This window comes from Fusarium flagelliforme, assembly GCF_020744385.1.
Source record: "Fusarium flagelliforme strain FIESC 12 MPI-CAGE-AA-0113 chromosome Unknown B0J16scaffold_6, whole genome shotgun sequence".
Classification (NCBI taxonomy): domain Eukaryota; kingdom Fungi; phylum Ascomycota; class Sordariomycetes; order Hypocreales; family Nectriaceae; genus Fusarium; species Fusarium flagelliforme.
The window spans coordinates 1176724-1298699 of NW_025763508.1; the positions used below are offsets into that span (position 1 = coordinate 1176724).

The window sequence follows — 121976 nt, forward strand, 5'->3', positions numbered from 1 at the left end:
CGCCCAACAACAGCAGGTCCAGTCACTCGTTTCACCCCGCCGAGCCAGGCCTTGCAGTCACACCCCTACCACTGTAGAATTGATCCATCCCCAATTCTGAAGCCTGTCCTGTACCTAAACTAGACCTCAAGATCCAATCTCTCTTTAAGTGTGTACCTACCTTACTTTACCTCTCAAAGCAACGACACGACACGACACCTCACACTTTGAGAACCCGCAATCTCGCGCATTCGTTCCGGGTACCCCCTTCCCTTGTCGTCTCTTCTACTCAACTTATTATAAGTTATCTCCACATCCTCTTCTTCTTTCTCAACTTCTCTTCCCATCTCTTCTCTTTGTCCTCTTCTTCTTCCTCCCCCACCAACCGATACCTCCCCCCCAAGTCTATCATCATGTCTGCCCGTCCTCAGAACATTGGCATTAAGGCCATTGAGCTTTACTTCCCCAGCCAGGTAAGCAAAGATCCAAGATCTTTCCCCCCCTATGCTGTGTTGCGTGTTCAGCATCCTCAATGCCTGCTTCCTCATGTCGTGCTGCTGAGGAATTGTTGTCGTTGAATATTGCCCCTCACCCATACTTTTTGGCTGGGACAAAAAAAAAAAAGTCCCTGCGTTATTCCTCTCGTGTTCGGGTTCCTGGTCGTGTGCCCCTCCATTCCCAAGATTGTGCCCCTCTATCCAGACGGCTCGAAACGCCTCTTTTTGAATGACGACCCTGGCTAACCACAATTTTACTTGCTTTTAGTATGTTGATCAGGTTGAGCTTGAGAAGTTCGATGGCGTTAGCGCCGGAAAGTACACCATTGGTCTTGGCCAGACCAAGATGAGCTTCTGTGACGATCGCGAGGGTAAGTTTGTCCTGTCCCTCACCGTCCCCTGAAAAGACGATCTTTTTAGCGCGGATGCGCCAATACTACCTTCACCGCGTCCTGCGAAAATCCCATGGTCATGATGGCATTGGATCACCGCTAACTGGTGTTTCCCCCTAGATATCTACTCTTTCGCTCTTACCGCTACCTCGAAGCTCCTCAAGAACTACAACATCGACCCCAACTCGATTGGTTTCCTCGAGGTTGGTACCGAGACTCTCCTCGACAAGTCCAAGTCGGTCAAGAGTGTTCTTATGCAACTCTTTGGCGACAACACCAACATCGAGGGTGTCGACACCATCAACGCCTGCTACGGTGGTACCAACGCTGTTTTCAACGCCATCAACTGGGTTGAGTCTTCCGCTTGGGACGGTCGCGATGCTATCGTCGTTGCCGGTGATATCGCTCTTTACGCCAAGGGCAATGCCCGCCCCACTGGTGGTGCCGGTGCCGTCGCTATGCTGATCGGCCCCAACGCCCCTATCGTCGCCGAGCCTGGTCTGCGTGGTACCTACATGCAGCACGCCTACGATTTCTACAAGCCCGACCTTACCAGCGAGTACCCCTACGTTGACGGTCACTACTCCGTCAACTGCTACACCAAGGCTCTTGATGCCGCCTACCGCGCTTACTGCAAGCGTGAGGCTAAGCAGGCCAATGGCACCAACGGCGTCACCAACGGTGACGATTCTACCAAGACCAGCCTCGACCGCTTCGACTACCTTACTTTCCACTCTCCTACTTGCAAGCTTGTCCAGAAGTCTTACGCTCGTCTCCTTTACCATGACTACCTTTCCAACGCTGACGCTCCCGCCTTTGCTGAGGTCGCTCCTGAGCTCCGTGACATGGACTACGAGAAGTCCCTGACCGACAAGGTTGTCGAGAAGACCTTCATGACTCTCACCAAGAAGCGCTTCCAGGAGCGTGTCAACCCTGCCATCCACGTCGCCACCAACGTTGGTAACATGTACTGTGGCAGTGTCTGGGGTGGTCTGGCCAGTTTGATCAGCGTTGTTGACAACAAGGATCTTGAGGGCAAGCGAATTGGTGTCTTCTCCTACGGCTCCGGTCTTGCCGCCAGTTTCCTTTCTTTCCGCATCAACGGTAGCGTCGAGAAGATCTCCAGCGTTTTGGACATCCCCTCTCGTCTTGAGTCCCGCCGTGCCGTCCCCCCTGAGACCTACGACCAGATGTGCGACCTCCGAAAGCAGGCCCATCTCCAGAAGGACTACACCCCCAAGGGTGACGCCTCTACCATCATCCCTGGTACTTACTACTTGACCAAGGTTGACGATATGTTCAAGCGCGAGTACGCTATCAAGGAGTAAAGAACTTCAATCAAGAGCCAAAACACTTCTACTTCTCGCCCAACTATTTAGGTGCGAGACCTTTTTTGCTTCTAGACTTGTCGACAGACACGAACAGGCCAAAAGCATATCATGAACATGATGACTACAACGGGAGAAAACTAGACGAATTGGAAGAGGATTACAGCGGATGACGATAGAAGCGCATCTCGCGCGGTGGAGACCGAACCGAGATCCCCTAATTGAGCCAACAATGATGGTCATTGTAAGCTTGTGTATTTAACGGGATGTGGTCTCTCCTGGAAGATATCAGGAACCTTAAGGCCCATAGACAAGGTCGATTGGTGCTTAGAAGAAGAAATTAGCAATTCTTTTTGGAATATAGAAAGAAAGTTATTCCCAAACAACTGAGTATACCGTGACATCTCTAATTCGGATCTATTGTTTAAACATCTAGCTATCTTTTGCCGATATTCAAGCATGTCCTCATCCTCTAGGACTTGTCTCCTAATGATCTTACAAAGCTCTATTTCTTATTCATACACAAACTGGGTATCCATCTATTTTTCCTCCTTGTACTTCCACTCCGCATGTCGGTGGAGCATATAGTCCTTGCTCTGGATGCCCTTCCAGATGCCGTAAAGACCACCCAGTGGGGGCTTGCTCTTGAGAGAGCGCTTCCACTTCTGGCGTTCTTCCTTTCGTGCCTCAACATCGACCTTGACCTTGTCGTGAACAGTAGGCAGCGTTTCAGCGTGGTACTTCTTTCGTAGATCATCATACCATTCTCGTCCATACAGCTTCCAGAACTCCTCTTGATTGTAGTAGGTGTGCGCATAGAGCCACTTCAGACCACCAAGCTCGACGAGCTTGTCCTCGAGAGCTCGGTTCTTGGCAACAAACTCTTCTGGGTCGGCGGGACCCCAGCCCCAAAGACCGATGTTCAGAGATGGAGGAGTGCTTACAGTACCGTCAGCAGCAGTGATTGTCTCGCCAGTGTGAGGATGAAAGGTCGGAGGAGGAGTCTGCTTCAAGGGGCAAAGCCAGAGGGGCCAGATGTTGAAGTTCTCAGCAGTGTAGTCAACGAAGGTCTCGGCAGTCTTGTAGGGGAGACCCAGATCCTGGACAATAAAACGGGCAGATTCACCGCTGCCATGGAGAGCGCGGTATAGCATGCGTGTGTGCAGGAAATCATCGAGGAACCAGCGGAAGAACTTAGTGAACGGAACGCCCTTGAAATAGGTGAATGCAGCAGCTCCAACCCAGAAACCACCCCGGTCATAGCGGAAGAAGTACTCGGCGAGAGGGATATAATCAACAGGAGAAGACGAGGCAGATTCAGCGGTGACAGTAGAGCCGGCAGAGGGAGCATTACGAGTGCGGTCTTGAACGTGGAGGTAGTACCAGGGATCCCAAGCACCACTGAAGGTCTGGGGCTTGATATCGGCGGGCTTATCATCAGTCAGGGTACCAGTAACGACGACACCATGGTCCTTGGAGAAGAGGATGCCGTCGACGTAGTCATTGGAAGGGTTCTCGGTTTCGGCGCGGATACGGGCAACAGCTTCGGCGACGCTGCTGGTTCGGTGGTATGTAGTCTTGACGAACTTCTTAGCTTCCTGTAGCTGAAGCTCAAGAAGCGTCGTCATGCCCAAAGATCCAACAGCTCCAGCAGCACCACGGAACAGATCAGCGTTCTCTTCCCGCGACGCCTTGACAACCTCTCCGTTTCCAAGGATCATCTCCGCCCAATTGACCGTATCGTTAAAGAATCCATGCTTGAACGAGGAACTCTCGCCCGCCGTACCCGCAAAACCTCCTCCGGCCGTGATACCAGGAAATTCCATAACAACAGGCGGCACAAGACCGTGCTTCAGCGTACTCTCAACAAGCTTGTCCATGGGGACATTAGGCTCCACGAGAGCTGTGCGAGTCGCCTTGTTGACCTGGAGGACATTGCGAAGGGCGCTGATATCGACGACGGGCTTGCCTGTGTTTTGGGGCCGTGTGCTGTTGGTGCTGCCGTGGAAGATGCGGTAGGGCTCTTTGCGCTCGAAGAAGCCGCGAACGGCCGAGGCGATGGAGGTGACGGCCTTTTTGTGGCGCTCCATGTTTGGGTCTTTGTCCTTGACGACGTCGTTTTTGGAGACGGCGTCTTGAGGTTGATCATGAGAGATCAGCGACATTGCGGATTAAAAGTTTGGTGGGTCCCCCCGTTGCGGGCCGGTTTTCGGGGATCGGTGGAGGCGGAGCCGAAGACGGATGAATGGTTGTTTATATGAAACAATTGATGTTTATGAGAGTTGATAAATCATTGAGGGGTTGTGGAAGATGTTGGGTTTGATTGTGTAAGTCTTGGCTTTGGTACCTTCCGAATGTGCCGGTTGATTGAGTTTCAGTTGCTGAGCAGGGCTCGTGTAAGACAAACGCTACCCTGAATTAACAGGATTTTCAATATCATACGATCGTGATATGTTGATTGAGAAAGACTATATACATAACAAAGTAATTCCAAAACGCCTCATTCATAACCTTATGGTATAATCATCCCCTTATACGCCGCCCATTTGTACATACCAATACCTAGATACCTACAGCTTGGCCATCGGAATTTCTCCTTCTGAATCTTCCAATCCTGTCTTGTGTAAAACCCTTTGTCTAAACTCCTCTTCTGAAGCATCGCTCAACTCATCGAACTTCAATGGTACCTCCTTGCCTGATTTAGACTTGATCATGACAGCACTTGACTTGATGTTATCAGAATTCTCAACCACTGCACTTATAAAAGATGCCCACCCTTTATAACATCGTGGGGTGGAAGGCGCATTGCGTAGCATCATTGCAAAGCAGTGAGGCATGCCTTCATACTCTTCAAATACCACCTTCACTCCATCAGCTTCAAGCTTGCGTGCAAGGTACTTATCCTCGTAGGCAAGAATCTCCCAGCCTGTACAGAGGTAGATAGGTGGTGCCCCTTTCCAGCTCTGTGCCATGACGAGCGAGGCCATAGGGTGCGCCGCAATGTCATCGGCAATGTACAAGTTGCGTCTTGGTGGATTGGCTGGCCACGCCCCACAAGGAGGTATCGTGAGCTGATCCATGGTCTCGGGCTTAGGAAGATAGTCGAATTTTGTGGGCGTTGACATTTCCCACGTAGGAGAGCTTTGTGTAACGTCAAGCCAAGGAGAGTTGAGTGCTAGGCCAGCTGGCAAAGGAACTTGGCGTAGTTCGCCGTGCCAAAAGATTGGAGTTTCGTGCTTTCGGAGTTCAAGGATGAGTTGAAGTAGTGCTAATGAAAGATTGCCGCCGGCGCTATAAGTTTCAGTCAGTACTTGTGATACAAGAAGCCAAGTGGATATTAGACTCAAGACATACCTGTCACCAGCAATAACTATATGCTCCGGTTGCACAGGGTCGTGGTAAGCATCTGGAGGTGGATACAACAAAGTGAAATAAGACACAAAAGCATCCAGCAACGCCGAAGGGAATGGATGCTGTGGTGCAAGACGATAGCGCACAGAGTAGCACCGACCACCCGTCAACTGCGCAAGCTTCTTGGTCGTAGGACGATGTGTAGCAGGGTCACAGAGATAGTAAGCGCCGCCGTGCAAGTACAGCACAGTTGTTGGACTCTTGCAGTCTTGCATCATGCCGTGATACCGCTCCCGTTCCGACACGTCAGGCAACGGAGCGTTACGGCCCACACCGCTCCGATAGCCGGTCCATTCAGCCTCGACGTTGGCAAACTCGGGAACGGGAATTCGGCAGGTGGAGCCTCCGGTGTGTTCCAGGGTAGCGATGAGGGCATCGCGAATTGCTGTCTCGGGAGGTGGTGGACTGGCATATTTGCTGACCCAGATGTGACCCTTGATTCCCGGGTCGCGAAGAGTAAGTGCTTGGATGGCGGATATACTACGAGGAGTTTTTGGTGTGAGTATAACGCGGAGACAGGCGATTATGAGGGCACTTCGGAGGTCGAGGTATTTTGATGAGTCGGAGAGGTGAAGGACGTGTAAGAAGGACTGGCGAACAATAAGGGGGAGTAACGGGACGATTGTCCGTACTGTTTCGAGATTCATCTTGGTGGTTATGTAAAGTTATGAGAGAGTAGAAGGAGTTGTAGTTGTAATTATAGTTGTAGTTCCAGCGTGAACGAGTAATGATGTAAGTGATTTAGGCGGTCTCTGAGTTAGAGCATCAGTGAAAAGTTTTGACACTTGCAAAGCACTGCATCAACTCCATATATACAGAGAACACAACTAGATCCTCGTAAAGAAGCGAATCGGGAAGGTGTGTTGGCAATAGAATGGGTAGTAGAATAAAGAGAATAGTGGAAGAGTTGTCGTACAGTACCGAGTTATAAGTCAACAAAGAGTCGGTAACCCCCGGACACTTGAATGCGATACCTTTCCCCACGCCAAGGCCAATCGCAAGTTCTCGTTTTAAGATTTGAAATCGCGGTCAAATTTCATGTTGGGTATGGGTGCTTTCTAGGATATCCATGACACTCTTGCTTTGCCACTTTTGTAAGTGTGTGGTGTGGTTACCCAGAGGAAGCCTCGGTTCCTTCTGAACAGCAGAATATTCAATATTGACAACGAGATATGTATGCAAAGACAACAAAGACGCAAGTAAAAGCCACAAGTTACGCAGAAAAGAAGAGCCAATTACTGAATCTACAGTCCTGCAGCTGTAGGAGGAGGAGGAGTCGACAGGCTATTTCGAACAAGCCTCGGCATAGAATATGGGGCCATCTGCACCCAACCTAAACCAAAACTAACGTAACGTCCGGGAAGTTTTAGGTTGTCCATCCTTACAGTGACGTCGAGAATGGCAGTTTCTGCTCTGCTAGCGCTACAGATACTCAAATGGGGATCCTCGGTAATTAGACAGGACGAATATTTGGAGCCCAATATCGAGTTATTAGTATAGACATTCCAGCTTCCTCAAAGAACCCCAGAAAACAAAAGATTGCAGCGGTCAATGCGCTGGCATGCAGTCTGTTAGTGGTGATGTTTTCTAGACTCCATCCCAAAATGGTAATTCTTGCGGAAACCTCTATTGATGTTGCATCCAGACTTAGCAGGGGAATGCATGTAAGCGCGACGCAAGCGCAAGCGAGAAACCGAATAGACAAAGCGGGCAAAAAGGAAAACAACCCCTTAGCGCAAGCCTTTAATTCAACCTTTGAGTCTGGTACATATTATGCTGCAGAAAACACATGTGTGGATCATCACGGGATTGCAGTACGGATACTTACTATATGTCTTACATACCCCAAATGTTTGTTCACGATAGTACGGATGATACAGTATTTATGTTCCAAATTGACAAATGTGTAATATGATGTAACGCTATAATACCTTCTCGCAACACAAAAATGCCCGATCAAGTAACCCCGTATTAACCCAAAACTATAGATGCGTAAAGTACTGTACAATTAAGTGAACTAAGCTTCAGAACTTTTTCAAGAGCTTGAGCTCGCTCCGGCCTTGGTCTCATCGGCCTTGACCTGAGTCGAGGACGTATCATTCTGGTTGGCCATGGCCATCTGCCAGGCGGGAATAGCCTTCTTGCCTGACATGTTGGCAAGAGGAGAAGATGAGCGGTTAAGCTGAGGAGCAGAGGGGAATGTTGGCTTAGGGATCTCTGCAGCAGGGGTAGTAGTGGCAGACTCAACCGTGGCCTTCTCTCCGTTGGTCTTCGCAGCAGGGGTAGAGGCAGCGGGAGTGGAAGCAGCCGCAGCAGGAGTAGTCGCGCTACCACCTGCGTTTCGCATGTAGTTCATGGTTGAGGAGGCAGTTGTGGTGCTGGGGGTGGTCATGCGCTGAGAAACCAATGTCTTGAGGCTCGTAAGCTCAGTGTTGATCTCGCGCAGACGACCATCAGTCAGGGACTTCTGGTTCTCGAGAGCCTTGGGAATCGCATCCTTGAGGGACTGGACCTCATCCCTGATTCGGGTCGCATCGTCCTCGCGTCGTCGGTTGGCAGCCTTGAGGTCGGTCATAACTGTCTCGAGGTCTGCGATCGCCACGTCGAGCTTCTCAGTTCGCTCCTTTTCGGCATTCTTCAAGCTCTCTGTATCCTTTGCCAGCTGCTCAACTAGTGTAAAAGCTCGATCGAATTGATCCTCAATCGATTTCTTATCCTGTTCCAGCTTCTCCGGTGTCGGAGGTGCAACCATGGGGTATACGTAGCGCTGATCACATGTTAGCCAGTGTCGTGATGCAGTCGCGCGTTCTAATTCATACCTTTCCGAGCTCATAAAGACCATACGACACTCCTCCGACTACAGTAGCCATAATAAACCAATCCCTCCAGTCCCGGCGCGGAGGAGGAGGTGGTGGTTGCCAGGCATGCTGTGGATAAGGGGGATAGTATTGCTGGTTGGGAGGAGGGCCGGCTGGAGCGCTGGGATAAGGCGCAACAGGAGCTGCTGAAGGTGCGCTGCCACCTGTTCGCGACAGCGCGGCGTCGATTTCTTCTTGCGTCAAGTTCTTGCTTCGAAGGAACGATATGCGACTTTCGACCGAGGATGACGCGACGCTTGGGTCTTGTAGAACTGTGATGGGTTAGTCGGCGCATTCGGGGATACTATCGCGACAATGTTACTGACATTGAATCTATTCAGGAGTTAGCATTGACGGTTTCCAACGAGCCGGTTGCGTGGCTGGGAAGAAGGGATACTCACTGCAGAGGTGACTAGATCCTCGCGGATAGACATGATTGATGATTTTAAGCCGTCAGACGGCTCTCACCTCATCAGTTAAGTCGCAATGGAGAAGTTGTAAGAAGGAACTCCTAAATAAACTTGGCCGATGATGATGGAAACGTTAAATGCATGTGCTTGTCTGCGGAGGCCGGACCGTGGAGTTCAAGAACGTGGAGGCGTGGAGTAAAGTCGGGAGCGTGACCGATCTGGACCGAGGCTTGCGCTGAGCTGCCGAAGTACGTACCTGCCGACCATACAAAACGGTTCCCGTCTCTCCTGCCGTCAATTGCATGAGACTCTAATGCGATCACGTGCGTTATCGATTGTAGACCCACTTTGCCAGTTCAGCGCGACTCCACCTGCGACCACGTTAGAAACCTTGAGCCAATTAGAAGAAGTACATGGTTTGTTTACTTTCCTCCCAAGCAACAGTTTTGTAACGCCCAATCTCCCGTATCTCAATTAGACGCCTTACCCATTTTCACATCCCACCTTGCATCAACACCAACAACGATAATCCGCCCGCGCATACCGTGACTCACGATAATCATTTAAACTGCGCATTCGCACCATCGCAGTCGCATAGAGTTCCTTTCGTCAGAATATGTCCCAAGATACGGGCCTTTGGAGCGTCCGTAGACCCAGAGAGGTGCGACATCCCGACACTTTCTACCAGGTTATGCGCCACTGGTAGAACGTTATTTACACTTCAAACTGGATAATTTTCTAACCCCCGACATAGACCCTTGGAGGTATTAGTGCAAACACCGCCATTCCTCAGCCCGGCTCGACTATGAAGCGATCCAGCTCGAATATTGGTGGTAACTACCCAGGCAGCCATGTGCGCTCCATCTCGGGATCTAGGCATTCCCTTGCCATGCCGCGCCCAAGCCAGCCTATGTTTCAACGGTCATCGTCTGGAACAAATCTTCAAGACATTGGTCTTTCTTCCGTGAAGCGCTCCTCGTTCGCACCGAAATCGACCTTCACTCCAGGACCCGCCGCCGCCAAGCGAGCTTCTACTGATGGCGATCGACGAAGCAGCGTATACCGACCCCGTCAATCTACTGTGCCTGCGGCTAGTCACCACCAGAGCTTCTTCCAGACGACACCTGCGCCTGCTGGCGTACCCCGCGATCCGCGACCTCTAAAAGATCGATCTTTCCAGGCCCGAATCGGACAGGAGATTATGGAATACATGGTCCAAAACAACTTTGAGATGGAGATGAAGCACGTTCTTTCACAAAACGTTCTAAAATCGCCGACGCAAAAAGACTTTAATTATATGTTCCAGTGGCTTTATCATCGTATCGATCCCAGCCACAAGTTCCAAAAGAATATTGATCAGGAGGTCCCTCCTCTACTGAAGCAGATGCGATACCCATTCGAGAGGAGCATCACAAAGAGTCAAATCGCTGCTGTTGGAGGACAGAATTGGTATACATTCCTGGGTCTACTTCACTGGATGATGCAGCTCGCACAGATGCTCGATGGTTACGTGAACTGCCAGTACGACGAAGCCTGTATGGAGGCCGGCATTGACGTTAGTGGAGACCGCATTATTTTTGACTTTCTCAGCAACGGTTACCGAGACTGGCTAGCCATGGATGAAGATATGGGGGATGAAGAAGCTGAACGTGTTTTGGCGCCTCATGTTCAATCCATGGCAGCCGCTTTCCAGCGATCAAACTCAAAGTACACGGATGAACTTGAAACGCTTGAGGCCGAGAACGCCCGACTTCTTAAGGAAATTGAGGATCTGGAAAAGTCAACGCCGGACCCCGCAGTTCTCGATCACCACTTCAAGATTATGGAAGAGGACAAGATCAAGTTCGAGGAGTACAATGCGCTGGCAATGCAACGTTCCGAAAAGTACGAGAGCCGGTCTCAAGTGCTACAAGAAGAGCTCGATAAACTCCTGGAAGAACTTCACGAAGCCGACGAGGAGAGACGTAGCCTGCAAAAGGCGGTCGATGCTCAAGGAATCAGCATGCAGGATATTGACCGCATGACTGCGGAGCGGGAGCGATTGCAGAAGGGCATTGAGTCCGCAGGCGGGCGATTAGAGGAAGTGAAGAAGAAAGTGTCAGAACGAGAATCAGAGGCGAGCCGGAAACTGGATGAGTTGGAGCAGATGGTTGATCGATACAACACAATGGCGTATCAGATCGCACTGATCCCCTCAACAGCCGCCAATGCCAAGGGCAGGGAGTTCGAACTTCAAGTCATGGTTGCTGATAGCTCCGACTTCACTTCATCCATTATGAAAGGCTCCTCGGGCCCATCATCAGCAGATCGTCTTTTAGTTGATTCCACCACAGGTTACCAAGCGGGCCACATTCTCAATCTGGACCTTCGAGGTCAAATCCGCAACAGCTTCTTGTCGCTTCGCAAAGAGATCTCAGATCGACGAGCTACAGCGATGGAGGAGATGATGAAGGACCATGACCTGCTAGATGGCATCAAGGAGGCTATCGAGGATAGACGTAGCGAGGTTGAGGCTCTCAACCATCGTGTTCGTGCAGCTGAAGAAGAGTACGAAAAGACAAAGGAGGTGACAACAGCGCAAAAGCTGGCCTCTGATGCTCACATCGAGAAGATGGAGAAGGAGTTGTCCCGCATGCGTGCCGGTTTGTCCGAGAACGTTCAGATTCTGGAACAGCGCGAAATCAACACAACAATTGAGTAAGTGACAACCTAACTTGTACCTTAGATGACAGCCACTAACCAGTTCATCAGATATGAGCAGCTTGTGCTTCAGGCCAACGCTCTTCGAGAGGAGCTTCATACGGAGATTGACCGAATGCTCAACGATGTCATCAAGTTCAAGATCCATGTCCAGAAGAGCCTTGACGACTATGAAGGTTTCGTGACAGAAGAACTTGAAAAGGAGCTCGGCAGCGACGAGATGGCCGAAGATACTCGACAGATCGATATGTAACGATGGCTACGTATGAAGCAATCTTTCAAGACGCTTATGATAACGATTAATGTTCGGGCGGCCTTGTTTGTTTTTCGGCGTTCGGCTGAGATGATGGACTGTGCGAAGGGGATGATGAGTTGGAAATGATTGCGCCTGGCTGGTCCGTGTCTATATGTTACGCTTCTTTTCCTTCTTGTGGATAAATTATGAGCGTGCGCCTCTAACGAGAGCGAGTTTTGGTTGAGCATCGACGGATGAGTTAGTAACGTTTGATACCTGGTTGTTTTTGGTGTTTCGAGAAAGGATACCACAAGCTGTTAGAGAGCTGGCTTTGATTAAGAAGTTATAGTTACAAAAGCATATGCATATATTATTTGATTGAATCGGCATATGGAATACCTGACTAGGCAATGTCGTAAGCTGACCGGGTGTCCGGGACTGATCAAGATGAAGGGATGCAAGGACACCACATGGCTATGGCAGGGGTGGTAAGCACCTTGTCAGGGGTGTCAAGTAAGGCTGCTTGTGGTTTGATGACACTCAACTCCAGACTGCGGCTCATCTAAGTGAAGTGATCTGACGACGTCGTCAACCAAGACTTGGCTAGTGGGAGCTATGGCCGTGATTTCGGTAAATTAATAGCAGCTAATTCCATCAACAACGTGGTGTTGGAGACCTTGACTAGGATTACCACGTGTCTGTTACGTTCTGATTGCTTATTCCCCGGAATGATTTTCTTGAGAACCCGTTCGTCTCGGGGGTCGGGAAGATTGTAATCTGCGCGCGGAAGAGCTTTGTTAACTCCGCAGGGCGAGGAAGGGTCTTTACTATGGGGCAAGGCGTAGCGAGGTCTGGAGTTATGAAGGACATATGCACAACCATGTGATAGTGATGTATTCTATTTGTGAACTGACAAAGCGTAAGGCAGCTACCAAAACTCAATTGCGCTAAGTTACCTAGGTCAAACATACTACCTGAACTAAAATCCTTTAGTAGCGGTAGAGCATTTTACCCGAGTTGTCGAACTATGTTAGCTTCTATCTGGACTAGGAGGTATGCTGTACGACACTACATAACTCCAGGTATCGATGTCATGGATTTTTATTTTGGGTTCTATTTCGTATTGCTTGTGTAATCCTACATAATTCCTCAACATAAAACTCCTCCAGTAAAATACTGTACTGTACTCAAGATCATTACCTTCCAGGCCCCTTGCGTTAATCTCGGCACTATTGATTCTTTGTGGCTTCCATGATCCTTCTATCCATTGTTGATCCATCCCAAGGAAGGCACCTGCCTAGACTGCAATTGTCATAGCTTCACCACAATAGGTCAATCGAACAACTCACTGACCTTCTCTCCATTTTACTAGACTCACTAACTTGTCTTAACTTCCTCCACCTCTCAACTCATTCTTTTTCTCTTTCTATTCTCCTCTCTTTTCTCCTGAAGCCCGTTCCTCGTCTAGATGATCAATCTTCTCCCTCCCTGTCCGCCTTAATCTCTGCCCACCCCTACCTGGTGCAACTCTGCAAGACCCCGAAGTCTCCGGTCTGGGATATAACATTCCCACATGCCGCGTACTTGTCCGACGATCCGTCGACTGAGTTATCATTTTGGATCAACGTCAAATATCGGACCTGCTGCTGCACGCGCATATTCGTCCGCTCCCTCGGCATCTTCTTCCATCATGGCTCCCACAGCAAGCGCAGCTTCATCACACCTGAAGCCCACAGAACTGGCTTCTCAGAACGCGCCTCGTGGCTCTATGGCTGCCACCACTGCTGTTTCAAAAATCCCAGGCCGATCTGCTCTTCCAGATGAAGCCGTTTCTAACCCTCATCACCTCCTCAAGCGTGGGTCTGTCGTGGGCTTCAAGAACCCATATCCTTCATGCGCAAGTAGTCCCAATTTTGGGACTATGGTCCGGAAAATTTGGTGGTATGTAATGACTTTGCTGTGAACAGAGTACTTCGTGCCCCAGGAACTGACAGACATAGGCCCTCCTTCACCGGCGACCTTAAGAAACCCAACTTGACACCTCCCAATGTGCCGGTAGTCAAGCCCCAGTGGAACACCGAGCGCGATACTACCGACAAGATCCGTGCGACATGGCTAGGTCATGCCTGCTACTATGTCGAATACCCTTCTGGTCTGCGCGTCCTTTTCGATCCTGTATTTGAAGATCGATGCTCTCCATTTAGCTTCATGGGCCCGAAACGATACACTCCCAAACCTTGCGACATCAAGGACATTCCCATTGTCGATGCTGTTGTTATCAGCCACTCTCATTATGATCACCTTTCACATTCCTCTATCCTCGAAGTCCAAAAATACCACCCTGATGCACAATTCTTTGTTGGATTGGGCTTGGAGACGTGGTTCCGCAAGTCAGGCATTAACCATGTTACCGAACTCGATTGGTGGGAGGATGCCGACCTCACAGTGACAGTCAAGGACGGAGACAACACACGCGATATCAACGCTCGCATCTCGGCTCTACCAGCACAGCATAGCTCCGCTCGAGGCTTATTCGACCGTGACACTACTCTCTGGTGTTCTTGGGGCGTCAAGTCTGGTGGAAAGTCAGTTTGGTTTGGTGGTGACACTGGTTACCGATCTGTTCCAAGCCTTGCTCCCGGAATAGATCATTACAGCGCTGAGTACGACCACCTTCCAAGATGTCCCCAATTCAAGCAAATTGGCGAGTTCCGTGGACCTTTCGATTTGGGTCTGATACCAATCGGCGCCTATCATCCCCGAGTAGCATTTTCACCCGTCCACGCCGATCCACATGATGCAGTTGAGATCTTCCGTGACACAAAATGCCAGAGGGCGATGGGCATCCATTGGGGCACGTGGGCGCTCACAATGGAGGAGGTGTTAGATCCGCCAAAGGTGCTGAAGGAGGCTTTGCGTAAGAGAGGTATCCCTGAGGTCGGTGTGTTTGATGTGTGCGATATTGGCGAGGCTCGAGAGTTCAACTAAGCCTAAGAAAAGCACCCAAGTGTAAAAAGCGACATGTTTCAAGCAAATACCCTTATTATCATTTTGAATTCGAGTTGGACATGATGATATTTGCGTTTCTGGTTAAAGATCACGGCCGCTGTACATTATTTTCTTTCGGTCCAGTTACAAAGATTGATAGAAGTATAAATTTCTTTACAATTCAAAGGTTGTTCAAGACTTGACTGAACCATGACCGGAAAGCCTTGGCTTACAGCATGATGTCACAAGCTTGAAGCAGGACCCTGGATCGGCAGCCCATTAAGATGCTGTCCAATCAGAATTAGAATTCGGCAACTTTGACAAACAAAGCAAAACTCCTGTCTTGCAACCGGGTCAAAGATGGAGCTCTGGAGTCTAGAACTTGAATTCTTATTCATGACTGGCTATTGTCCTCTTGCTGATTCCTCGACAGCCTCAACCACACGTGACGTACTCACTCGCCACAGCGCCACAGTAAATGTATAAGAAGTCCAATGTCAGTCATAGTAACAACTCACCAGCCCAACACTACTGCAAAAAAAGACATACTTAATTATTTCCGACTTCAAATCACGACTTCAATCTTCACAAATAAACACAATGGGTCTCCCTTCTTACTCAGAGTCAACCACCACAAAAACCTCTGAAGCCCCACAAGAACAAAACAACACCACCGGCGTTGCTACCGGTGCTGGTGCGAATACTGGCGCTGGCGTGACGAGACCTAAGACCGAGGAGGAGTTGGAGGCTGATCGACTTTATGAGGAGGCTATGGAGGAGGAGTATGCTAAGCGAGATGGAGGCTCTTAAGCGGTTATAAGAGATATGAAAGAGATGATGTGGCGAGGTATTCAAGACTCAACCTGTGATTGAGAGAAATGGAATGGCGGGCCATGATCACGAGGAGATATTCTCAACTCTGGATGAAACAAAGAATAATATGTTATAATTCCAAAACAATTTTGCAAACCACTGTTCAAATTCTAGATGTGCTGTAGTGGCCTAAACCTACCATTACCGAAAATGCAACCAATCCATATGTTAGACTTAGAAATAAAAGGAAGATTCAATTAAATATTAATTAAGACCAACAATCTTCACAGTACTTGATCATATTAATTCATTATATTAAAGTGCAGCAAGCTATTTTCAGCTCGTGATCTGCTCCGTGCCTGAGCGTATAGTTTGTTGTAGCTCGTATAATAAGGCCGTCGATGTTCTCAACTGGTCCAGATGCACAAGGGTCTTTTTTACAACACCCAGCATTATCGAAAATAGGAGGGTAAAATGACCTGCTCTATATTTGCGAACTCCTCTGGCCCCTTAGTCGCCTCCATGCCAGGGATGCCATATAGCTGTATTATGGATACTGGACTTCTCAGACTTGAGTCGGCCATGGACGCTGGTGTAGTTGATCATTGGACTTTCACAGTTTATGCAAAATGTCCCCAGCCTAGTACCAAGTTGCCGGATGAGGATTGTAAGCATTCTGTGCTTGACTCCAAGTCCCCTTGCCCGGCGAATCGGGAGACTCGACCTAATTTAGTGATCGCATCAGGTACTCGTGAAAAGGAGAACCTCGTAAAGGGGGCACTTTAGTCTTTGTCTCTCAATTTCGCCAGAGCAGCAGCAATACCTCCACTAAGCTGCTCATCCTTATCCGTCTGGCTCACTCGGCTGGACTCTTCTGTCTGAGCAGTCTTCTTCGACGCCTCAATAGCAGCAGCAAGCATCGCTTCTTCATCGTCTTCATCATCAGTATCATCCATAAACTGGAATTGCTTCGGCGCTTCATTGCTTGGTTTCTCAGAAGACGTTTCTTCTGCAGGAGGTTGTCGCGAGGATGATGCGACTGCTGCTGTCGCGGCCGGCATGTCTCTTAGGGGTACTCGAGAAAGGGGCAGAGCTTGATCAAGTCTCGCCGTCCTTTCGGAAGCTTTTGCGCCTCTCTTTGCAGCCTTCTTTACTCGGAATGGCTCATCAACTGCATTGACCCACTTCTTAACCTTGATACCTCCCCATCCATTAAGCATACCCAGCTGTTCCGCATCTGCATTGATGGCATTTCTCAAACTTCCAAAATTGCTAACCACAGCAACAGCATCCGATTTATTCAAGCTTCTCGGCACAGTAACGAATTCAACCAGCTTCTCGCCGTAGCTGGATGGTTGCTGGCCTTTGATAGCGCCAAAGGTGGCGTTCTCGTAACTTTTGTAGAGTTCGATGTAGCGCGCAGCTTCGGCGGCGGACCAGCATAGGATGAGGGTTACGTTGTTTATTAGGGATGTTTTGGAGAGTTCTTTGAGGGATGCCTCGTGGTTGGGGATATCGACCATTGTTAAGAGGATGCGAAGGTTGTATTTGCCTTGAAGATTACGGATTCGTGTGTAGATGTACTCGGGATGAAGACGATGATACTTGAGACTGTAGCATGTCAGTACCAATATTACTCCTCATATCCCACAGAAACATACCTCAGAAACAGGGCGCATGTGCCCAACCCCAAAACATAGTCGGCCGGAATATCACTGTACTCCCACGGCATAGACCGAATACTCGTAAGAACAGGATTTCCTCTCTGTCGCGGCGACACCAATATCGTCGAACCAGATTGCTTCTGAGGTAGAGCCTGAGGTATAGGCTGCACGACTTTTCCTGCGCTTGAGGCAGAAGGGGGCGCCTTGTCGAGACGTTGCGGCGTCGGCTGCTGGATCTTTGGTGGTGTTGGTCGTGCGACAGGTGCTGGATCAGCGGCGGCCATGGCAGCTAGAAGCTCGTCGTCGGCGCCATAATCGTCGTCCATCGTGCCTTTATTATGTGAATTGCTTAGTGGAAGCGATTGATTTGGTTTGCGATCATTTGCTTTGCGCTGAGATGGTTGATGACGCTTCGAGATTCACGCGACGGATTGAGTTGAGGTTCGAGCTGGAGTGGGTCATCTCTTACAGCGACAACATCTATAATTCTAAACTGACAACGATTTGTATTCTACAACTCGTTTTGAAATCTTTGAAATTTCTGCCGAAATACTTTCTCTTATCTCCATTCATCACAAACTTGGTAAACTTGTACGAAACACCCTTGTTATCAACAGTGGTAGTGAGCAACGACGTCATGATCACGGATCTCCCAAGAGCGGGCCGGAGAACCCCTAACAACTCGATCTCGGCTACAGGGGACGTTCAATCTGCTGATGAACGATGAATCTGATTAGATATCAGAGAGCAGCTAGTAATGCTCTTCTGGCGAACTTGGTTTTGGCCTTTGGAGCAACTCTGCAGCTGGCCGTGCTGTAAGCGCATACCGAATGGCGTGGGGCGGTTACTGTTATCACCATGGACCTTGGCCTTTTAATTGACGCCCCTAGAATACGGGACTCTTTCTCCTTTTCCATCTTCTTCAAGGAAACCAACATTTCAAATCAGTCTCGGGTCTTACTGCCGATGTCTTCAGAGACTTTTTAGACGTCTACGGCCTCAGGTCCGGACATATGTGAATGGTGAAGCACTAAAAATGACGCCAGGAACTGAATTTGGGTTCGGCACGTATCCGCTCCATCGGTGCCAGGGCGTGCAACTCCGGGCTCCGGCACCTGCAACTTCCATATTAGTCCTTAACTGACAGCGCCGTAGAAGGACAGCCTCTATGGAACAACCGGGCTACTAAGTTAAACATCAACTAGAAAAACACTCTTTTTACACCAACAGGAATCGATATCAATCCACCACCTCAGTTAATCAGATCTTGTCGGCCTCGCTATGGCGTCATCCCTTCCTGCTGCTAAGCAGCAACTGAGAAAGCTTATGAAACAGAAGCTCTCTACCATCTCACAGGACTCCATCACTTCTCAGAGTATGATTACCAGCCAATCAACCAACCACTTATTCACATATTCACTCATTCATTGTCATGCCAGCCTGTTTGTAGGATGAATCCCCTAACTCGAGTCACACAGGCCGTTGCATATTTGAGTCGCTGAAAGAACTTCAGCCTTACAAGGATGCCAGACGCATCAGCATCTATTTGGCCATGCCAACAGCAGAGGTCCAAACAGATGCAATTGTCCGTCATGCACTAGCTGCTGGAAAGCAAGTCTTTGTTCCTTACCTGCACAAATCGCCTTTCCAAACACCGGACACCCCGTCCCGCGTGATGGACATGGTCCATCTGGAAAACGTGCAAGACTACGAGAGCCTCAAGTTGGACAAGTGGGGGATCCCAAGCGTGGATCCGGCCACTGCTGATTCAAGAAAACGCATCCTGGGCGGCTCAGATGTTCAGACTTCTGACCCGGGTATTCTCGACTTCATTGTCGTCCCAGGCGTCGCATTTGACTTTGATGAATCAGGGTCGATCAGGCGTCTTGGTCACGGCAAGGGCTTTTATGACTTCTTTATCAACAGATACATGGCCAAGCTTGAATCAAAGGGTATCGCACAGCAAAATCCGTTACACTTGTACGGCCTGGCTTTGAAGGAGCAGATGGTCCCTGCGACATCGGAGTACCAGATCCCAACAGATACTCACGATCGTAGACTCAACGGCCTCATCGTCGGTGATGGTGAGATCAAGCATGGTGTCCACGAAGCGTCTACTTCACGATATCCAGCACAAGATCTTTAATACATTTTTAGCAATTAGAGACGTTTGAAATAAAGTCTAAGACAAAGATGAACACGTGATAGTTGCAGTTTGTTTGTGTTCGACAGTAAATTTGCTGATTCATGTGAATCACAGTTTGCGGCTTGTTTGTTCCTAAAGGTTGTCTTCATCTCAACAAAGGACGACAAAAATAGTCTGATGCCAACGGATTGTCATCTCATGGTTGGTTGGGTTTGTTGATAAATCAGGTCCTTTATGACGCGCGAAGGTAGATGTCATCGGTTAATCTGCGGTCATCAGGTTGCCCCGCCATGATTGGCAACCTTTGGCTTGCTAGTTGGGTGGGCTTTGCTTTGTGTATTTTACTTCTGATTGACTCGGCGTCGAGGCATCACTTTATCCCACTTTAGACTTTGGTCTGATCATTAAAACAACTCTTTTTTTACGCTCGGGGTCTTCTTTTCCCCTTTCCCATCACATACCCCTACTTCTTTTCTTTCCTTCTTTCTCAACTGGTTCTCTCGGCCAGTCTTTCCACCAAAGTATACGCTTGCGACCCCCAATAACGCCCTCTACGCCCAAGCTGCTGCCCCCCCTTTGTATGCGCCGCAGTCACCAAGGTCGATCGTGCGCAACATAGTCAAATAACCCGAACTTCGATATCCGTACTTTTCCCTCGCCGCTTGATCTGTAATGGCTACAAACGGAGCTCAGGAGGGCTTTGCGCCCCCAGATGTGCTGGCTGCTGTCATGACGATGAGGAGCGGGGAGCAAGACGCAAAGAAGCATGCTCACGAGTACTTGGAGAGATTTCAGAAATCGGTTGGTCGCTGCAACATTCGAGCTTCCTCCTCAGCTTGCTAATGTTCAAAAACACAGAAGGATTCTTGGGCAACCATAATAGGTATTCTGCAGTCGGATGCCGAGCCAGAGGCCACTCTTTTTGCGGCCATTACCCTGCGTGGAAAGGTTTGAAGCTTGCTACAGGCACTGTGTCCTCTCGTTATTGACTCTTTACAGATCACATACGATCTTTCTACCCAAGTCCCTGCGAACGAACTGCCCGCCCTCCGAACCCAGATCCTTCTGCTTCTAAAGCACTTCGCCCCAGGACCCAAGCCTATCCGTGTCCAGCTCTGCGTATGCCTGGCCATTCTCGCCATTCAGATGAAGGAATGGGACGACGTCCTTTCGTCTGTTGTTCAGTCACTCAGCGACAGCCCCGAGAGTCACGCCTGCATTTTGGATTTCCTGAGGGTTCTTCCCGAGGAAGTCACCGAAGGTCGAAAGATCACCTTGTCTGTATGTGGATCGCGCAACTATAGATCGGAAACACGCTTCTTTCGAGATTGTCAAGTCCGGTCGACCTCAGCACCAGTTCAAGTCTAATTGTTGGAATTAGGAAGAAGATCTTGCAACACGAACGCAAGCTCTATTGGCCGACAACGCAGGCCAGGTTATTCAATTGCTCATCAACTACTCCCAGTCTTCACGTACGTTGTCTTGAATCTTGTCTCTCGCTAACTGCTGACAACGATGTAGCTGCTGCTGCCCAGAACCCTCAGTTGATGGAGTGCATCACATCCTGGCTTCGAGAAGTCCCAGTCGGCGATGTTGTCAAGTCACCTCTTATGGATATCGTCTTCAACGGCACTACGAGCGACAACTGCGCCCAGGAGGCTTCCGAGTGTCTTTGCACCATGCTTCGAGAGACTAGCGACGTGGATGAGAGCCAAGAGATTATCGAAATGCTATTCCCCCGAATTATTTCACTGAAGCCTCAAATCGCAAAGGCTGCTGAGGAGGAGGATACCGAGACTCTCAAGGCTTTGACCAAGGTGTTTGCAACTGCTGCGGAGAGCTGGGTGGTTGGAATCGCACGTCAGCCCGCCCATTTCCGACCTTTGGTTGATGCAGTCCTGGAATGCGCTGTGAGAGACAAGGAGCGGGAGGTTATTGAGCATACCTTTACCTTCTGGTACGAGCTGAAGCTCTATGTCGTCCTAGATATTTACATCCAGGGCCGACTTGAGCTGGTCGACGTTTATTCCAAGTTGGTCGATGTTCTTCTTAAGCATCTCGAATACCCCAAGCCGGATTCGGGCAACGAAGACGATCTGTTCGATGGCGACCGAGAGCAGGAGGAGAAATTCAGAGAGTTCCGACACCAGATGGGCGATACGTTGAAGGATTGCTGTGAGGTGATGGGCGTCACGGATTGCTTGACAAAGGTTCTCCAAGCCATCCAGTTGTGGATGTCCCAGTATGCCAGCCAGGTGACCGATACATCGGTTCCTAACTGGCAAGAGTTGGAGGCGCCTCTATTTGCCATGCGTGCTCTGGGTCGCATGGTTGACAAGGATGAGAACATTGTCCTGCCCCAGCTCATGCCCCTTCTTGTGCAAATGCCTAGTCACGAGAAGCTCCGGTTCGCAACTATCATGGTTCTGGGCCGTTACACAGAATGGACAGCTGCCCACCCCGAGTATCTCCAGCCTCAGTTCAACTACATCGTCACATCGTTCCAGTCAGACTCCAAGGAGATTATCCGTGGTGCTGCTTTGTCTATCAAATACTTCTGCACAGATTGCAAGCATCTCCTGAGCGGCCAGGTTCTGCAGCTCCAGGAATTCTACGACCAAGTTCTGGACAAGCTCCCAGATCTCAGTAAGGAGGAGATCACTGAGGGTGTCGCTAACGTTGTGGCTTGCCAGCCTACAGAGGAGGTATACCGACTGCTGAAGCTCTACTGTGACCCCCTTATTCAGCGACTTATGACAAAGGCCAACGTCGCTACTGATGATGAGGGCAAGCTGGCTCTCGCAGGTAAGCATTAATTTTTGTTTGATACAGTCAAACGACTAACGATTTGTAGATCACCTGCAACTCATCACCATTTTTGTTCAGTATGTTGTGCCCCCTGTTAACCCAGGTCAGGACAACCCTGCTGTTAGGTACTGGCAAGAAGTGTTCCCTATCCTCTCGACTGTACTGGACAACTTCCTGAACTTCAGCCCCATCTGCGAGCGTGTATGCAGGTGCTGGCGTAACATGGTCATCTCTCACCGTACGGCCATGGCCCCCTTGCTGCCCGAGATGGCAAACAAGCTTGCCGGTGGTTTCAACAACTCCAGGGAGGGCTGCTTCTTATGGGTAACTTCAGCAATTCTGCGCGAGTTCTCTGAGGCTCGAGAGCACGTTGATCAAGCTACCACCGAGAACATTTACACTTTCTTTGAGGCTCAGACAACAACCTTCCTGCGCGTCATGACGGAACTGCAGCCTAGGGAGCTTCCCGATGTCATTGACGATTTCTTCCGCCTGCTGATTGATGCTCTTCTCTACTACCCCCAGAAGCTCATTCCTTCTCACCTGCTGCGATCAATCTTCGAGGCCTCTATCTATGCCCTGACTCTTGAGCAGCGAGATCCTCTCTCCTCAACACTGCACTTCCTCCGTGACCTGCTTTCTTACGGTGGTGATAACCCTGCTACCAGCGATGGTCTCCCTGAGGCTGCGGCTACCGAGATGAAGAGCATTGTCAAGAACTTGCTGCAGACCCTCGGCGAGAACTTGGTCAAGCAGGTCATGGCGGGTATGATGATCACTTTCCCTCGCGACTGTTTCGCCGATGGTAGTGGTGTTCTCCTGGCTTGCTTCGAGCTGGTCCCGCTTGAGACTCACCAGTGGGTGTCTCGCACAATCGAATTACTTCCCGAGGGAACCGTCTCCCCTGCCGAGGCCAACCGATTCCTACTCAAGCTCAAGGAGAAGCTTCAGACAGGGGATCCCAGCACCATGAAGAACGTGCGTGCGGTTCTACAAGATTTCACCAACACATACAGGCGACGAAATGTAGCTCCCCGTGATGGTCTCGGCCAGCTTGAGGCCACACGCTTCCAGTTCTCTGGATAAGTAAGGTTATGAATCGACGATAGGACAAAGGAAATTTGATTTTGAAGATAGGTAATAGATGGGCCCAACTGCTCCCGCCTATTTACATGATATCTGGCTGGTACTAGAAGGACAGGAAGGACTGTTGGGAAATTGCACAGGAGTCATTCGACGTGTATGTATAACGGGGATTATCGAGGATACTTAATTGAGCGTCTCTTTGATGGGAATTATGGGATGGACATTTTGGGAGGCATAGCGAACGAGAGAGACAAGCATCCAAGGCAACGGCGTCGGGGAGAGAAGGAGGTTTTACTTGCCTGTAACGCTGAAGTGTGATGTGAAGATTATGTATAGATATAAAAGTAAAGCCTTTCCATGCATTATATACCTACTTAATAACCGTATCTCCACATCTTATCTGATGCTGTTATCACATTGCCCATCTTTCACGGCAAGTCTTCTGCTCTCAGTGTAAGAGTAACATCAGTTTGTCTCTAAAATACGCATCGACAATTAGGGACGGAGGTGTGACCACATCATATAGATGAATGTAATTCCTAACAAAGAGCAGGACATGGCGTCTACTTTGAGCACCTCAAAACATTAAAATACCACAATAACGAGCCTCGGCCAATTCACAATAACAAAAGACAAGTTCCCAAGTTAGTTCTCCTCGCAACTGACTTCATTGATATGCTAAATGTGCACAATTATCTTTGATGCACACACTTGCACTTCTTTGTACAAAGTAGAGCCAACTGCCAACATGAAAAGAATCTCTGAAAGACGAACAGTGGGCATCTAAATCAGGAACCAAAGAACTCAGGGAGGTCAATACAACAAAGACAACTTACATAGAGGGAGTTCTACCAAACAAAGGGGACGAGACTCGAAGCATAGGATCTCGATAGGATAAGAATGAGAACGACCTCGTCCTCGAGAGGATTCTATTTCGTATATACAAAAATTCATAATCTAAATAATCGACTCTTGCTTCAACACTCCTTTTCAACTTTACAGTCTTTGATAGACTTATTATTACCTTCATTTCTTACTACAACCATTGTCGAATTCATTGATCGAGTCCCTCGTTTTATATCAATATATTCTTTCCAAGCCGATCTATACTATCCAAGAATCGCCCTTGTCCGCTATCTATCAACTCGAACCACAATGGCAGGATATAATGACAGGTCCGATCCGAATCAGAATAATTGGGAGGATTATATTAACTATACGCCGGATGATGTGATTGACCCTGGGCTACGTGATCCAGTTGATCCTGCGCAGGTAGATGCATCGTTCCCGACTTACACGAATCCGCCATCGTCTCAACCACCGGCCTCTCAGGTCCAAAATCCATCCTTGGAACCAGCTTTCGATCCCGGTTTCAGTCACTTTCCCAACCTCCCTACCAATCCTACTCAGAATCAATATCTCCCAACTCCGAGGAACTCAGTCCCTGTGACTTGGTATTCAGATGCTACCCAAGGCAACCCAGCCTCGACCGCTGGCTACAATTCAGGCTATACTATTCCTCCGTCAAGTAATCATGTTCCTACGCCAAGTCATCCAGTCAATGCACCAAATTACCATGATTCCACCTCAGCCATTCATCTTGCTCCTACAAGAGGAGGACAACTAGCTTTTCCTATGCCAGTAAATCATGGCCCTCCATCTACCAACACGTCGCCAGCTGCGACTGGTTCAGCCTTTACAGGGTCTTCTCCTGCAGTCTACCCCAATCCTAACGATGTATCTTCTCAAACCCCTGGAACAACCCCTGGGGATTCTGAGCCAGCCACTACCCAGGGCAGGAAGAGGCAAAGAGAAACATCACCCAGTACTGAACAACCTCGTCGTACCAGACGAAAGACGCCAAACTTATCGGGTTCTGTTGTATATAACGACAGTCCAGCTGATGACTCAGAGCCGAACGCGGCCACATCAGTTTCCGGGAGAAACAGAAGCCGTGCAACAACTCAGCCCCGGAACAAAGCAAACGACAGCGGAACCAGCACTCCTGCGAGTCGGAAGAAGCCTGGAAAGAAGAGTTTGGGTATAAACGTTAGGCACTCGCGAATGAAAGAACTGAGCGAACCCGACCAGAGCAATCAACTTTACCCGAAAGCAACCCATACCAAAAAGAGCAAGGGCAAGGGCAAGGGCGAAGAAGCGAACGGCGAGACGGATTCCAAGAAAACGCGAGGAGGCAATAAAATCATCGAGGTAAGAACCGAATGTGACTTCTGTGCCAATCATCCCGATGGCAGGGCGGCGTTCAACGTGAACGGGAAATGCGACTGGGAACATATCGCCAGTGGAGGTGGAGAGGTTTTCAACCGAGAGTGTGGCAACTGCGCAAACTATCGCTCTCGGAATCGACAAATCGGGGAAATGGCCAGTAAAGACGACCACATGTGCAGAGTCCAAGACGACGGGGCCTTAGTCGATTTCAACCACAAGAAATATGGCGATTTCGATCCCTACAACTACCAAAAATCTACGTGCGATCGTTGTCAGAAGCATAATTTGGAGGATGTTTGCGACATCGATACCGTGTTAGGCTACGGGTGCTCTCACTGTCGACGTGACCAGGATTGCAAAGTCGACGGCAACCTTATGCCCCTGAGACGACCTAAAAAGCTGAAGGGACGACCGTGGTATCGACATGCCTGCAACCGTTGTCAAGCACGCCATGAGAAATATAAGGACTTGGAAGAAAACGTCCCTTGCAACTGGCTCACCGATAGGAGTTTATGGGATCAGCAAAGACAAGCATGTTCGGTGTGCTATCGAGATTGTGCGCCATGTATAGACGACAAGCACAATATCATTCCACCACTTCCATCTGCACCACCCAGACAAGCGCGTGCTCCAACAACTTGGACAACTCGCAAAAGGTTCGAGGTGGAAGAGAAGGAGAAGAAGAAAGACAGGAAAACTCCGTGGCACGAGTACGTGGAAGTCGCCACGGATACCAAGTGGCGTAAGAAGTGCTTCGGCTGTCAAGGGGCCGGACGATCAGTCCAGTGTCTGGTCATGTGGGATCAGGCCAATTATGCCTGTGAACGCTGCACGCAATTCGGCGTCGACTGTGTATTTCATGATGTCATAACCGAAACTTGGACGAGATACCCAATCTACGACTTGAGTAGAGTTGGTTTCGGTCAGTTTACCCCCTATGTTGTTTGCACGCCGTGCAAAAAGAATGGGCGTCGCTGTGATCGAAGGAGACCATGTGACTCTTGCACCTTCGCCGACACCGAATGCGATAGGATAAATCAGTCTAACGCACGTGGCCTTATTGCGAGAGAAATGATCGCTCCTCATAAGTCAAGAGACCCGATTCCAATTCCTGGTCCGTTATACTATCTGGCCTTGGGGTATGGCCCAGACGGCATCAACGATATCAAGGATGGTCAAAGGATCGAGCACTGGATCGGTCCTATTGCTCCTGTATACGGCGTTGAAAAGCTTCAAGATAGCGGAGAGCTTTATCGAGCTGTTGCCGACCTTCATCAAATCCATCGACCACCGGAGGGAGTGGCTCCCCCAACCATCTCCACCCCCCTTTACACGTCTGAAGGCGAATGGGACAAATTAGAGGACGTGCAATCCAATGCACTAACTGTTGAGCATTTGGCATCACTCATCAGACAACTCTGGGAGAACTGTAAAGTTCCCTGGAATTACGAACAGGCGTATCGGGAGCTTTGGGGGACGCTCCGTGAAGCACAGGAAGATATTATGAGAGGTGCTGGTGAAGACGTACAGTTGTCTGATGCACCAGCAATTCTACGTGCCTTCCGAGGAAACCCGATTCTCGCTGACTTGGAAAATTTTCACAATGGATTTTTAGGTGTTTCTCCTCAAGCTCGGCCTCTTCCAGAGCTCCCACCTGGAAGTCACACTGTTGAACCTTCACAGGTTGATCAGATACCTGATGCTGCGCCTGCACCATTACCGGTAGTCCCCTATGGCGGTGGTTACTCCGATAGTGTCTATCCCCCAGCTTCTGCTCAGCAGGGAGAGAGTATTGTCGCCTCAGGGGGCGGCGTTGACCATTCGCAGGTTGATCAGGCACCTGATGCTACGTCTGCACCATCTTTGGGATTTACGGCTGACGGCGGTTACCCTGAAAATATGTTTTACTCATATTCTGATGAGCAGGAAGAGAATGATGTCACCTCAAGAGCCCGCGATCAGCAAGGCGGCGACAATCAGCAATCTCAACAGACTCAGCCATCCGACCAAAGCCAACCAGATGTTGACCCCCCTGGGTTTACCGCAGAACAAATGGCAAGGTTGTTGGGGCTTGATGAAGGGAAGTATCGTGGCCGCTTCATGACGGGACAGTATTCTCCTAGGACTTCCAGGGCCGGCAGAAGACCGATCAGGAAGGCACGACCATTCGCGAACAGAGTCCCCAGAGACACAAAGGCCAAGGATAAGACCTTCAACCCTTTCCTCAGCTTTGCTTTGGATGAGAACCGAAACCCACGTCTCAAGGCAAGAGAGAGAAACTCGCGCTGGAAAGTCTTCAACCCTCTTGAGGGTCTTGATATGGAGAAGTGGCAGAATTCAAATAGCCAGCCAGATGAAGACACCTCTCAGCCACGTCTATTTTCTGTCGTCAACGGTCAACGGAACCAGTCCGTACTTCGAGCCGATGTCTTGGACGACGTGCCTTACGAGCAGATAGGTGGAAGATCACAGCAGTCTTGCGCCGAGCCAGGTGAGGGTGGAATCGGGCGTTGTGGCCATCAGAACGTCAATGGGCAGGATCAAGCCGTTTGTCAAAGTTCTGCCCACAGGGATACAGCACCAGGTTCCTTCCCAGTCTGCAATGATTGTGTCCAAGCCAACGTCAAAGACATGTTCCGCCACGACTGCAATCCCATCATTGAAAGCGAGCTTCTCAGCATGCGTGCCTATCTCTGCAACGACTGTGCTGGTCATATGAGTAGCAGTGTTAAAAACGCAGCTGAGTACAGAGCCATTGGAGCTCGCCGAGTGTTTGGTCTGGAGGCCGATGAGGAGATTTCTCATAGCACATACACGCCCAACAATGACCGATCACAGGCCGTGGAATTTCACAAAGACACAGAGGCTCTGACAGGCTGTTCATGCGCAAACAAGCTGTTTGGAACATCCATGTGTCGGTTCCATAGATTGTACTATGCTGAGGAGGCGCTCAAGTTCTCGGCCCTGGTGCAAGAATGGCGGCTTTCCAAGTTCAAGAAGGCAGTATGCCCCAGCTGTCTCGCCAAAAAGCCTCTCGACAAGGCCAACCTATCAGCAGATGTTGGCGGTTTTGCAAACGGCGCACCAACGGCTTGGGCATGTGTGAACTGCAATGATTGGGTCGCAAATGAGAAGAACAATAAGACGAACCAGCCAAGTCTCATCGATAAGAAGTTATGGAGCTCGAAGGATGGGCGTGAACTTTTTGCTTTACGTCAAGAGTCGGCGCATAGTAGGGTGCCTGAGATAGATGATGCCGATATGGGTGAGCTGTAATGATTAATGGGAGCGTTAAAAGCTTGAATTCCGGAGTTGGGCGCATTTGAGACATATAGACTACCTAAAGTTATGCAATCGATCAGTTTTTCAAATGTTTGGAGCTGAGCAAAGACACATATGAAGTGAGATCAACCTTTCTAAGTGAGTCCGGTAGTTGTACAAACTGCCAAGGACAATGCAGAAAGGACTCACTGGGTCAACAATGACACTGAGCATTCCGTATCTTTTCATATGAAGCCATGTGGCTGAAAACACAAGTAATCGGAATGTTTTGTTCGGCTGGAGGGACGAAACGAACTATTGAACCGTAAGAAAATGGTGTGTGCTTGTATTGTCTGACTGAACCATTGCTGCTGGAGAGAAGGAGACCCCGAGATTGACAAGATAGAAAAAGAAAAGCAAAAAAAATTACATATATGAAATAATGGATATAGAAGAACCTGCAGAAGCCGTACTTTAATCTTGAAATATTCATCCTCCCCGGTAACACAAACCAAACAAGGAAAAGGTCGGGTGGGTTTTGTCTCTCGCGAGGTCGTTTGGAAGGGATGCGCAGCCATAGCATTGCACTGCTTTGCTTGTGCTGGCACAAATTCCCCTTCCACTGTCTTTCTCTCTCTTCCAGTGAGTAGATGGTCCGTTTTTGTTTATCCACAACGTCCAAAATAGCGAGCCGCTCCAGAGAAACGCCGATCCATGTTCCAAGTCATATGGATCATGGTTCATTAAGCATGAGCCATCGGCCTCACAAAGACATGACATGTCGTAATCACGCCGGGTCTCTTATCCCATATCGCTGGGTATCTCCATAGGCTGCGTCCATCTTAAACATGAACACTAGCCCAAAACCTGACTCCTCATCCGATGCAATCAAAATTCCATCCCCGTGCTCTTCCGAAAGCCTCCAGGTTATATTGCATCCTCACATCGTGTCGTATGCAATTGACAAGACCCGGACATGGCGGGTATACTCTGCCAATCACATCGTCCTTCATCCCGAGATGTGCGCTTTTCGTCCTCATGCATCATTCCCATTTACATGAGCACACACTTGGCACAGCATCCTGCTTCTTGCTCGCCGTTGTCCATATCCATGGGCTTGGGGGGTCCGTTGGCGCCAGAGGTACCGCCGCTGCCGGTCGAGTAGCCTTGCATCTCGCGGTTATATCTTCGGATCTCTCGCACGATATCGTAGAAGGCCTTGTCGACGTTGATTCTAGACTTGGCCGAGGTCTCGAGGAACTTGCAGCCAAACGACCTTGCCAGGGCTTCTCCCTCTGTATTGCTGTTAGCATATGATAGTTCAGTTGAACTCATGCAGTAGACATACCCTGTCGTGACACATCTCGGTCGCTTTCCAGATCGCACTTGTTGCCAACAACGACCATGGGGAAGTAGTCCTTATCCTTGACTCGCAGAATCTGTTGTTGGAAGGTGGTGATTTCCTCAAAACTTTGTCGCGAAGTAATGGAGTAAACTAGTAGAAATCCTTCTCCAGTTCGCATGTACTGCTCGCGCATGGCGCTATACTCCTCCTGGCCAGCTGTGTCGAGAACATCGAGAAGAGCGACCTCATCATCGATAACGCACTGCTTTCGGTATGAGTCTACAATGTACTATGTTAGCATGTGCTGTGATGGGGCATGGCGAGTATGTAAATGCGATTAGAGTTTACCGACCTTCAATTGTGGGATCATACTCGTCGACGAAATGGCTTTGGATCAACTGAATGGTCAGACAAGATTTACCGACACCACCGCCACCGACAACGACGAGCTTGTACTCTCGCAGGAACTGGATTTCGAGTTAGCAAACAATCAGGTGTGGCTAGCTGGTTGACGCAGGCAGATTGTCGAGAATCCGAAAGTATCTCCCATGGCGACGGTATTGCTTTCGTGTCGTACCTTTGTGTTCGCAGCCATTGTGAATTAATGTTGGAGTTGCGCTTCCTATATTATCTGATGCTCAGGACGAGTGGTCGTAATTCGTAATGAAGCAAGGCAGGTCGCGAGAAAACAGGATTGGATTGAATTGAAAGGCGAGTAACCGAGGACGACGAGACAGCGGAGATGGAGTTGAAGAAGGCAGGTTTAGGTTGTCTAGTCTGCGTTTTAGGCGAGACGATGCAGAGAACAAAGGAAGAGAGGGAATGAACGATTTGCCGCTGGGGCGAGCGGATTCTAGCTCTGAATGTGTGGAGAGAGAGCAAATGGGTAGGTTCAAGAAAAAAAGGTCAAAGCAGAGGGAGTCGAGCGAGGGTAGAAAGAGAAGAAGAAGGGGAACAGGCCTGAAAGGGGAAAGGGTCGAAAGGCCAGGGTAGGAAAGTATCCTGGAAGGGGAGCAAGGGAAGGGGCGGAAGGGGGGCGTCCATGAATCGGATTGGTCTAAGAGGAACTTGGAATGGATGGGGCAGTTCGGTAGCAGGTACAAGTTGATCGCCTGCAGCTTGGCAATGGTGGTAAAGTACCCACGACTTGTAATGACCATCCTCGCGCTTAAGGTAGGGTGTTTGCGGTTGCTCTCGTTTTCCTTTCTTTTCTTTTTGACCAGTGGTATCCGATACACGACTTCAATTAACGACCGAACAAACGAACGAACCCATCAAGGATGCAGTTGACGAGAACGGTTCTTTCATGACCAGACAAGGTTGGTGTGGTCTACTCTGGATGGGCTGGTCTGTTCCTCTATGATTGACAACTAAGAATCACTTTACTTTGTCTTGTTCTTGTTTACCTTTTGTGCTCACTCACTAGACGTTCAGTGCGTACTCAGAACTCCAACGCCGGTACCAGCAACCGCCCAGCACCAACACCAACACCAACACCGCAAACCCGCCCACGGCTTTCAAGGTGGTCAGTGTCTCTGGGCGCTCCCGAGCGCTGAGATGGATGGCCAGGTTCTAGGGGCCCAGGGCCCATGGAATTGATTATTGGAGACTTCCCGTCCCGTCCTGTCAGTGGATAGGTATCTAGACCATTGAGGAGACACCCGATGGCCGGATTGGTCACTAGGGTCGATGAAGCCCAGCCTCTAAAGACTAGAGGTAGGGAGGAAGGATAGGGTTATCCGTCAATAGGCATGGCATGACGAGACTCACCGTGAACGTTGACAATGGCTTGGGTAGACCGTAGACAGGATTCTACGGAATCTAGAAATTCCCATTTCAGACCTAACCAAGGGACGGATCTGTAACAGGAACCTATCATATGTCTTCTGCAGCCCTACCAGAATATCCAGAGACGCCACTATCCTTTCCAACTGGAAGAAGGAAAAGCCTCTCTGTTCTAAGATGAGAAGAAGCATCTGCGATCTCACAGCTGGAGCAGCTTAGTGGCTGGTTCTTCCAGCGAAATATACTAAGTCAGGAGGCTAGTACTGGTTCAACAGAATGGAAATGAGCAAAAGTGAGCTGGACCAGACCTTGTTTTGCCATGTGGTTGTTCGTCACCAGTTCGAAAACCAAGCCACCAGAACACATGTAAAAGAGGCGAGAAGATACTTCTATTCAGTCGCATCGCCTCTGTTTTTCTTACAGGACCTACCCATGATGGAAAGATCATGCTTAATAGCGGCGAGTCGACGTTGAGTTTTCCAGGGGCACTTTCAGTGGTTTCCCAGAAGTCTTCCAGTAAGAAGACTGGAAGAGAGGCTGGTATGGGGAAGGGGGGCGTGTCTTTTTCTTCAGCGTGGGTCAGGCCAAGCGACGGATGGATACCATCTTTTTACTTTAATGGGTCCCAATTGCTTTTCTCGGGGGACCCTTGCTCTGCTTGCTGCTGATCAGTAGTGAAGCTCCAGTTCTCGTAGATTAACAATTGGCCTTGTTCTCTCGTAGTTGTACAGTAGACAGAGTGAAAGATCCGTACATACTCAGTGGAGGATGCTGGCCTCGTTGATGCTGAGTGCGATGCGATGCGCTGCAGTATTTGCAGGGCAGTTCTGCAAGGGCAGCGGCTGGCTGCGTCTGCCCTGCCAATCGCAAACATGCTGTAGCGTGCTGAACAGTTGATTGTGCATTGTTCTGCACGCAGCTTCTCACCGTATCCGCGTGCTTGTACTCCCACCGCATGCATTGCATTGCAGTTGAGATGGCCTCTGATAACCCCATCGTCGTCACCTCGAACGACGTATCCGTATAATTAGATTTTCTATACTGTTTATCACTGTACTGTACTCGTACATTACATACAGCGCCGATGGGTGGCAGCAGAAGTGGATGGGGATAGGGGCAATGGATTAAGTCCCTGAATGTTGTAATTTGCCTACCAGTACCAGGGCAGGGTCGCTCGCCTTTTTACTGTACGTACAGTACCACTCAGCTAAGCTACTGGTCACCGACGATGGATAACGAGGGTGCAGATCCTCAACGGCTAGCCAAGGAATACTGAACGCACAGTTAAAAGTGTAAAAGCACGCCTCGCCTTGTCTGCGATAATACAAGTCACAGCGCTGTCTGTCTGTCATTCACTTGAGTCTTGGCCCAAGGTTATTTCGCGCTTCTTTACATTAAACTTCCTCTTACGTACTGCTACTGTTACTGTCTCTTCTAACAATCTTTTGTATAGTTCATAGAACAAATTAGCCCATCGTCTTACTCGTCAAGGTAGGAAAATCGACTGCGGGACGCCGCCCCGAAAGACGCCGGCGCTGCAACCCCGGCCATCTCGGTCGAGCCATGTAAATGAGGCCGACTATTTAATTATTTAAATTATTATTACGGTCTCTCCCCATCTTTTGTTTATTACTATCACCAGTAACCTGGCTATTATTCCACAACTTATAAGCCAGAGAATAACAACGCGCAACCCGCGCCAAGGACCCATGAGTATTTACTCCGATATTGCATATTTACGAACGGTTGAGCAGTCATATTTTCCAACTCCAACCGTTCGCCATCATTTTTCTTTTGCCATTGTCAATATCCATGGCCAATTAACATGCTATTCCATGGCTCAAGCGCCACACCTCAAATTCTGAGCCGTGGACCTGTAACACGATTCAGTCAGCACCAGGAGGGCCACCTCTACTTGTCACTCAAAAATCGATAGCCTACGGACACCTATCCATTAGTACAGAACAGACTAGACTACCTGTTAGTTACGCTACAGATGCAGTCTCCCACCTCTGCTCGATCCTTATGCAGATCGAATCCTCTACCCCTTGGACTCTGCAGCTCTGGGGCCCCCATTTCTGGGACTAACAACTGGGGAACGAACCAAATGGGGTGACGAGCTTTCTAAGGCCAAGCTCCGATGCTCTTAATCTTAGACGGTTTAGTTCTGAGTCTCAGGCGCAAGTCCAGGGTCATGGTTCAACGTGCAGTAGCCATTACAGGGCTTACGGAGCGATCCTCGCCTTTATTCCCTTTCGCTAAATCCCACCACGATAACAGTGGTTGGTTCCTATCCGATGGATAGATGCTTACTATATACGTATACTTGATTGTCGTTGAAATTAAGTGTTAGGACAAGATAGTGGTAACCCGCTTACAAAAAGCAAAATTTCGAAAACTCTGACCAAGGTCACTGCTATTTGATAGGTAAGGAGCTAGATGCAGCTTACCAACGGCACAATAGTGCTCCTTCTCAACTAAGGAATCAAGTGTCTCAGCTTCAAGAACATCAGTTTCACAAGGCGTTTCTGTGGCTTTGTTCTTGACATTCCCATAAACATGCGCATTAAACGTCGAAGTGACTATCCGCTTTAGTAAGGTGGACAACGACAGCGGGATCCAGCACGTTGTGCTAAAGTACTATTGCTGCTAATAACACTGGTGTGTTTGAGGCTATTGAAGATGGAAAGGCGTGTCGATGGGATCAATGCCGGGTGGGGGTCGGTTACATATTGATGCGATAGTGAGCAAGACAACCCGTCCTATCGTAGCAGTCATTATCTGTTGAAAGCTATCTCCGGAGAAGCTTATCGACTATCAAGGTTATTCAGACCCGAGGTATAATATCAAAATGAATGATATCAGCCTGAAGAAGGTGCGTTTCACTTTGATGGACTTGGCAAGGTACCGAGATATACCAGCCCATCAATCAAGGCTGTTTGTTACATATCATATTGACATATAAACGAAGCCATGCAAAGACAAGGAAGTATCACGAAGTACAAGTAGTGGTGTAAGTCGGGTTAAGCTATCCGTACTTCCTTACAGTTTGGTGGGGGTTTGATCTACAACCTGGAACAGTGTTTGAGAATCTTGCTGCTCACAATGAAATCAGAGCAAGCAGACCAATTACGCAATTAACTTACAACACATGATAACCACTTGCACCCTTGCCTACCGTTGTTAAATCAGTTATGTATAAGCCAACAGCCGAGAACTATGTCCTTCTGGATGAAGTATAGCTCTCGGTCAAGTAAACGAGTTAGGCCAGGTCACGCGGCAGATACAAACCTATCTCGCCAAAGGTTGAGTTGATTGTCGAAATAAACTGGAGTCATTGACTCCATGGGTCGCTTTCGCTTGATCTGCGAGTACCGGTCGGCTTTTCCTAGACCATGATGTTGACTTGTTAGTACGTAGTATTCTTTGTCCTCGGATAGCTCCAGAGTAAACAACATACCTAAGAAAAAAAGGGTGAAGCATCGTCCTCTAGAGAATAATCGGAATCGAAGTATGGCCGGAGCCACGTCGCGCATCGCACTTCAGTGATAACCACAATCTCCGCACGGCGTTTCCATAGGAATCTCTGACTGAGCAGCGAGCCTGGGACCCGCGAGACCCTGCTTTTCTGTACCAATGCGAGCGCCGATTGGCGCTGGACCCTCACGGGTAGACACGCCCTTTCACTTCGAAAAGCGAGGGAGTGCTGTGCCACCTGCCCCGAAAGGGAAAAAAAAAATCAGGTGGCGTGGAGAGCTTCTCCGAATTTCTCACATGCGTATTATCATTTCACCTAAAGGCAAGATGTCTGTTTGTAGCATGGAAGCGCGACGTTAAAGAGGACGATGCTTGAGGAAGAAAGGAAGCTTCGCATAATGCGGCTCGAATTTTAGCTTAAGGGACAGGCAGGCACAGGCAGGTGCGGAGGTGGGGTTGACCTGTCAAACATGCAGATATGCACGTGACTGACCATGCTGCGGAAGCTTCACCTGCAGTTAGAGAAGACCAACATCGTGAATTGCATCGTCAATTTAATGCAGTCAAACCAAACCATGTTAGCTATCGACGACTACTAACTGTGTGGATAATCCAAGACTTTCATGGGTTTCGGCAATTTGGCCCTTTCGGCCGATAAGACCAACCTGGCTGTCAGAGAGCCTGGTCCAATGCAACCACAACCAACAGTCGGGTACTTGTGCAGGTGGAAGAAGACGTCATTTCCAACTTCGTTCTAGAAGACTGTAAATTGAAGAGGAGACCAGAATTGGAGGCGTCTCCACTGTCTGTGGTCCACTCGAATCTATCTCTAGTGCTTCTCCTAGCAACAGCCCCTTTTCGGCAGATTGCTCTCTTGTCTAGCTTAACCCGCCAAGGAAGCCCATCACGACATACAGTAAATTCCAATCTCCTTTGGTCAAGGTTTGACTTCTCGCTCTGATCTCGTCGCCGATCATGTCACGACCCTAGCTATCGCCGCTACGATGTGCCCGAGACACCTCTGGACTCCACCTCCGCCATATTCGTTACTGCTACCCCTGGTCTTCGACGCACGCACCCCAGGTTCTTTCTGGGAAGACATCCTCGAGTCAGCTTCCCAATTCAGCGTCCCAGTTCACGAAAAATCGAATCGCTTCCTGGTATCCCAGGTGGACGTGTCCCAATGTTCAGGTGGCGATCTGCCATGCAACAGAATCGCTTCAGTAGCCCCTCATCTTACCTCACGTCGCATGATTTAATGTCTTGAGCATCAAAGTTCTCTAGGTCGATACCACGTTACGGCCCCCCAACCTCTGCATAAGGAATGAAACTAGACACGGCTCTCGTGCCTTATCTCGGTTGCTAGAAGCTGGCCGGCCCCAAGTCTAAATTACTTACTGCCTATGTGATGTGACGTACTCAGTATGACTTTCGCCTTGTACGCGGACACACAGCATGATACAATGTTTTATGTGTTGGCATCAACTATTCAACATGACAGCCGACCTGTGTTTGACTACAACACATCATACTAGGTTTCTGAAAGCTCTTCAACATACTGTACCTGCGCGAAGTGAACTTGCAGGGGAGGCATCCGGTTCGACAATCGACATCAATAGCACAATCTCCCCAGGCGCTAGCGAGTATAACGACGCTGCAGCATATCAAACAAAAAGCACCGCGATCGACAACACTACTGGTCTTGTGCCGTTGAATCACCGAATGTTTCGAGACCGTGCGCCGGTATGTATCAGACTGCATGTAACTCTGAACACTCTATAATAGATGTCTACATATATCCAAGGATATCAATCAAACGTGCCGTCTATCCAATAGCGACTCTCCATGGTTACTTCAACGGATGTAACTGTGGTAGGGCCGTTGAGCTGCTATCACACTCCATCAATAGTCTACTGCTCTGGTAGGTCTGAATCCGCAAATTCTCAAGGTTTCTGAGCAACTTGCTCTGCTGTATCCTTGTCAGCGTCTGCGGTTGCCTGCTTCTTGATCTCCTTTGGGTCTTCTTCCGTGTCACTCTCGGCGGTAACTCGCATGCCCTGAATACCGGCTTCAACTTCATCGACGAGACTCTCGAGGTAGTCCAGGTCCCTTTTGTCCGGGTCAGCATATCCATAAAGGAGCAGCTTGGCGTGATCTCCTTTCTTACCTTCCGACCAGAGTCACGGTATTGTTGTCCTTGCCCCAGCGTGGATAGCTTCCCACCTTGACACCCTTGGGCTCAACTTTGGCCGCCAGCGTTGCGAGGTATTCGGCAACGCCACTCTCGGGAAGAGGAGTAGAGAACAGGACTCTATGCGTGCCCTTTCCCTCAGGGTCAGTAAGTCGTGGTAGAATATTAGGCTTTAGTCCCTCGAGAAGTCTCTGGACTGTTATCGGTTAGTAGGTTGCAAGTATGGCCATGGACGGTCACAACATACAGAGTCTGGGGATGCCTGGAAGAATATGGATGTTTCCATTCACGACTGAGACAGGAACCCAGAGATCATCGTGAGGGAAAAGTGCCTGCTTCTTGATATCCCGAGACTCGTCTATTGGTAGCTCTGCCATACGAAGCTTAGCCCTTCTAGCAGGTGAGTCAACTTCCCAGTCAAACTTGGGTTGATTGGGATGAGGCTTTGACAGAAGCTTCATCTTTTCAAAGGTTTCCTGGTGAAGCTTGAGAGGCAGGTTGAAAGCCTTAGCAATGGATTGGTAGGTGATGTCGTCGTGTCTGATCTGTTAGTGAAAGCATGGTTAAGGGATGTGCGTTCTTACGTAGGTCCAATTCCGCCACTGGTTCTTGTTAGCTATCTGGCACGTTGAAATTGTTTCTTAAAAACTTACCTGGTGACAACAAAATCGTAGCCGTCACTCATCCTGCGAACTGCCTCAACAATCTCACTTTCATCATCAGCAATAACCTCAATTCGCTTCAGGTTCTACAACTCTTTAGTAACATCACACAAGACACGACCAACAGACTTACAATTCCGAGATTGAAGCAAAATTTAGCAAAATAGGCAGAGTTGGTCTGTTGCGTCAATACTAATACGGTACCCTACACCAGAAGACTCACATCAACCGTCTAAATTGTGATGTCAGTATACTTTGTATAAGAGGACGATATATGTATGAAACTATACCTTCCCGCCAAGAACCTCGTCGCCAATGATCAAGCAGGCAGCTGTAGAGATAGTGCGCACGTTGCGCTCATCTGCCGATACGGGAGCCATGATTCGTCCAAGGGCAAATCGTCTGGTGTTGTTTGCGACGGGTACTGAGAGATGGCGAGTGATCTGAGAGATGCGTGAGAACATGGATGCCAAGGGCAGGTTCAATGATATGAGAGGTTGAAAGTCAAGCGATAGGTAGATCAGGTAGTTGGGATAGCAGGGTTAAGTCTGCAAGTCACTCTATTTGATCCAAGGTTGTCTGGATCGTCTAAACTGAATGGAGCTCACCAGAGCTGTAGATGACGTTTACTCGCTAACTTGGGTGATGGCGGGACAATGTGGGGGGCTACCCTTTGGCGGGGCAGCGACTTCACCAACTCCCTCCGATCGCCTGATGCTATAACGATATCCTCAAACACAGCTACAAAGAAGCTATTACTTGTTGGAAGAACCAATAAACAAACAGTCAAAATGGTCACTCAACCTCCCTAGGTACCCTCCGTCCATTCGCTAACACGGCAAACTTAGGCCTCCGAATCGCGGCTTTATACCTTCTCTGGAGAGTCCAAGGACCATCTCCGCAAGTTTCGTCTTACTACTTCCCGAGCCAAGGGACCTCAAGCTGTTATTTGTATGTACGTCTCCTTTGATGCGACTTCACCGTACATGCTTGATTGGTCTCTTACTGATCATCCCTTGCTAGACATGATTGATAAGAACACCTACGAGATCCGACAAGACGAAGACAAGACTGTTTATACATCTCTCGACGAGATTAGCGATGATCTCCCCGACCATGCCCCTCGATTCATCCTCCTGAGCTACCCTCTCACCATGGTACGTCCGATGGATCCTCTATCCAAGCTACATGTACCATACTAACACCCATTCAGGGCGACGGACGACTATCCGTACCATACGTGCTCATCTTCTACCTCCCCGTCACATGCAATGCTGAGATCAGAATGCTTTACGCCGGCGCCAAAGAGTTGATGCGCAACACCGCCGAGGTCGGACGAATTATCGATATTGAGACAGCAGAGGAACTGGAGGAGATTCCTGATAAGCTCAAGGCGGAGTAAAGCAACACGACACATGAGCAAGGAAATACGGTGTGGCAGCAAAATACCTATAGCATGACATACATAAAGGCGCAAAGTTGATAAGTCTGTCTACTCGTCTGGCAGCACATCTTGGGAATTCAATCCCATTTGCGCTGCAAGATTCTTAACTACTCCTTGAAAGGCAATGCATGCCGGACTATCTGGGAATGAGTCAAAGTAACTCTCTCCATAATCGCACGCCATCCTAATTCTGGGATCCAAGGGTACTGATCCCAGGAACGGAATGCCCATCTCCTCAGCTAAAGCCCGTCCTCCTCCTGTGCTAGCCTTAAAGATCTGACTCTCATTTGAACACTTGGGGCAAACAAAGCCACTCATGTTCTCGGCAAGACCCAGTACCCTGATTCCAGCCTTGCGGCAGAAATCTATCTCCTTTCGTACGTCCAGAAGTGAGACTTCTTGTGGTGTTGTGACCATGACAGCACCGTCGATTCCACTGCCCTTGAGGAATGAGTTCACACTGAGATGTTCATCGCTGGTACCTGGAGGTGTGTCAACAAGCAGGAAGTCAAGGTCACCCCATTCCACATCCTTGAGGAACTGCTTGATAAGACCGTTCTTCTTGGGACCTCTCCAGATCACAGCGTCGTCCCGGTTCGGTAGTAGAAACTGAATGCTCATAACGGAAAGGTTGTCCATGACCCAGATAGGTGACCACCCTGTACCGCTAACATGCACCGTCTCTCCCTCAACACCCATCATCTTTGGAATACTGGGTCCACAGATGTCTGTATCCATGATGCCCACAGTGCTGTCCGGATTTGTCGCAAAGGCATGAGCTAACAGTGAGGTAAATGTGCTCTTGCCCACACCACCCTTTCCGCTCAGCACTAGAATCTTATGCTTGACATTCTCCAGACGCGCAGAGATGACTGGAATATCAGGATCAGGTCCTTTTGGCGCTGAAGCGCAGATGGCCTGGTTCGGGCATCCGGCGCACGAGTCCGCTTTACCGGCCTGCTGTGAGTCGGGCCCGACACAGTTTTGAGGTTCTGGCGCAACCAATTGTGGCTTTTGCTTTATCGGATTGGCGAAAACATCATCGACAGGCTCCGGTGTTTCAAGCGACGGCGCCATGGCTGCTGTGATGTGAAGATTGGGTGAAGTTGTAGATGTCAATGAAAAGTGGTGGTGAGTCGGAGGTGGCGATCTAGAAGCCGGAGCTTAATAATGCGAATTGAGTAATTTGCGAGCTGTACCTCGTTCGACTTGTGACAAAGACAGACTATAAGCGTGGGCGGAAATGATAGCAAAATCTTCCGCGTAAAATGGCAGTTGAAATGAAAATAGTTGGGAGATGAAGTTGAGTGAAGGTTGGGTGAGTGATACCAAGATCCAATGGTGGTCGTTTCTAGGGTAAGTACTAAACAAATGGCGCCGATTCGCTGCTTAGCAAGCAACGGGCGATAGACGAAAGACAACACTACGAAATTGATGTTAGTGGACTTTTGCGAACGTTATTATAACTGCTTTTTTATATTTCATATGCATCTATCACATACTTCATAGGTCCATCTGGTCATTGGATGATAACACCAATAATGCTTAGCCGTTTCATTCTGTTCCACAACTAGTAGGTAAGATTGAAGGTTGAAACCCAGCAGATAGCTATGTTCTACATACCAACAACTGCAAATACATTGTTTATCCGTATTAACTCGTTGAGAATATTTCTAAACCCCCCAACCTCGCAGTGGTGCCCAAATATCATGGTCTCAATGAGTATAACAAGCTGCAGCCCGCCGGATATCGGACCGGTTTGGCGCCGATCTGCCTGAGAAAAAACCGAGGGTGGCGGGGTAGGCTTTCACAAAAGATAAGATAAGCTGGACCCCGCGAAGATTTTATTCTGGACTGACTTTCAGGCACTTAGTGATCACTACGAACTACACAAATTGATACCCAAAATGTCGCCTTCCGCTGATACACCAGAGACCTCTAGCTCGGCCGACTCTACGGTCCTGAGCTTGAGAAAGTCCCTCTGCTCCGAGGATTCGCCTCTACCCATTCGTTTCCGTGCTCTCTTCTCCTTGAAGCACGTCGCGACCACTGGAGATGACGATGCTACACGAATTGCTGCCATCGAGGCCATCGCCGCTGGATTCGCCTCGCCCTCCGCCCTTCTCAAGCATGAACTTGCATACTGCCTGGGCCAGACTGGCAACACTGCTGCCGTCAAACCCCTGCGACAGGTTCTCTCTGATCTAAAGGAAGACCCTATGTGCCGTCACGAAGCCGCTGAAGCCCTTGGTGCCCTGGGCTGGGCAGACAACTTAGATATCCTCCGTGAATTCCGCGATCGTAAGGAGGAGGATGTTAGTATTATCGAGACATGTGAGATCGCTATCGAGCGCATCGAGTGGGAGAATTCAGAAGAGCGACGAAAGGAGAAGCTGCGCCCTAGGTTCGTAAAATCATATGTTGGGTTGCCCCTAATTAACAATGTACTCTTAGTGACTTTGCCTCTATCGATCCCGCGCCCCCCATGCCCGAATCCGAGAAGGAAGTCGAAGTCGAAGAGCTCGGTCGAAAGCTCATGGACACAAGCCTGCCCCTCTTCGTCCGTTACCGCGCCATGTTCGCCCTCCGAGATCTTGCATCCCCTCCCGACCTGCCAACCGCCACTCCTGCTGTCCTCGCCCTTGCCAAGGGACTATCCGATTCTTCAGCCCTGTTCCGTCACGAGATCGCCTTTGTCTTCGGCCAGTTATCGCATCCTGCGTCTATTCCCGCCCTCACTGAGGCGCTGAGCAACACCGAAGAGGCCAGTATGGTTCGTCACGAGGCAGCCGAGGCACTTGGAAGTCTAGGCGAAGAAGATGGCGTTGAAGATACCCTGAGAAAGTTCCTACACGATAAGGAGAAGGTCGTTCGAGAGAGTTGTATTGTTGCGCTGGATATTGCTGAGTACGAGAAGGGTGGAGAGGCCGAGTATGCCTTGATCCCCGAGCCCGCAGGAGCTGCTGCCTGATTTTGAATGCGCTCGCGTTGTCGAGCATTGCGTCTAGTTGTTTTCGTTCCACCTAAAAGTAGATGTTAGAGATATACCAATGGAAAAGTTTCGGGTTTCATACATATGACCGCATTCGCAGTTGTACATGACCGTAGAGCCTTCGTCTGCACTGCGCAGCTGAACGGTAGTATATCTGACCTCCTCGCGACCACACTTGGGGCATGTTTCTTGGGCGATACTGTCAGTTCGCACGTCGTGCTTCACAACAGATTGGACAGTTGACTGCAGCTTCTGTCTCAAGAAAGAGGGAAAATCGGAAGGCTTCGTTTGCGTGACGGTGACTTTGGAGCCGGTATCTGCGTAAAAGATTAGAACATGCGCCCATCCGCGATCCTACAAACGGAACAAACCTCTGTTTTCAGCACCACAGCACTCGCAGCGCAAGACATTTCGCTGGGTACCTTTTGTCGCGGGCAAAAGGTTACCGCAGTCGGTGCAAAAGACGAGAGTTCCAATGGCAGCCATTTTATATCACAGCACTATAAGATTATGGGGAGTTGAAGGAGTTGTATTATGAGGGCGGCGCGCAAAGGTTGATCGAACAAATTCGGAGACAAAAAATTGGCCCAGCCATCATAGGCCCAAATCAAAAGTTCTATGCCAGGGTCTTCCGGAAAAAACAGCAAGGCCAGAGTGGGTCGAGTGGAACAAACGCTGACTGGCAGCGTGCCTGACGCACAGACCACTAGTGTCATTCAAACATCCAAAGGAAAGAGCAAGTTCACGAGGCTGATCATTGGTTTCCAAAGCTTTATTGAAGGCTGGCTTTCCACCTCACCGTTTACATTCATTTCCCCAGAAAGCTGGCAAACAATGTTTAATTAGCCGCAATTAATTCACGACAATCGCATTCATTGCTTTCACAATAGGTTCTATTGGCACGCATTCCACGGAAGCTGCACCGACAACTACGCGCTCGTAGCGTGTCCGCCTATTGTTTCGATTGGAGTCCCGATATTACCTGCGATCTTCCGATGCGCCATCATCCGTTCGCTCCTTCCCTTTGAACCAAGCTCTGTGATGGCTTGCCTCCCCGTACGGGATAATGGACAATATGCATCCCGATAATCATGGGGGTTTCCCCAATGGCCTGCTTGCTCAAACGGGGACTGACAATAACAATGCTGCCGTTCCTCGCAATCGCCCCTTCACTCTGCAAGAAGCTCTGCCCTTCTCACCGCAAACCTCGACGGTTCCATTCATTCCTGGTTAGTCACTACGACTTTGCGATACATTTTGTTGCTGACTCTGGTTAGATATAATCCCCGACCCCGTCTTTGGTTCTGGTTGCCCGGCACTCCCTTTGAACGACTTATTCCAAGCGCACGAATTCAACAGCCTCAACAAGGACGCCGCTGCCCACCCCCAGATGCCGCGCAACGTTAAACAAGCGGTCGACCATGTCCTCCAGGACATCAAGCCTGGCCAGCGAACGCATTAGTACGGGAATCATTTTTTTGCGTATTAATTTTGATAGTATTCTGACCGACTAATAGCAAGTTTACGCCCATTTCGAACACTGTCGCAACTCCGCCAACTGGCAAGAGCCTTATCGAGGGTCTGTCACCGGTCACAAGAAGCGTCTTCGATAAAGTGGGAGGCTACTTCAAAACGACAAAGCCTGGCATTCCCGAAGCGAAACAACTGAATGGCCAAGTTGGCGGCCACACGACCCCTAAGCAACGCTCTGCCTCGATCAATTCCCCGAACCCTCCACAGCCGCGCAGCCTTCCCGCACATAATTCTCAGGCACATAAATCGAACTCTGTTAGGATTGAAGTTGTTATACCGTCTAAGAGAAAATTCGACCCATCCACGTATGTTGATGTGAGGGACGAGTTGCAAGATGACACTCCGACCGTCGCTCCGCAACAAACTCAGCCGTTGCCACAACCCCCAGCGCCTACCACCGAGTCTCTTGGGCAGAACCATGTGGATACAAACAATAAAGGCTTATTTCGAATCGAACTTCCTCGCGCGAATATCAACCGTGAAGAGTATGTCGAAGTCGAAGAGACGCCAGAGGATCCACACCACCTTTCGGTTCGAAAGCAGAGTCAGCAAGGATATCCTGATAGCCAGGACCTCATCGGAGAGAGCCTGGACCAGCGTCAGCGGAGTGAGGCAGCTCTCCATGCACTGGACAAGCTTGTGCGCACTGTCTTCAACTCGGTAGGACGAGTGCTTGGAGATGAGCAAGGTTATGAGGAAGTCGTTTCCATGACATCAGAACAAGAGGTTGCTATGACCGCCTCTTCGCAACAGAAAATGCATGGTGCGATCCAAAAGACGATTACTCTCAGATGCTTCGACCGAATTCCTGTAGAGCACCTGGTCCAAATAATGAAGCTGAGTGATGCAAGCTTGAAGCAGGTTGAAAGCTTGGAGATACGGGTTGACGAGACTTGGAACGATGATACCGTTGATGCATGGGTGCAGCAGCTTTCTGATGTGGAAACAATGCTGAAGTCAGCCCGTACATGTCTCCGCATCCTCTCCGGTGGCAGAGAGGACAAGCAACTATACTCCGAAACCATCATTCAAAGGAGCGTAGATATTTTCAGAAAGGTCACTGAGGATGTCGTTATGCCCCTCGTGGAGCTAAGGCCGTCCGGGCCCGCCTCGGGGGTTTTCAAAGCTCTTTCAAAAAACAAGAAGCCCATAACATCGGTCTTTCTTTGTTGTCAAAAGTTGTTTGCATTGCTGGCTGAGCTTGTCACCAAGATCGAGCTCTCAGAGACCGTGATCAATTCCCTTGAATACACGGCGTCTCGACTGATTTTTATGGAGAATGCCTATTTCGAGAAGGACTCCGTCGTAGGGGTTCAAAAGTTCGACGGGCTCCGTTCTGTTGCAATGGATATGTTGTCCCAGATCTTCTTGATTAAGCCAGAACAACGTCAAGGCATCATCAATGAAATCCTCTCTTCACTCGAAAAACTGCCTGTTGGTAAGCAAAGTGCTCGCCAATTCAAACTTTCGGACGGAGGAAGTGTCCAGCCTGTTTCTGCTTTGATCATGAGACTGGTTCAAGCAAGCTCTGGGCGAGTGGACGACAACAAGGATCATGATCGTCACAAGTTGCTTCGGAACATCAATGGTGAGCCGGAAGGATCAGACGATGAGGAACGCGCACCCACAGGCCCCAAACAATTTGTTTCCTCGATCAAGAGTGAGATTCAAGGCGCAAAGCAACACAGCGTCGCCATTAGGGATCTTGAGATTTCTGTTTCTCAACTTACCGATGCTGCGCAGCGCAATGCATCGTATGTGATAAGTTATATTGTCCAGCGTGCTATTGGGTCGACCAAATCCGGCGATACTCCTTATCGAAACTTGCTTGATCTTTTCGTCGAAGATTTTACCACTTGCCTCGACTCACCAGATTGGCCGTCAGCTGAACTCCTACTTCGAGTGTTGATGGTCAGAATGGTGCAACTTTTTGAAGCACCCAAGACTGCTGCTCCAGCGAAGAATATGGCACTGGAACTGTTGGGTGGTTTGAGTGCTGCCATCTCCCGCCTCCGCTCCCATGTTCAAAAACTCATGAACTCATCACATGGCAACGAAGCTGATGACTTGTCACGATACCTTGCCGACATTGCTAACCAAGCATTGGAACACAAGACCCGCGTGGAACAGCTTGTAGCCTGGACTGGACCTTACAGAGCCGTTCTTGAGCATGTGCAAAGCCGAAGCAGCGAAGATCCCCACTTATCAAGTGCAATCTCATTTCTAGTTGCGGGCTGGGCATCCCAGGTGCACATTGGCTACGATTCTTACAACGATGAGGAGGAGGAACGAGACGAAGAATTGGGACGCCTGGCTTATCGTCTTAGGATGATGGTTGAGGACCGTAGATGGCTCGTCAACGAGTACACTTTCAAGAGTGTCTCAGCGAACCAGGCTAAACTCTCTTACTGTATCATCTTGCTGCGTTCACCTCTTTGTGAAGCTTTCAGCAAGATCCTCAACATGCTGCTTGGCTCTATGGCCAGCGATCAAGCCACAGTCAGAAGCAGGAGTCTCAAGAGTGTCAACCAGGTTTTAGAGACAGATCCCTCGATCTTGGACGGCGACTCAACCGTTATTGATCTGATATTGGACTGCGCAGGCGATTCATCTATTCAAGTACGAGATTCTGCACTCGGACTTTTGGGCAACTGCATGACAATGCGCCCTCGCCTCGAGAATTCATTAACACCAATGATCGTCAATCGATTTCAGGACAACGGCCTTGGCGTAAGGAAGCGTGCAATGAAACTCACTCGTGATATTTATCTTCGAAATCACAGTAAGACACTTCGCAGCATGATAGCCAACGGGTTGCTGCGCCGAGTGCAGGATCCCGACGAAGGCGTTCGCGATCTGGCTCGCCAAATGATTGAGGAAGTTTGGTTCGCGCCATTCTACCAAGACGAGGGAACCGCCGTGTATCAGACGACGCTCAGTGAGCATGTGTCGCTTGTCATTCAAACTGTCAAGTCTGGAACGGTCACAGAGATGCTTGACAAGGTGTTCCGGTCCATCCTCAAACCCAAAGATAAATCTTTGAGTGGACCTTTTACAGTCTGCACTAAGCTCGTCGCTAACATGTTTGGGCTGATCGATAATCTCGACCCTGAAGATCCTACAGTCCCATCTGGCCGCGATGCACTGCACGTGCTAACGATCTTTGCAAACGCCGAGCCCAAATTGTTCAATTTCGAACAGATCCGGCTTCTGTTGCCGCATCTAGCAAACTTTTCGAAGCCTGAGGAGCTGGTCGCTTTTCGGCATGTGACTATTATTTATCGTCGAGTTTTGCCGACTTTGACCAGTGTTCATACAGAGTTTCTATCAGAAGTGCGCACGTACCTACTGAAAGCTCTCTCCAAGATCAGCCAGCGAAACTCCCTGGACGATTTGGTTGCTTGCACTCAGGTGGTTTGTGGGCTGCTCAACGTCTACACTCCACTGATCGGTACCCTGCTATCCAGTCTGCTGAAAATTGAACAGATACAGGCCAGACCTATCGACCAAAATTCGATTAATTTGACCTACGCGTACAGTCTGCTAATTGGTATGGTTGCAAAACATTGCAAGCTGGATGAGTGGACAGCTCCGTTTAAACAAAAATTTCCTAAATGGAAAGGAGACTCCGTCCCTTTGTTGGCCGTTGAGAAGCTGGTACCTCTTGCAGCACCCTCGAAGCCACTCGAGATCCGCAAGTCAGCACTCGACGCACTTGGATTGATCTGTCAAGCTTGGCCACGCAATTATGCGGTCCCCAAGCTGTACACATTGTTTGACCAGGTCTTCAAAGAACAAATCCCCGGTCTTGAGATGTTGATATTAAGGTCATTTCGAGAGTTTCTTGTGACCGAAGAAAAACGCTCGGAAACAGCAGCGGAGGCGCCAACATCAGGTAAAAAGCGAGAATTGACAGTCATGGGAGGGACCAACTTTGACGATGTCGCTAGTGCTACTTCTCAGCGATTTTTGAAGTACATTTCTCGTATCGCACTCTCCGGCCAGGGTGATCATGCTTTCCTCGCTACAGAGGTTCTGGGCAGCATTAACCGACAGGGTCTAACACACCCCAAAGAGACCTGTGTTACGTTGATGACCCTCGAAACTTCGACGAACCGACGAATTGCGGAGCTGGCCTTTTCTGAGCATCGGTACTTACACGAGAAGCACGAGACTGTGCTTGAACGAGAATATGCCAAGGCGGTGCAGTCAGCTTTCGCATATCAGCGGGATGTTGTGGAGGATACTCGTGGTGCAACAACAAACCCCTTCCAATCCAAATTACACTTCCTGATGGAAGTGCTCAAGATTAGCAAGATGAAGAACCGCCAGCGCTTTTTGGACAAGCTCTGTGGTCAGCTGGACTTTGACCTTGCCAAACTGGAAACAACCGAGGAGATCCCGTCCCATATGGCTTTTGCACGCTTCATCACCGAGAACCTGGCATTTTTCGAATATCAGACGGTTGGAGAGTTGCAAACCACGGTGAATGCTATTGAGAAGATGGTGACCAGTACTGGTGCCCCCCTCGCACAGGCCATCGAGTCGGAGATCTTTAATGTTCGCGTCGATACACTGCAATCGTCAGCACCCGAGGCCTCAGCACCAGTTCCTGCAGTTTCGGGTGACGCAATTCCTGGAACAGCACCTGGAACAGCACCTGGAACAACACCATTGGAGGGCGATTCCAGAATAGCTCTGGCGATTGCATCCGAAGTTGAGCCCGCCCGACTGCGTCAGCTGGCGGCAGCGTCCATTATCCTATTGTCAATGTGGGAAACGCGAACCCATTTGCGTCGTCTTTACGGCATGGGTAACAGTCGGCATGATAGCAAGGCGAAGGCATTAGCTAAAGATTTGAACAAGACACCAGTCAAAGTTCAAGGTGTTCATGGAGACAAGGTTTGGGACGAGATCGAGTCTCATATGGGCGGACTCCAAGACCAAGAACGAATGGTCCAGAAATGCACCGCTCTCGTGGAACTCCTGAATGTCGACAAGGAGTTCAAGATTGCGGATGACGCTGATCAGATGGATATGGACGGTCCTTCGACTCCAAGTGGAGATGAAGAGGAAGACGAAAGCAATGTTGCGCTTGACAGAGGCCGTAAACGAAAGGGGGGAAACACACCTGGTGGACGAAAGAAACGGGCGAGGTCCGATTCGCAACCACGGAAGAGAGGACGACCTAGGAAGAACCCGTTGCCTGAACCTGACGTGGGCGCAGATCTTGATGGGGACTGGCTTTGAAGAGATTTGGAGGCTGAAAACAGCCGACACGGGGTATCATTTGAATCAGTTGGACTGGTTTTGACATGAACAATGCATATCGGGACAGGCGTTCTCATCCCGCAAGAGCGGATTTGAAGAGTATTTAGTGGGAAAGTGGCCTCGCGAATGAGCAGCGAATGAGTTTCTGAAAGGAATGAAAAACGGGAGCCAGGAGACGATGCATGGCGTTTTTGGAGCTTTGCGATTTATGATACCTGAGCTATTCACATTACAATGTAGCTCACCCTAATGCCAATGGGAGGGAGCCTGCAAAGAGCATCATACTCGTTAGCCCAATATATGGGTATTTCTGAGTACAGTACCTATATACAAATTCGACGACCTAGTACTACTTTTATTGCGTTGCTGTAAACAATATTTAATACAATGAATAGATGAAAAACTTTGACACTATATATGAGAGCATGAGTATGTCCTGATGATGGATTCTGTCAGATATTTTGATGTGAAACAACAGTCCAGAAAACAAGTTGAAACAGGAAATCACTCTCCGTTGCGAATAAGACGGCAATAATATAGCCATGTGAGCGCCAAGAATCAAGGCAATTGGACAAAGGTGGCTGCATAGATGACATAACTTGAACATTTGTGCATCAAGTCAGATCGCCAAGACAAGGGTAGATCGCTCGGCAACTCTTGGCCGGCTTGGCATAGACTAACCCCTGCGAACATCAAGGACCAGTCTCTCGCTTGAATGATGACGACCCGTAACAACAAGATTTTGGGTCATTTTTGTTAGCTTGATAAACATCTTCCAATAGCCTGTTATCAGCTGCATCACACTGAATCATGGATACTACTCAGCCATCCACGTAGAAGGTGTTGCGACTGTTTGTGGCTGGCCATGTCACCATCAGTGCGTAGGTATGTACAGTAGAGTGGAACGACCCAGCGTCTAGACTCCAAGCTTTGAATCATGCTTATTGGAGGACTTTTGCTCCTGAACAAGAGACAAAGGAGGAGGCCTCTGGAGACCGGAATCTTTGCCGCTGACAGTAATTGTGCCGTTGCCGTTACCAGGTAGAGTACCTAATAGCTGTAAGGTAGCAGTAGCGTAGTATCAGACCTCTGGTTGTCCCCTTCGACGTGTCGCTCATAATGAACCAGCCAGTGATACACAAGTGGCATAGCACAGGCAGGAAGATGGCATTTTTCAGGGAAATGAAATGTAATTAAAAGGGGACAACGAGAGACAGGACAGTGAGGTCACTATTGATTTAAGCTAACGGGGAATCAACAAAACGGTGCCCACCACCAACCCTTCCCGTTCTCGAATTCTTGGCAGTTCATCTTTTTATTCCCTTAGGTACTGATACCTTACCTTTATTTTTACTTTTGCACTGCCGTAGTGACACGCACACGCACCATCCGCTGCTGACCCACGCATCAACTTGGACCCCAGTTCTTGGCGATGTCTACCTGTAAGCTCCTTTCTATTCTTTTCACATTTACTCGCACATAGCCTTTGTTACTGTTATTATCATTTTTTACTTACTCATATCGCGATAGTCAATCACTTCAACATCAAGCGTCAAGCGCACGCCCTTAGCCGTACCAGTACCGATCAATCGTGGAACCCATTTCGTCACGTCGCCTGGAACCGTCGAGCGCGCACATTCTCTGAGGCCGGCCTAGAAGGACAGCAACGTACTCGAGACGAGACGACCGGAGAAGAATTGTCACACGCCGTCACTGACCCTGGTCGAAGCGGACCAGCCAGAGAGTGGTCAACAGCAGAGACAATGATGGACACGAGGAAAAGCAAGGAAGAAGGTTATGACAGAGAGAAGATGGCCGGAGGAGGCTCGCCCATTGATGGAAGCGACGACATCCCTATATCACAGCGCTCACTCGTCGGCGATGAAAATCAATTACGAAACAGAAGACGCGAAGATGTTCCAGCTGCCGCAGACCAAAATGTCGATTTGGAGAAGAGAAAACTCGACAGGCGACAATCATCAAAACTTTTCCGCAATGTCCAGCCAAAGGAGCCTTTCACCGTCCGAAACCAATTGGAGAGGACCTTTCTCAACTCATACATTAACATCCTTCTTATCGCCGCCCCAGTCGGAATCGCTCTCAATTATATTCACAGCGTGAACCGAATCGCCGTATTTGTGGTCAACTTCATCGCAATTATTCCACTCGCCGCCATCCTCAGTTTCGCCACGGAAGAAATTGCCCTACGAACTGGCGAGGTTCTTGGAGGTCTAATCAATGCTACTTTCGGTAACGCTGTTGAACTCATCGTCGCTATCTTGGCTTTGGTGGATAACAAGGTCATCATTGTCCAGACCTCTTTGGTGGGATCAATTCTCAGCAACCTGCTTCTCGTCTTGGGTTTTTGTTTCTTCTTTGGTGGACTGCGACGTGAAGCCCAGTATTTCAATGAGACAGTAGCACAGACTGCGGCTAGGTAAGTTTCAAACACTGACTCGATGAACCTTCTTTGTTAACAAGGTGTCACAGCATGCTCGCTTTAGCTGTCGCTTCCGTCATTGTACCAACGGTTTTCGATCAAGCCAGGGACACACCGGCCACTAACGTTGCCCGGCTCTCAAGAGGCACAGCTGTCATCCTCCTCATCGTCTATGCGGCCTATCTTCTTTTCCAGCTCAAGACTCACTCTAGCACTTTCCGACAGGAAGGCCAGAAGGTTGCCGCGAAACCTTGGTCGCGTGGCGGCGGCGGCGCGAGTCTCCGTCAAGGTGTCATGGTCCCAGGTGCTCTTGTTGGTGGTGGCATGACAGGTCGCGAAGAGAATGAGCGTCTCTCCCAGATGCTCATGAACCCTCATCGCCTACCAAAGACTGAGGAAGATGAGGACGAGGAGGAGGAGCCCCAGCTGCACTTCTGGGTGGCAGTTGCTACGCTTACGATTGCTACTGTTTTGATTGCCCTTTGCGCTGAGTTTATGGTCGACTCCATCGACGCCGTTACGAAAACCGGAGGTGTATCTGAGGAGTTCGTCGGATTGATCTTGCTGCCAATCGTCGGTAACGCAGCTGAGCACGCAACGGCCGTGACCGTTGCAATCAAGGACAAGATGGATTTGGCCATTGGAGTTGCAGTCGGAAGCTCCATGCAAGTTGCTCTATTCCTGATTCCTCTGCTTGTCATCATTGGCTGGGGCATGGGCAACGACGAGATGAACTTGAGTTTCGACTTGTTCCAGGTCGCCACTATGTTTGTAGCCGTCTTGCTGGTCAACTACCTGATTGCAGATGGTAAGAGCCATTGGCTGGAGGGTTGGCTTCTGATCTGCCTCTACTCTATTATTGCTGTCTGCTCTTGGTGTAAGTCAAATCCACCAACGTACTTAACTTTACTGACCACAAAACAGGGTACCCAACTCACTCCGACGAGGCAAGTGCGTCTTAAGCTTGCACCTCTATCTATTTCTCAGCCCATGGTGCAAGGTTTTCGAAAGCTTTCCCCATTGATGTTTATATATTAGCCCCCATGTGGCTACCCGTCCTTGCCCCAATGATTTTCATGGATACTGGCTGAGGAGGCACTTGTACAAAGTCTATTTGAATTTTGAAAATCTATTGGAAGTTTGGAAGTTTACTTCATCACAATCGTTGAGGCAAAGATGACTATACCAGTGCGAAGCGACAGGCGTTGAAGGCAATGTCAATTTCTAGTTATAGCTACTCTCAATAAAATCGAGATTAAAAATGCCTCCGGTCCCAGATTATGAGACAAAAGTCCTATAATCTACTCTGTACGGTATCCCAACTGCGGTAATAATTTGTTCATATGTGGGTATTGTAGAGAAAATAGGATCGTCCGCTTATGGATAAAGCAATATTGGGTGATAATGGCAATCATGAATAATGCGATAGCTACCCTTATCCAACAACAGTGAATAGATATTTCCATCTCATTATGCTTTTGAAATCAGTGAGTTGTTTTTTACTATTCATCTTGTTCAAGCTTTCCATACACTTTAAGACAGCTATTGTGAACAGCCAATCACATTACACAATGATGTGTGTCCAGCAACAAGCTTCCAAGACTGAAAAGCGGTGAATGGATTCTGCCGCGACCTCCAACCTCACGTTCCAAGCGCTCATGCTACTGACGATATCCGTTTGCGACAAGCGATTCTCCATCAACAGCCTCGTGATCGGCTTAGTCAATCAAGCCAATCCACTCAGAGCAACATGCGAGCTACAGGATTATATCGCGCCCTGTCGAATCTGCCTCTGTAGCGAGCGAGCGACAGCCCGATCCCATGTCACGAAATGGTAGCTCCAGGAACCCGGTCCCACGCATGGGACCGCCGCACTGGCGACAGTTTAGCAAGTCGAGCTTAGATCGCACCCATACCGAGGTCCCAGCTTCCCCTGCGAGCGTATCGACCCATTCCACTCTCAAGGAGGAGAAGCGAACAAGAATAGAACGCCGATGTACTGTGACGGTCAACGAAGGCTATGCCCGGGACGAGGTCCTGCTCAATTTCGATGTAGTGGGCGCTGACGTGAAGCCTGGAATGTTGATGTGTATATCGACCGTGAAGGACGACCTGCGAAAGATTTCTACTGGGCATGGTGCCGGTAACAAGCAAAATCAGGATGCTTCCAAGGGAATGTCAGGAATCCAAAATGGAGACAGCGCGGGTTTCAAGTATTTCTTTGTCGCAAAGGATATGCCTCAAGAGACCAAGACTCGGAATCCTGACGTCGAAGTTTATGTTTTGAAGCATATCGCCGATGCCTTTGGAATGAAGAAGGGCTCTCAGGTCCTCTTGACAATGGTGAGGGATCCCTCCCAGCGTGAAATGCATGATGCTAATATCGATCAAGGTGGATGCCAAGAATCCAGCTACGGAAGCTTCTCACGTAGAATTGTCCTTCAAGGACCAGTATCTGTCTAGATCAGACATTTGGAGAATGACCGTTGGAGAACTGACTGGAAGAACCGTTTACAAAGGCCAATCGGTTCTGTTCATGGGCACCATCAAAGCGCAAGTCACTGCAATCTATGTTGATAGTCATAAAGTGCACTCTGCGTTCTTCACCCGCGACACTCGGCCCATCTTCCGAAGCGAATCAGCAAGATACGTCCTTTTTATTCAAATGGCAAAAGAGATGTGGGAGTTCGATGCAGAGAGCTCCGGCGAGATTATGTTCAACAAGGTCGTTAACGGGTTTCTCCCCGCGTTGTTTAAGAGATGGGCTATGCTCAAGGCTAAGCACCTGGTCAGCATCGTACTGTTCGCGCGTGTAGAGTATGATACTGGTTTGACGGCTGAGTTCGATAGCCTTTCTGGTGACTTTTATACCGGCATACAGCCCTCTGGACCTCGTCGACCGTACAAAGACTTTTACCGAGTGGTAGTCAGCGAGATGGGCAGTGGAGAATGGACAAAGATTCTGCACCAGCTGAAGGTGGAATTCAACTTCTTCCGCCGGGATATCAGTTTGTACCATCACAAGCTTAACGCCCAAGCTGAGATCAATGGCCCGGACTCTATTCCTAAGGATACTCCTCCATCTCGCGTCAAAGCCGAGTCGACTTATGCCATGTATGGCAATGTTCTAGAGGCAATAAATCTCGCTTCATCTCAGTTTGCGCACGATCACATTGATCGAGATCTCACCAGGACAGGAATATCGATTGCAGTAATCAGCCCTGGCTCTGGTGTTTTTGAGGTAGACTACGAGACTTTGCGAAGGACTACTGAGGCATTGGTAGGGAATGGTATTGGTATCGATCTGATATGTATGCCCAAAATGCCCCTGCATTCAGTACCTCTCTTCAAGTACCGCAACCCGCAGTACTCTGACGACCACGGCCATGCTCATCGGTCAAGCTTCTCGAGATCGTTTCACAGTCGCGATAGCACGCCCAATCACCCTACGCCAGTGATCGGTAGCTATCAATCTCTTGGCGAATCCTTCTCACCTTCTAAAGGACTGAGTCTTTCGCGCCGTGCCGATCCCCTCATATCCATGGCAACAAGCGACCAGTGGTGCTTTGCGCTTCCGCAGTGGCTTCATGTTTCGTTCTGGACTGGCGCCTCTGATGAGGCTTTGTCGTATGAAGGTATCGCTTTGTCTGTGTCTAATAAGGTTGTACAAGACGACGAAGATGAGTTCAACATTCGATGCCGTATGTACGCCCTGCAGATGAGAAGTGTTCTCGAAACAAACGAGATCGAAACGACACCTTTGCAGGTTGATACTCATTTCCCCGCTAATATTACCGAACCGCCATCCTCGCAAAAATACCGTAACACTGGAATCAATGATACTGTGTATATACCCAACAGACGTCCACCGGATGGTCTTTTCGACCACACTTATGGGTTTCAAAGATTTGTCCCAGACAGATTGGCACGCCCTGGCGAAAAGTCACTATGGAAGCAATTGCAAGAGTTCGATGATCACAGAGCCAAGATTTCCCATGGCCGTAGTCGGCATCACTCGTCTCGATATGCCAAGGATTTGGACGAAATCACGAGAAGACAGTTGGCCGAGGACTCAGGCCTTTATGGAACCTCGCTGCCAGAGAAAAGGGCGCCTATACTCGGACCTTCGGCAAGGAAATTGTCAATGAATATCACTGATGGCGATAAGCCATCGCCAACCAGCCTCAAGAAGAGCGCCGAACCAACGCCGAAGCCACCCAAACAAATAGCGAAACAGCCCAAGCTGATGAGGCAGATCAGTCTTGGCCAGAGAGGATTTGGTATTGCTGCTCCCAAGGCAGTGGTTGCAGAGATTAAGGCTGAGACAGTCAATGCTTCTGGTGTCACTTCTGGCGAAGCCAAACAGCCATCAACACCCCGCGTCCGACCAGAACTACGCCCAAGCTCCCCACAGACAATCTCCAGTCATCCGTCATCAGTTTCTATTCAGAAATATCGGCTAGATGCTCCAGACACTATTGTCGAAGGAGTGCCTATGACTCCTAGTATTCCTATTCTTAAAAGAAACAATTCCAATCTGGATGTGGCTGCGATGCAGCTGAGAAACGCATCAACCACGATAGGCACGTCGATTAATACTCGGCAGCAGAAGCGAGAGGACGATCGCGATCTCAAGTATTCGGAAGCCCTTCGCGCTGATGATGCTCAGAAACTGTACACCAATAAACTGCGAGCTGGTGCATTGAGTGATGCTGTCCAGGATCTCCCCACGACTCTGTCACCTACCACTGCTATCACTCCGTGGCTGACTCTTGTGAATCCTTCCAACCCGGAAAGCCTCGCGATTGACGATACCGTTTTGTATAGTCGATGGCAACACGTTTATCCTCAGATTGCCCAAATGAAGGTTCAGAAATGGAAAGCTCTTTGCTGTCCTGCGTCTGTACCCCTAACCACCGAGTACTTCCCTTCAAAAACACAGTTCGATACAGAATATCATCGTCATCCATATACCGTCGAACAGGACGCTGATGATGATGTGGTCGAGACACCCAAGTCACGCCAGGAATTCATTCAAGAACTGATCAGTTTGCGATTCACACAGGGATTCCAAGTTGTGGTAGGACCATTAGTTGCTCGCGCTTTTGGACAAAGCATGATCAAGATTGGCGACATATTCTCAAGAGATCAACCCCTGGAGGATGGCACAAGTATCTTCATGTCAGTCGGCAACAGCATCCATCAACTCTCGTGCGTCAATGGCACGGAAGTCGAGGTGAACATTTTCATGCGAAAGCCAACGGATACTTCGTTCATTTCCCAAGGCTTTTCGCCAATCTACAAGCCTGCCATTCGCACACTGTTGGACGACACCTACGAAGCGCGCGAAATTGATCTTCTCACCCCTCGTACTGACCGCAACTGGAACATGATTGATTCATACATCGCTGGGCATCATGACGAAATGACAGACAGCCTTCGCTTCTGGCGAGCAAGATTCGTCCTTATCCCTGTTCTGCGAAAGGATGTGCCAGTAGCAAGGACACAGACAGGGGATCACGCCGAAGAGGTACGAATCGAAGGTATCAAGCGTCTTGCTCAATCCTGGCAAAAGTATCGATACATTCCTCCGAGTGAGCGGAGATATCATACAGTTGGTCAGCAAAAGCGACAACGTGACCCCAACCCGCTCGACATCGTATGGAAAACTGATGATCCTTCAGTGGTCATTACCGCTGAAGTTGAAACGCTTCCTCTCACAGAAGGCGTGGAAGGTGCTAGTCGAAAGGGGCTTGTGTCAAACAAGGAGCGCTTCAAGAAGTCCAATTTGAATTTGGCGACCTTGGCTGATGCTATGCAGCAACCTGTCGAGAATGGAGGTGTTAGGCTGCAGAATCGCAGATGGCATCTTCGCCTCTACTCTGCCAGTTTCATCGGATCGGACATGGTGACATGGTTGCTTGACAACTTTGAGGATCTCGATACTCGAGAAGACGCCGAGGCGCTGGGTAATGCCTTGATGGTGCATGAAGAACCAAAGTCTGGAAACACCAAAGACAAGGGCGGCCTCTTTGTTCACGTTGATAAGCGGCATCAGTTCCGTGATGGTAACTACTACTATCAAATCGCCAGTGAGTATGCCAAGCCTCATGTGGGATGGTTCAACACTCGACGAGCTCCTGTACCGCCAACACCAAGTCTTGAGGCGTCGAATCGAGACTCACCTCGGACTCTGATGTCAGCTCGTTCGGGCGAGGAAAGCGGTTCCCCTGCATCAACCTCAACAACACCAACCATATCATTCCCCTACGGCGGAAAGAGGCCGAGGGTTGTGCTCAGCAAGGTCATCAAGTACGATGTTGATCATCGCAAGCGGTCATATAGACCAGAAAGGATTGACCTTCACTATGACCGTCTTCACAACCCTGACAGCTGCTACCATATCCGCATCGACTGGATGAACGTCACAACAAAGCTAGTGGAGGATGCAGTTGAGAGCTGGGCTCGAGAGGCCAGCCAGTATGGCCTTCGACTTGTTGAAGTACCTATCAAAGAGGCATGCACCATTACTGAGACAAATCCATTCAGAAGACCATATCGCATCAAGTTGGCAGCCCGTCCTCCGGATCAGAAGCCTGAAACGTACATCGACCCCAACTCCTTGGGCCCGACGACATCTCCAAACAAGCACTTCTACCAGACGGCAATTCTCAAGAAGTTCGACTTTGTTCTGGATATGGAGGCAGCATCCAACTTCCCGAGCAACGTCGATGTGAGCTACTCCTGGGGCAAGCCTGAATACAGGTACACTCAGTACATCCATCGCAGTGGCACTCTACTGGCTGAGATAACGGATGAAGGCGATCTTTTGATTCTAGCAAACCGGTTGTATAGTAACCGCCCTGCGAACCCTCGCGACAAGGACATCCGTTCCATTGATCCACCATCTTTGGCAGAGCGCGGCGGCCGCATGTCATCGTACGGCGCCTATTCAACCTTTGGAATGACAGAATCCGCAACACTATCGTCGCCGCTCCTCAAACCAACACACTATTATCACTCGCCAGCGCTGAAACCAGCTGATCAACAGCATAAGGCCATACCCGCAACAACTCCTGATCCCGATTCTCTCAACGCCGAGATCGACGAGTTTTGTAAGAACAAGACCGCTCTTGAGGAGTTCTACAAGGAAGCTTTAGAGAAGGGTCAGAAGGTCCAAGGCACGCCTGCAACAGCGCCGGTGGCCACGCCATTAGAGGCTGTGCCTGAAGCTAGTATCCCGACGCTTGGATTGCCGCCAGGTGTTTTGGGAGGCAACGATGGAGCGCCGACGAAGCGGCTTAATAGTCCCATGTCGTTCCTCCGAAGGAGTAGTGTTCAATATGATGGCGGGTCCAGTCTGACTGGACGTTAGAAGGAATGTTGTATACTTTTCAGGATACCATGATGAATTAGCGATGCATGTCTGCCAAAGGCGGTGATGCCTGCATATGTATTAATAGTATTGAGCGTAACTTCCTCACATTCATCGAGATACTAGACGAGACGTGATTGTTCCTTGACGCAGTACGCTTGTTGACCATTGCATTGTGCAAACTAACACTAGGGGTATACTAAAGCAAAAGGCAGCCCAAAATATAAGACTCCTTCTAAATAAATCATGCTGTTCCGTCCATCGTATCTCATACCTTTGTAATTTGTCCCTATATGCGCCGTATTCTTTATCCATATATATCATCTAAACCCTCAAGAAATTAACGCCTCCAATGTCATCATATCAAATACTTTTTCGCCCTTATGCAATTGTGCCACCCTGGTTTAAAACAATGCAGTTGTTCAACAGAGTAGCGGCTTCGTGAAGAAGCTCCCAGCGTGTTGTCTCGAAAGTATCTTTGAGAACCATGAGAAGAGCCGTATTCGAGTTGAAGCCGACTCTGTTCTGCAGGTCGGACGGATCCTCGATTGTGCCGAACTTGATAAAATAATTCCTCATGTGATGCAGCTTCTCCTGCTTGTTAGTTGGCAATGGAATATTCGGACAAGGGCCCTCCAGTGCAAATCCGTAACTCCATACAACCAGCGCAGCAAAGTACATGACCCAAGGTCGGTTTAGAAGAACGTCGTCTCGGGCATCATAAGGTTCATCGAGATGATAACCACCGGCGTGCGCTGGAGAGACTTGGTCGGGAGCCAGAACAGAGCATAGGAACTTGATGGCGTAAAAGGCAGCATCTCTTGCCCTTGCAGAATGCGCCCAGTGGTCTTTGATTCGCCTCTGAGCACTGTTGAACTCTTGAGGCCCAATAGTTCTGCCAAGCAGACGCTTTGCCCGAGCAAACATTTGGCAGTCAACAATATCAGCATGCATAGCCATGTGGGCTAGATGGTGCAAAACGGTGCGGCTTTCAAACACAACATTGAACTCTTGTCGCTTAGTAGCGTCATCCTGGTAAGGATCAGCTGCTTCGTTTCGCTCTAAATGCTTGTCAAAGTCCGCCTTCCAAGTGTCATACGCTCGAGTGAGAGTAGCTCGCCATCGGTCACGGCCACCCAAAGCTTGGATAATACCACCACCCAGAACGTTGACTTGAAGATCTCGCTGATGCATATGCCACGATACACTCAAGAGACCTGTCATGAGAACGGTTCTGCCGAAGGAAGTTGTGTGAACATCTTGGCCGCTCAGTGTTCGCTTAAGACCTTCCAAGAACGAAGTTGGCTTGATACCGTTCGACATCAAGTTTGACTCAATCCTCCAGACTTCGGAGCTACTTCCTGCTCTCCACATAGACTCATCACAGGGAAGAGGCAGTCGCATTTCATGAGCGACCATGACCGCTGAGTGGCCGAACATTGTGGCATGAATCGAATCAACGATGAATGCAGCGAATGCCGCACGCCTGGTGGCCTCATTGGTAACCCAATGCTCCCACCACTTATCCGCCGTTCCAGTGGCGCTGGAAGTGGAGGACTGTCGGGAACCGTTGGACCCATCGCGGGGGTTTGGCGGGGAATCCAATGCAGATTTGCCGATCAGGGACCGTCCCCTTCGCATCAAAGTAATTGTGGTAGCGTGGTGAATGTGGGCCCTTTCGTGGAGTTCTCTTGTCGCAAACATTTTCTCGTAAAGTTCAAGCAGAATTAAAGCTTGGAAGATCCATAGCTTGGCAGGCGGTCGGAAGTTGACGTCCATAAAGATATCCCAACGAAGATGCCAGGCAAGGAAGTTGGACAGCTGAGCGCTCGCTCTTGTCACCTTATGCCCGTGAGTTCGATCCAGACATGCACCCCCGATAGCCATCATTGCAAGCAACAAAAGATTGGGAGTCTTGTCAGGCGAGAACGTAGGCTTATGAAGGATAGGCATCTGGTCACTAAAATGGTACCAGTAAGAACCGATATAGGCCTGCATCATCCTCTTGCTAAGCATGTGGTCGCCGTTCGAGCGATCGCCTTCCAGTAGGTCGGCCCACTGACGATCAGGAGGAGCATGTTTATTATCGTGAAATCGTTCTTTGATAAAATCGAACAGCTCTTGGCTCTTCTCCTCGGATATCGTAGCTTCAGGAACCTGCTGATCGAGAAGATTGTTGACAGCCATAATCTGCTGGGGAGCAGTTGGAAAATACCCGAGCGAGTTACTGTCAGTACCCAGAAGAGACATGTTGAACTGATTGCCTTGCAATTCCGCATAACTAAGCTTGGGTTAGCACAATCGCTCATGTAGGCTAGAGCTGATACTGACTTGGTGTAGTTGGGGCCCATAACCGGAGTCATAGCTTGGCTTGGCGAATTAAAGAGGTACGCCATAAAGTCCTCGGGCATTCCAACATAAGGTGATTTATTCAAATCGCCGCCCTCTCCAAAGACAGGGACAGTCGCGGGCATGGCCATCTGGTCAAGCATCATCATTTCGCTGGCCTGCGTAGTGCCTGGCTCCGAGTACTCAGCCGAAGTAACAGGTGCAGAATTCTGTCCATTGGAGTACTGGGCAGGAGGCAAATTCATAGGCATTACATTCTGCTGGCTGACGAAGTTGTTCTGTCCCATGTTTTGTTGATTCGAAAAGCCTTGTTGATTAGCAACGGGGGACATCACGTTGTATTGTGAATTGCCGGCCGATATGGAAGGTCTTTGAGACACTGCAGGTGATTGAGGTTGGCTAAGCTGAGGCGTGCGATTATCGTAGCCCTGGGTTGGGGACATGTAGCTATCCATGCCATTGGGCACATTGCCGTTTTGATACATCCCAGTTGGAGCATTGCCCATGGGCGAGTAAGGGCTGGGTGTTGGAACTTGAGGTGGTTGATAAGGCGTATTCGTTTGTTGCGACCTTCCGTAGTCGATAGAGTTGTTCCGACTGAAACTGGGGGGTTGTCCGGGAACAATAGTCGACGCCATGTGCCCGGCCATGGTATCTCTTTGATTAAGCTGTGAACCTTTTGCTGCATGTCGGTCCATATGTCTCTTGAGTAGATCTCCTCTAACAAATGTCCGTGTGCAGTTGGGAAAGGTGCAGTGGTAAGTTTGTTTCGAGTTGTGGTTTAGTTGATGTCGATATCTGGGTTCTATGTCAGCACATTGATAGGTAAGTTGCACGAAGTCAGGTCATACAGATGTTCGGCTCTTGAGTAACTCTTCCCGCACCCTTCAGCGCTGCACTCAAACCTCTTGTCCAAGCCTTTCCGACTACGTCTTCGTTTTCTGGCAGGACCTGGACCGTCTGAGGCGGATGATGCGCCATTTGGACCATCTTGGTTTCCTTCGATTTTTATATCCTGTTCAGGACCGTCATTTTCGGGCGAACGACTTCGTCGTCGACCGCGTGCTGAAGGATCTGAAGTGTCGTGAGGCGAGATATTTTGGCCTCCCATTGCGCCTGAGCTGACCGGAGATATAGGGAGGGTCGGCTTCACCTGGTTTGTTATAACAGATGCCATGACCCGCTTTCAGAAGAGGAAGCTCTGGAATATGGTGCGCTGCGATATATAAGTTGGGGGAGGGACTCGAAAAGGCCAGGCCGTGATATAAACCGGCAGGCAATAAGAAGCCAGCAACCAGGTAGTCGTAGGCCAAGGCGCGTAGATGACGGTTGGTAATTACTGCACTGCGCTGTCGCAAAGCGTGCCGTCGCAGTTGGGTCTTGATAGCGGGGTTTGGCTTGGTTGTGACCGGGGGCCGCGTGAGTGGGACTGGACGGAAATAAATTGTGTACGTTAATTGCTCCGTTGAAGACCCCTACGAATCGGTATGTCGCTGCAGGTAACGCATGACAGAATGGGGAAATTCGTTGAAGGTGAAGAAGATCAAAGGCAACAGAAGATCGACGCTCGCTCGGTTCAACTTGAATATTGGACTTTATGCTGATGAAGATGGGCACTTATCGGCCAAACTAGTTCCTTAATGTTAGCAACGAAGAATAACAAGTGTCGCGTGTTTCTGCGGCTAAAATGGAGACAGTATGAAGGAGGTGGATCGAGAAACCACGGGCCAGTTTGGGGAGGAACGGGATGTGGGACCATGACATGACTGGAACTGGAACTGGAGACGGAAAAGAAGCCGAAGCGAAAGAGGTTGTGAGTTGTCGTATTGTTCATCCGTTTATCTTGTAATGCACCATAGAATATGGAGTATTGAAGATTTAGACGCGGCTACAACCGAGCGAGAGCCAAACGTTATTATTCGGGCGCCGGGTGAGGCTTCGTGGGGGCGTATTAGTACAGTGCTAGGCGAATAGCCATGTTGTTTTGAACTTGTCGATTATCTAGAACTCGCGTAACTTTCGCCGAAAATACGGGACGCTTTGATCAATGTCGATGAAGGGATCACCCTTGAATGAAGATTTCCAAGAGGTATAATCCATTGTCGGACGCAGACCGAGTCGAACGATACAGGCAGCAGGAAGGATGTCCAAGGGGTTAGACCCAATGTTGGGTATAAGGTCTAACCAGTGACGAACGATGACCGGCAAGAAAAAGACCATACGTAATTGCTGATGTTTAATGATCTGCGATAATCTGACGATTTCCTGCTCCTGATTGAGGTGGAAAGAGAAGTCGAGCAAGAGCTACAGGTCCAGGTATAGGTGCCCGAATGTGGTCCCTGCAGTCAAAGTGGCGCCGGTGAAGGGTGAGGTAGACGAGATGAGACGCGAGGAAGAGGAGCATAGGATTAAATAGAAAGCAAAGAAAATATCATTGTTACCTACCTTGAGAGTTGATTCATACGTAGATGTGTAACAGATGCAACACAAGTAAGTGTGACAGAAGGATGTTGGAAGCCGACAAAAGTGCAGCGTGGGAAGAGAGAAAAGGTGGAAGACCGGCTAATAAGATTATACTTGAGAAAAAGAAAGACACGGTCTGAGCGACTTATTTTCTGGGGATTGAGGGGGCTGAGACTGTCGAGAAGAGAACAGCACCTATATGAAACAGGCTTGAACCTCGAGTAAAAGACGATAATCTGTTACTACCAAAAGCAATCAATCAATATAGTATCCAATACTGTAACGTACAGATAATAATAGAGTAGTCGTTGCGTGGGATGAAGTGAGTTTGGTTGATCTATGATCTGGGGAGAGTGGGGGGCTTGAATGGACTTTAACATGGAGCCTGAGTAAAGGTAAAGAAAGGTAAAGGGTCCCGTCAACGTCCAGCCTAACTCCCATTACCAGCCAATATCATCATGGATGCAATGCTAATGGTTGGAAAGGAGCCTGAACCCTTTTTCGTACCATGCCTTTTTCCTTCTCGGTAAAGCGTCCGTCTCTGATTCCTCCCCTTTTGCTGCTTCTCCACGCACGCTACGCTACTGTGATTCATCCCTGCACAATCTATTTAGCGCAGCCTCATTTCGAATCGATTTCTTTTACACCAGAGATTCCAGATATTATCAAGAGATCGGCAATGGATAGTGATACTTGGTTTATGACTTCACTCAGCTTCTCTTACATCAGAAACAGATACACATACCTAGATTGATCTCTAGAGATAGCTATCCTCACTTATCTCACGTCCAAAACACCCTTGCTCCGGGGAGAATGGCTGCACAGGGATGCTGTGCTATGGATGTGATAACGTCTGTTCTCACTTTCTGTCTGCTATCACGGACCGGGCATCCATGGCTTCACCCTCCTAAAATCTGCATCTGATTATTGAGGTGAGCACCTCAGCTAAACATCGGCCGTTCACCGAATAGACATAGTCAGATCACTCGTCATGAAGCATCAACCACTTGACAGTTATGACCTTATTGGTATGATCCATTGTCTGAGACAACACTACAGTCAGTACCCCGTATTGGGTCGTACGGCCAAAGCCAACCGTTGGTTCCAGCCATCCATGTCCTGCACTCTGTCTTCAGCCGATTCGATTCCTGCTGTAAAAAAGCGCAGTCTGTGCTTTCTCTTTCTTGCATGCTGCACTCCATCCAATAGTCGCTTATAACTGTCACGATCAATCATCAATCTCGGACCACTCGCCCCGAGCCAAGAAAGGAACCGAAATCTCACGGACCATACAGAGATGCTTACCAACTGACTACACCCAGCGGGCCGCCTTAGGCTTTGATCACGCTTGTCAGCTCGATTCCACCTACGCTTATCACCAAGGTCACAATACGTAATTGTTCAAACTCGAGTCAACAACAATCTATACATACAATGCTTAGTTACGACAACACCAATACTCATCGTCAATCATTTCTTGATCGCATGCGCAGATCCACGGCCTGAAAATAGCGACCAACACCAACCGCCGTTTCCTTCATATTCCTTTTTGTCTTCCCCAGTCTTACTTACAGATGGTTGGCGATCATTGATCTACAGCACGATTGGGCTACTGGAAATAGCAGTGATTGACCATCTCAGACTACTGTAAAGCACGGCTATTTTTTTGCTTTTCGTTCTCGATCAAATATCTCTGAGAATAGCTGATATGATAAATATAAACATCTAATAACTACCTCATGGCTGCCGTACAAAACCATCCAGCCATATCATGATTACCTTTAACAATGTAGGCTATTGCTCGCAAGTGATCACGATTGTCAAATTGGCACAGTACGATGCTTGGCGTCCTGCTGGTTACAATTGAGCAAGGCTGTCGTTTCACTCCAACTTCTCGACGCTGTACTACCACACAGTTGGGCGGCGGATGCATCCAGAACCTGCGCTTTTCAGAAGATGAAACTGGCCTTGAGTATAATGTTGCGTAATAAGCAATTACATCTCATAAGAATAACGTGGCAAAGCCTACTGTAGCTGTTAATATTGCCAGTCCTTTTTTCTCAGACATAAGACAGAACATCGCATGACAGCTTTGAGACTCTCATCAACCGTCTGAGCGCTAACAGGTCGGCTGATCAGCACCCCGGGTTTCTCTTCTCCACAGCGGCTGATGCATCTGACTGGGCATGGCATTGGCTCGCGTCTCCTCTGCCTGCAACTATTTCCTTCAGGTATGCAGGTTCATCCAATTCGAGTGTCCCTGATTTGCCCTCTCCTTGTTCAAGTCTCCAGCGTGGTAGAGCCCTTATCTAAGGGTACTCTTCATTGGTCGCCTTCTATGCCGATGTCGAGTTCCGTTCACTCATGGAAATCTCAAGATCAACGTAATGGATTGCGGAGTACAAAGATAGGATAACGCAGCTTGCATGCAGTGGTTTGCATGGAATCAACTCCGGGGAACATCCCTACAGACGGGCGGATTCTTCTTGACAGCCTGGCTGCGAATATGCACATGGTAGCCCCAAAACTGCGATGGTTGATGAAGTTCCAAACCAAGGGGCTCCTTCTGTTGTCCTACAATGCGATTGTGTCTTTCATGCATGATCTGGTAACACATATTATTCATCCGTCAAACTCCATATGTTGAGGCCGTTGTGATATTGTACTACCCCTAATTGTTTTGTGACCAGTCAACGACTGTAGTTCTTAGCTGAAAGAACTTGTCCTGTCCTCACCGGAGAAGCTGAATCAAGGATTCCTGTTTTGAGCTGTAGTAATTCTTGAACCTCCGGCTACAGATTTCATGCTACGATTGCTCGGTGACCCGTATGATAGTCGGTATACATCCTAATGTCGATGATACCACATAGCGAATCGATCGGACTCGAGAGCCTCAATTCACTTGGCAGACGAAGTCAGGTCGTGCGAATATGAAATCCACATGATGAGGAATGACTGCGCGTTTGACAAAAGAAACCGGCAGTACGTGTTTCGTCCCATGCTGGCGGATCGCAAGTGGAGATGGGGTCCTTTTTAGATCTCCGGTTCCAAGGCGATCGAACAGGCTAAAACCGATGCCGCGTTTTGCGATTGAGTGAGTGAGCAAGTGAGTCGTTGATTTGATCGACTCACACCAGCACGGCAGTTAAGCTTCATACCTAGGTAACGTGGGGGTCTTTAGTTGGCAGAAGACAGGTCCCACTACATTAGAGTGATGGACACGATACTCACCTGTGGAGATCTCGTGACAGCTTTTGTGGTCACTAACAAGTAACACCGCTTGATACTGAGATTGTTAGAGACTGCCTACGCAATATATTGCGAATGCCGAATACCGGACCGTGAGCATGTTGCAGTCGTGAATTAACGAGGGCGCAATCATGGATCCTACCAAGACGCAAGGCAGTTCTCATCTTCAAGCGACTTCGCTTGTCACCTTCAAAGGTACAGAGTACCCATCCATATGATCGGAGCATTATTGCTGAGGGGCACCGTCGGTTATGGGGCACCAAACGTGGTGAAGCACGACATGCTTCTAGCGGGTAGAGGCACGTGGAGGCCGAAAGTAAAATAAAGTGATGAGCTTGTTCCTTTGCCTCGCGACTAAAAGTACTTCCTTTTAGAAGCCCATCTTGGGAGTCCTTGTATGTAGATATTTGAAATCGTTCCTGTCCCGGTCAGGTTCAATCGATGTAACGGTCCCTTTTTTCAGAGTCCCAACGAATAGAACATGTCTCCGTACGCCTTGCCGCCTAAAATCGGCCGGAATCAGATGACCGACGTCAATAAGGCTCCAGGAGAGAACACTTTTAGACTTTGTAGTCTTCCCTAACTTGAAGAGTACGGACAGCCCGATATGGACGTTTGAGCCACCTACCGGGCCGGACCCTTTGGCTTTGTGTCCCGCCTGTCCCCTGCTTCTGCAAAGTAAATTAAGTACCTGCCTTGACTCGACGGAAACCTTCTGGAAGAAATGATTCTTCCTTTCTGACAGGTAAGTAATCGATAACAGCTATTCTCAATGAAAGCCATCAACAAAGAAAGTCGGTGAAAGTAATGAGCATTGTTGAATAGATTGGTCTCACCTGCCGTACTAAAAGTCGTGAGGGCTGGGTGAGTTCTTTCTTTTTCAGGGTCTCCCATCCCTGGTCAATCCTTCCATTTTTGTGTTCGGTTGGATTGGAGCTGGGTCTGTGACGTCGGAGGTGCGGCAGGCGCAACCGCAGCGCAGACTCTTAGGCTTTCCTCCTGTGCCGTTTGGCAGGAGCAGTGGGTGTTGGTGCATGACCCATTCCATTATTTTTCTGGACCGACCGACAGCGGCCTACCTTGCTTGACCTGGTCCAGCTCCCCTTCCCTCATTTCTTCTCCCACAAACTCCTCACTCGAATCCAGCATTGTTCGTTCTACTATGTAACCGACTGTCCCATTCGATTTACCTCGTTCTTATTTTCCGCGACGATCAAACTGCCACTATCGCCATCGACGCACTTTTCAACAGCCCACCATGCCTCCCGCAAAATCCTCCCGCAATCACGACGACTCCAAGTTGGACGCTCCTAATTCCAAAGAAAAGGGTGGAAACGGCCATACTTCGACAAAGATGCGTCGTAACGCCAGCCAGCAAAATCAATCCCACCTTCGAGAAGTTCAGAATGCTGCCGCTGCTGCTCCTCAACCGCCTGCTGAGGCTGTTCCCCCTAGTGTTGGTCAACCCCCTCCTCCCTACCATGATCTTTAGGCGCTCTTCCGGTCTCCCGTGCTCCAGCCTAGAGGAGACTTAGCAGAAGATGCCGAATGATTTCCATGCCATACTTTTTATTCATGTTGCCTCGACTTCTGTCAAGGATTGTCTTGCCTTGCCTTATTCTCTTGTGCCTCAGTCTAGTGTTTCGCCTATTTGTCGAACCACTCGCCCTCGTTGTGCTGTGAAGGGCTCGCCCACTCGTCCTCATTTTCAATACCATAACACGATCATGCTAACTCGTCCTCTCTTACAGCTTCACTGGGCCTCCTTCGACCGAGACGTTCTCCATGCCTACCGCCACGAGCACCGCCTGAACACCCCGAGCTCTTTCTCCAGCCCATACTGCCAATGGATCTTGTCACAACCAAACAGCATTGGTCTACACTCCCCGACCATGGTCCGACGTCGGCAAGCCCGGCGACAAAGTAAAGATCAGCTTGCGCTAGCTGTGCGCAAGCACTTCAATGGCATGGGTGTGCAGGAGAACGACGTGATCGTCGACTTTATTTACAAAATTCGTCACGATCCTAATCGCATCTCCAAACCATACGCAGGCGGCAAGACTAAGGCTTTCATGAAATAAAGGCGGGCGCTCTTTAGCAAGCAATGGATTTTCACGCAAGGGATGGGCATATTGGTATGGAGTTTTGGGCGTTGACACGAAAGCGTTGCAGCATCAGTCGCTTCGAACATCTTGCGATTTTTTCTTCTTCTATACTATACGAGGGCTGCATGGGCAGACAGGCTTGTTTGCATTGGTCGCATATGGATACCTATTCTTGGGATTGACTTGGAAGTCTTGCACGGTTTCACATTACATCATAGGGATACCACATCTAGCATGGCAGCAAATGTGTTTCTCCAACTCCAGTCGCGGGGTACTTTTATACCTAGAAAGCACATGGAGTATATATATAGCGCTTATAGCATCTCAGCGAGAGAATGCGAACATTATGTTTATGCTTTCTTATGTTTATGCTGTGCTAAGCTTGAATTTCTGCAATATTTTGTTTTGTGTTTCCACAGTAATCAAATACGCATGGACCACAAGCTCGCGCATGAACCCGAACAAATTTATCTTGAGTTGGACTCATGCTATCATCCAATGCTAAGAAGCCGTGGGCCATAGGTTTTCATAGTTCTGGGAGACTTTCTAGCTCTTGGAACATCATCATGACAAGTCATAGCAGGGCTGCAGTAGCGACACTATGGGACAAGCTGAGCACACAATATATTGAGGCCAAACCCACACAAAATGGCACTAATGCGGGAGCTTTGTCTTACTCATCTACCACGGTTAAGAAAACATGGTTCTCCGTGAATTGTTCTCGGCTTCTCGTGGATCTCAAAGATGTTTAAGAGTCCTCGGCTAGTCGGGGTACTTTCGGCATAAGTTCTTACAACGCAACTTTGGTGATAGTTTAGAACCGGGATTGAATGCCGTGTAAGTTATAAAACGAGATACAGAGACAACTTGAGACTTGAGCATTACTCACTGTATTTCCAACATCTCAATTTTATATACCTACTTAAGAAACTGTTTCACGAACCTGGAACGGCTTTGCATCGGGTTTCCAAGTTATCGATATCATAACTGCTGACCAATAAGCTTTCGTCTAAAAACCACAGCCGAAGCCGGCCGTTATGACGAAGCTGGATGCCTGAGGCTTGTCCGTCTATGGAAAAGTTCGAGATAGGTCTCGAAAAAAAGAGAATCACGAGCTATTTCGCTATTCGCTTGTGACGGTTCCCTCTCCTCTCTGTTACCCTCTTTGTTCCCCCTTCACTTTAACTTTTGCATTTCCTTGTATGATTTCTTAGAGTCAGATGAATTGCTGCAGTTCAAGATGAACCCTAGCTTGATATCAAAGGCCGCCGGTCCCGCGCGAGTCCTGGCGCAAAATGCTCCTAAGATTCAATGTTTAAGAAAAGGTGCCCAGCTTCACACTGCGGCGTGGCATGTCGGTTCTCGAGATCGGCCGTCTCTTAGGAAGGGTACTCGATCTCCCTCTGCGAAGCGGGTGAGTAATTAGCCTCAAGTACCAATTGATAAAAATTCGACATGTTCTGATGCCGTATAGTCGTTTCATGCTACGAATGCCGTTCAGTCAAAGGATCCCTACGGAGCTCTCGGTGTTAGCAAGACCGCAAGCGCTGGCGAGATTAAGAAGGCATACTATGGCCTAGCGAAAAAGTTCCATCCCGATACGAATAAGGACCCCCAAGCCAAGGACAAGTTCGCCGATATCCAGTCCGCCTACGAGATTCTTTCCGATCCCAAAAAGCGCGAGCAGTTTGACCAATTTGGTGCCGCTGGCTTCGACCCCAGCGGAGGAGGTGCCCCTGGAGGAGGTGGTGGTGGTTTCGGCGGAGGACATCCATTCTCCGGCTTCGGTGGATTTGGCGGACAAGGCGGTTTCGGAGGATTCGGTGGTCAGGGTGGATTCGGAGCCGGAGTCAACTTTGAGGATATCTTTTCAGCATTCACCGGACAGCAAGGTTTCGGCCGCCGAGGACGACAGCAGGCTTATCAGCAGGAGATACTGGTCGGCGACAACATCGAAGTCCAAGCTACAATCAGCTTTATGGAAGCGGCGAAGGGAACGAGCAAGACGATTTCGATCACACCACTCAGCACTTGCGGCACATGCAAGGGTAACGGCTTGAAGACTGGCACATCGAGGAGTGCATGCAGCGCTTGTGATGGATCTGGTACCCGGGTACACTTTATGCAAGGAGGTTTCCAAATGGCGTCTACCTGCGGAACTTGCGACGGTACTGGCACGGTTATCCCCAAGGGCTCCGAGTGTAAGCCGTGTTCAGGAAATGGTGTTGTGAGGGAAAGGAAGACGATCACAGTGGATATTCCTGCCGGTATCGAGGACGGCATGCGACTCCGAGTTGACGGCGCCGGCGACGCAGCTGCCACTGGTCGAGCCGCTGAGCCCAACGCTCGTAGCCAGAACGGAGACCTATACGTCTTTGTACGTGTCGCCAAGGATCCCAAGTTCCGACGAGACGGTTCCAACATCTTATACACAGCCAACATTCCTCTCACAACCGCTTTGCTAGGTGGTCATGCAGAGATTCCCACTCTGGATGGCACAGTTAACGTTAAGGTTGCTACTGGCACCAACACTGGTGATAAGATCACCCTACCTGGTATGGGTATGAAGCGCCTCGGTTCCCGACGTGGCGGCAACGGTGATCTGAGGGTCGAATACCGAGTCACAATGCCCAAGTACTTGAGCGCCAACCAGCGAACCATTGTTGAGGTGCTCGCCGACGAGATGGGTGATAAGACAGCTAAGCGAGTGATGGGCGTTGGTTCTTCAAGGTAAGGAGTTATCATACAGGATCAGTGATCGATGTACTAACCGCCTTCAAGGGACCCAAACGACCCTGAATCGCATAAAGATGAGGGCTTCCTCAAGTCACTTTGGCATACCCTGACTAACAACCCCGCTCACCAAAAGATGAACGAGGATGGAAGCCAGAATGATGGCTCAAAGAAGCCTGACGACAACGATAAGAAATAAGAGATATTTCGCTCATGAATTGTATCATATACTTGGGAGAATTATCAACATTAGAGGAACGGAAGAAGCGCATTTGTTGGTGTTCAAAAGGTTATTATTATTTGTTGTATGGCGTCGGTGGAGGGTTATGACAGCCCAACTACTACTCATGTCGATCTGCCACAGCATCAGATCTGTTGTATACTAATCCTGTAGTATAGAAAGAGGGGGCTGGGAAGCTCCAACGAGGCCACTCTCCTCATCATTTTTGTAGTTAAATCACTGTATGGTACATACGCGCTGTATATGAACGATGCTACGAATATAGATAGAATGCAATCCTACGATGGCGATAGAACGTCACGCTCACAGCACCTACCTTGGTCGGCAATGACCGCTTCGGTGTTGTTGAGGCGCAAACCTCGGTGGAAACTTGTCTGACTTGATTAGAGTCTAAACCGTTCATCGTTATTATTTAACTCACATACCAGCACAATATTGTGTAGTGTAGCCGTGTCCCTTTCGTGCTGTCATCAAAGTAAACTCCGTCGTGCATCTCACCATTCTCTTAACCGATAGGCTTGAGCTTCTTCTTCTTTTTCTTATCGCCGCCCTGCCCTTTCTGGAACGATCGCCAACTGCTAATCCGCTCGTCCCGAGTGGACTCCCAATCTTGTTCATGCTGTCGCTTGCGCTTGCGCTCCTCCAATTCGGCATCAGTACGTCGCTGCTCACGACCTTCCTCTTGAAGTTGGGCCTTCATCTGTCGACGTCTGCGGTGTTCGGCATCAATAAGCACGTCTCGGGCCTTGGCGCGCCACATCTTTCGGAAGTCTTCTGTCTTGAGTTCTTCGCTATCCGGGGTCCATTTGTTCTCGCGCATAAGCAGCATACGCGCATCTGCGATGGCCTCGTCTAGTCGCTCGCGATGCTTCTCATCCATAAGCTCGGTCTGAGCTTTCTTTAGTCGATCAAAAGCATCGGGGGCTAATGGGTTCTTTGTCTTATCGGGATGGATGAGCAGTGACTTTTTGCGGTATGTGATCTTGATGTCAGAATCGGGGACACCGGGCTGCAAATCGAGAACAGCGTAGCTATAATAGTGTCAGAACAGAGTCGCGAGATGAGTTTATGGTGTTGACGTACGCATCAAGTCGAAAAGCTTTCAAAATGCGGTCGATCTCAGCATCCTGTAGATCATTAGCAGGAGTCATGATGGAACATGATTATCGTAAACTGACCTTATCAAATTCCTTGGCTTCGAGCTCAAGGGCATCCAGCGCATCCTTGTCTTCCTTTGAGTCTTTGCTGGCCATTTTGGATCGTTGGGGATATTTGAGAGCCTTGCGAAGTCGGAATGATGAAAGAATAAGGTTGAAGCTGAAGGCAAGTATCCAATACGGTAGTTGAGGGAAGGACGGCGCTAAAGTGATTGGACCCACTTACCTGCCCCGCGAGATAAGATAACAGAAAAAAAATATTGGACAGAGCTGCTGTCAGTTATACAATCCCGACTCTACATAGATAATTCTTCATACAAAGATCGCGTTACAATGCCTAAACGCGGCGCATCACCAACCCCTTCGGAGGGCGAGATCGATATCTTTGGATCTCTCTACCCCGGAGAGGGCGATAACGAGAATGGCGACAACGGCGGCGATGCGGACTTCGACTTCGATGGATTCTTGAATGGCCCAGAACCGGGCAACGATGACACCGATGAGGCCTTTATTGCCTTACAGCAGGCTGCTTCTTTCCGAAAAGCTTCCAACTTGAAGGGTAGAACGGTCAAGAAGGGTGGTGGTTTCCAAGCAATGGGTAAGGAAGCCAATGGTGCGAAGCAAGAGTCTTTACTAACTGCTCCCAGGTCTGAACAGCAATCTCCTGAAAGCCATCACACGAAAGGGTTTCTCCGTTCCTACCCCAATTCAGCGAAAAGCTATCCCGTTGATTCTCGACAGAAAGGATTTGGTGGGTATGGCCAGAACAGGTTCAGGAAAAACTGCCGCCTTCGTTATTCCCATGATCGAGAAGTTGCGCGCCCACAGCGCTAGGTTCGGAACACGAGCGCTTATCCTTTCACCATCTCGAGAACTTGCGATTCAGACTTTGAAGGTTGTTAAGGAGTTTAGTCGTGGAACCGACCTGAAGTGCGTTCTGTTGGTTGGTGGTGACAGTCTGGAAGAGCAGTTCGGATTCATGGCCGCCAACCCTGATATTGTGATCGCAACACCCGGTCGATTCCTCCATTTGAAGGTTGAGATGGCCCTGGACTTGTCATCTATCAAATATGTGGTTTTTGATGAGGCCGATCGCCTTTTCGAGATGGGTTTCGCAGCGCAATTGACTGAGATTCTTCATGCGCTACCGCCTTCGAGACAAAGTTTGCTCTTCTCCGCCACCCTGCCTGCCTCTTTGGTCGAATTCGCTCGCGCTGGTCTGCAAGAACCCAGTCTTGTGCGTCTTGATGCCGAGCAGAAGGTTTCCCCCGATCTCGAGAGCGCTTTCTTCTCTGTCAAGGGTGGTGAAAAGGAGGGCTCGTTGTTACACATTCTCCACGACGTGATTCAGATGCCGGTCGGTCCTCCAGAGGGTGCAGAGGAGGATTCCGAGAAGGGGTCGAAGAAGAGAAAGCGCGGTGCCGATGGTCCTGGCGGCAAGCCAACAAAGCATTCTACCATTATTTTCACAGCTACCAAGCATCACGTTGAGTACCTCGCAAACCTGCTCATTTACGCTGGCTTTGCGGTTTCTTACGTCTACGGATCGCTCGATCAGACTGCCAGACGAACTCAAGTCGAGGATTTCCGAAGGGGCAAGACAAATATTCTTGTTGTCACTGATGTCGCTGCGCGTGGTATTGATATCCCAGTTCTTGCCAATGTTATCAACTTTGACTTTCCTCCCCAGCCAAAAGTCTTTGTGCACAGAGTTGGTCGTACCGCTCGTGCTGGTCAACGCGGTTGGAGTTACAGTCTTGTGAGAGATACAGATGCCCCTTATCTCATCGATCTTCAACTCTTCTTGGGCAAGAAGCTCGTTGTGGGTCAAGAGACTAAGAACCCATCTTTCTCCGAGGATGTGGTAGTTGGCGCCCTAAAACGAGATCCCGTTGAAGGTCAAGTGGAGTGGTTCAACAAGGCCTTGTACGAGAATGAGGATGTTTCTGCACTACGCGGAGTCGCCATCAAGGCTGAGAAGCTCTATTTGAGGACAAGAAATTCGGCCGCCAGCCAAAGTGCAAAGCGCTCAAAGGAATTGGTTGGATCTCAAGGATGGTCGCAGCTTCATCCGCTATTTGGAGAAGACGTCGATGGAGCCGAACAAGCGCGGGTTGATATGTTGGCCAGAATCAGCGGTTTCAGACCCCAAGAAACGATCTTCGAAATTGGTGGACGCCGTGATAAGGGCACCACCGAAGCTGCCGAGGTGATGAAGCAATTAAGAAAGAGAATTACACCACGACGACAGGTTCAATCAAAGGAAGAGGACGACTTTGACGGAATTGACGATGATATAGCAGAAGGTGCCGAGGCGGTCGCCGGTTCCCACGAGGAAGTGGAGGAAATGGAGGAAATGGATGTCGACGAGGAGTCAGACGATGGTTTGGAGGTCACTGTTTCCAACGCGAACTCCAAGAAGGGGCAAACAGACTGGCGAGACCCAGAACTTTTCATGTCTTATACGCCTCGAACATTCAATGCTGCTGAGGAGCGTGGCTATGGTGTTTCTACTGGTGGCAATGATCCTTCTAACTTCGTTGAGGCTGCTCGTGGCGTGACCATGGACCTCACCAACGACGAGAACGCCAAGAGCTTCGGCGAACCAACACGTTCCAAGATGCGTTGGGACAAGAAGGGCAAGAAGTACGTTTCTCGAGAGAACGACGACGATGGCTCCAAGGGTGCAAAGATGATTCGTGGCGAGAGTGGTGTCAAGATCGCAGCCAGTTTCCAAAGTGGTCGTTTCGACAAGTGGAAGCGCGCCAACCGTCTCGGCAAGCTCCCTCACGTCGGCGAGCAAGTGCGTCCTGGTGCTACCAGTCATGTCGCCAACCTTCCCTCAGGAGTGCGTTACAAGCACAAGCAAGAAAGGGCACCCAAGGAGGCGGACAAGTACCGCGACGACTTCGAGGTCCGCAAGAAGCGTGTCAACGAGGCGAGAGAGAAGCGTGTGGGACGATTCAGAGATGGTATGGGCAGCAACAAGGAACTCAAGGGCAGAGACGATATCCGCAAGGGAAGAATCGAGAAGGAGAAGAAGAGGCTCAAGAACGCCCGGCCTTCCAAGAGGAAGTAATTTCGCAGATGAAGTGGCATTTGTGCATGGCGTTTGGTCGATATATAGAGAAAAGAATCTATTTTGTTCTAGCAAGCCTCCTATCGTCATATAAAGTAGTCCTGACATGTGCTTTTCGTTTCTCCCAAGCATCGAATCAGCAGATCTTGATGGTTGTTTCATTCATTGTTAATGCCAGGTCAGTGGCCCCGCAGCAGGTTGTCCAGTTCAGGGGGCAAGGCCAGTCACTTTTCATATCATCACGGGAAAGCATCGTATTAAGTATTTAGCAAGGACAAAATGATTACTACGTGTAGTAATATAGCATACAAGTGTTCTCCCAACTCCAATGCTATCGCTAATCCCCTTCCAATCCACGAAACGCCAACCTCTAAAATGGTTAACTTCGCCAGGAAGCATATCTCAAAAGCAAAATTCCTCGCTAACAGAAAGACCAGCCAATACATGCCAAAATGCACAATGTCTAGTTCAGAATAAAGGACAATTAAAAGCAAAGAGAAATTAGAGCGGCTCCTTAACGCTTCTCTCAGGGTAGAGTAGTTTCCAAGGGTTCATGCGCGTAACAAGTACGAAGCATGGGGTATCATTTGGAGTTCTTGGTAGGAAAGGTCCGATGACGATCATAGATTCGCCGGATAAAAGTTGTATGCGGATGATAAAACGAGAAAAAGCAAAGTCATAAAGTCGTTAAGCCGGGATAGCTTCAGTCAGCTTATCCGTCGGTAATATCGAGATTATCAAGCCACATGCCGATGGCATCATGAAGCGGGTTTCGTGATCGACCATTTCTGGCATGGTTTGTCTCCAAGTGTCGCTTCTCACGAATGTCAATGACTTCGCGGATACTGTCTTCAAGTGCAGAAAGAACGACTGTCTTGCACTGGACACGAGGAATCTCGAGGGGTGCTGGGGCCAAAGCTGGAGTAGCAGGAGCTGTGATAGATAGTGGCTCCTCAGCCTCAGTGCTCATGTGAGCATCACTGTGTGTTTGAGAGGATGCCAGAGAATGATCTTTGCTGGTATCTTGACTCAAGCTAATGACTCTTTCAACGGCATCAGTCAAGGTCTCGTCAGGGCGCAAGACAGGCTCTTCAATCCATTCCTCCTCCAGCTGGGTTTCGTAAGGAAGAATCGAAGGAGTTAGGAGTCCCCCATAAGAGGTTGAAAGGCCAGGCGGGCCAGGAAGAGGTCGGTGATCAGCAGGCGCCCGTGGCTTAACCAATCGACGATATCGAAGTCGAGTGATTGAGTTGGTAGTTGTATCAGCAATCATAACGCTGCTGATATCCACCCAACGCTCATTGAGGTCACCCAGAATGGGATAGGCGGGAGGGGGAGTGGGCTCAGCTTGAAGAGATGCTTTAATCTGATCAATGAGGTCGTCCTGAGGAGGAATAGCCTGGAGAGCAAAATCTGGGTGGTAACGGTTGAGCCAGCCAGCAGCATTCAGGGGAAGATCGCCATCGATGCACAAGCGTGATGCTTGTTCAAATGACTCGAGTCCGTTTTGAATTCCAGGAGTAGACAAGTACCCACTGCTTGAAGGCGAGCTGATAGCAGACTCAAAGGACGTCATATAATCGGGGAAAGAAATGTCGACGTCAATGATACCGTCGTCGGCATTGATAGAAGTTTTGACAGGCGACTCGAAAGCGCCAGTAGGATCCGGTGTTCTGTCAGGACGAATCGAAGGTTCCCGGCTATGGCCTTTGCATTCTCTTGGTGTGCCGCTTCCTCGAAGGGCATCAGTAGAAAGTCGCGCCGATGACGAGGGAGCATTTGTGTCTTCACTCAATGTTGCCTCTTCAACCATCTGAGACAGCTTGTCGGTTCTGTGGAACGAAGCCTTTGTTGGTGACTTGGGATCATATCCGCTGTATGTACTATAAGTGGTCGAATCACGGCGTCGAGTGCTCCAAAGACCACTGATGACGCTTCCCCAGCGCGAACTTTGGCTTCTAGAGTCGTTGCTGGTGTTGCTCATCGCGCCTGTACTTTCACCTCGCTTCAAAGAGCGCTTCAGATCGTCAGTAGCGACGCTTCCGCTGCTGCTAGGGCGAGGTCTTCTTTGCGACTCCACTCTTTGAGCTGTTGAGAAATGCGGGATGGTTGTCTCAGGCATGATAGTTGTGGTTGTCGCTGCACTGCTCTTTCTGCTCGCCATATCGTTGCCAAACATAGCAAAGTTTGAGGGTCGGATAGAGGCTGCATCTGAAACGCGCCTTTCGTGATTTCGATCCATGGTCAGGTGAGCTAGCTGCGCAGGAACAGCCGAGGCTCGGGCGCTTTGGCTTGTCGTTCTCGAGTGAGAAGCTCGACGGAGCCCTGTGCGACGATTGATCTTGCGACGAAGGGACTCCTCCCGTAGAACAGGAATGACAAAGGTTGGGGGCGAGTTGGAATAAGTCCCAACCGATGTCGAAGTGCTAGGTCGATGAGCGCGAGGCATAGGAAACTGTGAGTTGGCAGGCAGGAAAGCAGACAAAAGAAAGACGAGGCGGCGAGCTACCATCTTGTCATCGGAAACGACAATTGTTCGCGCCGGTAGTGACAAGTCTTCCTCGTTTCGGTTCTTCTGCTGAAGATAGAGCCTTCTACGATATGAAGGGGGGCACAGAGCCTGCAGCCAATCTGTGTGGGTGGAAAGGAACCCGGTAAGTAGGTTGTAAAAGAACTGGTTCTGCTGATCTGTTCCAGAAACCCATTTGGACGTCCAGCGTGCCTCATCACGCCAAATTCCCCAACGTCCTTGGCCAGTTACAACTCTTGCTGCACTCAGTCCCATAACAATTCTGTGTCTGGCGGCGTCAACTTCTCCAGCAATATTTGTGTCATCTGCAAGACAGTTAGGCCAAAGGTGAACAAGCTTAGTAGTGCTCTTCGGAGGCTTAATCCGAGGCATCTCGTGTCGTCTTTGTTCGGAGAATGAGGGAGCTCGGCCGGTCTGAGTAGATGTTGTTGATGGAACCGGTCCAACAGTAGGTCCTGGAGCGGGTCCAGGTGAAGCGAGATCGACCTGTCTGAGCATTGTTGCGAGTATTGTGGCAACCACGGATTGAAGATGGGTTAGTGTTCTCATGATGATATCCCAGTGCCGAGTAAGTGAATCGATTCTATCTTCCATATCGGCCGTGTAGGTTGGTTCTGCTGCTTCTCCAGAGCCAACCATAGTCCATCCTGAAGGTCGAGCTGAGCTAAAGGACGACGGGAAGAAGCTCTCCTGATCATTATAAGAGCTTGATTCGCGTTGAGCGGATTTGGATTGAGCCGTCGACATGCGATTCGAGGTGGTGTTTGCAGCAGGCAATTGAACTACTAGGACCACAGCATACATGGGAGTTCGCCGTTGCTTAACCTGGGGTTTCTTCTTCTTGGGCACGGATTCGTCGCTTGTCGTAGGGAATGGGAAGCCAGAGTTCTCATCTGCCCAATTATTCGAAGGCGAGACATTGGTTTCTAGGTCGTCTAAGGGGAGGTTGACGGGAAATAGGCGTGTTATCAGAACTTTCTTCTTTTCTGCTGGGCGAGAAGTAGGGGCCTGCATAGGAGCCGTGCCGTTTATGGGAGAGAAAGCTTGTGATGAGAAAGACTGAGACAGTCGGCTGGAACGAGCACTGGAGCGTCCAATAGAGCTTCTGCCATCGCCAATAATGCTGCTGGTGGGATCAGCAGGGCGTGACTCGCTTGGTACAACGTGAACTTTGGTGGATGTTCCCTTGTAAGACGACAACTCGGAATTTCCAAAGATGCAGCTGGAGAATGTCGCAAGTTCCTCACGATACTCGCGTGATGCCTTCTGTCCGTCTGACTCGACTTGGCTATCCCTGCGTCCCTGCAGTGAAGCTCGGCGATCAAAAGCGCCTTGTCGAGGTGAAGGCTGTGGGCCTTCGGGTTGGATTACTAGAGGGCGTGATATACCGCCAAGACTGCTTTTGCGCTGCGAGATTGATGATCGACGAAGCTCTGGCGAAGGAGGCCCACGTTCCGTAGGTGATAGTGGAGGAGCCGGGTGACTATCAAAGAGAAGGGAGGCATTAGAAGGGCCTAGGGCATCCTGCATAATAATAACGCGAACATCGCGAACATCCAGGTCGACATCACCGCTGTAGTCGAAAGCATTTGCCGTGGAAGTGGCAGGGGTTGTGGGAGTGGTTGATAGAGGGAACACTTGATCATTGCGATGCTGATATAAAGCATGAGCGTCTGGAAAAAGCAAATTTCGAGTAAAGATGTCCTCCTGGACAGATTCAAGCGAGGATACGGGCCTCGAGGACTTTGCGGTGGCCTGGGTAGGCGTGGCTGAAGGGCCGCCAGAGCCCAAGTGCAAGAGCCGGCCGAGCATGTCGGGGGGCGCACTCAGGGATTTGGGCAGCAGGTTGAACTAACAAAGGAGGCGGCCGTCGAATATTAATTACGACGGCGAGCCATAATCAAGGTGGGAAACGAAGTATGTCGAGCTGGGCGTAATCGCATAGTCACCACTGCTCGTGGCATGTGAAAGTGTAACACTCGCAAAGCAAAGTTTTGAGTTTATGCTTGAGCTCAAGCTTTACATTCGAAGCAGAGCAGAGTAGTCAAGAAGTTGAAGGGTGGGACAAAAGAGGAGGGATTAGAAAGACACTGGTAAAGCTCAAAGGAACAAAGACAGAAATCCAAGTTGGAAGCTTTGTTTGCTTGTCGTCGCAAATTCAGTCAAAGGTGGCGGCCGTCAGCGCGTACGAGAGGGTGGTGGCAATGATGGTGGTGGTAAGGTGACAGTGAATAGAGAAGGATGAGAAGCTGATGCCGGTGGTTTCCTTTTGATTACTGAGAAAGAATTCGATACGATGCGTTGATATTTGGCACGAAATGCGGAGAGCCAAAGGGTTGGTTGTTTTGTTTGGTCTTTCTTTGTGAGGGGTTGATAGTTCGTGGGTGGAGGCAAACGATATGCGGTCTTTGCGTGTGATCAACAGGAGAGAGATGGGGTTCGATAGCTGCAGGAAGGTCGATCGATCAAGAGGCAGTTGATGTGACGACGAAGAGACTGTGGCTGTATATGGCTATCGTGTTTCTGTGTTAATGAATGTATATAAAGATCACGAAGAGAGTCAATGTAAGTGGTATGTAGTAGTGTAGTGTAGTGTGAGTTGAGTTGAGTTGATGTTGTTGATCCAGATGCTCGGGTCAAGGCAAGGTAGTAAGTGCAAGGCAAGGAAGGTAAAAAGGCGCCAACTCGGAGCCGGGTGGCAGACAGCCCAGTTTTGGGTGTGTGTGGCCTGTGTGTGTGTGCTGAGGTTTACTGGGATTAAAGGTTCCGGGGGGGCATCTAGTGGAGGTCTGTACCGCTGACCCAGGTAGCTGTTAGTGGCGGTTGAGGGCTAGCGCTGGTGGCGGCTGGACCACGAGGTACAAGATGCCAGGTACCTCTTAGTTCGGAGCCAGGATGGAGAATGGAGATGAGATGGGGAATAGTTGAGTGGAGATTGCATGTGTATGGGTGGGTAATTTTTGTCTTTTCTGTTTGAATTGAATTGATTTGAAGGAGGTTCAGAAAGAAATGTGGACAAATACTTACCGAGAGAGGCAACTCAACTCAAGAGCAGAGACTCAGAGAGGAATGAACTGCATCATTGGATGTTTTCCCCAGAGTCTTAGATTAAGAGGGCGTTGTAAGAATGGATGATAAGCGAAATGCCAGACATAAAACGTCTTGCAGAGCTAGAGCTATACCAAAGAGGTGTGGCTTGGAACCGAACCGAAGTCGGGGGGCAGACTTGACTTTTCTCTAACACTGCAAGATAGGTGATCAAGATCAATCTTGGATTAGTGAGTAGATCTGGTCTTGTTCTGCTTTCCTTCGGCAAACGTTGGGCAAGGTTGGCCGTTCAGAATTTAATTATGAAAAGTTATGTCCGTATGTTCCAGTTGCTGTAGAATCGATGCCGATGAGCCGCAACTAGAGTCACCTAATGGAGACTTGTTCAACGGCGATAATACTCCAAGCGGCGATGTTAGGTAATTCTCGTTAATATCGGCGGCACTGCGGGTGGCTAAACAGCTAAATGGAGATGGGATGGAGATCAAGATGGGCCTTCGGCGTGTGCGATTCCATTCCACAGAAGGCACTTTTGGTCCAAGTTGATAGGCTCAGGTTGAGGCTGAGGGGCGGGCCTTTACCTGAGGTAGCTAAAACGATTATCCTCTTTTTTCTTGTCTGCCGGCGGCTCTGATTCTGTTTCTTGACTCTGTCTGCCTCTTCTGTCCAAGGGCGCGTAGAGGCACGTCTAATCAAGACAAGAGAGGGTAAAAAAAAGAGGGTCGAGGCCCAACGATGGAGTCGTCTTTTGATTGTCGAGGATGGAGGCGAATGGAACACTTCTCGGCCTCTTACTCTGGCCCTGGACGATGACCGGGACGAGAAACAAGGCCAAACGAAAAATAGTTATGACTTCAGAGGGAAGTTAAAAGACAAAATGTCTAGGATGAACTCATTAGACAGGAATAGCAGACACCTTGTATGTAACAAAAGGCATCCTTTACTTTTGAATCCCTGGCTCTCAAGTTGCGGTGAAAGCAACCATTGAATCGACAGTCGTCGGGCCCCCGACCAGGGTCTTCCCGGTACGGTACGGTACAGTACAGTACCCAAGGGCCCCAAGACTTGAGGGTACTGCAGCAGTACTCACGAGTTCCAAAGTACATACACAATAATACATTGCTTGATTAATCAGGCCTCATTGTTTATCAGTGATTCAGATACTCTTGAACCTGATACTGGGGTTGAGTTGACTACGTGCCAGGTCAGCCAAGTCCCAGGTCTAGGTCAAGGTCAAGGTCAGGGCCTCGAGTGAATACCATGGCGACGGTCACGATAGTGGAACTCTGAGGTGCTCTGACATTTGAATGGCTTGTGCTCTGTCTCCCTTGACTGCATGTCCAGTAGCTGTGTAGGCATCTGTAAGCCTGGGCTGCTCCATTAATAAACTCTCCGTGATGGGTGGTCCATCGGGCAGTTAGTCAGTCATCTCTGACATGCTTGACTACAACACAACACAGCCATAAACTCACGATGTTGGCAATTTGCGAATACGCCGACCATCATAACTTGATAATTATCACCAACACAGGCCATCCTTGACAACTCTCCCCTTCTCTCAAAATTCAGCCCAACCGATCTCTCGTCAACTACCGTCATCCATCCAACAAACTACCTAGTCTAGTCAAGTTTCGAGGTTAAGGTGCCGAAGACAGGGCCAAGCCTCGAGTAGCGCAGTTACAGTAGTCGGCTAAAGAACGCCATGGGAACATGACGGTACCGCAATCAACAACAACACCTTGTCTTCTTGTTCTGTTGTTGTCTCGTGCGTTGCTTTGCTCTACTTTACTTTGACGGGCTTGTACATGAGAGCGATCATCAATACGTACCTGAGTTGAAGATTAATAGGCGAATTATAATAAAGCTTGTGTTACATGGATGAGTGATAAGGCTTTGACCGGTGAGAACATACATACCGTCAGAATAACTGACATCGATCGCGTACAGTAGCATCGCAGCTCAACAGTTTTTGATGAAGCGAAGTTGTACGGCAGTTACTGTCCTTGTCCTTGACCTTGACTCTACAGTAGTCTCATCGCGTCTTTTGCTGGTCATCATCACAATGCCATCACCAACGCACGCAAATGCAAAGCCGCTATCGGCATCATACCTTGAACCTTTGCATAGCTTGGGCTTCTATTGGTTCTAGTAAACGTGCACCGTACGCATGACGCTATTGTACATGCGGTAGCAGCCCAGCACATGCAGCTTGAGGTCTTTTGGTGTGTTGGTGCTGTGCGCTGTGCGCTGTACGTACTTTTTACTTGACTTGAGTTTTTAGTACAACAAAAAGTCGGCTCCGAGATGAATTTGGTGGTGTGATGACAAGAGGTCTCTTTCTTTCTTTTACTTCTTTCTTCTTCGTCTTCTTTCCCACTAAATTCTTAGTTCTTCAACTGCTGTGGTAGTATGAGTAATTTATGGTAAATTATTTGGTAAGGAAGAAGAGAGGCAGAGGGGAACAAACTAAAAGCCTCCCGGCAACTCCGTCAGCTGTTTGTTTCTATACAAACTGTACGTAATAAGCAAAGCAGAAATACTCCTTCACTACGGATAACTCGGGTTCGATTCATGAACCATCTCCATCTTGATGTGACGAACTTGACTCGTTTCTATCAAGATATGGATATGCCCCTTTTACATGACATTGGATGACATTCTGCCAAGACATGTCGCCATGCCAGACATGGACCTGTACTGTACAATAATAAACAAGAGAATTACGCAAGACACTCTCGCCTATTCCTTAGTTCCTCGTTTAAATATCGTATCGGGCTTTTCGATCAACGAGGCTCCCGATGGCCCGAGCCAATGCTTGGTAATAATCCAAATGTTCTGAATTTCTGAGTCTCAAGAGTCATGTGTCTAGATATCTGTATCCTTCTAGACTATCGAATTGAATGTCATTCCTCTAGTCAGTACAGTAGGCTGTATATTCTAGACTCTCATTCACCTCGGCTCAAGACCTCGGTTTAAAAACCCTTTACCAAGGTAAATCAATCACTCTATCCGTAGTCTGTAAGGCAACTAACTTGGGTAGAATAACTAACCGACATCATGTTAGTGTCCATGTCTGAGGCCTCGACCCTAACGGCCGCTTGCACATGAAATAGATCCATGGAAAATAAAAGAGAAGTGAGCCATTGGACAGATGATTTTTGCCTCGCGGGGTTACACCATGAAAATGCCCCGCGATAAGCACCTAGCCTTCTGTCTTTCCCCTCAATTAGGGATCTACAGGCACCTTAACTTGCTGTACTGTACAGCACATTGTATGCCCAACTTCAGACCATTGCACATTGCAATGACTCATACAATAACCTCGACAACTTTACGAATAGTCCAGTGACAGCAATGATACTCTCGGTTCAAATTGGAGACTCGGCTATTGAGGCTGTCCTGTAAGTCAAACCAAGCCAGGTCAAAGCAATGAAATGCCCAGACAAGACCCAGCACTCACACGAGGTCTGGACTGTCGATCTTCATCCCGTAAGCGAGCCACTGCAACCACCTAGACTACCTATCCGTATGTTATTGTGCGCGGGAAAAGCACTGAGACGGGAGTATACAGTCCCCAAAGGCTCAGTATCTTGCCTATCTCTCGCCTTCTTGTCGGTGAAGAGGAACTTCTGCCCGGACTCCGGGTCTGTGCAGCTACTGCGGTTTATCGCAGGTAGATCATATTATTACACGGCGAATAAACTCAAGACCGGTACGATGATGAACAAGATGCACGAGAATGACGCTGGCGTTGATATATATCTCTGAGCTGTCAGCGCGAAGGTTACCTCTCCTAGGCTATTCGCATATATAAACAAGATTCAGATTCGTTGTCAGTCCCTTTTGAGCTTCCTGCTCGGTGGCTGCAGCTGCAAGCGGTTAACAATATGCGGCCACAAGATGCCTCCAGCCTACTATCGTGCTACGATCTGAGTTCCTATCTGATCCTACCGCGAGATGTAAATGCCGGTCTGGATGATCCAGCGGCTACGTATGACTGTGGCTAGTCTTAGTATGAATAGCTGCATTGTTAGTATATTGACTATCGTGGCTGGTGTTTTAGTTGTTATCATCTTCTGGGCGGTAGTTTTCTCCCTCGAGTAAGAGGTTGCTTCGTCAACTCCCTTTTTTAGTGCATACATATTATAATTGTCTTGCAAGGTAATTGAGTTTCTTTCCAAGATTTAGGATTCGATATATCATTTTTTGATACTCTTTGGAACTGCTTACAAGTTCCAGTCACCAATCGAACAATTCCATTACTGCCATGGCGTTCATCACGTGTGGGTTTTTGAAACCTCCACAAACTCCACCACAGAGTCTCTCCACCTTCATCCTCGACCCTCCTCTATCGTCCTTTACAACGCCTCGTCTCACCGCCCAAGACTTTGTTACTGCCCATCAGCTAAGCTATGCTTTTAGGCTGTCTGCTGTGACAGATGAGCTGCAGAAAAAAAAAGAAACAAGGATCCTCGCGCGCAGCAACGGCCACTTGCCAACCGACCGCCCCTAACCCACAGTCTAGTCCCGCAGTACTAACATTTGCCGAAGCAGAGACAACTCCGAGTTGCCCAAGCCAGTTAAGCTACGGATCACCAGAAATTGCTTCACAAAGACCCTTGCTGTCATTTTCTGAAAAATCATTTCTTCGCGGGCACGCGCGCGTGGAGCGGTCCGCATGAGCTTTTTCTGCTCATCCCTGCTCTTGTTACAGGTCACATCACATCTCGGTCGAGGAACCTCTTTTTCCCACAGTACAGAGTACGAGTACTCTTTTCACCAACCAGAATCCCTGCTATATCTTCCTCCGGCTGCTTGGGTTGGGTAAGGTTGAAGGCCCAGGGCAAGGCCAAGCAAAGATTGCATTCGGATCATCGTCTCGGATTTACGTTTTGCATTTGCATTTGCTGGGTTACGGTAGTGTAGGGTATACTCGATCGGAATTTGGCCAATTCCCCCACACAGAATTGTGTTGCAGTTACAGGATCAGCGGCTTCAGATGTGTGACATTGGTTAAATTACTGGTAGGGCAGCAGATCAGCAAGAGACAGCTGCCACATACAGAATGTTGTGCTGCTTGACCGTGTCTGATCACATGGCACAGATTCAGCCATCCATATACAGACCGTATTATAGGATACTTTTGCCGGCAAATGTTACTCGACGAAGACCTCTTGGGGTCACGGGGAAGGGTTGCAATAGCTCACCTCTTTGACAACAGTACTTTATTACAGTTCGACGTCTTCTGTTATTGGCCTGGGCAGACTAGTCATGGGCGGGCCGTCCCTTGACCGTCTCACTGAAATGACCAGCTGACTTGTGACAGCAAAGCATCCATCAGCCATCACCTCTACAACTCTCCAATACGTACAAGTACCTACTGTACATATCATTACTAATTTGCCTGCCTGTCTTTGATGCAACGCTAGGCCCCTCGTTCACCGCGCTCCATGTTTACCACCATCATGGCATGGTCTTCTTGGCTTTTCCATGCTTGTACGCCATGTACCGTGCTACAGCGCTTGGGTGATGGTTGGCCTCAGATCTGTTAATGCGTGACCCCCAGGCTTTTCCTTTCTAAGGTTAGCACCTCGTCGCATCTTCAAGGGTCCAGGACGAGTGGTGCCACTGGTGCATATTCCATCATGAGGCTGACTGTCAATCATCAAGGGTCCAATCCTTTGGGAATACCAGAATATGCACCTCACTGCCTTATTCACGACATGTGGTTGCGGCTGACGATAGCAGATACAATAGTAACACATGAGAAATACTTGCTTTCTAATAAAGACTTGTATCATGAGAAAGGTCTACAAGTGTAAACCCCTCATCTTGCAACTCAAATCACCCCGTTTTTGAGGCAATATGTTACAGCTTCTTCGACGCTTCCCCGGCTTCACCCGTTAGTTAGGCTAATTGATATTTTTTACTCAAAGACTTCTGTTTGCCTAGTCGACTGTGATCTATCGACGCCTTGCCTACACGACGGCAAAAGCCGAATCACACTTTGCTGGCGTAACTTCTTCCAGGGGTCTCCCTCCTCTCTTAGCGCGGCGGCATGACAGAATTGTCAACTTCAAACTTTCAGTCGAGTCTTCAGGGTCCAACCCCTCTCAAGCCCCTCTATCCCCTCAGCCCCTCTACCGTCGTCCTTTCATTCCGCATCGAGCACTCTGGTCCCATACGAAACAGTAAGCGACGTCGAGACCGCCGATCACTGATCACTGGATCTTCATATCGACGCACAGCACCTCAGCCCATCACACAAGCTTCCACAAATCAATTGGCAGTTCATTTCGCCTCCTCGTCGTCGCCGACTGGTGAGTGTTCTGTGATTGGCTTCGATCGACGTTACCGGAGACTCTGGGCCGCTGTCAGACATGGTCACGGGGCTTGAGGCGAGGATTTCAGGCTGTAGGGTTGCTGAGTGAACTCCGTAGGCGTGGAGACACTCCATGATGATCTTTGCCTTGTCCGCAAAGCCCTCAAGGGTTCTGTCGTCGACGACGATGTGGGCGGAGGCGACAGATTTGCGTTGATCCAGTCGCCAGATATGCAGCTCGTGTACCGACTCGATTCCGGTTATCTGCGAGCCTGTTAGTCGAACCATAGACCTGTGAAGCGTAATTGCCATTGGAGATAAGAATTTGCTATCACCTTCTCAATGTCATGTTTAACATCGTCGAGATTGATGCCTGTTGGTGTAGTTTGTAGTAGAATAGCACCGCTGTTCTTGACGAGTGGTACGGCCGAAAGAAGAATCATGATCGAGATAAAAACTCCAACCGCAGGGTCCGCATAGTATCGTCCTTCGCCTTCAACTTTCCAGATGATGACAGCTGCGATGATGACTCCAATGTTGTTGATGGCATCTCCCAAGACATGAATAAAAACGCCTAGCATGCCCAGGTCTCTGCCAGGGGACTTGGTGACTACTGACGTGTGTTTGTGTTCATAGTGGCTGCTTGTAGTCTAAGTCATGGTCAACATCGACACTTATACTCTGTATCTTGAGGCAATACCTACAGGCGTCAAAGGGGTCTCGCACACACTGGCCGTATCGCGAGTTGTTCCTGCATCTTGATGTTGCTCCGCATCACAGTGTCCATGCTGTCCATGCCCATGGTGACCATGATCATGATCATGCTCTAGAGTAACAAGTTAGCGAAAGACTTCAAGATCGAGGGACATATTTCCCACCATGAAGGAAAGATAGAACCAAGATATTCAGAGCTAGACCGGCACTACCGACTATCAGAATCCATTTCGGTTCTTCGACGTGCACATCTAGCAATTCCAAAATCAGTACTGATCAGCCACTATACCCTCCAACACTTACTATCGCGTGTGATGTTCACGAATCGTTCGATGGCCTGCACCATAATACTGACGCCTAGCGCCAGAAGAAACACGCCGTTGAAAAAGGCACCCAGTATCGTCGCTCGTTGCCAACCATATGTGTACTCCTGCGGTGCTGGTTTCGCTCGCTCTTGCAACTGACTTGATTAACTACCAAACACTTAAGCTGAAGCATGCCAACTCACCATCAACGCGACCAGGGCGACGATTATTCCTATGAGGTCGCTGAGCTACTAGTCGTCAGATTTGAACTGGTATTCTAGAGGAAGGATTGGTGCGTACGTAGTGAAAGGCGTCGGCAATGAGTGCAATGGAATGCGTGTAGAAACCAACTACATCGGTGTCAACATCCGAACTCTTCAGCAGCATTATGAGGGAAAACTGACCTGACAGTTCAGCGGCAAAGAACGAGAAGGATATGCATATCGTGAATATAAGCCGCTGTTTCCTCGATATTTTCATCTTGGCGTCTGAATCTTCGCTTGTTTCGTGTCAATTCTGTTGCGTGCGATTTCGAGGCGAATCGTTCGGTTCGAAGTTAAGGTTAACAGCGAATGAATCTATATGGTAAGAGATCAGGCTGCAGAGGAATTCCAGCCAGCTTTATACCCCCTTATTCTCGCCTATGACTGATTGTCTGTTTCCGCAAAGCTGGATATGCGAAGCCCCTAGGCACACCCGCAAACAAGAGGGCAATTTGTCGTGGATCGTCAAACACGAGAGGTCAAGCTGCCATCAATCTTCAGACGCGAATCAGAGAATCTAGGCACGAAGATAAAGAGAAAGATAAAGTAGTTTATCAAGGTTGTTCGATTCATGTCGGTATCCGTCTTCGGGCTTCGGAGCGATTGCTTGAGGTAGCATTAACTCACCGAGCCGAAGATGGGATACAAGCATGTTTTTGGAAGATTTGCGTCGTGTTTTTCCGTTACACGGCAGGCTTTTGTGACCGATTATCTTGGTATGATTGGGCGATGGTGTTCCGAAATGATTGTGTCGATGACAAGTTGATATCAAGGGGAAACAGCAAATCAAGGTATTTTGTTTCCCTTGATATGCTTGGGAATATGTTTTTCCCTTGTCACATACTCGTCATCCCAGCGCCCTTGCTGTGGTTCACTCGGGTCCTAGTTCGCTCAGTACGGGAGTTGCACTTCATAAGTTGTTATCAACTGGTCTCCGAATCAGCTCAAGTCGTTGGATAGGTTCACAATTTCTATATCACCACCACCTTGGGGGCCACCATGATCCAGTACTGTGTCCGTAAGACTATCCTGTGTCTTACTTCGAATATGCAAGTACAACACTCATGTAACATGCGAAACTGGTAACAAAAACATGCCCAACCCGCAAAATACTAGATTATGAGCAATCAAGCTTCAATAAAATCCCTGAAAACACCATCTGCTCCCGGCTTGAGTACATCTGCGGCATTAGTTCAAAGCTTGATCGTTTGCCAAACTATCTTCCAAGGGAAGACTTGCATCTTGAATGAGATCTGACAGCTCCGCTGCCACTGCTAAACCTGTCATTTCATCATCTTCCTCTTCTTCTTCATCATCCTCGCCACTGTATGGCATATCCCCTTCTGGGTCAGTCTCAGAGTCGTAGATGAGTGCGCCATACGGCAGGAAGAAGTCGTTGGGTAGTAAGTCGTCCTCCATGCTTGCGACTTGCTCAAGTGTAGCACCCTTCCAAAAAGCCGTGGGTCCGGCAGGACCGTGAACGTCGTAGTCACTGAGGATATTGTTAGCTTCTTATCATCCGATATTTTGTGAGCCCGTACCGATCAAACCAGTTTCCTACAATGCCACGAGCGGAACGGACACCGCCGATCTGGATACCTTCACTGCGCCAGCGCTCGATACCGTGGAAAACCGAGAATGTTGTCCATCTCACTTCGCCTTCTTTCGTTAAGCGTGCGGTACCTTTGACGCCGAATGCGTCGTGTTAGTTGTGGCTGTATACTTCTCAAATGCATCGCTGATAGTGTGTAAATCTTCTTACCTCGGATGTCAGAATTTGCATTGTTATCAAATGAATCGTCCAAGGAACGAGACACGCCTTGGAAGTGGACAACAGGCAGATCTTTTCCATCTTCTGGCCCCGGTTCCTCTATAGACGTAACATGAATTCGCATCATAATGAGACGAGTCGCTTCCCCCACGTCTAGTGTATGTCGTGGTGCATCAGGAGCGATGAGATCACGATCACCAAAGTTGAAGGCGAAGAAGTCACTGTAGTCAAGGAAGCAAACAATCTGGAACCTTATCTGTTAGCCCGAGTACCTCAAAACGATTGCTTGACACGATAATATCATTGGGGGCCAACGAACGCGGTACCATGTGCCTGTGACGCCATAAGGGTCCCTGGCCTCGAGTGAGGTTATGTCGCGAGGTGGGGGAGCCATGAAACTGTTGGCAAATGAACCCGAAAACGGACTGTCCCAAACCTCGCCGAATATGCGTGCCACTAGGCGTCTTGAGCCGATGTTGTGTCCTAGAACGATTAGGATGGCCTCAACCTTTTCCCAATCAACATTGAATGATCCATCGTTCATGAAGGGTCCCCAGCCCGTTCTTTCGGTATATTGGCGTAGATCGTAAACCTTTGAGCAAGCGAAAGGATAGGTCCTAGTTGAACGAAGACGGCCAACGTTGAGAATCGGTTTTGAGTATAAGCAGTGAAGATGAGCGCTCTTTTGTTGAAGAGCACGGTGAGCATTATCAGTTGAAGTTGGTGCAGAAGTGCCATCTCGGTTGACTTGGCGAGCATCAGCTCGCAGACGATTGAAGAGCGACGAGCCTTGCAGAAATGTCTCTACTGTTTCGTTCTTAGTGAAAAGGCCTTGAAGACGAGCCGCATTCCGCGATGGGGCCTGGGTTTGAGAAAAGGTGGTTGTGTCGTCTGAAGAAGGAGAAGCATTCTTGAGTAAACGAATGACAGTATCGTGAACAAAATCAAGTTGCGATTTCTATGCGCTTATCAGTATAAGTCGTGGTTGATTTGGAGTGAGATTCATCTTACCTGCATGTACACTTCTTCACTGGTACATATTCTCTCGAGTTTGACCAAATTTCGAATCTCTTTCTCGTAGTCCAACTTGGAGTCAGTTGGTTCATCCTGACTCATTAGCATTCTCCCATTATTTCTTGCAGGGAGTCTTCATACCAGTTGATTTAGATAGACATCGCGATAGAGCTTATTGGAGTTTGTGATACTCTTGAAGGCGGAACAGACGCGGGGCAGTCGCATCAAGTCGGCCGGTTCAACCCATTGCAGTATATGATGTAGGATCTCGGTCGGGAGCTGCAGAATCGGTTGACCAGAAGGCGGTTCGTCCATTCTTTGATCTTGGACTCTTGTTATGATATGATAAGAGTTGTATTTGATAGGGTTGAGGTGACTCAAATGAGGCTGCTATTTATTGTAATGACGATATAGAAGGCCGACGGGAAGCTTAATAACGGTAGGTACGCTTTAGGATGTACCTGCTGCACGCACTGCGGCACTGAGACGGCGTCGGAGTTAAGCTTATGTGGGGATAATTCCCGCTCAGAACGCCGCCTACCCTATATCATCCAAGAGAAGATCGATAAGTGTCAAATAAAGTATGAATGAACGAACGTTGTATGAATATATCTACTATAGTTAAGGTCTCTTTCCTCTCATGAGTTATCTGTAGCGGTCATTCCAGGAGAAGAGTGACTCATGAAAGTAGTCAATCTATTTGTTTTACCCATACGCGGTAAGTAACTTAATACGTATCCGTTGGCAACGGCACAGAAATAAGCAAACGATATAAATTCTAAACAATCGATGTCTAAACTCTTGTCGCTATCATCTAAACTCCCCCCAATCAACGTGTTCCCTTTAAATCTTAGCCAAGTCGGCATCAATATTAACTTTGCCATGTTCAGCGGTCGCGAGCAGTAGGTTATCCTTTCTCCTCCTCATGGAACCATGCAGAGACGCCAGTTTCCGCCCAATTTGAGTAATTGAACATTCAATGAGCACTTCAGTTCCAACAGGAACCGGTCGCATATATGTAACGTTGAGTGTTCGGCTTACACCCAGATGCTGCCAGAAACCAGGCTTATTCACCAGAGCAATAGGTAACGTTGTGCACCAGTCAAAGAGAGTAGCAGCGCAACCACCGTGGAGGTTTTGTAGACGGTTGCAATTGTCGGGCTGGACTGTGTATGAGAATACACAAGATGGGTGAGGCCCTTCGACGTTACTGGAGACAAGTTCAAGGTGAGGAATGAGGGTGTTCATCCAGTCCTGAATCAATGTTAGAAAGTCGATGCATAGTTGTAGATGGAGACAATTACCCCTTGCTTGGAATGCCCACTTTCATCGCGTGTGAGTTGAAGCCATGCTCTGACCTTTTCCTCAGGACTGCCCTCCTCTATGGCCTTGTGGAAATTATCTATGGCTTTGGATTGTGACATGTTGTATCCAGGGGATGTGTAAACACAAGCAGGTAATCGTAAGCAAAGATGGTAAGCAATATAATACCTAGCCAACACGATAGATCAATATGAAATCAAATTGAGGAGACAAGTTAATCAAGGTCTATTGTTGTTACAGAAGAATACCTCGGTTCATTGCAATGTTGCTTGTTATTACCCAATTCAGTTAACCCAGCGCAACTACCCCAGAAGCCAGAAGACAAGCCGAGGCAGTGGGCAGTTCGGAGAACCAATCCGACGTCACAAGCGGCAATCCGCCCGTTATCGCAATAATCTGGGGTCGCTAACAATTTCAACTCCACTCTAGATCGGCCTCCTTCTTCAACTTCCGTCCCTTATTCACCTATCTTTGCATTTATCGCCATCAATTGTAATTCGTAATCCATCTAATCCGTGACAATGGAGTTTGTTACCGCCCTCAGGGGTACCTTCGATGAGCAGAAGCCTTCGCTCTTCGAAGTTCTCTCCGAGCAACAGCTTAACGCCCTTCTTCCGCCGACTCTCCGTTATCTCCTCACTATCGCGACGCATCGACACCCACGATATCTTCTAAGAATACTGAACTCCTTCGATGAGATATATGCGGGAGTTATGCTGCTCGTTGAGCGGCATTATTTGCGCACAAGAGGTGGCTCATTCACAGAGCACTTCTATGGCCTCAAGCGCGAAAAGGGCCTCCATGCTGAGGTTCCGCGCGCGAGCATGTCATCGCCCGCTATCGTGCGCGAGACTCTAAAACTCACAACTAAGGACGTCTGGAAGAATCTGCTCATTATCGTGGGCATCCCTTATCTGAAGCGAAAGCTGGACGAGAGCTACGAGGTGAATGCGCCAAGGGCGCTTCTGGGCGCGGCATACACGCGAATGCCAGACAACCCGACGCTTCGCGATCGATTCCTATACTACTACCGATGGTTCTTGAGGAACATATACCCCAGCGTTAATGCTGGTTATTACTTTGCAATGCTTGCTTTCAACGTGGCGTACCTGTTTGATGGAAGCAAATATCACAGCCCTCTCATGTGGCTAATAGGAACACGTATACGAAGAATGTCAGGAGCGGACTACCAGGCGATTGAAGCCTTGACGCAAACACCCAAGACAGGACACACACCGGGTTGGCGATCGCTGTTGAATCCCCGTGAAATGGGTCCTCGCGTTTTGTCAAGCTTGTCCATTTTGCTACCAACAAGTATTTTCGCGCTCAAATTTTTGGAATGGTGGTATCAGTCAGATTTCGCAAAGCAACTTTCGCGAAAAGCGACAGAGACTGTTGATTTGCCCCCGCCCGTGATATCGGCAGATGGCAAGGGAGGATCTGATAAGAAGAAGACAGAAAAGAAAGAAGAGTCGAATGAAGAGGGAGATGCAACCCCTTCGGCTGAGAATGCGCCCATCGCCACTCCCTCGCTTCTTCCTGTCTATACTGTTCCCTTTCCCAGCGATTCATCATTGTGCCCCATTTGTGTCGATGAGATCGTTACTCCCACAGCGTGCCAGACCGGTGTCGTTTATTGCTACACGTGTATCCACAAATGGATCGAGGGTCAGCATCAGAAGCAGGAGGATTTTATGGAGACGCGCGAGGGCAAATGGGAGAGTGGCCAAGGGAGATGCGCAGTCACAGGAAGAAGGGTTCTAGGAGGAACTGAAGGCCTGAGGCGAATAATGGTATAGAGAAAACGACATTTACTGTACAATACTTACTGCATGCGTCACACAAGGAGATTGTTTCTCGAAATCGGCGCGCAATTTTCGATACCCAGGGTGGTCTTGGATGTCTCACCCTTTATATTTAATTCAACCAACATGACCACTTTCTCGATGCGGGATGCTATCATAATTGAATCTCTCGGCTTCGGAATGCATTCGTGTCTCCCTGTTTCATCAAACGTCTGCTGTACCTGCATCGACACGCTATCGTCAACGCCAACCGCTCGGTGACTCACCTTAATTTCCGCCGCATTGAGGCGATTCAGAAGCCAGCCACACTCTGGGATAGAGGGTGATATCAATGGAATGTATAAGATGGCGCATAGAGAGGTCGACCACTGCTTCTCTGTGGCAATCTGCGACATGGTCACGGATACAATGGCGAGCTAATGCAAAGCATTGCATTCTCTTCACCAGACCCTTCACAATACTATTGGTTTAGCCAACATCCTCGTGGTGTCTCAGAATAGCGTCAAGACTGTCTACCGTGAGATCGCATGCTTTCAGTCGCTTTCCAACCACTACTGAATTCCATATGCGGGTGGTGTTCGCCGTGTCAGGCAATAGACCGCAAAAGAATTAAAAGATGCTCTGCTGCCCGCGGTTGTTCAAGATGAAACGACTCATTCTCTTCTATCAACTTTAAAACTTTTGTTCTCATCTCGTATCATTGTCTCTGCGTGATACACGATGGCTTACTCACTGACTACCTCCTTCATAGGAGAATCTCTACTCTCTGGTTTCGACTGGTTCAATGGCACAGACCTTTCCAATGGATTCGTACAGTGAGATTGTCCATCGAGAGTCAATATGACTTGATACTGACAACAGCATAGATATCAAGATCGGAGAGGTGCCTTCGTGAATGGGTTATACTCTGTCGATCCATTCACTGAAAATATCCGACTAAGGCCTGAGTCTCGTACCATTTACGAGTTGGATGAAGGTCGACCAAGTGTTCGACTCGAAAGCAAAGACTCCTACCAATATGGCTTGTTCATTGCAGACTTCGCACACATGCCCATTTCTCAATGTGGTACCTGGCCAGCCTGTAAGTGTCGATCAATGTTGCGCTCTGCATTGGAAATTTAGACTAACTTAATATGCAGTCTGGGCCTATGGAAGCAGAGAGTGGCCGACAGATGGCGAGGTAGATATCCTAGAGGGTGCCAACCTCGCCTACACCAACATTATGTCCGCACACACGGCTGAAGGCTGTATGCTAGACCCCGCGGACTCAAATCTCTACTCTGGCATTCTTCGCGATGCAGACTGTGGTGTTGGGACAGACAATGTCAGTTGTGGTTTCAACCCTCCTGAAAGTGATACTTCTTCCTACGGCGATGGCTTCAACGCTGTCGGCGGAGGAGTGTATGCTATGGAGTGGGACTCAGAATACATCTCGATCTGGCACTTCCCACGAGGAGCAATCCCCGCTGATATTGTGGCCAAGCGACCTGATCCTAAGAAATGGGGATTGCCTCAAAGTCTGTTTGGTGGTTCCAAGTGCAACGTCAATGACTACTTCAGAGACATGAGACTTGTTCTTAACATTGTAAGTGATACCCGTTATATTCTGGTAGTGACTTACTGACCGGTATGACTAGAACTTCTGCGGCGACTATGGTGAAGGTACCTGGGCCAGCTCTGAGGTTTGCCGTAATCTTGCCCCAACCTGTCGTGAATATGTGGCAAAGAACCCTACTGCATTCGAGGAAGCATATTTTGATGTTAGCTACATTGATGTCTACACTCGTCTTGGAGGAGACGTTCCACCTGTTGTTCCATCATCCACACCGTCCACGGACGTTATCGTCCCTGGACCGTCCAGCATTAACACCCCAGTGTCAGGAAGCCCTATGTTCCCAACGGCATCTTTCTCCAACAACACATTCACTACTAGTTCCATGCGCAAGGAACAGGCTACTCAGTCAGAGGAGCCCACGACGACCACTACACTGACAGGCATCTCATCTGTCTTTGTTACTATTCCTGGTTCTGGCACCGATAGTCCTACTGTCAGCCCTCTCCCCGTCGCTACTGGTGGTCGATCTATCAACCCACCCAATGTTGATGATTATTCATACCTTGGCTGCTTTGGATCGCAGACTGGTTTCCAGACCTTCAACTTGGCTACGGATAGCGATAACATGACCATCGAGCGGTGTATTGATGCTTGCAATGGCCTTACTTACATTGGTCTCTTTGAAGGGTAAGTTTTGTTTGAACAGGTTGCAAATGATAATAACTAACATCCTTACAGAACCTGTTATTGCGCCTCTGTGCTCGACGGTGACACTCGTGCTGTCCGCAACGAGACCTCATGTAATCGTCCCTGCCCTGGTAACGATGGTCAGTTCTGCGGTGGTATGGTCACTCAGAATACTAGATCCGGATACAGGCGAAGTATTTTACTTCGTCAAGATGCGCCCAGCAACATTCTTTTGACGGTCTATGCCGATATCTCTGACGCTGGACAACCCGAAGTTCCTCCTGCTATGGGACCTGGCTCTGATAGTCCTTCCGCTGGTAATGGCGCTGGCCAGGGTGGTAACCAAGGGAGCAACCAGGAGGGCAGCTCCGGTGACAGTCAAGATGGCTCAGAGTCCGATGAACCAGCTGACTCGACTGCCTCGGACAACATTAACGGCGGATCAGTTGCTGGATCAGCTTCACCAACAGTGCCAGGTAGCCAAGAGAGCTCGAACGAACAGGGTGGCTCGGACGACCAAGATGACACCAACGAGGATGAAGATGGTTCAGCTGCACAAACCGGATCAGACGAACAGGATGGTACAGACGCTGAGGGAGACTATATTCCCGCACCTACGAACATCAGGGTAGTTGTTGGCTCCGATGCTACTGATATTGACGAAGTCCTTGAGGCTGTTGCGGCTACAAACACTGCTGTTGCCGCAGCCATTGACGCAGAAATTTCTCCTGTCGCGATTATTGGCACTGCGTCTGACGGTTCAGCTCTCGAGGCTACTCGGGCTCTTGCTGATGCTAATCGAGAACCTATTACAAGCACTATCACATACTTTACTGTCATGCCATCGAACCCCGGATCGCTTGTTCCCCAGGAAGACATTGTCACTATGTCCTACGAGCAGTGCGATTACTGCGAGACTCCTGAGCTGATCAAGCCGCCTATGGAGACCAAGGTTGTCGAGTGTGATGGTTGCGGACCCAATGGTGAAGACACCATTACGTTGACTGTCCCCATCTCTGTCACTATCACTGTCACTGGTGCAAACACAGACCAAGCACATCAGACCGGAAATGCTGCTGCTGCGGGTGTCACACCTTATGGAGGCAATCCAGCACAACCGCCCCATAACTCCACCGTTGCTCCTGTGGTGCCGAACGGTATGGGAGGCGGTGCGGAAGACGGAGAGTCTGATGAGGTTACAACTGTTGTGATTACATACCTCACAACTCAACTAGTCACATACGGTTCCTCTACAGACTCGGTCTCTACCGTGACAAGGACTGCTCGACGAACAGTCGTTCTCACAATCTCTAACGTCGATGTACAGATGAGCATCCTTCCTGTGCCATCTCCTGGACAGCCAAACACTCCAGTCACTCTTGCTACACCAACTCCTGGCGCACCCAGTGAACCAATCGCTGTCTCCGCAGCACCGTCGAGAAGAGATGATGTGTTTGTGTACTTTGCTATCGTAGCGATGGTGATTCTGGCACTAACGCTATAAGGGGACTGAGGTGTTGGTTTGAGACGAAAAGATTCATTTAATTCTTTCTTCTTACAAGGATTTAATAATGGGAACATATGATACACAAAAACATAGACATAGCCGGTAGGGGCTTGGTTGGCTTTTCTTTCCTATGTATGGTCGAGATTTCCTTTGTCTTTTGACGACATATCAAAGCTTAATATGAATAATATCACGATGTCATAGTTAAACAAGTTTTCTCTATCTTCCAGCGATGTCATCTAATAGTTAAGAAACAGATACGTTTGCATGACCATATTCGTATATAAAAGATGGTGTTCAAATCTCAACGACAACGGCCCTGCTCTTAGCCTTACCCGAGTTTCCATGCATCTGAGCAGCATTAACCATCATGCTACCATTATTGCTTCCGGGACCTGACATCAGCCATTTCCACGCAATACTATGGAGGCCTTGAGCAAGGAAGCGCAAATAATCAAGCCAGGCCTCATTGGGGATGAAATCTAGAATAGGACCACGACGAGGTCGTGACATGATACGCTCATATGTTTGTTGGAAGTTATCGAAAAAGACGGATTCTTTACCATATGCATAGTGGACGTGACCGAAGACGTGAAGACGGGGCTTTACGCGCCAGACTTCGCGAAGAAGGTTGCTGTCGCCCAGACCAAGGTCGAGATGATGTTTCTAGGTCTGTGTAAATAGAAAGACTTGCAACAACATGGTTATTATTAATCTTACCGGAGGACAATGGGTGATGAGGATATCGGTTTGAGGTGGCACCTTGCTTAACCAGGGATGATCCTCTGGAGCATATTGGAAACTGGAAGCATGATATTAGTTTACTATTCCAACGAAGTAAAATGATACTTACGCAAACTCTTTGGGACCAATGGACGGAATGTCAGGCACGCCGAAGATATTGACTGTTCGACCCTTGACCTTTTGCACAGTCAAACCACTCTCAAGATAAATGAGACCGTCCATGTTAGGTTTAGCACCTGATCGCACATCCACCTCAGGACGACTCTTCTTGTCAAACCAGCTATCATGATTACCAGCAACGACGATCTTGATGGGATGAGACTGATCCTTGAGCCAGTCGAGTTGCTTCTGGATATCCTCTACTGTGCCTGAGTCTGTGAGATCGCCTGCATGGATGAGAATATCACCCCTGGGAATGTCGACTTTGAGATCATGCGTGTCAGAGATACAGACGACGCGAATAGCGGGTTTATCGCGAGGCGGAAGGAAAGGGCGACCGCGAAGAATGAGCACGATGTGATAGAATAAATAGGCGATGTATGTTAGAGGTGATGAGATGAAATGGTCGATGAGAGTCATGGGCTCCCATTGATTGCGGCGACGAAGGCCGACCAAGGAGAGGAGGCCCATGGTATAGAGCGCGTCGAGCAAGATGAGATCCGGGATTCAATTGACAATTCGGGAATTGGATGCCTTCTGGGCCGGTGGGGAGCTTCGTGGGCGTGGCTGACTGCGACTGAAGCTATACTGAAGCTCGATGTGAGAACGAGATGGTTGGATTGGATGTTAGTGGAGTGAGTGGGCGGTCATGACGAAAGCAGTGATGAGAGCTTCTTCCACTATAATCGGCCCCACAGTGACGCTAACTTGACAGCAACCATCCATGACCTTGAGTTAACGTATCATGTTCTAGGAGAATAATATCATAGATAGCCGAGATCTACGGCTATAAGTATGACTATTTGGAATTGATTGAATTGTTTTATTTAATCAATGTTTTGTTTGTATTGGCTCCTAGATCTGCAGTTATGGCAAATTGATCACTCATGATCCATCACCTCTGGTTTGGCATGTGAAAGCCACCCACGACACCTTTACTTCAACCTTTACCTTCAACCGTATCAACAGTGTTGAGCTTGAGCTTGAGCTTAACAGCGCAGATGTAATTTGACATGAACACTAAACCTAACCTCTATCAGTATACACAGCTTAGTACCTATATATCGTTATGATACGGATAGATATACGCTCAATTATTGATGAGAATACGAATTAAGATGTCATGGCAGTTCCAAGCACAGACCATGCCCTTGACCAAGATGGGACAAGTTGGTGACGTCACTCACTAAAACTCCCCCACTAGAGCAACTGAGACTGGTAGCTCCTGCTGTCAAGTCAAGCTGAAGCTCCCCTCAGCTGGTATGGTACTGTATGGTCTCTGTCAATAGCTGGAGCCCAGAGCTGCAGCTAAAGCTTGTTTCTCCAACATCCATTTCAGTATCAATCGTCATCGACCCAACCTAATTGGACTGCTTAATACATTTATCCCTGTTTTACCGTCTTTGTCTCGCTACAATGTCGTTCTGGTCCTCTATCCTCGTGACTAACTTTTCCTCTCTATGGTTCATGATTTTTGCAATTCCTCTCCTTCTTTAATCCTAGTAGATCATCTACCACCTGCACGATCAAGCTCTGCTAAACATGTCCAACCTAAAGGACCTGTACGGCCAATCTGGCGACAAGTCCCAGACCAGTAACTTTGGGTGAGCACCGAACAACTTCCAAACTCAATCATCAACTCTAACGGATACAGCGTCGACTTTGTCATTCACTACAAGGTCCCTTCCTCAGGTAAAAGCATGGCATTCAACTTCAGAAGCTCCTACGTCTAACTTCGCGACAGAACGCGCCGAAGCTGAAGCCGGCTTCGTCCAGCTCATTCAAGCCCTCACCACTGTCGGCCTAGCCACTGAAGTCCGTCACGGCGAAAGCGAATCCCTTCTTGTCTTCGTCAAAGTCGCCTCTCCCGATCTCTTCGCGAAACAAGTCTACCGTGCTCGTCTCGGAGACTGGCTCCATGGCGTCCGAGTCTCGGCTCCCCATAGTGATGTTAACCAAGCCCTCCAAGATGAGCCTGTTGTCGAGTCTGAGCGACTGCGCTTGATTTACCTTATGATCACCAAGCCTCGCGATGAAGGTGGCGCCGGAATCACAACCTCCAACTCGAACTGGAAATACGTCGATTCAGTGTTTCCCCTGCACAGTCACAACTTCAACAAGAAATGGATTAAGAAATGGAGCAGCAAGTCGACTCTAGAGCAGGCCGATATCGACGAGATTCGAGATAAGTTTGGCGAGAGCGTTGCCTTCTACTTCGCTTTCCTACGATCTTACTTCCGCTGGCTCGTCTTTCCTGCCGGTTTCGGTTTTGTTGCGTGGCTTCTGCTTGGTCAATTCTCATTCATCTATGCCTTGCTCTGCGGCCTCTGGTCTGTTGTCTTTTTCGAGTACTGGAAGAAGAAGGAGATCGATTTGGCTGTGCAGTGGGGTGTTCGTGGAGTGTCCACCATTCAACAGGCAAGACCTGAATACCAATGGGACCACGAAGCTGAGGACCCTGTCACTGGGGAAGTCGTCAAGGTTTACGAACCTATGAAGCGCATCAAAACCCAATTGCTCCAGATCCCCTTTGCACTGGCCTGTGTCATTGCTTTGGGCACCCTGATCGTAACCTGCAACTCTCTTGAGGTCTTCATCAATGAAGTCTACAATGGCCCCGGCAAACAGTATTTGGTAAGAATTATTGATGAGTATCCTGAAATAGCACTGCTAACACTCTCCCAGGCGTTCTTACCCACTGTTTTCCTCGTTCTTGGTACTCCCACTATCTCCGGTGTGCTTATGAGAGCTGCTGAGAAATTGAACTCTATGGAGAACTATGCCACTGTTGACGGTATGTGCTCACTTACATCTCAACTATGACTCAGGCTAACATCAACAGCTCACAATGCTGCTCTTATTCAGAAGCAGTTTGTCCTCAACTTTATGACCTCATACATGGCTCTTTTCTTCACAGCTTTCGTTTATATTCCTTTTGGACACCTCTTGGTTCCTTTCCTCGAGTTCTGGAGAAAGACTGCCCAAGTTGTCACTTTCAGTGACAAGCCATTGCCAACAAGAGATTTCCAGATCAACCCGGCTCGAATCAGCAACCAGATGTTCTATTTCACCGTTACAGCCCAGGTTGTCAACTTTGTCACGGAAGTTGTTGTTCCATATGTCAAGCGAGAGGCATTTGAGAAGGCCAAGGCGCTCAAGTCAAAGCCCAATGTGCAGGATGACCACGAAGAGGAGGCCGCATTTCTCGAGCGTGTGCGTAAGGAGTGCACCCTCGAGGAGTACGATATCTCGGGAGACTACCGCGAGATGGTGATGCAATTCGGTAAGCTGGCGTTGGCAAATATTCGTGTAACCAAATATCTGACTATTGCATAGGTTACGTCGCCATGTTCTCAGTCGCTTGGCCATTGGCAGCTTTCTGTTATCTTGTGAACAACTGGATTGAGTTGAGATCTGATGCTCTCAAGATCGCCATCAGCAGCCGACGACCAATTCCTTGGCGAACAGATTCGATCGGCCCCTGGTTGACTGCTCTCAGTTTCCTCTCATGGCTCGGAAGCATTACTAGCGCTGCTATTGTGTACTTGTGCAGCGGTGCACGAGGTCATGGTTCTCACGGCACCCCGTCCCCTCTGAAGGCTTGGGGACTGCTTCTGAGTATTCTCTTTGCCGAGCACTTCTATTTGATTGTCCAGCTCGCAGTGCGATATGTACTCAGCAAGGTTGACAGCCCTGGTGTTCAGAAGGAGCGCAAGGAGAGATTCATGATGAAGAGAAAGCTTCTCGAAGAAAACATTGGCCAGGGTGCATCTGAGAAAGCTTCTGTTCCAGGTATCGATCATAGTGAAAAGATCACTCGTGCCGCTCTAGAGGAGGAGGCCCGCCAAACATCTATCCGAGGTCACGGAACGCCAGAAGAGATGTGAGTAGAATCGAACCGCTTATGATAGTTTGTGGTTTACTGATATCCGATACAGATTCTGGCAACGTCAACGAGGCATGAACGAGACTATCGATGTTGGGCGCAGGATGATTGAGCAGCAGGTAAGCCGTCATATGTCCATGTTATAGGATAGAGAGCTCTCACTAACAGTATTTCAGAAGCTTGCTACCCAGAAGAATGGGCAGAGCAAGTCTCCCATTCCAAGCATGAAGGCTTCTTAAGCCTAAGTATGATTGACGACGGGCAAAACAGATCGTGGTAATGTTGCAGGAAACAAGCAAGATGGACTGGCTGGTAAAGGATGATCATAGCATACGAACGGTTACGAGCTTATGATTGGCTGGAATGCTTTGTTGGTATCTATAAACGAAGTGCTTTTGCTTTGAATTCTAAAGTTATTTAAGATTATGTCATATTGACTCTTAATATGTGATGATCGACTCTTTCTTACTTGAAGGACGGATGAAGATGTAAATAGGCAGACACGTGCCAGGAAACGCCTCGACTAGGCAGTCGCGACAAAGGCTGTAAGGGAGTGGCCAAGGCACGTGTGTCACTGCAACAGGGCGGAGGAGGCTGTGCTGTGATATCATGATCGCTGGAACAGCGCGAGACCTTCGATATGATATGAAGAATTGAAAGAGTCTGAGGCGAAGTCTTCCACCTTTTTAAAGATTAACTCATGATTGCCTTATCTCAAACTTTCATGCGGCTTAGTTGTCGATGATTGATCAAAGTGATCTCCTGTCGACTAATAGCGACAACGAGAATCCAGGTGCCATAATATTGAACCAGTTCTTGTGAGACAAAAAGATCAAGTCTGTGTCAGCACTGTCTTTCTCGATGAAAATGAGCCCTAAGTTTCGGATACTCTCCTTTGTCTTATCGCGACATCAGCATGCTTTAGGGTAACCTCCAGCCTGTGGAACATGGAACTAGGGGTCGTTGATATCTTATATATGTCCTTCTAGCTCTGAATTGAGATTTAGTTTTGTCCAGAGCCTTGGAACTTATTGATACTCCATAAGATCAGCGCTGTCACGTCTCGTTCGGATCTACAGTCTGTGACCTAGGCTACCCCATGATTGTCGTTATCCACCTTATGATGTTTCCGATGCAAGGACCTGATCTGTATCATGTACAGTATCCATTGAGAGAGGAATGTAAGAAGAAGGACGACAGGAGATAGAACCTCGGTTGTTTCATTCTTGTGCAACTCACCGTAACTATACGGTACTCGGTGATGCTGTATGCCCGTTCGCAAGTCGAGACTAATCCGTCGTAGTGATCGATGGACAACAGAACAGACTCACCCAGCTCTGACAAATCTCAAATCAAAAAGAGTTCTCGGTCGAAACCCTCTCTCCTGACTAGTCCTGTTTCTAATGTTGCTCATGTCCTTTACCGAGAACATCGACCGAAGCTTTTGATTAACCGTCCACTTTATAAGGAAAGTAGAAGTATAATCGCTGCATGAGGCCATGACACTTGAGAGACAGCCCCCCAATCCCGTTGCGCATATCCGCCAACGTGGGCAACGGCAAGTGGAGCATCTCCGCCTTTTTATCATGTTGAAAGGATTCACCCCCTTGTTCGTAAACTGACGCTAGTTGTAACCAAGCTGTTTCTGTAAGTTAGGACCTCTTGACTTGAACTTGCCCATGACCGAACTGTTTCGAGAACCCATCCATGATAACCTCTTAATGCTCGGGCGACCCCTAACTGTAGCTAGAGGCTCAGGAATGGCGCCATGGATCTGTCAATCCTCACCGGTGTCCGGCTCCCGGTCAGCCAATCGTGTAGTACAGGCGCTCGCATGCTGCAGCAACAAAGGACAGGAGTGATAGGCCGGGTTAGGCCAGACTCAGTCTAGGACTACTGCACCGCTGTCGATTTCGGCCCTCAGCTCGTGTGCTAGTCTGCCCTGGTGAGTGCCCAGCTACAGTACAGTACAGGCCAGGCAAGGCCATGTCATAGGAAAGATGAAATATCCCCTTCCCTTGTTGGTTCCTTTCATTTCTTGTTCTTGTTTCTCTTTCATTTCATATTTAACTTGGTCCCCAATATTCGCTTGAATTTCTTGCCCAATTCTGCCCTGTCGTGTGATGATCCCCCTCCTCAGCTCTTAACGTTACCCCCCATCTTTGACCCTTTACAAGCAAGTCCCCTCATATTGACTTACACGCCCACATCGTTTTCCCTTTATCGACCGTCTGCCACCACACAATTCTGTTTTGAGCGTTCATTTGATTGTGCACCAGTCTCAAGACTTATCAGGTCCATCATGGATGATGTTATCGATCTTGTTATCGCGCCTTTTCGAGATATCGTCGAAAAAGGACGAGAGGCGTTAGAAAATGCGGGCGATGATAAAGCGATGCTGAAGGCGTCCCAGAGCCTGATCAAGGAAGGCGAGCGTGCACTGAAGAAAATTGAACCATTATGTCGAAAGCACCTGGACGAGTACGGTTCCAACTTCCTCGATGCCCTCAAGGAAAGCGGTAAGCTTCCATTCCATTTCTTTAGGGCCAGCTTATCGCTCGTCGCTCTCGAATGTCAGATTGACCTTGACTAACCATCGTGGCCCACGCAGATGAGATCGCTGCTTTTCGGACCGAGTTAAACGAGCTGCTATGGGAATTCGACGATTATATAGAATTGGATGATTTTGAGGCAGAAAAGTTTAGCGAACTACAAGCCTTGTCGCGCAAAGCTGCCCCAAAGATATACGATATCCTCATGCGCCTAAAACTCGAGGTTCCGATTGATCATGACAGCCGCTCCATCATGACTCGAATGTCTGGACCACAGTCGCGACCTATATCTCCTGATGCTCCTCCGATCCCACCGATATATCCTTTTTCCGATATGCGAAAAGATATGCCAAGAAGTGCTTCTTCACTCGCTTCGGAAAGCCGCTCTAGCAACGATCCCCCAACGGTAGAAGCAGCCACTGCTGAGCTGCGACGCATGATGCAGTCACGATCAGGTCCGGATGAAGGGTTATACGCTGAATCCCCAGGAGCCAGTCATACGCCGCAGTCTGCACTTACACCCATCGAGCCACCTCCGAGACCGCCATCGGGCAATCCGTGGGACTTCAAGACTTCGCCGACACCCCGTGACAACCACTTTTCAGACGACTTCTCCTTCGAAAGAAGACAGCCCGTGGCCCCAATCGAGTCACCCATTGAACCGATTTCACCACCTTTGAGTCCAGATCAAGGCAGAGAGATGCGCCCGCGCCCACTTAAGATGGCTGTGGATCGCTCATCTCAGTACAGCAACGATTCCCAGGTCAGCTCGGTAGGGATGGATTCGACGACATATGAACGGACATACAGCGTCTTCCCGACACCTCGTGGGCGTTATTCAGGCCATAACTCTATTTTGTCCACGTCCATACCTGAAGATGTCGTATCAGAAAGATCCAGCACCGGCTACATGTCGCAGCTCTCTCCCGTTCCCAGAACTGTACCTCCTCGATCGCACTCGCTCCCTCAATCTCGTCCTGAATCTGTTGAAACTAACCCTGGGTCTGTCTTCGACTCAGGCAGAGCAGACGGAGCAACCACCCCTCTCACAGATAACCGCGAGGTTGCTGACGGTAGCCCAACTTTGGGTACTGTAGAAATGAGCCATCTTCAGATTAAACAACTCCCAGTGAACAACTATCAGGGAATGCTTGAGCCAGTCCGACCTGCTGCGGTGCCAGAAGTAGACAATCTTCCCATTCCTGTGGAATCTGAGGTTGTGACTCCTGAGCACCCACCGAATCCATTTGCCATCGACTGCAAGCTCAGCCCACAAAGTTCATTCTATATGCACAAAGGCTTTTGTGATGGCGCAAAAGAAATACTCAACGGGGGAGCTGGCGTTCGAAAGACTGTAAAAGCAGTATGTTACCTCCGTTCTTCACGTCCAACTTATTACTGACGGATCGATCCAGGGATTTGCTTCTGTTGCGACAGTTGCGAAATGTGTCAAGTGCCAATTTGAACTCGACTTTAACGAAATTGACCTGGATGTCAACAAAGCAGGTAAGTTCAGGAACATGCCACAAAACCAAGGGTTCTATGATATGCTGACAATCCCCTAGAACGTGGCAATTTCATTAAGAATGGAATTGGCTATAGACTTCGCTTCCTCCAAAAATCGCATTTGCCAACGCGCAGGTCAGACGATGTCATGTATGGCTGTGTGTTCTGTGTGCATCAGGGAAAGACGCTTCATGCGAGCGACGCAACGGTCTTCACCAGCCAGAAGGCCCTGTTCGCCCACTTGGCCCGTCATCCTCGCCCTCTGCCGGCTGTGCCTGGTTTCACGGTGATCGAGAGAACCGAGGTTCCCATCGACTACAAGAATGATTATGATCTTCACTTCAAGTCACCGGTTGAAGCACACCCACTTCTCGAGAAGGCTTCCGAGATATTTTATTGTCCAACGGCTACCAGCAAAGAAGCAGCTCGCCGCATGTACGGCCAACGATTGCTGTATGACAGGACTCCTGCACTCGAACTTGTATTAAATGCCAGGATCGTAGGGCTTTATTGGCCACCGAAATACCTAGGCGAGTGGGCTATGGGGTTCCACGACGGCATTCAAGCCAGTGTTCCCACCGAGATTCTGAGGCTGGATGCGCCGCCTTCCGATCAAGTCAAGATAGATGGAACAAGCCCGGTGCAAGCTACCGCAAGGTGGAAGTTCAACCACAAGGACAAGATCAAAGGAGACTGGCTCAAGTTCGAGAAGGACGAAATCATAACCAACATCAGCTGTAAGTCCAGGCGATGACCTATCCACATATGAAGTTCAATCTAACCGTGAACAGGGCCTTACCAAGAGTTTTGGTGCTGGTCAGGTACGAATGCCAAGGGCAAAACAGGAATCTTCCCTCAGGCGTTTATTGACATCGCAACACTGCGGGATTTTGGCAAGACAGGCTCAGACAGAGCGAGCATTGTTAGCAACGAGCGAAACAAGTCAATGTCTGTCTTGTCTCGGTTCTCGTCCCGCAAAACAAGCCGCGTGGGAAGACCCGGCAGTATAGCTGGCTCGATTAGCAGTAATGAGATTCCGGCACTGCCAACAGCAATCCCCAACGGGACAAACGGACGCGAGTAACAGAAGTTGAGAGTCCGATCGTAGGAAGTAATGGTGTATGACGAAGCTGGATATATTGGTTGTATGGGATGGCGTAGACGGCGTATAGAACAGATACCCAGAGATACCTAGTATTCTCTTGTTTTTCTTTGTATTCTTTTGTATGATCCGTTTTGGTAGTTAGCATTACGCAGCCACTTATTTTCTAGATCAACTATGAAATCTGCTGTGCTCCTGTTGTGATGACTGTATGGCTGTGTTGTACGCCTAACAACCTTCGCTACTGAACAATTCATGTCCAAACCGGGGTCTGACCTGAGTCAATTGACGTCGTCGAACCAGAGATCTTGTTTCCTTGGTGTTGTACTGACTTGACGTTCAATGCATCACTTTTGTAAGTGTTGTCTAGAAATAGCTTCATAACCTAGCGAGTCTGGTCTGATATCGTATCGGAGCCGCTGGTTGCTACGCGATGCGGCTATTCTGATAGCTGTTGAAGGCTTGCTGATCATTGAAAGCCAATGAGCGAGGGTCTTGTTAGCGACCTGTGTTGGAATAGGTCAAAGTGGTGAATTAAGCGCCCACGATATCCGCCCTGTTACTCAGCCGCCGCCAAGGCTCATGTTGATATTCATTTGTAGGCTCGAGACGAACAAAGCAGACGTAACGATGACACAAAGATCAGATCGGGTGAGTTCTGTCTCAAATCGGAAGAGTTGAGTCCAATAACGTAGATGGCGTTGTGTGGAAGGTGGAAGGAAGCCCAGTCTTGAAGTCCAAGTCTTGAGGCTCTAGAATTAGTTTGCTCCTTCCGCACACACTGCATCTCGAATCGGGCAAGCACGAAGATCTCCAGGGCAGCTGCAGTCCAGCTCCACTAAAGAAAAGCAGGTACCACCTGAGCGACACTTGCCTATCCACCAGATCCATAGATGGTTTGTTTCAATTCTAGGGACATCTCGCTAAGCCAGTTAGATTCGGAGAAGATGGAAGAGAAAGGAGAATAGGGTGAGGACCAGGCCCATCAAAACACGTTAGACGCTAACGTAACTCATATTCTGCCGTCCTCAATGCGTAACATCGCCATCGTTCTTGGCTTGTTGGTAATTGCAAGGTCGCAACAAAGTCTCTTGAAGAAAATCTGCAGATTTCTTCGCTTCTTTGTCCAGTTTTCGACCGCTCAGAAGGGATGAAACAATGAAGCCGTGCTGTGCATATCAGTTAATCATTACTCTTTACAATAAGCTGAGCAATGTGCAAGGTTGATCGTGGGCCTTGCATAAGATCTTCTTCCGAGATCGACATGGCAATTCCGTCGGTAAAGGCTTTGTAAAGAATTATTCAAATTTCAACCCAACCATGCGATAGTTACCGCTGTCACCACAGAACAACACTTCTTCCGATGTTACCCAAGCAGTGGTAGCGGTGCTTTTTACAGGAGTCCGAGCGGCGAACGTAGAGCAAGGGTCAGTCTCAGTTGGGAGGTCGCCAGCTGGATATAGTAACTTTGTCCTTTACCTCCGACAATCACGGACCCGACAAAGGCGTTTATTATCTGAACAAGCTTAGCTCTGGACGGATCCATGTTCCGATTGGGGCACAAGTGACACCGTGCTTCCAAGTTTCTTCGCTTTGTGCACGGATTGAGGTCAAAGGCTTCGATAATCAAAGGACTGAGAGAAGACAAGGAGAAGCGCCAACAGTCAAAGGTGAGCGGCTACAGCGGACATATGATAAACTCCGAGAGACAAAGATGTTGTACAGAACATAATCCAATTGAAGAAGAAAAGAGGATGAACCCGAGGTTGTGCAGAGGCAATATAAGTCAGGAGCACGAGTAATGCCTTTAGGGCTGTCAAACAAAGATGCATAAAAGAAGATGGGATGAGATGATCCTGAGGTGCGGTGTCAAGATCAAGATCTGCAGTACTTATGTACGTATATGTAACTACAATGAAATCGTATTGTGCTGCGCTGTACCATACCGTAGTATTGGGTTCTTGGACGGAGTGACGGAAAAGAATAGCAGCAATGGAAGTCTAGCGCATAATATTGCACTCATATGATGAAACGCTATACCCTGGTTAAGTAGCCATGACAGCACAACAACGCAACAGTAGAACAGAAATAGTTGGGTCCAACAAGAAGAAAGAAAGAAAAAATAAACTATCGGTCTGCAAGGATTCTCCGTTCAACTTTGCTCAGTATATGGAGACAAAAACATGGTCTGTAGATCTGGAGATTTTGTTTATTATCTACATGATTCACTCTCGAGGTTCAGGTGAATAAATTTGGAGTCCAGTCTACCTAGATCTGAGTTGAACCAGTATCAGGTCAAGCACGTGCAGTAGATAAGGTCGAGCATGCCCTGAGACTAGGGACTGACTAGGGACTAGATGCGCTGTAAAAAAAGGCCCCACAGCGGTTACCCATCCCATAACACACTAAAGTCCGTATAGCGTCAGGGGTAAGGCCGGCAGTTTTCAGGTTCTTTCCCGTCATTCTGGGTCCTGACTTGACTTGAAACACCAAGCGCCCCATCACAACTCATGGAAGATCGACTCAGCGCCAGTCGCATCTCGACCTTTCAGCCGCCCTCTCACCAATCAGCTGCTGCCATCATGGTCCCATCAAATCTTGGCTGGGTACCCGGAGGTATCATGCTGCATTGGTGTACCCCTAGATATCACGTCCTCGCTATTCTGGGTCGTGCGTGGTCTTGGTTGCGGTCATGGACCATCAAGCCCTGAGGAAACACTCTATTCAAGGCAGCCCAGGCCGGTGGAGTCTGCTCTGATCTGTTCTCGGTGTGGGTTTAGACAAAGAGGCATCCACATGTCTATCTATGGATCAAAAACTTCTTCTTCCCTTCTCTTTAGTACTTGTTTGTTCGTTCGTTTTGTTTGTATATAGATCTCTTTCTTCCTGTCAAACTCTTTCTTTCCGAGCTGTTGCTTCTCTGATTCATTCAAACCTTGACGGTTTATCTAAGTTTGATACTTGTTCCTATCTTCCTTTCTATCACTATCTATCTATCTATCTCTTCTTTTCTATTCTTAATGACGACTCCTTGAACCTTGTTTCCTAACTTTTCACTTCCATCTCTTCCTTTACTCTCACTCTCTCACTCTCTCTATATCTCTATCAAAATGCATATCAACTGGGCTAGACTCTTCACCGGGACGGCTTTCGTCACTTCAGTTCGACCAGTGGCTCGCGATGTTTCAACATATACGGAAAAGGCCGTCACTTCCATCGAGGCAATGAACAAGGAATTCTACAACGCCGCTACCGGTACATGGGACAATGCCTGGTGGTCCAGCGCAAATGTATGTTGAGAACAGGTCCAAAGGAGTTACATGGAACTAACAATGTTCTCAGGTGGTGACAACTCTAGCTGATTTCGCAACTCTGGAACTCGACGAAGCCAACAAGCTAAACATTGGAGGCATCCTCGCCACAACATACACCAATGCTCAAAAAACAACTGTTCACACCATGAAGACAATGACAAACGGCCTTGTCAGCTCCAGCTATTGTTTGGACTCAAGCTCCGGTTGCATGATGAAGCGTTCTTTTCTCGGAAAGCGTGGCTTCGATAACTTTCTCAACGAGTTCTACGACGATGAAGGATGGTGGGCTCTGGCATGGATCAGAGCACATGACGCTACTGGAGACCAGCAGTACCTCGAGGCTGCTATCGACATTTTCAACGACATGCAAACCGGCACTGGAACAAAATGTGGTGGAATCAGGTGGAAGAGGGAAGGCGAAGAAGGTTCAGGATATGTGAATGCCATCGCCAACGAACTCTACCTCATGACCGCCGCCTCTCTAGCACGACGTGTCCCCAACAACGCCACATACCTCGACATCGCCAAGAAGCAATGGAACTGGTTCCAGGACAGTGGCATGATCAACAAGGATGGGTTGATTAACGACGGACTTACCGATGACTGCAAGAACAACGGTCTGCAAACTTGGTCCTACAACCAAGGTGTTGTCTTGGGCGGCCTTGTTGAGCTCGCACTCGCTACTGGCGACACGAACTACACCAAGAAGGCACACAAAATTGCAAATGCAGCTATCAAGGAGCTGACCAACGAAGACGGCATCCTCATCGAGACTGACGAATGCGAACACAAGGATGGCCACTGCGGTGCCGATGGACAGCAGTTTAAGGGTATCTTTGTCAGGAACTTGAGATACCTACACACAGTCTCGCCTAAAGACTTGTACCGTCGGTTCATCACCAAGAACGCCATCTCGATCTGGAGGAACGGTCGCAACGACGAAGGCTTGCTAGGAGTTTCTTGGGCCGGGCCTTATGTCACTGCCACCGGTCCTTCACACAGCAGTGCTTTGGATGCTATCGTTGCAGCCATTGCAGTTTCTTAAGTGCTTTATTGGATTTTAAAAGGGTTTACAAAAAAGGTCAGATGATGACTGGGCGTCTTGGAAGGGACAAAAACTATGGATTGGTTTTTATTGGCGAACTTGGATGATTTTACTTTTATCGGGAATAGAAGGACACGCCTTACGAGCGAGCATCAGACGGGAAACAGGGTCCACGACTCTCATTTTATTTGTTAATGGTTTGATACCCCTTTAGAGGATTTGGAGGAATTTTAAAAGGTATTACAGTTGGAGCTTGGCCTCAAGAGATAGAGGCTTGAAGCCCTCATGGATAGACTCTCTCTAATTGTATTATCTTAATCGATCTTTACAAAATGACGATACAATATACAAACAAAATTACAGCTCGATCATTATTCTCTTGCTTGGTGTTGATAACTGCCTTAGTACCTTGGAACTATGACTGTACAGTGTTAATTGGTTTGCCACGACTGAAACACTGTAACAGGTAGCGACACTGAATGTTTGGATATACGAAACATAGACTTCCAGTCATATTAACAAACTGTTACATTATAATGAGAATCGCCTGAGTAACTGTAAGAGTTTCCTTCCTCCAAGTTTCGAGAGTTGCAAAGAGACAAACAGACTCCCATTGGTCCTGCATGAAGCTGCACCTGTCACCAAAACCAGGACCCGCTTACCATCAACCTGACCTCTCACAATATGTTCAACCTGACGCATCACTCAAACACCAACCAAACATCTTCATAATAACCCGCCGCTTGGCAATTCTGTTTTGTTTGTCGCAGGATGGATGCTCCAGAAGCAGATTTCGACATCAAACTGCAGAAGATCTCGGCGGATCTTCTAGAGGACTTTGACCGCTCTCTGCCCCATTTCCTCTGGAAGCCTGATGGTCATGGAGGCACAAGAATTCGTTCAAGGGTGCGCGCAAAGGAGATTTTCAGACTGACCAGTTCTGTAAGTGAATGTGACCCACGCATCTGTATACCTAGTCGTGACTGACACTGCCGTCAGCTCCTGGACCCTTTCCAAGAACTTCCTCAGCTGCTGGATCCATACCTCCCCAAATGGATCCCCCTCCTAGCTGAGGCGTTCCTCAAGCACCTACAAACTCGCCATCGTGGGAAAACGCTCTCTTCACGTTCTAAATTGTTGGTCTCTGTAGAGTTCGCCATATGCAAGATTCTGTACACGTTCTGCAAAATTCGTGGGGAAAAAGTCATTGTGCGCTTTCTCAACGTCGAAGCCAAGTATCTAGAATTGCTACTCATTGCCATTGAAGAGTCCGAGCAAGCTTCTGCTGATGATGTTACTCTTGGTAAATGGTCTTGGGAAGAGCGCTATGTTGTTCTTCTATGGCTCTCCCATCTTCTACTAGCTCCCTTCGACCTCTCTACCATCTCATCTGTCGACCTGCAGGATGTTACAGCTCCGGATATCCCGGGCATGGTCTGGCCTGAGAACCTCCCTGCCATCACTGTACGCATGATCCCGCTTGCTATCAAATATCTCAGTACTCCTGGAAAAGAGCGAGATGCTGCCAAGGCTCTCCTGGTGAGAATGGCGATTCGACGTGATATGCAACAGCTAGGTGTTCTCAAGAGCCTCATCGACTGGTCTCTTGCCTCACTACGTCCTCGAAAGGATCAACCCCTCCAAACAACATACTTCTGTCTCGGTATCTTGTCCTTCTTGGCTGGTGTCTTGCGGGCATCGTCAGACACTTCTGACATGAATCCTTATCTTTCCACCATCTTCTATGCCATCCAGGCGATTTCTGTTGGCGAGGATGAGTTGTCAAAGACTATTATCTCCTTTGCTCTTGCGAGGAAAATGATTCTCAAGGTTATCCGATCCGTGGTTGTGTTGCGACTTCGTCAGCCCCAAGACATGGCCAGTACTGAACTCACAGAGGCCGCCATTGGGTACCTACTCGAGTCCGTATCCGACAACGATACACCCGTACGATTTGCTGCTAGTAAATCCTTGAGTATCATCACACTAAAACTCGATCCCGATATGGCTTCTCAAGTTGTTGAAGCAGTGCTTGAATCACTGAATCGAAATGTTCTTTGGACGAAACCGGCTGGGGGCAAACCAGTCAGAGACTTGTCCGCTGTGAATAACCTCGAGTGGCACGGTCTGATGCTTACGCTCTCACATCTGTTGTACAGACGATCTCCGCCAACTGAACAGCTTTCTGATATCATCCATGCCCTCCTTCTGGGCTTGTCATTTGAGCAAAGAAGCATGTCTGGAGGCAGTGTTGGAACCAACGTGCGTGATGCTGCTTGCTTCGGTATCTGGGCTCTGGCACGTCGATATACGAGTGACGAACTTCTGGCTGTTCCCACACACTCTGTCTTTGCAGCAAAAGCCCACCCTGCAACGAGTTCCATTATCCAGGTTCTGGGGACAGAACTTGTTGTGACCGCTTCACTAGATCCCGCAGGAAACATCAGGCGTGGTGCATCAGCGGCTTTGCAGGAACTTGTTGGACGCCATCCTGACACCGTTGAACAGGGTATCTGGGTGGTGCAGACTGTCGACTACCACTCTGTCGCACGTCGTTCCAGAGCGATTCAGGAGGTAGCTGTTAATGCGACCAGGCTAGCAAGCCAGTACGGTGAGGCCATTATCGATACCCTTCTAGGTTGGAGGGGTATTGGTGACCTTGATGCTGCCTCAAGGCGTGTATCAGGTGCCGCTGTTGGCGTTCTTACTCACGAGCTGTCAGACGTGAAGTCTGGTGACCCCCTCGCTCGGTTCAAAACCACTGTCCAACTGCTGACCGAGCGCCTCAAGACCCTTCAGCCGCGTCAGGTTGAGGAAAGACATGGTTTGTTGTTGTGCTTTGCAGCCGTCCTTGACAAGTTCACTGCTCTGTTCCAGGAAGGCACATCTCAGGAAGATTTGTCCCTGATCAACGAAATACTCTCGACAGTATCAGGTGTGCTGGAGAATTTGCAGTCGACTGCCTATCGAAAGCCGGAGCTACTCTCTGAAGCAGCAAGCCGTCTTGTTGTTTCGGCGCTACCCGTTCTGCAGACTGCAGTTCTTGGCACAAATCAACTAATCTTTCGTCCAGGGCATGAACTCGTCCATCCCGATAATACATACGATTGTATGAGTCTGGTATCCAAGCTCGATTCCTGCGATGAAAATCGAAGTGCAGAAGTAACGCGTCTGGTCTCAGCATTACGGGCTATAGTTCCAACATGGTTGAATCGCAGCGAACAAGAGACTATTGAGCCGACTGCTGCTGCATCACTGGTCCTGCTGATGCTCTCCCGGCCAAGCGGGAGGAAGGCGCTCATGGGTGAATGGGCAGAGACTGTTGAGCGTCGACCTACAAGCCGAACGGCCGTGCACGGCAACGGCTACTTTTCAGCACTTACGATTGCGCAGCCTCTGGTGGACTCATCTGACGACGTGGCTTGTCAGGCACTCTTGGGGCGGTGGGCATGGGATACTGAAGTTGACACTCGAGTGGCTATTCTGCAGAGCCTTACACAGAGCAGTGTTTTACATAACAAGCCTCTGACCTTCCTACAGTTGATTGCTGAGGGGTTGAACGACTACACTACGAACGCCCGGGGAGATATCGGATCACATGTCCGTGTGCATGCTCTCAGAGCTGTCAGGACACTGTGGGGTAAACTAGATGAAGTGATAGATGAGAGCGAGTGGGCAGAAACATCTGTGAGGACGCTCTTCTTCAGCGCCCTTCGCCTTTCTGCCGAAAAACTCGATCGAGTTCGTCCTGAAGCCCAAACCGCGGTGGCCCTGATCCTGGAAGAAAGGTACGTAAAAAGGATTGCAATGAATGCTGAACAAAATTACTGACAGTTTCAGCCACGCCAAAAACTTCCTTAACCTAACTTTCTCTTCCAAAGCCTACTTCCATAGCGTGTTGACTCTGCATGCTGGGTCACGTCTCCGACCATGGCTTCGCAAAGTAGCAAAAGAAGACACGAGTCAATGGATGGCAGAGCTTATGTCTGGTTTCGTTGGATCCGCAGATACCGGTAACGAAGATCTGATTATTGCCAGTCGAGCGGCGCTTTGTGACTTTTGCGAAGCCAGCCATGAGAACCTGGATCTTGTCTGCCAGGCATTGTTACAGAACCTCAAGACACGACAGGGTCAAGACAGGGTTATTGTACCAACTCTTGAGGTTGTTGCATTCCTTTTCCATGTGCAACTCTTCCAGAAGAGCAGTGTTAATCTTCGCAACCTGTGCCTGCAGACTCAGAAGGCGGGATATAAAACAGGTAACGTACGCAAGCTCGAGGCGTGCGTCAAAGTCTACACTGGTGTTGCATCAATGCTTGGCCAAGAAGGTGCCGAGACAGGAGCCCAAGAAGCCAGGAAGCGCTTGGGAGCTCTGTTGCATCACCCCTGGCCCAAGGTAAGGAGTATGGTGGTAGACGGACTCTGGGGTGTGCTTGGGGAACAGGAGGAAGCTGCAGAGAAGCTGAAGGGTGTAGACTGGGGTCAAGCTGGGAAGCCACATATCAAAACTGCAGTCGAGGAATTGAGGTTAGGCTAGCTCAGGGTGATGCAGAAGTGTGGCCCAATGTGGCAGCTGAATAGTGTTCGAGAAGATGAAGTGCACGGCAATGCACGGCTATTCGGCTTGAAGTTTGGTTCCTGATCGACCCGTGATAACGAGCTAGCTACAAATAGTGGCCGGCACTCATTTCGTAGCGCAACCGAAAACTATTGTGATATCAGACAGATGGCACAACTAGTGACCTTGATATTTAAGTTCAAGAGGAATGCGAACGAAACGATGGTCGCCCATGACGAAGGCTTTGAAGAACATATCCATGCCATGATTCGTGAAACAAGGATGGCTGTGAAACTATGCATGACGCTGTATGTAGTATGGTGGCTTGAGACATCTGAAGCCAAATGGCTGTTTTAACCCTTGATATGCCTGCTCGATAGAGCGTGCGAACGACTCGTCAAAGTTTAAGCGACATCGGTCTATTGCAACAACTGGATGTGACTTTGCGCCATGTTTCTCTTGACGTTCTAGTGGACGCACTAGACGTTCCTGGAAAATCGTTGTCAACGTGGTTGACAGACACCAGGGTATCAGAAGAATTGGCCCTTCAAGCCTCAGAGACAGAACAATTTAGACACTCTATTTCAGTTTAGACTAGCAGTCAGGGTGATTTACTTTAGCACCCTAAGCCTCAAGAGATAACTTCTGTTATCAAGTACACAGATACCAGGTTGTGTGAATCTAACACTAGGTAGATGCATGGCTGAGCGTAGCAGCTGGTTGCTTTCGTGACGGTTCGGCCACAGAGATGGTTGAAGAGTAGAGATAAAAGCGGAAAAAGGCCGCCCAGGGGTAAGCGAAGACTGTACAGTTGCGAAAGGGTTGGCGTTCTGCACGTATGGTCTAATGACGGATAACTCGAGCTAAAACCGTGGGCAGTACAGTGCATCCAGCGTCATGGTGTCTGAGATGGACATGAAGACAACGCGTATCCGATGCTCTTGTTCACTGTTGGACTGGACGTAGTATCTGAAATCAACAAATCGGCCCGGAGGCGATCCTTCTGATAGCTAGTTTCTGGCTGATAGACCGGGTTTGGGAATTAACCCATTTGTTTAATGTCCAGGGGCCGAAGCTATGAAATTAGCCTGCCGTGTCGTTGACCGTTTGGCTTGCTGGGGTGAGCGGCAATAGCTTGGATTCATGTTCTTGAATATGGAGTGGATATCTTGGTAAACCAGCTCGATGAACATGGCGTGCTACTCCGCGTATGCGGGTGTTGAAACCGGAGCTGGGCTAATAAAGGGGAAGTAAGCTGTGAGAGAATACGACAGACGTAGCTCAAAGTGCTACAGGAGCGAATGCATCAGCCAAGGAACAAGAGATAAGGCTGATGCATGCATCGTGAGATGTGGAGTTTTGCAGATAAGGAGGCCATGATGTGGGTATTATTGGTGTGGGTTATTACAGTCCATGGTAATCAATCAATAGCATAATGGTTCTGGTTCTGGGTCTTGTTTGAGGGGAGTTGAGTAGCTGTTTTCAAAGGGAATGCTTGTACTGTTAAGGAGAAAGACATTCAAGCGCTTTCCCAATTAATTATCGCTGCCTGTGTCGGTACTTCTTACCCAGTTTGTTGTGAGCGAACAGAAGGAAGCAGCAATGGGCAATTTCTTGAAAGCAAGTGGAGATTCTCCATTCTTGAAGGCCCAAACGGGGCAGGTACCACTTCCTAACAAAACTTTAAATTGCACGGTCTTATTTCCTGATATTTTCCTGTATCATGGAATTCCTTCATCACTTTCAAGTTCAATCTGCGCTTGACTCTACAGTGCAGTAAAAAAAAGACGTTGCAGAACATCAATCCCAGCACAACGGTCAGAAAGCGTGGGGGCAGCTTGATTGTCTTATCGAGTCTCCTACCAGGTTGTCGCGTGATATGATGTGACAGATCCTTGACGGTTGGTTGATCGCTGGATTTGGACCCTTGTTTCGTCTTCCATGACCTGGGGGAAATGGAAATGGCAATTCATATTGGGCAGCTCATGTTTCTCGTCTCAAGATATCCGTATCAGCAATTCGATCAATCACTATCACATACAATGCTCCATCGCAATGGCAAGAAAAGGAACAACTCGTGACCAAATGACCTGCGGCTGACAACGAGATGGATGGACCAGCGGAAGCCGAGTCTGAAAGATCATAAGCAACACGGCATAATAGCGCACAGCCACAAAACAGCAGCATGGGAACATGGGAACACATTTCCAGCACTCTTTTACATATCGGGCAGTTCCGTATGTGACACGTGAAGCCACTGTTGTATCCAGACCGACGTTGCTACCGTCTTGGATCTTTTTATCCGGTTCAACTTCAGACATATCTGTATCTCTGTTGGTATCAAATTCTAATCGGTTAGAATGGCTTGCCTCGCACGGCTCGGTGGCCGACAACGGAGGCGTTTTCCGCTGCTACGAGGAAGCCACAGCGCTATGAAACATGTACGATGTTTTTAGTACTGACAGCTTGGCGGCGTTTGTTTGACTACGTGCCGCGATGAATGAAGGACAGGTCCGACAGGTATTCGCATGACTAGTTCAAGCAGCTAGGGTACAGTACTACTGTACGGGCTTGATGGTTGATGCTAGCCCCGCCCTGTTACTTGCGCCTGGGTTGCACCAAGAGTTGTTTCTTTTTCAGATGGAAAAAATCATCAGCTTCACCAGGACAACAGTACCTCTATTCATGGGACTTCCTTTCTCAAATATGTCAGATAACTCAGACTGTGCCGAGCCAAGCGTCTAATTCTTGGATCATCAATGGAGGCGCGTTTAGGTTTAATACCATCATTTCCCTTGTGATGGTAGGCAAGAGAAACACGAATAACCAGAAAGAGGCTACCCTCCTCGATCTGATTTGGCCATAGTGCATTAACATTTGCGGCTATCATGGGTGGCTTGTTGGAAAGTTATTAGGATTTGCTATCTTGGAACTCCAGCAATCAATCATCATTTTGCTGCCATGATATTGGCGTCGACGCAGTATTGGTTTTCAATGGGCCACCTGGTTAGACTATTTGTTCTCTAGGCTGTCAACCTCCCCTTCTCTGTCTTGGCTAGACTGGAGTTCAGTCCATCGTTGGCTCAATGCGGACGCCAAGAGTCGATGTCCTTGCAGCAATGCTCGTCACCCAGGATGGTCGATCATCCTTTTCACTTCCTTGACAGCATCGTCATTGCCTGATAACCTCTCAACCGCATTGCTGGAAACTCTCGGTGAAGCCGGTTGGCAATAGTCAATTGTCCTCTTGCGTGCTAATCTGGCCATCTAGGAATTCCAAAACATCTGAATCACAAGCGCGCTAGCTTCCAAGAACCTGCATCAGGACCCTAATACTCATCGGTCCCTTGGCTTTTGATCCACTAGCGCTGGGGGCTGGACCGACGCTTTGGATGTCTGGCCCATCTCATCCTGGGGGCTCCACAAGACTGTGGTGGCCAACACCCCTCCCCTCCCTCCTCCACGAAGCACAGGGCCACAGATGACGGGGCTACGGGCCTTGGAGGCCACAGGCTCGTGTGAGTGAGAGAGTCTATGTGTGTGAGGTCTCTCTATCTGCTGCACGATCCC

At 48.9% G+C, this 121976-nt stretch overlaps 35 protein-coding genes across 35 annotated transcripts; 19 read left to right on the forward strand and 16 right to left on the reverse strand.

Moving 5' to 3' along the window:
* The first annotated feature begins 585 nt into the window (after positions 1–585).
* B0J16DRAFT_170342 (hydroxymethylglutaryl-coenzyme A synthase C terminal-domain-containing protein) lies at positions 586–2410 on the forward strand. Its single transcript, XM_046122404.1, has 2 exons — positions 586–847; positions 989–2410. The coding sequence occupies exons 1-2, from the start codon at positions 823–825 to the stop codon at positions 2194–2196; spliced, it is 1233 nt and encodes a 410-aa protein (XP_045979980.1). The 5' UTR covers positions 586–822; the 3' UTR covers positions 2197–2410.
* A 162-nt stretch (positions 2411–2572) lies between these two features.
* Positions 2573–4690, reverse strand: B0J16DRAFT_346836 (uncharacterized protein). Its single transcript, XM_046128496.1, has one exon. It carries the CDS (start codon positions 4359–4361, stop codon positions 2736–2738), a length of 1626 nt encoding a protein of 541 aa, XP_045979981.1. The 5' UTR covers positions 4362–4690; the 3' UTR covers positions 2573–2735.
* A 76-nt stretch (positions 4691–4766) lies between these two features.
* B0J16DRAFT_272986 (alpha/beta hydrolase fold-domain-containing protein) lies at positions 4767–6254 on the reverse strand (the record flags this gene model as incomplete). The annotated part of the gene is made up of 2 exons (XM_046123619.1): positions 4767–5487; positions 5551–6254. The coding sequence occupies 2 exons, from the start codon at positions 6252–6254 to the stop codon at positions 4767–4769; spliced, it is 1425 nt and encodes a 474-aa protein (XP_045979982.1).
* Positions 6255–7424: 1170 nt separating this feature from the next.
* B0J16DRAFT_346838 (peroxisomal membrane anchor protein conserved region-domain-containing protein) lies at positions 7425–9153 on the reverse strand. Its single transcript, XM_046128497.1, has 4 exons — positions 8867–9153; positions 8792–8798; positions 8427–8737; positions 7425–8374 (listed from the first exon to the last, which is right to left on the reverse strand). The coding sequence occupies exons 1-4, from the start codon at positions 8897–8899 to the stop codon at positions 7643–7645; spliced, it is 1083 nt and encodes a 360-aa protein (XP_045979983.1). The 5' UTR covers positions 8900–9153; the 3' UTR covers positions 7425–7642.
* A 338-nt stretch (positions 9154–9491) lies between these two features.
* Positions 9492–11828, forward strand: B0J16DRAFT_272948 (HEC/Ndc80p family-domain-containing protein; the record flags this gene model as incomplete). Its single annotated transcript, XM_046123617.1, has 3 exons — positions 9492–9536; positions 9630–11572; positions 11627–11828. The coding sequence occupies 3 exons, from the start codon at positions 9492–9494 to the stop codon at positions 11826–11828; spliced, it is 2190 nt and encodes a 729-aa protein (XP_045979984.1).
* A 1067-nt stretch (positions 11829–12895) lies between these two features.
* B0J16DRAFT_346842 (beta-lactamase superfamily domain-containing protein) lies at positions 12896–15012 on the forward strand. Its single transcript, XM_046128498.1, has 2 exons — positions 12896–13751; positions 13811–15012. The coding sequence occupies exons 1-2, from the start codon at positions 13384–13386 to the stop codon at positions 14796–14798; spliced, it is 1356 nt and encodes a 451-aa protein (XP_045979985.1). The 5' UTR covers positions 12896–13383; the 3' UTR covers positions 14799–15012.
* Positions 15013–15127: 115 nt separating this feature from the next.
* On the forward strand, positions 15128–15862 carry B0J16DRAFT_346843 (uncharacterized protein). Its single transcript, XM_046128499.1, has one exon. The coding sequence runs from the start codon at positions 15399–15401 to the stop codon at positions 15606–15608; it is 210 nt and encodes a 69-aa protein (XP_045979986.1). The 5' UTR covers positions 15128–15398; the 3' UTR covers positions 15609–15862.
* A 41-nt stretch (positions 15863–15903) lies between these two features.
* B0J16DRAFT_170419 (restriction endonuclease type II-like protein) lies at positions 15904–17845 on the reverse strand. Its single transcript, XM_046122405.1, has 2 exons — positions 17273–17845; positions 15904–17222 (listed from the first exon to the last, which is right to left on the reverse strand). Exons 1-2 carry the CDS (start codon positions 17599–17601, stop codon positions 16394–16396), a joined length of 1158 nt encoding a protein of 385 aa, XP_045979987.1. The 5' UTR covers positions 17602–17845; the 3' UTR covers positions 15904–16393.
* A 544-nt stretch (positions 17846–18389) lies between these two features.
* B0J16DRAFT_346847 (uncharacterized protein) lies at positions 18390–19675 on the forward strand. Its single transcript, XM_046128500.1, has 2 exons — positions 18390–18650; positions 18754–19675. The coding sequence occupies exons 1-2, from the start codon at positions 18557–18559 to the stop codon at positions 19419–19421; spliced, it is 762 nt and encodes a 253-aa protein (XP_045979988.1). The 5' UTR covers positions 18390–18556; the 3' UTR covers positions 19422–19675.
* Positions 19676–19784: 109 nt separating this feature from the next.
* On the forward strand, positions 19785–23707 carry B0J16DRAFT_346848 (armadillo-type protein). Its single transcript, XM_046128501.1, has 6 exons — positions 19785–20222; positions 20280–20369; positions 20421–20702; positions 20803–20893; positions 20943–22226; positions 22276–23707. The coding sequence occupies exons 1-6, from the start codon at positions 20094–20096 to the stop codon at positions 23313–23315; spliced, it is 2916 nt and encodes a 971-aa protein (XP_045979989.1). The 5' UTR covers positions 19785–20093; the 3' UTR covers positions 23316–23707.
* Positions 23708–24232: 525 nt separating this feature from the next.
* B0J16DRAFT_170459 (uncharacterized protein) lies at positions 24233–28919 on the forward strand. Its single transcript, XM_046122407.1, has one exon. It carries the CDS (start codon positions 24471–24473, stop codon positions 28818–28820), a length of 4350 nt encoding a protein of 1449 aa, XP_045979990.1. The 5' UTR covers positions 24233–24470; the 3' UTR covers positions 28821–28919.
* A 704-nt stretch (positions 28920–29623) lies between these two features.
* B0J16DRAFT_170447 (ras family-domain-containing protein) lies at positions 29624–30900 on the reverse strand. The gene is made up of 4 exons (XM_046122406.1): positions 30728–30900; positions 30503–30617; positions 30154–30429; positions 29624–30100 (listed from the first exon to the last, which is right to left on the reverse strand). Exons 1-4 carry the CDS (start codon positions 30743–30745, stop codon positions 29859–29861), a joined length of 651 nt encoding a protein of 216 aa, XP_045979991.1. The 5' UTR covers positions 30746–30900; the 3' UTR covers positions 29624–29858.
* A 6197-nt stretch (positions 30901–37097) lies between these two features.
* Positions 37098–38876, reverse strand: B0J16DRAFT_346856 (MoaB/Mog domain-containing protein). The gene is made up of 8 exons (XM_046128502.1): positions 38556–38876; positions 38489–38497; positions 38399–38443; positions 38257–38351; positions 38188–38205; positions 37851–38143; positions 37580–37799; positions 37098–37521 (listed from the first exon to the last, which is right to left on the reverse strand). Exons 1-8 carry the CDS (start codon positions 38727–38729, stop codon positions 37356–37358), a joined length of 1020 nt encoding a protein of 339 aa, XP_045979992.1. The 5' UTR covers positions 38730–38876; the 3' UTR covers positions 37098–37355.
* An 18-nt stretch (positions 38877–38894) lies between these two features.
* Positions 38895–39712, forward strand: B0J16DRAFT_170508 (uncharacterized protein). Its single transcript, XM_046122408.1, has 4 exons — positions 38895–39059; positions 39114–39216; positions 39289–39422; positions 39479–39712. Exons 1-4 carry the CDS (start codon positions 38922–38924, stop codon positions 39665–39667), a joined length of 564 nt encoding a protein of 187 aa, XP_045979993.1. The 5' UTR covers positions 38895–38921; the 3' UTR covers positions 39668–39712.
* A 45-nt stretch (positions 39713–39757) lies between these two features.
* On the reverse strand, positions 39758–41216 carry B0J16DRAFT_387249 (cytosolic Fe-S cluster assembly factor NBP35; the record flags this gene model as incomplete). The annotated part of the gene is made up of 2 exons (XM_046131656.1): positions 39758–40859; positions 41212–41216. 2 exons carry the CDS (start codon positions 41214–41216, stop codon positions 39758–39760), a joined length of 1107 nt encoding a protein of 368 aa, XP_045979994.1.
* A 326-nt stretch (positions 41217–41542) lies between these two features.
* B0J16DRAFT_346862 (deoxyhypusine hydrolase) lies at positions 41543–42776 on the forward strand. Its single transcript, XM_046128503.1, has 2 exons — positions 41543–42113; positions 42164–42776. Exons 1-2 carry the CDS (start codon positions 41617–41619, stop codon positions 42678–42680), a joined length of 1014 nt encoding a protein of 337 aa, XP_045979995.1. The 5' UTR covers positions 41543–41616; the 3' UTR covers positions 42681–42776.
* Positions 42714–43187, reverse strand: B0J16DRAFT_273265 (uncharacterized protein; the record flags this gene model as incomplete). Its single annotated transcript, XM_046123631.1, has 2 exons — positions 42714–43018; positions 43073–43187. 2 exons carry the CDS (start codon positions 43185–43187, stop codon positions 42714–42716), a joined length of 420 nt encoding a protein of 139 aa, XP_045979996.1.
* A 348-nt stretch (positions 43188–43535) lies between these two features.
* On the forward strand, positions 43536–49684 carry B0J16DRAFT_170532 (sister chromatid cohesion C-terminus-domain-containing protein). Its single transcript, XM_046122409.1, has 3 exons — positions 43536–43930; positions 43979–44162; positions 44219–49684. The coding sequence occupies exons 1-3, from the start codon at positions 43768–43770 to the stop codon at positions 49482–49484; spliced, it is 5613 nt and encodes a 1870-aa protein (XP_045979997.1). The 5' UTR covers positions 43536–43767; the 3' UTR covers positions 49485–49684.
* A 1353-nt stretch (positions 49685–51037) lies between these two features.
* On the forward strand, positions 51038–59320 carry B0J16DRAFT_273045 (uncharacterized protein; the record flags this gene model as incomplete). Its single annotated transcript, XM_046123622.1, has 4 exons — positions 51038–51942; positions 51996–52820; positions 53703–54288; positions 54338–59320. Coding segments are annotated over 4 exons (7299 nt in total), but the record flags the coding sequence as incomplete, so codon positions are not given.
* Positions 59290–63258, reverse strand: B0J16DRAFT_170610 (fungal-specific transcription factor domain-containing protein). The gene is made up of 3 exons (XM_046122410.1): positions 62521–63258; positions 61652–62467; positions 59290–61601 (listed from the first exon to the last, which is right to left on the reverse strand). Exons 1-3 carry the CDS (start codon positions 62844–62846, stop codon positions 59702–59704), a joined length of 3042 nt encoding a protein of 1013 aa, XP_045979999.1. The 5' UTR covers positions 62847–63258; the 3' UTR covers positions 59290–59701.
* Positions 63259–68457: 5199 nt separating this feature from the next.
* Positions 68458–69591, forward strand: B0J16DRAFT_170633 (uncharacterized protein). The gene is made up of 2 exons (XM_046122411.1): positions 68458–68837; positions 69133–69591. The coding sequence occupies exons 1-2, from the start codon at positions 68640–68642 to the stop codon at positions 69460–69462; spliced, it is 528 nt and encodes a 175-aa protein (XP_045980000.1). The 5' UTR covers positions 68458–68639; the 3' UTR covers positions 69463–69591.
* Positions 69592–70591: 1000 nt separating this feature from the next.
* Positions 70592–72418, forward strand: B0J16DRAFT_374459 (uncharacterized protein; the record flags this gene model as incomplete). The annotated part of the gene is made up of 3 exons (XM_046130608.1): positions 70592–70900; positions 70961–72216; positions 72268–72418. Exons 1-3 carry the CDS (start codon positions 70727–70729, stop codon positions 72416–72418), a joined length of 1581 nt encoding a protein of 526 aa, XP_045980001.1. The 5' UTR covers positions 70592–70726.
* Positions 72419–72728: 310 nt separating this feature from the next.
* B0J16DRAFT_170699 (uncharacterized protein) lies at positions 72729–73770 on the reverse strand. The gene is made up of 3 exons (XM_046122412.1): positions 73639–73770; positions 73544–73587; positions 72729–73491 (listed from the first exon to the last, which is right to left on the reverse strand). The coding sequence occupies exons 1-3, from the start codon at positions 73711–73713 to the stop codon at positions 72966–72968; spliced, it is 645 nt and encodes a 214-aa protein (XP_045980002.1). The 5' UTR covers positions 73714–73770; the 3' UTR covers positions 72729–72965.
* Positions 73771–73927: 157 nt separating this feature from the next.
* Positions 73928–76770, forward strand: B0J16DRAFT_170750 (ATP-dependent RNA helicase DBP10). The gene is made up of 2 exons (XM_046122413.1): positions 73928–74215; positions 74265–76770. Exons 1-2 carry the CDS (start codon positions 73951–73953, stop codon positions 76694–76696), a joined length of 2697 nt encoding a protein of 898 aa, XP_045980003.1. The 5' UTR covers positions 73928–73950; the 3' UTR covers positions 76697–76770.
* Positions 76771–77408: 638 nt separating this feature from the next.
* On the reverse strand, positions 77409–81038 carry B0J16DRAFT_387260 (folliculin-interacting protein N-terminus-domain-containing protein; the record flags this gene model as incomplete). Its single annotated transcript, XM_046131657.1, has 1 exon — positions 77409–81038. The coding sequence occupies one exon, from the start codon at positions 81036–81038 to the stop codon at positions 77409–77411; it is 3630 nt and encodes a 1209-aa protein (XP_045980004.1).
* Positions 81039–88290: 7252 nt separating this feature from the next.
* On the reverse strand, positions 88291–90580 carry B0J16DRAFT_170850 (cation efflux protein). The gene is made up of 8 exons (XM_046122415.1): positions 90020–90580; positions 89916–89965; positions 89819–89863; positions 89614–89770; positions 89475–89561; positions 89301–89422; positions 88932–89246; positions 88291–88860 (listed from the first exon to the last, which is right to left on the reverse strand). Exons 1-8 carry the CDS (start codon positions 90093–90095, stop codon positions 88507–88509), a joined length of 1206 nt encoding a protein of 401 aa, XP_045980005.1. The 5' UTR covers positions 90096–90580; the 3' UTR covers positions 88291–88506.
* A 372-nt stretch (positions 90581–90952) lies between these two features.
* Positions 90953–93103, reverse strand: B0J16DRAFT_170764 (uncharacterized protein). The gene is made up of 6 exons (XM_046122414.1): positions 92805–93103; positions 92661–92756; positions 91969–92607; positions 91641–91893; positions 91420–91561; positions 90953–91370 (listed from the first exon to the last, which is right to left on the reverse strand). Exons 1-6 carry the CDS (start codon positions 92976–92978, stop codon positions 91067–91069), a joined length of 1608 nt encoding a protein of 535 aa, XP_045980006.1. The 5' UTR covers positions 92979–93103; the 3' UTR covers positions 90953–91066.
* A 347-nt stretch (positions 93104–93450) lies between these two features.
* On the reverse strand, positions 93451–94245 carry B0J16DRAFT_346903 (HotDog domain-containing protein). Its single transcript, XM_046128504.1, has 2 exons — positions 93968–94245; positions 93451–93917 (listed from the first exon to the last, which is right to left on the reverse strand). Exons 1-2 carry the CDS (start codon positions 94085–94087, stop codon positions 93507–93509), a joined length of 531 nt encoding a protein of 176 aa, XP_045980007.1. The 5' UTR covers positions 94088–94245; the 3' UTR covers positions 93451–93506.
* Positions 94246–94417: 172 nt separating this feature from the next.
* B0J16DRAFT_417097 (Pex12 amino terminal region-domain-containing protein) lies at positions 94418–99716 on the forward strand. Its single transcript, XM_046133655.1, has 6 exons — positions 94418–95708; positions 96543–96606; positions 96658–96872; positions 96931–97376; positions 97429–98033; positions 98085–99716. Exons 1-6 carry the CDS (start codon positions 94508–94510, stop codon positions 99535–99537), a joined length of 3984 nt encoding a protein of 1327 aa, XP_045980008.1. The 5' UTR covers positions 94418–94507; the 3' UTR covers positions 99538–99716.
* B0J16DRAFT_417098 (Metallo-dependent phosphatase-like protein) lies at positions 99717–101229 on the reverse strand. The gene is made up of 3 exons (XM_046133656.1): positions 100394–101229; positions 100261–100342; positions 99717–100206 (listed from the first exon to the last, which is right to left on the reverse strand). The coding sequence occupies exons 1-3, from the start codon at positions 100912–100914 to the stop codon at positions 99838–99840; spliced, it is 972 nt and encodes a 323-aa protein (XP_045980009.1). The 5' UTR covers positions 100915–101229; the 3' UTR covers positions 99717–99837.
* A 465-nt stretch (positions 101230–101694) lies between these two features.
* On the forward strand, positions 101695–104769 carry B0J16DRAFT_346911 (calcium-activated chloride channel-domain-containing protein). Its single transcript, XM_046128505.1, has 8 exons — positions 101695–102047; positions 102098–102135; positions 102188–103077; positions 103129–103237; positions 103286–103726; positions 103780–104326; positions 104382–104448; positions 104506–104769. Exons 1-8 carry the CDS (start codon positions 101986–101988, stop codon positions 104566–104568), a joined length of 2217 nt encoding a protein of 738 aa, XP_045980010.1. The 5' UTR covers positions 101695–101985; the 3' UTR covers positions 104569–104769.
* Positions 104770–106411: 1642 nt separating this feature from the next.
* Positions 106412–109525, forward strand: B0J16DRAFT_171055 (uncharacterized protein). The gene is made up of 5 exons (XM_046122416.1): positions 106412–106848; positions 106941–108244; positions 108297–108387; positions 108447–109124; positions 109179–109525. Exons 1-5 carry the CDS (start codon positions 106632–106634, stop codon positions 109469–109471), a joined length of 2583 nt encoding a protein of 860 aa, XP_045980011.1. The 5' UTR covers positions 106412–106631; the 3' UTR covers positions 109472–109525.
* Positions 109526–110978: 1453 nt separating this feature from the next.
* Positions 110979–111465, reverse strand: B0J16DRAFT_346915 (uncharacterized protein). Its single transcript, XM_046128506.1, has one exon. It carries the CDS (start codon positions 111319–111321, stop codon positions 111154–111156), a length of 168 nt encoding a protein of 55 aa, XP_045980012.1. The 5' UTR covers positions 111322–111465; the 3' UTR covers positions 110979–111153.
* A 1016-nt stretch (positions 111466–112481) lies between these two features.
* On the forward strand, positions 112482–114197 carry B0J16DRAFT_171081 (glycoside hydrolase). Its single transcript, XM_046122417.1, has 2 exons — positions 112482–112779; positions 112832–114197. Exons 1-2 carry the CDS (start codon positions 112600–112602, stop codon positions 113846–113848), a joined length of 1197 nt encoding a protein of 398 aa, XP_045980013.1. The 5' UTR covers positions 112482–112599; the 3' UTR covers positions 113849–114197.
* Positions 114198–114385: 188 nt separating this feature from the next.
* On the forward strand, positions 114386–117799 carry B0J16DRAFT_346917 (armadillo-type protein). The gene is made up of 2 exons (XM_046128507.1): positions 114386–114790; positions 114848–117799. The coding sequence occupies exons 1-2, from the start codon at positions 114620–114622 to the stop codon at positions 117677–117679; spliced, it is 3003 nt and encodes a 1000-aa protein (XP_045980014.1). The 5' UTR covers positions 114386–114619; the 3' UTR covers positions 117680–117799.
* Positions 117800–121976: the final 4177 nt, after the last annotated feature.

Excerpts from the sequence above, each read along its gene's own strand:
- B0J16DRAFT_170342 (XM_046122404.1), top strand. The coding sequence starts at position 823 with ATGAGCTTCTGTGACGATCGCGAGG. Across the intron at positions 848-988 it reads CTTCTGTGACGATCGCGAGG|ATATCTACTCTTTCGCTCTT; the intron begins GTAAGTTTGTCC and ends GTTTCCCCCTAG.
- B0J16DRAFT_346836 (XM_046128496.1), bottom strand. The coding sequence starts at position 4,361 with ATGTCGCTGATCTCTCATGATCAACCTCAAGACGCCGTCTCCAAAAAC.
- B0J16DRAFT_346838 (XM_046128497.1), bottom strand. The coding sequence starts at position 8,899 with ATGTCTATCCGCGAGGATCTAGTCACCTCTGCA. Across the intron at positions 8,375-8,426 it reads GTCTTTATGAGCTCGGAAAG|CGCTACGTATACCCCATGGT; the intron begins GTATGAATTAGA and ends ACATGTGATCAG.
- B0J16DRAFT_346842 (XM_046128498.1), top strand. The coding sequence starts at position 13,384 with ATGCCGCGTACTTGTCCGACGATCCGTCGACTGAGTTATCATTTTGGA. Across the intron at positions 13,752-13,810 it reads ATGGTCCGGAAAATTTGGTG|GCCCTCCTTCACCGGCGACC; the intron begins GTATGTAATGAC and ends TGACAGACATAG.
- B0J16DRAFT_346843 (XM_046128499.1), top strand. The coding sequence starts at position 15,399 with ATGGGTCTCCCTTCTTACTCAGAGTCAACCACCACAAAAACCTCTGAA.
- B0J16DRAFT_170419 (XM_046122405.1), bottom strand. The coding sequence starts at position 17,601 with ATGGACGACGATTATGGCGCCGACGACGAGCTTCTAGCTGCCATGGCC. Across the intron at positions 17,223-17,272 it reads ACATGCGCCCTGTTTCTGAG|TCTCAAGTATCATCGTCTTC; the intron begins GTATGTTTCTGT and ends GACATGCTACAG.
- B0J16DRAFT_346847 (XM_046128500.1), top strand. The coding sequence starts at position 18,557 with ATGGCGTCATCCCTTCCTGCTGCTAAGCAGCAACTGAGAAAGCTTATG. Across the intron at positions 18,651-18,753 it reads GGACTCCATCACTTCTCAGA|GCCGTTGCATATTTGAGTCG; the intron begins GTATGATTACCA and ends CGAGTCACACAG.
- B0J16DRAFT_346848 (XM_046128501.1), top strand. The coding sequence starts at position 20,094 with ATGGCTACAAACGGAGCTCAGGAGGGCTTTGCGCCCCCAGATGTGCTG. Across the intron at positions 20,370-20,420 it reads CCATTACCCTGCGTGGAAAG|ATCACATACGATCTTTCTAC; the intron begins GTTTGAAGCTTG and ends GACTCTTTACAG. Across the intron at positions 22,227-22,275 it reads GGGCAAGCTGGCTCTCGCAG|ATCACCTGCAACTCATCACC; the intron begins GTAAGCATTAAT and ends AACGATTTGTAG.
- B0J16DRAFT_170459 (XM_046122407.1), top strand. The coding sequence starts at position 24,471 with ATGGCAGGATATAATGACAGGTCCGATCCGAATCAGAATAATTGGGAG.
- B0J16DRAFT_170447 (XM_046122406.1), bottom strand. Across the intron at positions 30,430-30,502 it reads GTATGATCCCACAATTGAAG|ACTCATACCGAAAGCAGTGC; the intron begins GTCGGTAAACTC and ends AGTACATTGTAG. Across the intron at positions 30,101-30,153 it reads CCGAGATGTGTCACGACAGG|AGGGAGAAGCCCTGGCAAGG; the intron begins GTATGTCTACTG and ends ACAGCAATACAG.
- B0J16DRAFT_346856 (XM_046128502.1), bottom strand. The coding sequence starts at position 38,729 with ATGTTCTCACGCATCTCTCAGATCACTCGCCATCTCTCAGTACCCGTC. Across the intron at positions 37,800-37,850 it reads TCCAGGCATCCCCAGACTCT|TCCAGAGACTTCTCGAGGGA; the intron begins GTATGTTGTGAC and ends AACCGATAACAG. Across the intron at positions 37,522-37,579 it reads ACCGTGACTCTGGTCGGAAG|GGACCTGGACTACCTCGAGA; the intron begins GTAAGAAAGGAG and ends CCCGGACAAAAG.
- B0J16DRAFT_170508 (XM_046122408.1), top strand. The coding sequence starts at position 38,922 with ATGTGGGGGGCTACCCTTTGGCGGGGCAGCGACTTCACCAACTCCCTC. Across the intron at positions 39,217-39,288 it reads GGGACCTCAAGCTGTTATTT|ACATGATTGATAAGAACACC; the intron begins GTATGTACGTCT and ends ATCCCTTGCTAG. Across the intron at positions 39,423-39,478 it reads TGAGCTACCCTCTCACCATG|GGCGACGGACGACTATCCGT; the intron begins GTACGTCCGATG and ends ACACCCATTCAG.
- B0J16DRAFT_346862 (XM_046128503.1), top strand. The coding sequence starts at position 41,617 with ATGTCGCCTTCCGCTGATACACCAGAGACCTCTAGCTCGGCCGACTCT. Across the intron at positions 42,114-42,163 it reads AAGGAGAAGCTGCGCCCTAG|TGACTTTGCCTCTATCGATC; the intron begins GTTCGTAAAATC and ends ATGTACTCTTAG.
- B0J16DRAFT_170532 (XM_046122409.1), top strand. The coding sequence starts at position 43,768 with ATGGACAATATGCATCCCGATAATCATGGGGGTTTCCCCAATGGCCTG. Across the intron at positions 43,931-43,978 it reads GACGGTTCCATTCATTCCTG|ATATAATCCCCGACCCCGTC; the intron begins GTTAGTCACTAC and ends GACTCTGGTTAG. Across the intron at positions 44,163-44,218 it reads CCTGGCCAGCGAACGCATTA|CAAGTTTACGCCCATTTCGA; the intron begins GTACGGGAATCA and ends ACCGACTAATAG.
- B0J16DRAFT_170610 (XM_046122410.1), bottom strand. The coding sequence starts at position 62,846 with ATGGCATCTGTTATAACAAACCAGGTGAAGCCGACCCTCCCTATATCT. Across the intron at positions 62,468-62,520 it reads TACTCAAGAGCCGAACATCT|ATATCGACATCAACTAAACC; the intron begins GTATGACCTGAC and ends CATAGAACCCAG. Across the intron at positions 61,602-61,651 it reads ATGGGCCCCAACTACACCAA|TTATGCGGAATTGCAAGGCA; the intron begins GTCAGTATCAGC and ends ACCCAAGCTTAG.
- B0J16DRAFT_170633 (XM_046122411.1), top strand. The coding sequence starts at position 68,640 with ATGCCTCCCGCAAAATCCTCCCGCAATCACGACGACTCCAAGTTGGAC. Across the intron at positions 68,838-69,132 it reads CTGAGGCTGTTCCCCCTAGT|CTTCACTGGGCCTCCTTCGA; the intron begins GTTGGTCAACCC and ends CCTCTCTTACAG.
- B0J16DRAFT_170699 (XM_046122412.1), bottom strand. The coding sequence starts at position 73,713 with ATGGCCAGCAAAGACTCAAAGGAAGACAAGGATGCGCTGGATGCCCTT. Across the intron at positions 73,588-73,638 it reads AAGCCAAGGAATTTGATAAG|GATGCTGAGATCGACCGCAT; the intron begins GTCAGTTTACGA and ends AATGATCTACAG. Across the intron at positions 73,492-73,543 it reads AAAGCTTTTCGACTTGATGC|CTACGCTGTTCTCGATTTGC; the intron begins GTACGTCAACAC and ends ACACTATTATAG.
- B0J16DRAFT_170750 (XM_046122413.1), top strand. The coding sequence starts at position 73,951 with ATGCCTAAACGCGGCGCATCACCAACCCCTTCGGAGGGCGAGATCGAT. Across the intron at positions 74,216-74,264 it reads TGGTGGTTTCCAAGCAATGG|GTCTGAACAGCAATCTCCTG; the intron begins GTAAGGAAGCCA and ends AACTGCTCCCAG.
- B0J16DRAFT_170850 (XM_046122415.1), bottom strand. The coding sequence starts at position 90,095 with ATGAAAATATCGAGGAAACAGCGGCTTATATTCACGATATGCATATCC. Across the intron at positions 89,966-90,019 it reads CTTTGCCGCTGAACTGTCAG|TTGGTTTCTACACGCATTCC; the intron begins GTCAGTTTTCCC and ends ACACCGATGTAG. Across the intron at positions 89,771-89,818 it reads TCGCCCTGGTCGCGTTGATG|TTGCAAGAGCGAGCGAAACC; the intron begins GTGAGTTGGCAT and ends TAATCAAGTCAG.
- B0J16DRAFT_170764 (XM_046122414.1), bottom strand. The coding sequence starts at position 92,978 with ATGGACGAACCGCCTTCTGGTCAACCGATTCTGCAGCTCCCGACCGAG. Across the intron at positions 91,894-91,968 it reads TCACAGGCACATGGTACCGC|ATTGTTTGCTTCCTTGACTA; the intron begins GTTCGTTGGCCC and ends ATAAGGTTCCAG. Across the intron at positions 91,371-91,419 it reads GTAGGAAACTGGTTTGATCG|TGACTACGACGTTCACGGTC; the intron begins GTACGGGCTCAC and ends CAATATCCTCAG.
- B0J16DRAFT_346903 (XM_046128504.1), bottom strand. The coding sequence starts at position 94,087 with ATGTCACAATCCAAAGCCATAGATAATTTCCACAAGGCCATAGAGGAG. Across the intron at positions 93,918-93,967 it reads GTGGGCATTCCAAGCAAGGG|GACTGGATGAACACCCTCAT; the intron begins GTAATTGTCTCC and ends ACATTGATTCAG.
- B0J16DRAFT_417097 (XM_046133655.1), top strand. The coding sequence starts at position 94,508 with ATGGAGTTTGTTACCGCCCTCAGGGGTACCTTCGATGAGCAGAAGCCT. Across the intron at positions 96,873-96,930 it reads ATGTGGTACCTGGCCAGCCT|TCTGGGCCTATGGAAGCAGA; the intron begins GTAAGTGTCGAT and ends CTTAATATGCAG. Across the intron at positions 97,377-97,428 it reads TGAGACTTGTTCTTAACATT|AACTTCTGCGGCGACTATGG; the intron begins GTAAGTGATACC and ends CGGTATGACTAG.
- B0J16DRAFT_417098 (XM_046133656.1), bottom strand. The coding sequence starts at position 100,914 with ATGGGCCTCCTCTCCTTGGTCGGCCTTCGTCGCCGCAATCAATGGGAG. Across the intron at positions 100,343-100,393 it reads ATTGGTCCCAAAGAGTTTGC|TTTCCAATATGCTCCAGAGG; the intron begins GTAAGTATCATT and ends TCATGCTTCCAG. Across the intron at positions 100,207-100,260 it reads TCATCACCCATTGTCCTCCG|AAACATCATCTCGACCTTGG; the intron begins GTAAGATTAATA and ends ACACAGACCTAG.
- B0J16DRAFT_346911 (XM_046128505.1), top strand. The coding sequence starts at position 101,986 with ATGTCCAACCTAAAGGACCTGTACGGCCAATCTGGCGACAAGTCCCAG. Across the intron at positions 102,048-102,097 it reads TCCCAGACCAGTAACTTTGG|CGTCGACTTTGTCATTCACT; the intron begins GTGAGCACCGAA and ends TAACGGATACAG. Across the intron at positions 103,727-103,779 it reads CGAGATGGTGATGCAATTCG|GTTACGTCGCCATGTTCTCA; the intron begins GTAAGCTGGCGT and ends ACTATTGCATAG.
- B0J16DRAFT_171055 (XM_046122416.1), top strand. The coding sequence starts at position 106,632 with ATGGATGATGTTATCGATCTTGTTATCGCGCCTTTTCGAGATATCGTC. Across the intron at positions 108,245-108,296 it reads TTCGAAAGACTGTAAAAGCA|GGATTTGCTTCTGTTGCGAC; the intron begins GTATGTTACCTC and ends GGATCGATCCAG. Across the intron at positions 109,125-109,178 it reads AATCATAACCAACATCAGCT|GGCCTTACCAAGAGTTTTGG; the intron begins GTAAGTCCAGGC and ends AACCGTGAACAG.
- B0J16DRAFT_346915 (XM_046128506.1), bottom strand. The coding sequence starts at position 111,321 with ATGCATCTTTGTTTGACAGCCCTAAAGGCATTACTCGTGCTCCTGACT.
- B0J16DRAFT_171081 (XM_046122417.1), top strand. The coding sequence starts at position 112,600 with ATGCATATCAACTGGGCTAGACTCTTCACCGGGACGGCTTTCGTCACT. Across the intron at positions 112,780-112,831 it reads CCTGGTGGTCCAGCGCAAAT|GTGGTGACAACTCTAGCTGA; the intron begins GTATGTTGAGAA and ends CAATGTTCTCAG.
- B0J16DRAFT_346917 (XM_046128507.1), top strand. The coding sequence starts at position 114,620 with ATGGATGCTCCAGAAGCAGATTTCGACATCAAACTGCAGAAGATCTCG. Across the intron at positions 114,791-114,847 it reads TTTTCAGACTGACCAGTTCT|CTCCTGGACCCTTTCCAAGA; the intron begins GTAAGTGAATGT and ends CACTGCCGTCAG.